The sequence below is a fragment of the Buteo buteo genome, chromosome 18 (assembly GCF_964188355.1).
Source record: "Buteo buteo chromosome 18, bButBut1.hap1.1, whole genome shotgun sequence".
Taxonomy (NCBI): domain Eukaryota; kingdom Metazoa; phylum Chordata; class Aves; order Accipitriformes; family Accipitridae; genus Buteo; species Buteo buteo.
In genome coordinates this window covers 16,614,760-16,758,938 of record NC_134188.1, presented here as the reverse complement: position 1 = coordinate 16,758,938, position 144,179 = coordinate 16,614,760, and positions in this window count along the sequence as shown.

Sequence of the window (144,179 nt, the reverse complement as noted above, 5' to 3'; positions counted from 1 at the left end):
ACTGTGATCTACTATATGCTTCCTGTCATATAACTAGCTAGCAAACTACCGCAGTGAATGAGTTGTGAAGAGAGATGTGAGGCTTTTAGAACAAATACATACTCCAGAGAAAGAATGCCTATATTAATGTGTTAATTTTTTTATGTTTGGAATTGCTACCGTGCTAATGCTTGAGGGTGAAACAGAAAATAACCTAGCGTATTGAGTTTATAGTGATGCACTAAAAGTTGTGTTATGAAGTTCAGAATGGTACTCGGCTTTGGGATAAACAATTATCTCCTGAATTAAAAAAGTACGGTGCCTGGACTGTTCTCCTTTGCTGACAGGCAGAGGAGATGGAATTACATAAAGATGCACTGATTTTTCCTCTCTGATGTGAAGACTGGATAAGACTGTGTGGAATGTCTATGAGCTGGCTAGAAGATGAACTGCGAGTTATTTCTGTAACACAGAGCATGAAACTGTGTTTTTAAGATTTTTATCTCGGAAGAAAAATCGGCATCCATTACTGTACCTGTACTTCTTCAGATGTTTAGTTTCATTCCTGTTGAGCACAGAAACTTAATAAAACAGAAGTTACACAAGATAGTGTAATGTGACTACTTAGGACTAAAGTTTTCTATGTGTTGGAATATTTCAGAAATTTAACATAAAGTTTTTGCAAAGTTTGTTCATTTTTTTAATTTATAAAGTAGTACTTTCCTTGAATGACACATTTTCAGTCATGTTTTTTAATGAAGGACCTGATGCCAAATTTTTCTAAGGAGCTGCAGCATTCCCCTAGTCTTCAGTGAGCTTTGGATGAGAAACTGAAGTTTGAAACTACAAATAAATTACATGCTCACTGTTAGCCAAAAGCTAAGGGAGATTCCTGATAATTAAAATTTGGATGACATTTTCCAATTAATAAAAGTGCAATTAATTCTTGCTGAGTATAGTAGAACTCCTTCAGAAGTACTTTATGGCAATCAATATTAATGCAAGATCAGTTCATCATGATTAATATTATTACAGTGGATATCAAAAGAATTAGCAATAATTGGGCCATTACTTTAAAGTGCTATCAAAATACCTACTAGAATTTGTAAAAATACATTTTCATAAATTGCCTTTAATTACTATAGCATTTATCTGCAAAGTTTGAAGTAAAAAAAAAAAAAAAAACAAACCCCAAAACCTAAACCCCTTTCAATATCTATCTTGTTGGGAGGGAAGACGCTTGTTTACTAGTGTGAGGTATGCTGAAAGAAAGACAGAAAACTGACATGTCAACTATAGTAACTGAGGGATATTTCAGGTAGAGTGGCCCTCTGTGGCAATATGCTTTTAACCATGTGAATGATTGAGATGTGGTTAAGAAGACAGTCTTGAAGACAACAAATATCTAGAGGATGGAGGATGAAGTGTTAAGCATTCTTGAAGGTGGTAACAGCTAAATAGTTTTAAAAGTGGACTATTCAGCATGCAGTTCTTCTGTTTCATATACTTACACAGCAAACGCCCATGCAAAAAGTCAGAACTAGCAGAGTGTGACATAAAAGTGTGAAGAGAGCTGCGGAAGGTCTGGTGACTAAGAGTGTAGACTTTAGTTTTGTTGGTCAATATGAAGCTGAAGGTCATATGTTGAATTTTAGGTTAAAATGTCAGGGGAAGGGATCTTAATTTCATTTTATACCGGGGGCAGATGTACTAAGAATGAAAACAGAAAATACAAAAAATCTGACTGGCTGAACTGTAGCAGAGAATGTGGAAGAAAACAGCTTTGACAACAGATCTTGAGGAAAAATATCCTAGCAGCTAAGATAAAAGGTATGATTAAAACCTCTGCTGTTAGGAAATAATAAAGTGCAAGTTTAAGAAATGCATAACTTAGAGGACTGTCAGCACAGATTCTATACAGAAAGGTCATGACTGGCAAATTTGCTTGAGTCCCCTGAATAAGTTGCTGACATGGTAAACTATTGGGGAATCAGTGATATGATTTATGGGGGTTTCAGAAAATGTCCAGTTCTGTGCTCCACAAAATATTGATTTGGAAAGTAAATTTTGGAAGGAGTGCTGGAATGAATTCAAACCTGACTTAGAGATAGGGACCAGAGGGTGTCAGTAAAGGTAAAGAGCTCTGGATGAAAGGAGGACGTTAAAAGTATGATGCTTTAAGTGACATTCTGAGATCCAGTTTTCTTTCTTGCTTGTTATAAAGCTGGCATGTTCAAAGGAAATAAATCTGATTTGCTAGCAGTACAGAAAAATCTGTTCCACTGAACAGATTCAGCACACTGAAAGTTTTCTGATTAGGTTGATGATAGGAATATTTATTTTAAGTAATTAATGCAAGTCTTTACTAAAGGCATCGGAAACTATGTGTTAAGAATATACACGCCAAGGGGCTGGCATTGAGCCATCTGAGGTGATTGCTTCAGTGGCATTGAAAAAGTGGTTCTTCTGAATGATTTTGTCTTTCTGCATGTAGCCTGTAACACAGATCTTAGTTCCTCTGAATTCCCTGCATAATTTGCCACTGTTGGTCTGCTTCCTCCATATGCTCCTGCTAACCGCTTCTGTGTTGCACTTTCCCTCAGTTTCAGAACCACCTCAATCATTTGGACAATTTCTTGTACTCTAAAATACTAAACTGAAATCCACCACAGTTTATACTGCATTCTTAGTTCCTGAGAATCAATGTCAAACAGACATTTTCTTGCTAATATTTTGTTGGTAGGTGTTTCACAGAATTTATTTTCTTCCTTCTGTGCATAGTTTCTCTGATGCTTTTTTTCAGGGTCTGTTACACCCTGTATTATCAACTTCTTAGCACTTTACAAGGGGAAAAATACTCTGTCTGGAAGTGATGGAGTCCTTACAGAGTTTTATCTTCTGAGCAATTCTGATAAATAATGCTATATTACAGGCCAGTGCCTTTTAAAAAATTACAAAACTGTTAATACTTGGTAAGATAAATATTCTGATTTTACTTAAATTTAAGATTTCAAAGCTTCAAAATGTGTGTATATGTACGTATATCTGTGTTTATACACACACATATACTATATGTGAGAGTAATGATTCTGTGTCTTTGCAAGCTGGAGTGGAAGTAACAATAACATTTTCTGGTTAGTGGAAGGAAATGTAATGTCTTTGTTTTTATAATTAATTTCTTGGCTGATTTATGAAAATATCCAAACATTTATGAATCATAAGAAAATGTGATCTTTGTTTATATGCTGCTTTCTAAAAGGGAGTTCAGGATGATTTCTCACTGTACTTCATAAAGGCCACAAATCAAGCTTTAGGTGTTGCAAGTGGATGTATAACAAGGCATTATGATGTCAGATCCTGTATGCTGTGAATATAATAAAACATAAGAATTACCATCCTTGCTACAGCAGATGTTCTTGATCACACATACCCATACTTATTCTGTGTAATCATCCACTCAGACTAGCTCCTAAGCTTACAGAGCCATGAGGTTATTTTGGAATGGTAAAGTCATTCATGCTGTCATGTAGTAGTTACCAACACCATAGTTCACTCCTTTACATCTCCTTCAGTACCAAACTTACATGTCAGTCTCGGGAAAAATTGATAACTCTTCTCCATTTCCATACCTAGAAATAGAAAATGCATCAAACTCTTTCTGTCTATCAGAAACCCTTCGGGGAGTTTCCTTTTTCAGTATGCTCTTAAAGGTTTTATTGTAAATGGTGTTAAAACATGAGGATATCTTTGGAGAACCTTCTGCTGCTGGAACTAAAAGCAGACAAACATTGAAGTTAGTTCATCACAGTTATCGAGAGGGGTAAAGGATGACAACTTTCCATTCAACATACAGGGAGTGTGGCTTCAGCCTCTTTGTGAGTGAGAAATGCTCAGGTTTTAGTAGCCAGAAGTTTAAGATTTACTATGTATCCAGTGGGACTCCTAGCCTGCAAAGCATTTTGATCAAAACTAAATGTACGGCTTTGTAATTAATGCAGGCGTAGTATCAGCTCAGTCTTCTGGGTGTCTTCCCTTACCAAGTAGCATCACCTTGCAAGAATTCATGAAGCCCATTTTATTTTTATTGGTTTTATAGTCTTCATTAAGTATGTGAGGGACATTGCCCTGTGGCTGTAACGTTCCTGCTATAGGTTGTAACCAACCTGCTACAGCAATGCATTCAACCAAGAGTAGTAGCTACACAGATGGACAGGTAAAAGAAGAAGACTTTGTGGTCATAGTATCAGAAGAAGCTAATCTAACAGCATAACCTCCTCATAATATTATTCTGAGAAGACATTCATGCACTGAACTTGAAAGGTTGTAATTCTTGCTTAGACATAAAAAGACATATCCAGAATGTGTTTGTTGCAATAATCTCCCCCAAAATGTGCTCTCAAAACTAAGTAGTAATTGGCAAGGAGCTTAACAGAGATTTACTTTTGGAAAAGGTGATTAATTATTACCTGTTTAAGTACACATGCGCTATTTTTTTCTGAAAGATGACCAGTTATCCCCATTAGCTTACTCCACAGACTTTCATATGCTATCTACTCTCAAGTTATTTGCAGGTCTCCACCTAGACCTGGAGTGTAATGAACAAAACCGCATGAAAATGAGTCAACAAAGTCACAGTATATATTTTACCTCTTCTTCTGAGATGGTTCTCACAGAGAACATTTTCCAAAAGTTAAGTATTATAGTCACTCAAATTATTCTGGACATGCTGGAAGACTTTTGTGACATTCAGCACTGTTGGTCTGGTAGAGTAATTCAGCTTTGTCATGTTCATATTACTGTGATGTAAACAGGATTATTCATTTATCTTTACATTTATTCTTGTGATGGCTTGGACGGGGGACAAGATGGACAGATTGTTAAATGGATGGAATAGAAAATACTGACAATTTCATGAGCTGTCTTGTTCCTGTATAGGAATTTCAGTATGCCTGCAGACAAAAACATGGCTGTATTCCAAACAAACACTTGAAGTTCTGGACATAGAGACAAATTAAAATTCCATTCAGTTTGTTTTTTCTTTAATTACTAATGTCTTTTCCACAAGCATTCACTGCCTGGAATATTGTACTTATACAGCCCACTTTCTGGACCAAATTAATAATATTGAACTTTGTATCTAAGGTTACACATACACATTTTCAAAAGTGAAAAAAAGAAGATATATAGTTCTGTACCTACTATTTAAGTTACTTTGATGTACAGTTCACCAACTGCATATATAAATTGTTGATTTTTCTATTGTGGCATAACTTGTAGGTACACCTATTTACATTTATTTACAAAAATGCAGATGCCACTTTAAAATGCAGTTGCCCCAACTGTCTAATTCACATTGCAAGTCCATACTAAATAGTATTTAGAATAGAACTCTGATTGCCATAAAAGATTTGTTGTTTTATTAGCAAGGTCCTCTGACTCCATTATAAACCTTATCATTAGTATCATCATCGTAGCAACTAGGTGAATCAAGATTACATCGTACTAGGAGCTGTAAACACAAAATGGTCCCTGAATCAAAGAACTTAACTCAAGAGCTCTTCCCTTTTTGCTTTATTTGTGACCTTTGAAAAGCTTACATCTAAGGGTAGACATCTGAGTTTCACAGCCATGCTACCAGGATCATGTACAGACTTAAAGATCACCTCCCACACCAGAAAAAAAACACACAACAAGATATGGTCTGCAACACTATGACATGTAATGATCACACATACATGCTATAAGATGTCTTGCAAATTTGTCTAAAGACTGTACCAGCAGTCCACAATTAGTTCTGAAATTTTTAGAAAGAGTTTTTAGACCTCTTTTCTAAATTAATTCATTTTTCAGCTTTCCAAAATCTCATGCAGATCAAATCTTATTAAAAACAAGTATATGGACTTTCACATGAGATTCCATTAGAAGATAAGTTCTAATTATTAAAACTTTCTATTTGTTTTTGTCAATCCAAAAATCATGAGTTAAAGAAACCAAATAATCTACTCATTCCTGTGCCGTGGCCTTAATTCTTTGTTTGGTTTTTGACTTCTGCACATCTGAGGTGATACAAGCTCTTGATTTCTCAGTCTCATGCTATGCAAGATTTTCAAAATGTTCTCACTCCACTGTAACATATGCAGTGTCATGTATTATTGCTTACATAAAACTCAGCTCAGGGAATCTGGGAATAAAGCCATGACTTCTCTGATGTCATAACATCGCTTTGATGTGTGTGTGCACAGCTTCCCAACTCAAACCCGGTTGTGTAGTATTTCCTCTATCTGGACTTCGGGGATGCAGGTTGGACGTTGAAATAGCTTAAGGCTGAGAAAGACTGACTGTTACATGGTTTTGAGAGGACGCATAATTGAAAACATAGAACAGATCAGTTAACAAGGGAGGATAATTTATTAAGAGGACCATCAGCACACAAAGAGATCATTTAGAAAACATGATATATAGCTGAAATGTCTGCAGTCATGTTTTCCCCCTTGCATATCGCAACTGACTGATTGCTAACATCTAAGTATTTATTTGCCTTATCAATCACTTTGTGCCTGAGTCATTCACTGATGGGCATAATCCTCTGTTTGTGACTTCACAAGGCATCTCTGGAGGAAATTTGAATGTCATCAGCAACGAATGGAGACATTACTGAAGGCATCAGGTAGGAGGAGGATGTTTGCACAAGGGGCATATTAATCAACAACAGAAGAAAATATGCAGCATCAAAGTAGCATAATTCAGTTGAATTTGGATTAAATTCTTGCAAATTTTCTGCAAAGTAGAAGCAAGACAGTTAGACTGATTGATCAAGCCCTGCAAAAAGCAAAGCCCTTTTCTAGAAAATAAATAAAGGTTGAGCAAGTTGAGAAACATTAAGCGTACAGGAGTACTAAAGATTATACCCTTAAAAGGTCATTTACCAGCAGAAGTTATTTGTTCAAAATTTCTGTTATCTCTGTAAGTTTTTATTAAATATTCATCAGTTACTATCAAGATTCCTTCTCTGTTAATCTTTGCAAAATAGTTATTTTGAAACAGCACAATTTTTGTTGTAAAAGAATGTAAAGGAATTTGCTAAGGATTTCTTTCAAAGCGTACAAAAATATGTTGAACTTATAAACAATGTGTGCATGATTATATAGGATTATAGGCTCTGTAAATGAGAATAAGGTATGAGAGAAAAAGGAACCTATCACAGTTTTGGCTTATTTTGCTTTAACAGAAAATGATTACATGTCTTCATATGTGACATTCTGCATCAAATAAAAGCTGGCATATAAGAAAGTATGGTCAGTTGAACTCTTAATATTTACTAAAAGTATTGTCTATTTCAACAACTGCATGCTAGTTACATGTGTTATCTATGATTTCAGAAAAGACAGCAGGCTGTTTTGTGGAGACTGGTTTAAAGTCAAAAGAACGTAGGTTATCAGAAACCTGTCCAAAACCCGTAAGGGACATGCTTTCTTTTTGCAACCTACAGGAGTGTAACTAAGGAGCTTAGGGGATCCTAAGTATTTCTCTAAAAACTACCTGTAGGTGGTATAATAAGATCTGGAATATTTTGTCAGTGGAAGAAACAGACTGTAAACAGCTATATGCAAGGCAGTGATTTTGTACTTCTTGTTATTGTTTCTGGTTTTATTATAGTGTTGTAATGAAGTAACAGAGCAAAGCAAATACAAAGGTTTACTTTTTATTGGGCCTAATCTTGTTCTTTGAAATGGCTGAGAAAAATTCCATCCATTAACTTGAAAATAAAGATTAAACTAAACAAAACTAACTTCTAAGATCAAGCACACTAGACATAGAATTATTTTACTTCTTTATAGCATACATCAGATTTTAAGACACCTCAGAGACACAGGAAGAAATCCCTTTTCCTTGTTTAAGAAAAGAGTCCAACAGATCAGTCAATAGAAACTTTGGCAGACTACAGACAGAAGGTCCTGTCACAGGAGATTTTTACTGCTTTCTACTAATTGTTATTTTGAATTTATTAGTTACTAGTGTATGAAAAATATGATTGGATTTTGTGACTTTAGTTATAATTTTTATTTTTCTAGTGCAGTCTATTTTATTGCCATTTTCCTTTGATTTCCTCATCACCTGAGATTTTCCCACATGTTGGCTGGCATGAAATTAGTTTTCTTAATTTGTATGCTTGATTTGCCTTTTCTGTAATTTGGATTTTATTGCCGATGTCAGACAAAGGAGAAGGAGATGAGGGAAGTATTGAGAACACAACCCTTCACCACTCCCATTCCCATGTATAAAGGCAGCAAATAAATGTATTTTATTAATGCAGTAAAGTCAGAGTCCTTGTGGCTTGAGATACATTAAAGAGACTCTCTAGCACTCCAAGGACTGCCAAATTAGACGATGCTGAGGGGAAAGAAAGAAAAAAGAAATAAGAAAAAAGCACTTTCTTCACACTGCATTTAACAAGCTTAAGAGAAAAACACTTATCCAAAGCTGAAAGCGCAGGACGCTACAGCTTAAGAGCCATGCTTTCCACTGAGGGGCTGTAAGCACAGGTTGGGGAGTAGAGAAACGGTGGGGGCCATGCAGTGATGAATCCCCCTTTCTCTGCTCACTACTAAGTGGGTGAAGAAGGGGAAAGCCCACATAAATTACTCCTCTTCTGTGTCACAGACCTCCACCTGCAAATGGACAGTCCCTCTGTTGGGGATATGGAGGGTCACACAACACACACGGAGAACACTGATCTGTGTTGTTGAGGTTTTTTGAAATACTGGGTAAAGGCTGTCACCTGAACACCATTGGGAATCAGAGGTATTGTGCCTACCAGCCTGTCAAGGTAAATTTCTCCTAAAAATACCTTAGTGATCCTTATGACATGTTCTGGGTATGGGGTAGCTCTTTTATAGCTGTATTTCTTCTCACCCAAAGCATGCATTTAAAGACTGTGTCCTTAAATATAATGAAAGCAGGCAGTTGAAGTCCATTGGCCACTAGCAACTGCTGACTGCTGTTTTCGTTAACAGTTTGTGCGTACCTCTTATGCTGCTTCTAGTTCTCTTTCCTCATTGCCGCAATATGGACATATCCTCACACTTTGCCTTGTTTTAATCGTGATCAGGCTTTTGTGGCTAATACTTGCTCAGAAGGACTCAAAACCATCCAGAGCCAAATTCCATGCTGGCATAAGCAAGTGTAGCAACACTAACTTCAGTGGAGTCCTGCCTGCTCGTTTTAGGATGGCTCCCCCACCTTGAATTTACCTGCAACCCTCAACCCCTACTACCCTCTGAAGCATATTTTGCCAGTGACAGTGACTGAGGAATTCCAGGCTGGATTTTAAATCTGCTACCAAATGTCTTCTGGCTATGCTAGCAACAAGCAGAGCTGCACAAAAATTACCCATTTTTGTTCTGTAAGTGTCCATCTGCAGCAATGATGATTTTCTGCCTAAATATTTTATTCTTCTGTGAATGTGCAAAAATGTGTATTATTTTTTTCCCCTGCCGGTTCTGCTGACAAGCAGAACTTTTTCATACAGCTCTATAATTAGGCTCCAGAGTCCTGTGGAGACACACAGTAGAGTGGTAGGCTTTATATTCTGCAACACTTAAAAGTTGCAGTTCACAGACATGTGTGCTTACATCTACCCCACCTCTTTGCATGCTATAACTAGTCTCTTCCATTCCCTTTGGATCTGTCCCCCTGTGTCTAAGAAAAATGAGAATTTTGAGTGTTTCTGGTCCTAAACTGCAAATCAGCACTCGACCACTGCGTGAAACTTTTGACAGGATGGAACAGAGTTTCAGGTCATCACTGAAAATCCCCACTCAGGAATCTTGCATTGTTTCAGGTTGTGCAATGAAACGATCAAACTTTATATGAAAACATATAACTCTTGGGCGTTTTCACACAGTTCTTTTTAGCATGAATGTGAATTTTTGTGGTTTCAATCACTGTACAGTGATCCTGATCACAAAGCCCAGTGATGAGTATTTATATTCTGTTCCTATAGCAAATATATATAGTTGTAAAGAAATAGATCACTGGCAGAAGTTGTATGTGGATTATTATATATTGCTGTTGTATGACTCATGGGGAAACCTTTCATTTTCCTTTAAGATAACCTTCAAACTAATCTGTTTTAAAGCATGCTATTATAGAGACCATGAGTCTTTGCTACTTGAGTCCACAGATAGCCTCAAACAACTGTAAATTAGTAACACTAGTTATACCTCCTAAAGATGGTTAACATCTGAGATTTCATGACTAGTAAGCTTCTATCCAAACCAGTTGGAAATATTGACTGATGTTTTGTTTAGCTTTGTATTGGCACAGTTTGGAGAAAAAAGATTTTAATGTTATAATATGGCTGATGAGAGTTATGGCTTATTCTTTAGCACTGTTACCAGCTGAGAAGCTGGTAGCTCATTTTTAGAGGTTTAATTAATAATGTAGACAGTTGAATCTGCCTGCTTGGACTAAAATAATTAGCAGAGAGTAAACAAACACTTTACATTTCACTTTATGAATGGTGTGGTGCCACTTTAAATATTTAATGTTTTGATCTGAGTGATGAGTCAATTCTTGCAGGGTGCCAGGTTACAGCTACAATCTGGGGAAGAAAGCTGTGTTGTGAGCAAAGGTACGTTCCCGTAACTGCTTCCAACCAGCAAGGGCTGCAGGAGGTGGAAGAAGACCTAAAGCAAATGTTATAAAGGAGGGTATGAAAATGTAGAAGCTCTCGGAAAAGAAATGGTAAAACAAACCAGACAGGAGGGGGAGCTGATAGAAAGCAGTTTAATGCAGCTCAGTGACTAACTGATCTCCATGTGAGGTCCTACAGGAGACAAGTGTCTTATACCCATTTAAATCTCAGGTGGTGGCTTATTCTCATTCCTTTGTATATTCAGGGCAAGAAAAGCTAAAAGATACCCCTCTAAATTTACTGGCTTTTTCTCATAAATATTGATGGTCTGGGGAAGAGAAAACCCAGACCCTGCCCACAGAGCAGACAAAGCTTATGTGTTGAGCATGCTGAAAACCAGCAGTGATTGCAATTTTGACTTCAGGAACCATATATGCATGTTCTGAACAACTTCATACACAACCTTAAACTGAATATACACTTAAACAATCTCAACTGCAATTTAGTTAATCTTAGGTGAAGTCCGAGACAAGTACCTTTAAGAAGGGAATGCTAATTACACCTAATCTTTACTTCATGGCATGGAATAGTACTTTTGGTATTATAACCATTTTGTATTTCTATCCAAAACATTCAAAAACCATACTCCTTAACCTTAAAAAATCTCTTCACTTTTGTGGTTTATGTCTTGTAAACCTGAATACTTCTTTTCTCTCAGGTTTTTTCTTCCTTATTTTCAAAATGGCAAAAATATTGAATATCTGATAAATACATTGTAAACTATTTTTAAACAAACTGTTTGGTTCAGTCAATTTTAGTTCACTTTCAAGAGCATGAAATATTCAGAAAATCATGTTCCCATTTATATATTTTTCTGGAGACTAGATGAAGATGCAACCAGTGCAGTGTGATGCTGGCGAATAATGTTATTTTCTGCCTGGTGCACCACTCAAAAAAATCTCCACGAAGTTCTCTCACTGTGCCCACTTCGATTAATTAGCTTTATTACTGAGGCCCACAATGAAGCTCTTGAGCTGTAACTCAGGGCAGTTTTCCACTCCAACTCCTTTATTAGTCATGATCATACTTAGGAGAGAACCTTGCCCGATTTTCTTATTTCATACCAAATTTGCAGGGTGGACAGAAAACCCACAAAAATATTTGCTAACCTGTTGTGTTTGGTACAAAAGCCACTACGCAATGATTAATATGGATCCCGACTGTGCCATTTGTGTGTGGTTGTTTTCCAGAGAAAGATCAAGCTTCGGTCAGGTTTTTCAGTAGACCCTGCTGCCTTCAACACTTCGAAGACCGTGCTGCAAGTCCCTTGCCATTTGAGTAGGAGAAGTTTCCTGGAAGTGTGTTCTTGAGTGACGGGAGGCTTTGTCTGGGCACAAATAGGGTCTCTGGTGCGTGCGAAACTGGCTCCATCTCATCCTCGTGCTGGGGTGGGAGGCTTTTCACCTGTCAGTGACACACACCAATACAACAGCACTGAAACATTAGATGTATGTGTCACTGTCACTATTTTGTTCTCTCCTTTGGAAACAATCAACAAAACACCACAATCATCTGAGAAAAATGGAGACTTACAGGAGCTTCCATATGAAGTGATTTGATTTTTTTTTTTTTTTTTTTACAACAAGCATTGTTGACAGCATTTCGATGCTTATTTGTTAATGAAAATCCAAAGATGGATGTGAAAAAATAAACATTTTACTTTGTTCAAATATTTTGTTTCTTTCCCATTGTTTTTCTCCTCCAGAATCAGAATACTCTCTTGATGCATTGAAAAAAAAATTCCATTCCAAACTGGGATTTTATTAGTGATTGTCACAAAACTGAAAAATCTATTTTTAATCCTGTTCATCTATTAACTACCACTGGTTCTGACCAATCAGGGACCTCATTTTCACAGTATGTCCATCTGTAGAAACTGATGCAAGCCTAAGGGAAGGGGTCAGTTACCTATTCATCCTCCCTTCATTGCTTTCTCTGAGACACAGAAACCTCTAAAACTTGCAGCAGAAAGCAGTTTGAACAGATCACTTTGTTGCCAAGGTAATAAAATCCACGAGCTTTCAGAATAAGCAGATTTCTTCTATGATATTTAATGTTCATGGCTAAGCAAAAAAGGTAACAGCTTTTTGTAATAGATAAGGTGCCCATCTTTTGGAACAGCGATTTGCAGCTTTTGGGCAATTTGCAGGGCCTCTACTACATGAGGTGTGGACCAAGCAGGGGAGAAATGATCTTTAAGTACCCAAGATGGCCAAGCCAAATGCATTTGTACCTCAAACAGTAATTTCAAATGTATGCATGTATGAGTGCACAGGGAAAGCTGATGTTTTTTTCAGAATTGTGAGTAAAATTCGAAAGACTTTGAACTGTGACTGTCTCCTGTGATTTCTGAGACATGTCTTACTGTACTCGGTAAGGGAGGCCGACCAGCCAGGGAGCAGTTGGTTTGCAAGGACTCAATCTCAATTGGGATTTTGTTTGTGTTATTTGTAACCTCTGCTATCAGTGTATAAATATCTGACTTGAACTTTTGATGAATATGTTTTTTACTGCACCATTAAGCTTGTCTAGTTTACTTGCAGCATGGTGAAATTCACAAATATAACATTTTTTTCCACTCTCCAAATACAAATAAAATAGTTTGTGCAGGCATCCTCAAGGTCTTGCGTCCTGAAATACATTTATGGATGTTAATGTTCAGGGGATATTTCTGGGAAAACTGAAGTAAGTCATGTCAGGGCTTATATTTCCAAGGTGCTGAATTTGGGGGGAAAGAACTGATTTTAGTGGACAGAAAATATCCCTCCAGCCACAGAAAAAAGATAGCCAAGAGCTTTGGGCTGAGTCCACATGCCTTGCCATTGAAACCTCTGTGGTTTGCAGCCTGTCCACTGTGGGGCTGTGAGTCAGTTTTCCCCTTTGAACAGAAGTTTTATGAGAGAAATTCACAGCACAGTAAACAGTGATCATCTTTGTTAACTCTCATCTACCTCATTTGTCAAGATGATGAATCTGTATATGGTCAAGGTTTTAAAAGATAATGTGGTTTGCTATTGGCTCTAATGGGGAATTTTTTTTTTTTTTAATAACATGGAATTTTGCTGTTCAGCATCATTTTATTTTATTATGCTCATTTTTTATGTAAACAGTGGTCTGTTGCCATTTGGTCACACACACGCTGTTTTGCTACAGAAGCTGTTCATCAAAGTGGTGACATTTCATTTTAGGACACATTTGGAAAACAGATATTGTTGTTGTTGTTGAGGCACTTTGACTTGGGAAATGCCATATAGTGTATGTGAAAGCTCTGCACAGTCACAGGAGTGGCAGAAGTTTGCCGGAGCTCAAATTCCCAGAGACTTTATAATCAAAATTAGCTGCCTTGCCTCAACCTTCTCTCACACCGAAACGAGGCCTGCATGATGCAGGCAAAGTTAAAACAAATTAAAGGGATCACTTCCTCACACAGTGTGAAGTCAGCCTGAGGAATACAGTCACATAGTTCATAGATTTGATTTTTTAAAGGGCTGGATAATTTTATGACCAATAATAACATTTTTAGTTATGCATGCTAAGTGAAGTATAATTGGATTTCCTGCTTCACAGCATCAGCTACAGGGCCACTACATCACTACAGGGGCCGGGAAGGGATTTATTTACACACATATGCGCATGTTCACACCCATGCACGCCCATCCTGCATGCAGCAATGAGTTTTGGTGCTGTGTGCTAGGGGATTTTTTTAATCATTGTGCATAAGCCACTGTCTCTGAATAGTTAAGGCCAACATCTGCATGTCAACAAGAGCCCTGCAGAATACCTGTAGTAATTACGGTGCATGTTGAGCATGTGAAAACTGTGGGCGCTTTGTCCATTTTGCAAAAGTCAGCAAGTCTGAACCAAGCTGCAGGAGGAAGAGAATGTGTCAAAACATCAGCTCTTAATATTCAAAAGGCTTCTGTGAATATGAAAAGCTATGCAAGCCTCAGTCAGTACCAGAGTGCCAGACGTTGGCCACTGACACAGTCACTAAAACGTGACTGCTAGTTTAGTTAAAGCATCCTTCACCCTCCCATCATGGTCATTTCAGAAATCAACAGGAATAAAAAAATTGGAGACCATAGCATGGTTGCTACTTTTTAAGTATTTGTTTTTAGTGAAAGTGTAGGTGAAAATTAAAAATTGATTTGAAAATTCAGAGGTTAATTACTGCAGAGAAATTCCAGCCTAGGAGTGTGATGAAGTAGCACACTGGGCCTCTTTTTATTTTATTATTTTTCCTAGCATGCTGTATGTTACCTACACTGGAACCTGTGGAAGAATAGACTAATTAATAAGTTTATTAAAGGTTTCATATATCACTATCAGCACTTTCAACTACCAGAACAGGATCTAGAAACCTTTTCTAGCACTTAGACTCACGGTGTAGAGTAGGAGGAGAGTTAGGCACCAGCAAGAAGCCAATTAAAATCTGTATGTTCAGCATGCCGATGCCTAGAGCATGCCAAAGGCGAACAGTGACAGAGACGAGCACTATATCCCAGCGGGGGCACCAGAATTTGACCCGGTCTTTCACAATGCATATCACTGAACCACTTCTTTAGAGTTATGTTTTTAAAATTAAAGTATAACACTTATTCTGTTAAAATCCAAGAGGATGATTTCATTATTGGACTATCTCTGTGGTTAGAGCCATTGCCCAAGTCTGAGTCATGGGTTCAGTTTTGTGAGGAGTCAAGGAGGATGCAGACGCACAGGTACGTTGGTGTAGCATGGATAGTGCTCCCTGGTTGTGCAGAGAGGAATGAGATGCTTGCTGCTGGGTGGAGACAGAGCACATGCTAGAGGAAACTTCATTGCTGCTAATAATTGAATCACTGAGAAGGAGTCCTCAGTTCTGCTGCCAGGAACGCATCTCCTAAATAGAAAATAATGAAACAACCAGCGGTGGATCCAAGCACTCCATCCTGAACCTTTAGTCTCTATGGTCTCACCCTGTTTGATTCAGTTTATTTGCAATTCCTGCTCCATTCACTTTAGAACTAATAAGGACAGATGTGAAAAAACGCAGTTCTGTCCTCTAACAAATTAGCCTCTTGCAGATGACCTCGTCCCTAGCCAACCTGCCCACACTCTGTTGTAAAGCATGATTGTAGGTAGCACAGTTATAACTGGAAAACTACAGCTAGAAGCATCCCCTTTTAGTGACAGTCTATCCCCCTTACACAGTGGGCAATTTATTCAGAATTATACGATAAACACTAACTACACTAAGAAGTTCAAACTGATAAAGTATACATTAGCTTGCTTAGCAATATTAAAGCAAATATAAATTATAAACTGGATAATGCAGATGATATTTAAATAGTCTGAAGAGTTGTAGACAAGAAGGCGGCAGAAGTATAATTATAGCAAAGCCAAAGAAAATTTTACATTGATGAAAAGCAACACTGATAGACTTGACATCAGGATTTATTTGACTATACATGATGAAACTATTAAAAGTGTGTTAAATGGGAAGAAGTAGGTCAGCCTATTAGATAGCAAGAGAATACCAAATGAATCCAGAAAGAAGAGGGAAAAAAAAAGATCTGTATAATTTTCTCTGGGTGAGTTTCTGTCTAGTCACATTGAGAGTATTGGGACATCAAGGGAAAAGCTCTCAGTTCTGTGAAAGGATAAGGCAAAACTGATCACTGTGTAGATATTTTTCCTCAAAGAGTACAAATCACCTCAAAGACCAAGGGGAGAAGTAAAATATAGCCAGAGCGCCATGCTGCCTGGATACTAGCTTTTTAATCTAGCTGGCCAACATGGTGAGGTAATATTTGCCCCCCCTTCACTGGGATGCAGTGGTTTATCCGTTCCCAAGGTGCCACCTCTGTGTAGCTATGAAAACGCTAACAGAAAATAAAATAATTAGTAGAGGTGAAAGGGAAATCTTCCTCCATTTCTCCACAAATCTGAAATATCAAAACTACATTCTTACCCTTGAGCTTTCTTACCCTTTTATATATAAAAGGCTGCACTTTGAATAGTCACTAGCAATCTAAAACTAAAAATTCATATGTTTCAAGTCAGTCAAGACAGACTGGTTTGGGTTTTAATTAAATTTTTTAAATATAATTTTTTTAAAAAAGAAAAATTTAAAAAATAAACTTTCAATTTTACTTTTTTTTAGGATATAAATCAATCAAATTACAACTTTTCCTGCAAAACTCCTTTTTTGTCTGAACCAACATTTGCTACCAACAAGTATTTTTGTTACTATTCCTTTTGATTTGTCATAGAAAATAGTGAAGAACTGGGTGATGGGAGATAGCTGAAGAGGAAGTGTGTTTAACAAAGAACCCCAGGGCTTTGTGTGCCCCTAAAAATTAAATCATATATACTGTATGAAAAAGAAGGATATCTGTACGATAATGCAGAGAAAATTACATGAGTAGTGAATCTTTTCCAGCATTTAAGGAAGATTTAATTTATACAGAGATGTTAAATTTGTTCCTTTTGTAGGATTCTGCAGCTGAAAGCATGTTGAGAAGAGCCATGACCACACTCAAAAACCCAAACAGATTGGAAAATGTTAGGAGAATCACTGTGAGAAGACAAAAAGCTTAGATGACTTTTTTTCACATCAGAAGTACAAGGGAAGTGTCTATGGTATTTCGGACTACATGGTTGTAGTTCTGTTGAATCCTGTTCTGTGTAATTAAGGACTGTATTCTTTGTAGAAAATTGGGCTTCCAAATTCAAGACTCCGTTTTCCCTAGTTATTACTGAGTGCCAAAGATAAAGCAAAGTATCTGGAATGGTACTATGCAGATTCAAACAAGCCCATGAGCTTTCATTTTGTTTTCATTTCTAGAAAGACATTATTTAAATAGGAAGGATGGGAGTGAAAAAAGCAACATGGAGAAGGCAACAGGGTAGTCTAATTACATTATGTTCCGTCTGTTATAGATATATACTGGTTCATTCCATCCAGTCTTCTCATTTATGAGCACTATCAACAGGGAAATCAGTTGTGTGTGTTTGTACTGGATGTCATTGTAGCAATAGTTTTCTGTGTACTGCTGGTCCAGAAGATGATGGCCAATGTGTTATGGGAAGGTTCTGCAGCCCCTCACAAGGGAAGGAGGAACTGTGCTGGTTTTGGAGACTTTCCTGAATGTTTGTTTTCCTCCCTTCCTTGCTTTGTTGTTGTAGCACTCTAAACCAAGCGTCATTCCAAGTAAAAAATACAAGTTTGTTCTTTGTGTATGGAAAGTATAATTAAATTACTGATGCTCTAAAAGATTGAGTTTAGATCCTGTTGAGCAGATTTTTATTTGTATTGATGAATTCATTTGACATCTGTTTACTACCTAAAATATTGCTGCTGTTGCCTAATGACCAGACATTCTGGCTCCATTCACGAGAAGTGTCATTCAATAGCTGCTCTTTAGCACTAAACATTGCATTACACAGAATGATGGAGTATTATGAATTTAATATATTTTAATTAATTTTCTAATGTCAAGATTGACCATTATGAAGCAGGTGTTCTAGCAAGAGTTAAACAGTGCATTATCTACAAAGCAATTGTACTAAAACAGTTAAAAATGTGGGTGTCTGAAAGCTTTACAATTCATGTAAGGATATTATCCTCTGCCCAGTCATTTCTAGCAAATACAAATGCATGCAAATCTTCATTTCCACACACACAAGAATGTTTCAAGAGAAGATGAGTGTTCCTTAGGTTTTTCCATTTAATTTGCAAACTCCCTACTTTAGCAGTCTCTCTGCCATTGCTGAATGCTAAAAAAAAAATCCTGTAAGTCAATGGAAACACTGCCAGAAGTTGGACTGGCATAAACCACCACATCCTGCTGGATGCTACACTATTTTTACGAGGTGCTGGGTACATTCACTGTGCACTGATTCCACAGTAACTGAATTGGACTGTAAATGAAAAACTTCCAGTTTGGGATTCAGAAGAAAGATGCTTAACAGGAGTAACAGCAATAAATGACTTTAAAGATGAGGTACGCTCACGGTGTTTTTCACTAAGTAATACTATTTGATTTGGGTGCCCTAGTCTGTCTTTGCAGCAGTGTGAGAACGCTCCCCTTGGACTTTTGCTCAGAAATTACTGACATTGTCTTTCATGGAAGAAGGAGGGAAAATTATAACAGCCCTACCCTTGAAACAAGGTTAAAGGCCTTCTTTAATCTGCATGTGCATAGTGAAATGTTGAGGCAGGGGGGGAAGGAGGAACTTAGACAGGAAAGGAAAGTAGGTGGTTATACTCTTTAATAAAGATGCTGTCAGAGAGCTGTGGGAAAAGGCAAAAAGCCTGAGGAGTGACAGAAGGCTTCTTTGCATATGCCCTTGTTTTAGGTAGGTGGATTCTGAGCTGTAGCTTCAGCATTGAGATCCATCCCCCAAGTCTCTAGGTAGTCCATGGGACATGGCACCATACTTTGCGCAATTATTGTCATGAGGAAAGGACACCAAACAAGGTCATAATATCCATTTGTTATAAATCATATGGTAACATTAAGGTAAATTGTATAAATTGTTGGAGGAATTGGGAGGCATGTATTTTTTAATTGATTTTACTTGGTATTCCTTTATCAGAGAAAATGAGAATTCTGGAAGATATCAGGGTATTTGGTAAGAACGTATAGCTAGGTTCCAAAAACCAAATGCAGATACCAAGCTACCAGCGGCTCCCTTTGTCTTCCTTCAGTGGCAGATGATGTCTTTCGGCTTTATGTTTTAAATAGGATTTGCGGATACAGCATAAACCAATAAATTTCTGAAAATCTTACTTAATTTTTTACATCTTTATTAAAGCATTTAACTTAACCTACAGCATGAGAGGGGATACTGTGTCCTAGCATGTGTTCATTGTCTAAATTTTATTTCTTCAAGTACAGACAGGAAGATATTAAAGGAAAGCTAACGGTCAGTTAAGCGGGCCAGGATCTGGGAAATATTTACTTAACAAAATGTAGGCAATTACTACGTCAGTTTTGATATTGCACCACAAGACCTATAATAATTTTCAGAGGAATGCGGTCCATTCTATGTCATGGCTGTTGCAAAGCCTGGTGAGACGCACACTAAGATGGACACCATGGGCTTGATCCACAACTCACAGAACTCAGTGGAAACACTCCCAATGAGTTCATTAGGCTTTAATTCAAGATATTAATGCTGAATGTTAGCATGTGCTATACTGTGAATGTTGGCACTAATGCTGCTTTCTATTCATAAATTCATGTCGAGTGTCCCTCTGTTGAGCCAGTGCAGTGTTTTGTGTACAGACCTATTTTCTCAAAAGCAGCAGAGAAGTGTTTGACAAAAGAAGAGAATGTTCTTGTTAAAGGTGGTAAACCTTTTTCAGTATGTTGTGCACTATATTTCTTTTGAAATTTTATTACATAGATTTCTGTGTTGACTCTAAAGGTTTGAATTCGCTATTTGAAAAATGACCTGTTCAAAAAAATAGGGCTTTTTTTTTTCTGTCCTATTGTATTTGATTTTGTATTTTACGTTTTCAAGTGAATACACCAACCCTGTAGATCTTCCTAACTGAAATCTCATGTGTTCTGAGATGCTTGCAGAGAAAGTACCCCTGTAAGCAAACAAAAGGCAAATGAAAGATTTTGCGTCTTATTAACTGAAGTGAAACCTTTTTTTTTTACTTTAAAAATATTATCTTTAGGTTTAATTAATAACTACCCAAGGATTCATTACTTAAATGTAAATAAAAATTTAAGGAAAAGAAAAGACCACCTTTAAGTCTTCAGATAACAGCTCTTGGTTCCCAATTTACTTCATACATGAAATAGAACTAAATCAGCATTACACTTAAAATTTTACATTTAGATTTTGAAAAGGTGTATTTAGGAAGAAGTTCTGCAGAGGTTTGAATAATAGTGTGTGTGTGTATATGTATATATGCACATAGTGTTATAATATACATATACATGTAAAAACATACTCTTTATTTTTGCTTACAATGCCAGGCTCATGAATGACACAGGAATGAGCTGCCATATCTATAATTCAGAAGCATAATAAAATCATGCATGGTAAGGTCACTTTCAGAATAACTCTCTTCAAGTCTTTCATTTTGCCCAAAGGATTTTACAGTCAATGCACAGCTACAGCCTGTACTTCCTAAGATGTCAGACTGTTTATAGTGGTTCATAGATTTAATTGAAGATGACCTAAACTACAAGAAGGACCAGATGCTGAAATGAGTTCCACATATATAATTTCTATTGAAGTCAAATGTATTTAGCTAGACAAGCTGAATTCCGGAATCATGACTATGGGTCTGATATTTGGCCAAAACCCTAATTCAATGTCTAAGACATCATCCTCAGTAAGTCTTCCACTAATGTGATTCCTTGATTCAGAATTTCATACTGATGTTTAATCTAGCATAGTGTTGGCCACCGGACAATATTTGTGCAACTTCAGAACATCTCTTATTTCCTCAAAGACCTTGATAAATCACAATTTCAGTTATATTTTCTCAGACTTTGAACTAAAAAATAAGGTTTTGTATCTTGAACATATTTTGCATCACAGTAAAGGATTTGAGCATTCTTTTATTATTTTGCTTTGTTGACTAAAGAAGTAAGCATAACATTTCTCAAACAGTAATACTAAAGCTTTGAAGTCTTTTATTAGATCAACTTATTTTATAAAAGAGAGTGCATGAAGTTGGTCATGCTCAGAGGCATCTTTTCCTTTGTTATATAATAATCAACTATTTTCAATACTTCCATAATGTACCAGTAGCTTTTTAGTTACTGAGAGTTTTAGGACTGCCTTTCAAAATGTTCCCATTATGTAGTACGTTCATTATTTGCCTTTAAGAAGAGGAAAAGAGGTGATCACATAACTTACACCAAAAATATAAAAATTATCATACTTAGAATATTTAACAAAACTTATCTTAATAGATAAATATTTCTGGGAGTTCAACAGGACAGAATCCTATAAGAGAGAACTATACATACACTTAGGAATGAATGAATTAATTTATTTTTCCTTATAAAACACTATGAACTCTGTAGTCTAACTTAAATTGAGAATAGTAATTAAGAGAAGCAATTAAGGAAATCCATATGAAAATACATATGCACACTGCCTAAGAATATTAAAACCACTTTTGTTCTTCCATTGCAAACTGTGCAGCAAAGCCCGACTCCGCTGACATCAGCTAATGACCTAAATACTGTAAAGCTGAACAATACCAACAGTTTTGAAAAAGACCGACAGTTTTGTAATTCACCTGTGGACAGTACTCTCCACTTGCAATGCTGAAAGAGCAACGCAGCCATACATACATGGATTAAATGAATACTACCAATTGTTCAATAGTAGTAGTTTCCCTTTAAAGGCTCTAATACCTCATCCTATACTCTAGCTGTAGCATTTAGGTATTTTTAATCACTGCAAATGATGATAAGAATAAAACAACGAAGCAGGTAACATTTGAGGGAAGTTTCTCTTCTTTGCGCATATTTTTTTGTCATTTAAAGTAGTATCTGTGTATCCACTAGGCAATTACAGCCATCTTCAACTGGGAATCTTTTTCTATTCCAAATACTTAGCTCACTGTTTCTAAACAGTTCCTGTTATCCCCCTCCGCTTTAGTCTGAGACAGCATTGCAAGCTGGAAAAACCACCAGGTAGGTGATAGTTCCCTTTCTAGATGGATTTTCTTCCTCTGATAGGTGACATGCATTGGCTGTTCTGGTTAAAACTAACCTGGTACGACTCCAAAGACCAAAGACCAGATCTTTTCTGAAGGATAAAGATACTCAAATTTTTCATATACTAAAAGTAAAAGTGATGAAATATGTTCAAGGTTATTTACTGAGTGCTATGTTGGAGAGCAGGCAACATCATTCAATCTCATCTTCACTTAAATGCTGAAGGCAGTGCAGAGCAAATGGTATAAATGGAACTACTAGTGAATGAAATCCACATTATATTAAAAATCAGACTGTTGGTGCTTAAAGCTCCTTCCCTCAGTTTCTCCCAAATTACTTTTTTTTCTAATCAGTTTCAGATGACAAATTTATTCTTTAAAAGTCTTTTAAATGACATGGTGATGTGTCTTTTCAAAGACTGGTTTAGTTACTCTAAGTGTTTCCTTATATCTTGACAGATATATATGCTTATTGTAATTGCTTACTTTGTGTCCTGTACATGGAAAGACTATGAATCTCAGAAATAAAGTACTATGTAATGAATTAGCTCCAGTGATAACTACCCTTTTTATTATACAGCAGAGTAAACAGTCATTAATTTAAAACATGGAAATTGGAAATCTGAGAACCATATCACTAGCTGTAGTGGGACATATTCCTACAGAGCGTGATTACTTCCATAATTCTTGAATATATAAGAATTGCTGTGAAGCAGAACAGTCAGACATTCCCAATAAGAGGCATCAACTGCTACCTCATTAAAGGAAAAAAGAGATTCTGTGGACATGGGAAGAATCTACAGGTCATCCCATTTCTAAATTAAAACCTAAAATAGTTTGAGGATAATGAGAATAAAGGTTTGAAAGCTTATTACTTCCTATGAACAAATAGCACACTCAGCATATGATTGAAATGGTTGAAATACTATGACAAACCCCTGTATAGCTTAAAAACAGTTGCAGTTGGCCTTGAAAAGTGGACATGCTTTTAATTGAAGGTGTTTTTTAAGAAAGGAAAAAAAAAAACCACAAAAAAATGAAACCTGATTCAGTGTGTAATAGAACAATACAGGCAGTGAAAGCAACTATGCCTTTAAAGAGATATCATTCCACTTTGCAGTTCTTTAGGTTTATTCCAGAGCTTCTGATTTGGCTATCTGTAGCTGTCAGTGGGTGTTTATGACATTAGATGCTAACTGGCTGAACACAGAGGACTTCCAGGGAGCATAACTCCAAAATGTCCTTTCTTAAACTGAGTCTTCAAAGCAGTTGACCACTGTCAGGGCTCTGAGCTGCCCTCTGGAGTCCTCCAGGGTGCTTCTCTCACTCAACTGCCTTACGTATGAATTTTAGGAGCCTGATTTAGGAAGTCAGGATTGCACAAAGGGGAAGAAACACCTCTCTTAGATACGAGGATATCTAACTTAGGCAGCCTGGGTATGATTACTATACTAGTAAGAAAAAACAAAGCAAATGCAGTTACAAAGCCTATGTACTGTGTAGAGAAAGTCACTTCTGTTACATTTTATTGCAGATTTTGAATATCCTGAAAAAAGATAATGCCATTTGATTAGACATATCTCACATTAGGCAAGCTCTTTGACCAATCAGTTTTGTTAATGTAAAGTGATAGCTTGGATTTGCACACTGAAGGCTGTAGCATCATTTTTGGACTAGCTGTGTTGCCTCTCCTGTTTTATCCCTTGCTTCATTCTAATTCCAGACCCTTTAGTATGCAGTGCAATGCATTCATTTAAATTCAGTATTTGGTAATGCCTAGAATATAACAGAGGTTCAGTGAGGCTCGTTATCAGAGGCTGTAGGATGCCCACAGTCCCCTGCTAACTCCTTACCTTTCCAGTCCCAGGTCCTGAGTGGGGGCTGTCCTGAAGATCTGTTCATCCCGGTTCATTGTTAAGGCCTGAGCAATTCCTGCCCTAAAGCTCTCTCCTTTCAAATTTACTGCCAGAGTCTGAATGTTTTTTGCCCTCGGGTTCTATTCTTTCACACTGATCATCAGGGTTTGAATGAATGTCGCCTTGGGTTGTCTCTTTTCAGTTTCGATTTCAGAGATGGAGCTCTTGCTGCCCTGAGATTTTCACCTTTCAGTTTCAGTATTAGGGTTTAAAGACCCACTGACTTTAAAAGACTTTCCATTTTAGTATTTTCTTGTGTCAAGACACAGTTGCATTGCTCTCATTGATGATGCCTCCCTTTTTACATTTCTCAATATTCACTTAGTTGGCTTGTTCAGGACTTTTTTATTGTTTCCAATGTTATGCTCATTCAGTGTTGCACCGTGGTAAGAATCCTCATGATTATTTATTTATTTAGGAGTTTCTTGAAATCACTTGCAAGGTACTCCTGTATTTGAACATGAAAACTGTAATGGATACAGAGTATGCTTTCCCTTTTGTGAAGAAGCGCAAGTGCTTTCTTTAAACATTTTAGAATGCCACATCAAACTTCATAGGATTTGTCCATCTCTTTATGCAATGATACTTCTAGAGCTTACTGGAGTCTTCAGTTCCAAAAGACAAGTCTTCATGATTGAACTTTCCATGACAGTATTACATTTAAATGTGCCTTTGAATTGCCAAACATTGATAGCATGTGTGCAAATGTTTGGGATGTTGCCTTTATAATTTACACACACTTCCACACAGAACTGCTCACTTCTCTTATATGTTACTTTCAGTGTGCTTGACTGGTTTAACCCTAGAGATTTTCCAGAAAAACAGTTCATTTCTTCTGCTGGCTCCTTGTCCTTCTAAATTTCACGCATGCTGTACTCTATCAAGGCCAAGCTATATGCTGATGCACTGGGGCAGGAAGAAGCTACGGTAAGATTATTTGTGACTACTTCACAGAACCATAGAATCGCAGAGCAGCTAAGTGGGGAAGGTGTCTCTGGAGATCGCCTGGTGGTCCAACACCCTGCTCAGAGCAGGGTCACCTACAGCAGGTTGCCCAAGCTGTGTCCAGTCGGATTTTGAATATCTCCAAGGATGAAGACTCCACAGCCCCTCTGGGGAACCTGTTTCAGTGTTTGACCACCATCACAGTAAAAAAAGGTGGTTTTTTACATTCAAATGGAATTTGTCGTATTTCAGTTTGTGCCCTTTGCCTCTCATCCTTTCACTGGGCTTTATAGCAGGTTTTTTTATGTTCAAAACACAGATACTTCAGTCCATTGCATCTGCTATGTTCACTTGCAATATGCAGAGAGAGTACAAAGGATATACTGTGATAAAGCCTTTCCTTGTTAGAGATGCACAAGCTCGATATTAAACCAGTTCAGAACACTATCTCTGAGATAAACTAGTGTAAAAGTGAATATGGAAATATACAACCTTTTCAGAAGGAGGATTTTTTGTTTGTTTTCCCCCAGAAGTAATTTACAAGTCTGAATGCTTGAAATTCAAAATGTAAAGATACTTGTCTTTGTTCCCCTCAACAAAGAGCTGCTGTTTAGACCCTTGAATGCAGGTATATATCATCAGAGGTTATTTAACTCTGGCCATATGTCATAACTATCAACTCCAGTTATGAGAAGCCCGATGAAACAGTTAAATGAGTTTCAGTGAACAAAGGTTTCTAAGGGCCAGATTTACCAAGTCAGTAAAGATGTTAATAGGATCCTAAACTGATTTGTAGAAATAATCACTTATCACTTGCATACTTTTCTTTCTTCAAGCTGAGGTTCAGTAGCTGTAAGGACTGTATGGGGCCAGAACAAGAGAATCAGGATGCAGAGCATGGTTCAGAGCATGAGCCTTGCTTATTATTCAAAATGGATACATCCATATTGTGTCTGCCAAACACATAAGGCCTTTTGGACTGTATCTCCTAGGGTTTTTAAACTCCAATTGTAGCTTTCTACAGGAGACTAACTCTAGAATGCATTTTGTTCTGTCCCCCTCTACACCTGTCTGACATAGCAACAACCCAAACTCTTTAAACCTAGTACTACATCTTCATCTTGTGGGAATTCAGCCAAATCAGTGCTCTGTCAATTGCTGATATATATTCTGTCATCGGTGTGCCTTATCTCACCATGCTCAATTCTGTTGTTTTGCTCCAAGAAACATGTATTTCATCAGTAAATTATTCGGCAAGCAGAGAGATGTACAGAAAGATTTATATAAGATTTTTTTATGCTCAGGGCCCAGTGTTACATATACAGAAAAGCTGATGTTTTTTTCTTCTGGTAGCATCTAAGCTTGACTCACCTTTTCTATAAGCTATGCAGCCCTGTCGCTCTTCCTGTGTATATGCTGAGAGACACAAGACATGGTCATAGCTTTGACTTCTTTGCAAATCATTGCTGATCTTTCTCTGTGTGGATTGTATCTGACCCAAGGGTGGAGGATGCATCTACAGCAGCATTTTAATTCAAATCAAGAGTGCACTTTTGAACTGAATCTCCTTATCGTCCCCACTAACTCTGCTTTGGTTCAAACCCCAGAGCAGGCTTGGAGAACATGAACTGGGTTCCTCTTGGATGAACTAAACTTGTGCTCCAGGAGAACAGCCAATGCAATGTAACAGCTGGTAGGCATTCATGAATATGGATTTTCTCCCATATGTAACCTAATTTGTAGGAGGCTTTTAAAATTTCTCTCAAACAGTGACTGGGGATTTGTGATTTGTAATGCAGAGGGCAGTGCAAAAGCGGTACCATGCCTAGTAAGTTACGCTGCTGCTACCTACTAGTTCACCTCCATTTTCTAAGCCAATGTATTTGTCTTCACTAAGAAGCAAAAAAGCTCCAAGAATTGCTTAAAATAAGCATCCACTTGGCCAGTTATTTCAAGCCACTGGTGATGGTGTTTTCCTTGGGTCCTTATCCTTCCTCATATGCTTATGCTTTTCTCCAGTATGCATGTAATCTCACTTATTAATATCTTAAGAGCATGTCACTTTGTTCAAGAGCAACACAATGTGTCACTTTGTCAAATCCTTTACAATTTTTTACATTTAAAAGAATCACAGAAGTCATGCTGTGAAGTCAGTCATATAATGAGTTTTCTGGAAGCTCTACCAAGATTAGTCGTGTTTGGAATTTTAATTTCATGGAAAAATGTGACATTTTTATATGAGATAAAGTTCTTCACCAAAATGAAAGGCATTTTTTTCCACAATGTCTTTAAAATATGGAACTTTTGATTTTTTTGTGTGTTTCAGTAAAGCCAAGGATTCTGATTTAGTATCAGAGCACATTCTGGTATTTATGTAATCTGTGTAATATTGTATACATACAATCACCAAAAAAGTAATACATTGCTATAGAGGTTGAAATGCAGCAAAACAATAAAAGTGAAATATAACTTAACATACCAAAGTTGTTCAGTATTGTAAGAACAAACCAGTAAAGCGTAAATGTTTCTTTTTAACTTCTCCCCAGATTAAAATTTTATTGAAATCAACATTACTCAGTTTGATTTTTAACAAAACTACATTTGGAGACAAAGCTGTTCCACCGAGAATTTTTCAACCATCTGTATTTGAGAGCAAAACTAACAACATTGAGAAAGTTTTTTTCTGATTTATGACATAGATTTGAATTAATTCATTTACCCCTAAACAATACTTACATTTATACCATAAATGTAGAAATCCTACAAGATCTGTTACCTTAACTGTTTCTTGGTGTTATAGAATACATCAGTAATAACTTCATGCATTATTATGAAATGGCAAGGTATATCCACTGAGTAAGTAGGTGAGCACATAAAAGACACAAAAGAGCAGAGTTTCCCTATCCCTGATAATATTTTTAAGGACAAATTTAGTTGTAATATTTTAACTACCACAGGTACCTTATAAATCAAAACAAAGATCTGTTCCACATGCACAGATGCAGTGCAACCAGCCGTGCATTTTAGAAGCTCAGGAAATGTTTTACCCTCTAATACAGTTCTTTACCCTCATAAACCTTTGTCTTTTGTGTATTTTGTAGTAGTATTTTCTCTGCATTATCAGGAGAAAGTTATCTCTTTTATTTATTTTCCTCTATTCCACAGATCCAATAACAATTTTTTTTTCTACAGATGCTGCAAGTAAGAATTGAGTGCTGCCTAGGCAGTTACAGAGCTCCTTGTAATTTACTTTTGTTTCACACTCAGGAGACCTGAGCATGAGTATCAGTAGTTTTTATCATGTGAAACCAAGAGCTAGGATTTTACTTAGCTTAAAGTATCTGTGGTGTGCCTAAAGGTGGTTTTTTTTAACATTTTATGGAGACCAAAATGGAGACTTTGCTCCAGCTTGCATTTTTAGAAATCACATATTTTAACTTAACAAAGGGTATGGAATTATAATAGGAAGTTGTATGACATGATTCACTGTGGACATGGTCCATATCCCACTGAAACTAGCATGAGACTTGTCATTGATTTCATTGGAAACTGGAGCTGGTCTTATCGGTAATCCGCAAGCAGGAGAATTGTACAACTGTTAAGATAGCAAGACTGATACGTTTGATGCCAAGGTGTTTTGCATGTTAATGAAAATATGCTGTTGGTGCCATGGCTGCAAATATTTTTTGTTAGTATCTATTTATTTATATAAAAGGCTATGATTCCGCAACCTCCAAACCTTCCATTTGTGTTGCCAGTCTGAAGAAATAAGGGTCAGTCATCCTGCATAAATTCCTGCATTCGTTGGAATTTACACAATAACCTTTTCTGAGGACCTTGACCCCTACAACAAGTCCATTTTCATTGCATAGACTACCTTCTCTGAGGATCTTGACTCCTATAAGTGCAGTTTCATTGCATAGACTACCTTCTCTTTTTTTTGGTTTAAAAGAGAGAATCCATTTCTGATACACCTTACCTCTGGTATCACATGGTATCAGTGTTAGTAGATTCATTAATAATACATCCAATAGGCCCTACATTAGACTAGTGGTATGTGTTCATGCAATCACAACACATCAGATTTTCCAGATTGCTGAATGTCCTGGTTTCAGCTGGGACAGAGTTAATTTTCTTCCTAATAGCTGGTACAGTGCTGTATTTTGGATTTAGTATGAGAATAATGTTGATAACACACTGATGTTTTAGTTGTTGTTGAGTAACACTTATCCTATGTCAAGGATTTTTCAGTTTCCCGTGCTCTGCAAGCAAGCACCTGTACAAGAAGCTGAGAGGGAGCATAGACAGGACAGTTGATCTGAACTAGCCAAAGGGATATTCCAAACCGTAGGACTTCATGCTCAGTATACAAACGGGGGGGAGTTGGCTGGAAGGGGCTGATTGTTGCTCAGGGACTGGCTGGGCATCAGTCAGTGGGTGGTGAGCAATTGTGTTGTATATCACTTGTTTTTCTTGGGTTTTAGTTCTCTCTCTTTTATGTTATTTTCCTTTTCATTATTATTATTACTACTATTACTATTATTACTATTATTATTATTTTATTTTATTTCAATTATTGAACTGTTGTTATCTCAACCCATGAGTTTTACTTTTTTTTCTGATTCTCTGCCCCCTCCCACCCTGGTGGGAGTGCTTAGTAGCCAGCTGGGGTTAAACCACAACACTGGAAAGTCAAAAGTAGATTGCTACTAAACAGAGTTGTCTGCCACACAAAGGAGGAAAAGTTGCAATGCTTACACCAAGAGCTGTCTGGAGTCTAACCCTGCCACTGAAGGTCAAGATAATGAACTTTTCCTGGAGCTGGAACTCAGATGAGCAGTCTTTGAGCTTTATGGAGACAAGGAGGTGGTACAAAGCTTCACTCCACCTGGATTTCATGGTATCTATCACTGCTGCATTAAGAATATTTGAAAAAGTTCAGAAAGAGAACATGATTTCGCTTTCCTTTCCATCACTTCCTCCTGGTGGCTGTGAAAGCACACCGACTATATTGTATGTGTATGCTGGAGGGAAAGAGGTGGAATAAGAGAAAAGTATATAGACAGAAAACAGCACTGAATTCTATCTTATGCCATTAACTATAAATATCCAATGACTGAATTACAAATGGAAAAAATATGTTGCTACCTACTTTTTTTTTTTTTTAATGCTTTCATAATATTAATGAAAGTTCTTGTATATTTTTGCTATTCCTATTGAATGGAAGAAAAAAAAGCTATCCTGTCAAGAAAATAAATCCCTCCACTGCCATAATGTTCTCCACCCCTTTAGTGTTTCCTACAAAGCGTAACACTTTAGAATTAACTGTTAAACAATAAACATAGTAGTGTAACTGAAGGCTATCCTAGTTCAATTAATGAAAACCACAGAGACTGCTATAATAAAGAGAATTTCTCAGGTTCTGTCTACTTGTTTACTGTGACATTTTGTGACAAAAGCACTGCACAGACCTGAGAACATTCACCTAAATAAATGTTGCTCTTCTCCTTGATAAATGAGACAAAAATGTCATCAAGAAAATGTGCTGGGATTTGAAGGAGTTGTATTATTATTCTGAGGTGGAAGACACAGTCCTGTAAGGTACTGGGCATTTCTGGAAAGAAAAAAAATAATAAAAAAAAGCATTCAGTGAAATCAGATGTTGGTGATGTGGCAAAATATATCTGTATGTTCTCAATTTTTTTTTTTTTTTTTAAGTAATTATAGGATCATAGGATAATTAAGGCTGGGAGGGACCTCAGGAGGTCATCTATTCCAACTTCCACATAGGTATATATGTATGATGCAGCACAAAGGAATTCCAGCCGGTAAGTCAGCTTCATCAGGGGCCCAACTTAAATGCCTCTATGCAAATGCACATATCATGGGGAATAAACAAGAGCATTAGAGACATGTGCACACTTGCAGGGCTATGATCTTGTTGGTATCTCAGAGATGTGGTGGGATGGATCCTATGACTGGGGTGTTGGAATGGAAGGATACAGGCTTTTTAGGAAGGACAGGCAGGGGTGACGAGGAGAGGGTGTCACCCTCTATGTCACTGACCAGCTGGAGTGCATGGAGCTCCGCCTGGGGGTGGATGAGGAGCCAACTGAGAGCCTGTGGGTCAGGATTAAATGGAGGGCAGGGACAGGTGACTTTATAGTGGGGGTCTGCCACAGGCCACCCGACCAGGAAGACTGAGCAGATGAGGCCCTCTATAGACTGATAGGAGCAGCCTCATGTTCACAAACTCTGGTCCTCATGGGGGACTTCAACCACCTCGGTACCTCTTGGAGGGACAACACAGCAGGACATAAGCAATCCAGGAGGTTCCTGGAATGTATTGATGACAACTTCCTTCTCCAAGTGATAGAGGAGCCGGTGAGGAGAGAAGCTATGCTGGACCTTGTTCCCACCAACAAGGAGGGGCTGGTGGGGAAGGTGAAGCTCAAGGGCAGCCTCGGCTGCAGTGACCATGAAATGCTGGAGTTCAAGGTCCTTCGGGCAGCGAGGAGGGCGCACAGCAAGCTCGCTACCCTGGACTTGAGAAGAGCAGACTTTGGCCTCTTCAGGGATCTGCTTGGTAGAGTGCCATGGCATACAGCCCTGGAGGGAAGAGGGGCCCGAGAGAGCTGGTTCATATTCAAGGATCACCTCCTCCAAGTTCAGGAGTGATGCATCCCAACAAAGAGGAAATCAGGCAAAAATGCCAGGAGACCAACATGGGTAAACAAGGAGCTCCTGGACAACTCAAACACAGAAAGGAAGCTACGGAGGGTGGAAGCAAGGACAGGAAACCTGGGAGGAATACAGAGAAATTGTCCAAGCAGCTAGGGATCAGGTTAGGAGAGCTAAAGCCCTGACAGAATTAAATCTGGCCAGGGACATCAAGGGCAATAAGAAAAGCTTCTGTAGGTACATTGGTGATAAAAGGAAGACTAGGGAAAATGCTGGCCCTCTCCTGAAGGAAACAGGAGACCTGGTTACCCGGGACATGGAGAAGGCTGAGGTACGCAATGACTTTTTTGCCTCAGTCTTCACCAGCAAGTGCTCCAGTCACACTGTTCAAGTTGCAGAAGGCAAAGGTGGGACTGTGAGAATTAAGAACCACCCACTGTAGAAGATCAGGTTCAAGACCATCTAAGGAACATGAAGGTGCACAAGTCCATGGGACCTGATGACATGCATCCTTGGGTCCTGAGGGAACTGGCGGATGAAGTGGCTAAGCCACTATCCATCATATCTGAGAATCTGTGGCAGTCTGGGGAAGTGCCCACTGACTGGAAAAGGGGAAACATAATCCTCATAAAAATGGGGAAAAAAAACTTTAAAAAAAAAGGGAAAAAAGGAAGGCCTGGGGAACTACAGGCCAGTCAGTCTCACCTCTGTGCCCGGCAAGATCATGGAGTGAATCCTCCTGGAAACTATGCTAGGGCACATGGAAAATAAGGAGGTGACTGGTGACAGCCAACATGGCTTCATTAAGGGCAAATTGTGCCTGACAAATTTGGTGGCCTTCCACAATGGGGTTACAGCATTGGTGGATAAAGGAAGAGCAACGGACGTCATCTACCTGGACTTGTGAGAAGCCTTTGAGACTGTCCCACACAACATCCTTGTCTCTAAATTGGAGAGACATGGATTTAACAGATGGACCACTCAATGGATAAGGAATTGGCTGGATGGTCTCACTCAAAGAGTTGTGGTCAACAGCTCAATGTCTGAGTGGAGAGCAGTGATGAGTTGCATTCCTCAGGGGCTGGTATTGAGACCGGTGCTGTTTAACATCTTTGTGGGTGACATGAACAGTGGGACTGAGTGCACTCTCAGCAAGTTTGCTAATGACATGGAGCTGTGTGGTGCGGTCGACACGCTGGCAGGTAGGGATGCCATCCAGGGGGACGTTGACAGGCTTGAGAGGTGGGGCCATGCAAACCTCATGATGTTCAACAAGGCCAAGTGCAAGGTCCTGCACATGGGTCAGGGCAATCCCAAGCACAAACACAGGCTGGGTGATGAGTGGATTGAGAGCAGCCCTGCGGAGAAGGACTTGGGAGGATTGGTAGATAAAAATCTGAATATGAGCCAGCAATATGCATTAGCAGCCCAGAAAGCCAATGGTATCCTGGGCTACATCAAAAGAAGTGTGACTAGCAGGTCAAGGTAGGTGATTCTCCCCTCAACTCCACTCTTGTGAGATGCCACCTGGAGTACTATGTTCAGCTCTGGAGCCCCCAGCATAAGAAAGACATGGACCTGTTGAACCAGGTCCAGAGGAGAGACATGAAGATGACCAGAGGTCTGGAGCACTTCCTTTATGAAGACACGGTGAGAAAGTTGAGGTTGTTTAGACTGGAGAAGAGAAGGCTCTGGGGAGATCTTACAGTGGCCTTCCAGTACTTAAAGACGGCCTACAGGAAAGATGGGGAGGGACTCTTTATCAGGGAGTGTAGTGACAGGATGAGGGGTAATGGTTTTAAACTGAAAGAGGGTAGATTCAGATTAGATGTAAGGAGGAAGTTCTTCACTGTGAGGGTGGTGAGGCACTGGCACAGGTTGCCCAGAGAGGCTGTGGCTGCCCCATCCCTGGCAGTGTCCAAGGCCAGGTTGGATGGGGCTTTGAGCAACCTGGTCTAGTGGAAGGTGTCCCTGCCCATGGCAGGGGGGTTGGAACTAGATGATCTTTAAGGTCCCTTCCAACACAAACCATCCTATAATTCAATGAATGTGAATTTCAGGATCATCATTTGTCTCCACCATCATCATCAGTTTCCATATAACTAATGTATAAAAAGTCCTACCCATTTGGTCCCTCTCATATACCCTAAGAAGACCATATATAGCCAGCATCACCTGAATATATTTTGGACTTGGAGTACAGTATCATTAGTGTTTTTTTTTTATACTGCACTCAGAAGGAAAGCATTTGTACATTTGGTTTGGATTTGGAATCAGGAAAAAATCAGAACCTGACTGTGAATTACAATAAGCTGGCCAGTTATGCTTCCACTTTGTCAAAATAAAACCAACCTCAAAAAATAAAAAGCGTTTAGGAAAAGCTAAACAGTTTGACACAACTTGAATTCTCTATTAGAAATCTCTACGAATAAGAGTTTCTTCTCATAGACCTGCAGTACAGGACTGTTAGGAAATGTAGAAGAAGAGGTAAAAATTCAAGATACATTCTAAAAAACCCAGTGTGCTTTATATGAGACCATTTACAGGTCGTCCAGTGATTATTATACTTCTCCTTGATCAGGGATATCTCTTACAAAGGAAGGGTGATGTTCTTAACCAAATGCAAGTACTTTTTGAATCCTTGCCCTTTAGCAAAAATGGTTCCAGTTAAAATTTGTCAGGTGTTACAGTTCTCTCCATTTTCTCTCATTCCCCAGTGAACACAATTGCCTTCACTATGTAAAATTATGTTGCTGTCATGGATTATGTCAACTTTAACCTTTATTACACATTTTCAGTTATAAGTTTTCATGAATGGAATTGAAAACAAAAGAGGGAGAAAAATCTCTGAGAAAGTGTGGTAAAAGCCTAGTTATTAAATTGCTTTTTCTCATTCTGGTGAAGGCTCACTTCATTATATTTTTCTCTTTCCTTATTACACTCTATATCTATATTCTTTAATGGCATTTTCCAGCAGACAAGGTTTTTCTTCTAAAATTTTAGCTTGCACTGAAGGAATTTTAAACATGATTTTTTTTTCTTTATTTTTTCTCATGAGTATGTCTTCATGGTCATGATTCAGAATATTAAAGCTGTGTGAACGTAGGCTCTAGCACTACTGGCATTTATTATGAATTTTCAACAAGGAAGTACAGATGAAACTATTGTACAATGGCACTTTTTATGTGGCAGTCCTTTTGACATATGTCTTACAACCACAGATAAGTGCCTGTAAAATGTAATTCAGACAGAACTACATGCATTTGGCACATTTATGACTATAAATCTTAGATCTGTCTACACTTCCTTGGATTAAAAATGCTTTTAGCAATTGCAATGAATTAAAATTCTCATTTTCTGTAAATTTTGTCACAGACAACTAATCTATCTTATGGGTGTTGAAACTATACTCAAGTCTGATTAACTGACAACTTCCTTGAAATGCAGTTGTTTATTAAATAGTTTTATTGGTAGGGAAATGCAGCTATTTCTGAAAGCAGACAAGAGTTTTATCTATACGAGCTTTAATGGTAAAAAGCATTCTTAAAGGAATTCAATCTGTATTACATTTTAGTTTCCTTTTTCAGATTACTTAAACTTTGAAATATTTGATCTTAAATTAGTTACCTCCCTGTTTTCCTGAAAATATAAAGTGGCTCTGTTTGTGATTATGTTAAAGAACTGGAATAAGATATCACAGTGAATCACAGAATTTTCTTTTAACTCCAGAAAATCTACCCTCAATTGCTGCCTTTTTTCCATATATGAAAATAATTCCAGGATTCACTCTTGTCTCCAGTATATCAGGGAAGGCCATTGTACTATATCAGTGAAATCATTCTGCAGTAGATGACAGCATCAATCTAATTTAGAAATATATTTTAAAGTAGGAATGACAATAAAAAGTGCACTGAGGAATTTAATTCCTTTTTCAAAAAATGTGGATATGCTAAATATCACACAATGGTGCTAGAAGAGAAGGACTTTCCACCTAGGGGGAAAACAAAAAAAGAAATTAAAAAAACCCCAAACCAGAACACCCTAACAGAACCTAATAGCTGGAAACTGAAACTTAACTGATATAAATAAGAAATAAAGCACACATTTTTTGTATAGTGTGTTTTCTTTTAAAGTCTGCCTCACATAAGTAGTGCAAGACTGTCTTCAGTAGCAAGCAGCATATTTCAATAGTAGCAGCTATTGCTCCTACTATAGAACTGATTGTGCAGATGACCCCGTGTCTACACTATAGCCATTCTGGGGAGTTTTCCTTTGGACTAGATGTAGTGCAGTCCTGTGAACTGAGCACCAGCTAGTGGCTGCAGTGCCTCAGGTGCAATCCTAGAGTTTGTCTCCTAATTTAGTTTAATTTAAAAAAAATCCAGTTTGTATACCTTGAGGCCACTATGCAATGCAAACCAAATCCAGATAAATGGGAACAATCAAGATATTTCCTTCAAAATTACATTCTGATCCAAACTAGGATGCTAAGGTAGGTGCAGTCCAAGTTTCAGGTAGTCTCCAAAGCATTTGATCTAATTTGCAAATTTTAGGAGTTAGAGAGAAAAAAGGGTTAGATTGAGTACAAGTAACCAAGTAGCTTTGGTACTTACTGTTCTAAGCCTCTCCACCCAAGGTTCTTTGGCCTGTGTAAAGCAAGAGGTCAGATGATGCTGTAATTGCTTTCTGGCTCTGAAACCTGAAAATATCACTCACATGAATAGTTCCTTCGAGTACAATCAGACTACTCAGATGGGGAAAGCTGCTGCCATGCTGAAGTGTTTGCAGGATCAAAACATAGATAATAATTATAAAGAATAATGTCTTCACTGTAGCCATACATGTTTAAAATATTGTTCATCATCACTGCCATTATAATATCCATACAGGGAATTGTCAGAACAACCTGGAAAGCTACATTTGAATTATCATTTGGTGAATTGGTTAATAAAAGCAAACTAATATGAAAATATTTTTTAAATCTGCAGAAATTGAGTTATTCTATAATCTCATCCACTTTTATTGAAATGTCCCTATGAGACTGATGTACACAAGTGTGGAATGTGTTTTCAATATTTCTACTACTTTTTAGGTGTTCTGTTTTCATATAAAAAGTAGGTATGCAATGAGCTTCAGGAATCTAAATATATTGACAGCATACTATTGACACATAAATTTAAAATGCAGAGGTGGAAGAGGAGGATACCAGAACAGATTGGAAAGATAGTTGTGACCAGCAGATAACTAACTGGTCAGAAATAAGAACAAATTTTCATTTTCACAGTCTGAAGGAGGTAGCTAGAAGGCATTAATTAGAATGGAATGGAATAGAATGGAATGGAATAGAATAGTTCAGTTGGAAGGAACCTACAGTGATCAACTAGTCCAACTATTTACAGGACCAAAAATAGGAGAACAATAAATGATAAGGACTATGGAGAGATAATTTTTTGAAAAAAAAAAATAATCTAAATCATAGAAAGATTACAATACTTGGATGCAAAGTATACATCTGTATAATGTGAAATACAAATAGTAAGTCATACAATGGCAGTTCCTTGGCTTAGCAGTAGAGATGCTAGTAATAATCTTACAAACATATGCAAAGCAGTACAGATTGATTCTGTATTAGCTTCCTGGTCTTCAGCTAAATGCAGTAGAGCAAAATAAATAAAGATTAAAAATGTCACTGGCAAAAATAATAACAGGGGTTCAGAACAGCTGTGACATATAACTACAAAAAAGGTGTTGCAGAGAATGTAATGTGAGACTGGTTGGAGCACAAATGTAAAAAATCTGAAGATTAGGAGATATTGTCAGAGTAGATATGAGATTTGCAGAAGGTGAGAAGATGAGATGGGCCTTTAGGGAGGGAAGACAGGAGCAGGATCCTGCTGTGCTGTTGTGCAAAGATAAATGGTCAGGGGAACACATCGAACAGGATCAAGGAGGAGGTCAGAAAGAGAAAGGAAGAGCAGATGGTCATATTAAAGCTGAAGAAAGACAAGCATATACTCAGCAATGTCAAAACAAGCACAGAGATGGAAAAATTAATTGTGTTGAACAATGAATTATCCATGTGCAGTCAAATGTTAGTCTGTATGCCATTCAGAGAATCTGAGTAAATGAGTTGAATGAGGTGTGTGTAAGCATTGCTTTTATTTATCTAAATCCTCCAGGCACTAAATACAGTCTTTTTTCCAAATCTTCCTCTTCTCTTGCCCAGAAAGATCTTTATATAATTTTGGCTTGTTCAAAACTGTTGCTTGTAGGAGCCACATCTATTCAGTGTTCCAGCTTTGCATCTGGAGCTGTGCAATATGGAAAGTGGGTGAGCTTCTTGCAGACTTCGCTAGGAGACTGAGAGCAAAAAAAACAAGCCAAAATTGCAGGGGCTGGAGCACTTGCCCTGTGAGACGAGGCTGGGGGCGCTGGGTTTGTTCAGCTTGGAGCAGACATCTCAGGAGAGACGTAACAGCACCTGTCCGCTTCTAAGCAGAGGTCGTTGATCATCGAGGAAATGAATTGGGCTTTTCTCAGCTGTGCAGGGCAGGAGGATGAGACATAATGGACATAAATAGACATTTGAGATGAATACTGAACCTATAAGGAGAACTTTTTCCCCCTGAGGGCAGTCGGGCAGTGGCAAAGGTTGCCCAGAGAGGTTGTGCAGTCTGTTCTTGCATGTTTTTCAAAATCCGACTGGACGAAGCCCAGAGCAACCTGGCCAGATCTCACGGGAGACCCTGCACTGAGCAGAAAGTTGGACTGGAGGTTCTTCTGAAGAGCCTTTGGACCTGAATTATCTTATATGATTAGTCTATGGTTTAGGAAAAACACACTCACACTATTCCCAGTAACCAAGTTGTTGCTTGGAAAAGTCCCTTCTCTGCCTCAGTGTGAGCTGAATCATGCTTATTACCTGCTTATTTTAATAGGCAATTTCAAGATAACTTGCAGTTCTACAATGAACTAAGTTATCCTTTTTTAGTCTGGGTTTTTTTTCTGGTTTTTGTTTGGGGTTTTTTTGTTGCATGAAATAGTATCGTTGTTGCCCACCCAACCCTTATGTGTATATTTGTGAGCACTATAAATGTGACTATTAGAACTAGTAAATATGGTGTCATTAAAAATGACCTAATGTCCTCTGAGAATAAGACATTAATGTAACTCTACTCTAAGACATATAAAAATTCAGCTTGTTTTTTAATCTACATAATTTGCTAAAAGAAACTGCATACATTTAAATTAACTTTCAGTAGTTTTTAGTGCAAATTCATTTGTTTCTCCAAATAATACCTGCTAGTTCAGTTGCATGTATCAGACTGTGAAACAAAGAATGTGATAAAAAGCATCTTGATATAAATTAAAGCTCATTGGTTCTGAAAAATAATTGGGTTTGGGTAAAAGCTATTGGAATTAGCAAAAATGTGCTGCTTTGAATAAAAATCTGTTCATTTTCATGCAAATATGTTGCTTATCATACAAATGGTCTGATTTCAGTGGCAGGCACATGTATTCAGTGAAGGTATATAAAGTGTCTATTTCAGGCAAAAATTATCCCCAAATTTTTCAATTTTCAGTAAAAAGAAAAATGTTTAAATCTTCAAAATTTTATTACTGTAGTTGATTGAAATTTTACAATTACATAGTATTCTATTGGAAAATACAGCTTATGAGAAATGAAAACATTTTGTGCAAATGTATCACTTGAACTGAAAATTCAAAAGGAAAAAATAATTTCACTCATTACAACATTCTTGTTCATTTGCATTTGTGGCTCATTTGTACAGACATTTCATGTTATGCTAGCATAAAAAAAAGTATTCAAAATATACTGAGTGTATCTTTTAGTAGTTACAAAATACATATTTAATAGCAATTAGATGAATGAAATAAATAGGAACAATGAAGTCAAAATAGAAGTTTCAGTTCCTTAAAATAGAGTTGATTGATTTGACATATATTCTGAATTCTTGTCATATTAAATGAGGATTAACTTCTCTAAAGACTGTGAATTGTTAGAGCATCAAACAAGATGGATTAATGCCATTCCCAGAACAGATGATTCATAAGCCAACTGGTGAACCCCAAATCCTATAGACCAGATGGCTTTGTTTTCCTTCTCATTTTCTGGTAATACAAAGAAATTCTCTGGGGATATCTGGTGTCTAATGTCAGATGGGAAAAGACCACAGATACTATACCTTGTAGGAGGGAATTCTCAGGGAATCTGGAATATGGGAATAAACAAAAAAAATTTTGGATTATGGGGACATTGTTACTGTTTAATGCAATACCCACATTGCTTTAAAATATTCTAAACATAGTCCATTGCAGAGGCAGATGTGAAATGAAAGGTAGAAATGTTTCCTCCTTATTAGATGTACTTCATGGATTCTGGATGAACATCAGGGATTGAGATTATAATATATACAGATAATTTCAATAATTTCACTACTTCTAGGGCACAGAATGAAAGAAGAATCAGAGCATTGTTTGCAAAGTACTACTGGTGGTATACAAATCACTTAAAAATGGAAATTAGAAGCAGCATTGTGATTGCTCTAAACTCACAGTATTGTAATAACCCAACCAGTCTATATTTCTCTATCAGAAGATGGGAGCAGGATGTAATACAATTGTTGGAGTAGTGAGGTGTATCCTGCAACATCAGAAAATGAGATTGGAGAATTCAGTGTTGAGGATGATGGCGTGTGATAAGTGGTAGAGGAAAAGTGGGCAATGCAGTATGGAAACATTAAGCCCAGTGCTTCCAGGGATGTTGACTGTTCCACAGTCAGTTGAATCCAGCTCATTGGATACACTAGCCTTCCTGCAAATGATCCTGGATATGATCTGTGACTGGAGTTCTGAAATTTCAAAGATAATGGTAAAATAGAATGTTGAGTAGGATCATACAAGAGTTTAGGTTAAAAGAGATTTTTTAGACATTATCTGGTCCAAAGCCAAATCAAAGTTCAGATGTCTCCCTACTATGCTGTGAGAAAACTTGTTCCTCCTCACCTTTTATCAGGGCATTAAATCTATTCTGTAAATGCAGAGCTGCAAAGAGGGGAAAGAGCTTTCCTCCTCTCACCAAACTCGCAAGATTCTGGCTTTACCCTTCCTGGCGTTCTTCATCCTCTACTTGTTCAGGTGCAGCTTCTACCTGCCCCTGCTTCCACACAATGTGGGGTTCAGGTTCTGCCAGAAGACCCATCGATGCCACGCCAACTCCTTCTTGATGGTGTGCAGTCTGCTCACCTCCTCCAACTGGTGACTTAGTGTTTCAATCAGTGCATATGTCCCACAGGTGAAGCTGCTTTTCCCCCAGACTCAGGGAGTTGCACCAGGCACTGGGGACTTGGACGATGTGCCAGGAGCCATCGTTGAAACTGGCCCTGCAAAGTTGCTCCTGGGGTGTCACTGCCAGGGTTGTACCAACTGTGTCACTGCCAGGGTTGCACCAACTGGGGCGGTCCCAGGCAGTCTCTGGGTGTTTCACCTTCTCTTCTGCTCCAGCAGCCGGTCCCACCTTGCCATCGTTTACTGCATTCTCTGGCTGCTGTTGCTCCAGATAATAGGGTGAAAGGTCAGAGGTGAAAATACTGAAATGCAGTCAGAAAATATTGTTGTCAGAAGAAGAGGATGTGTCCGTGCCCAAGGAACCACAGAGACGCGGTCCTACAAAACTAGGAGCTGCTGCTATTGACATTCCAGTTAGTGACAGAGCTACTTCAGCCACTAAGGATGCTGGCAGCTAAACAACTTTAAATTAAAAGGTTTGAAAAGCTGACAAATCACTAGAGACAATAATTAAGTCTGTAAGGAGATCTCCTAAGTAAATCCAAGCTAGTGCCAGAAATACCAAATTCTCATTTTCATTCATATATGTCCATGGATATAGGTATGTGTCTATATTTACATCTGTAGAATGCACCAGAGATCAAATGATTTGACTAACACACACTTGAAATAATTTAACTATCTAAATCTCATATTGGGTACCTTTCCCTGAAGTTCTTTGGTAATATGTGAGCATGGCTCCAAGCCCATAAGTATTTCCAAATATGGAAACATGCATTTGATCCAAAATTAGTACATGCAATAAATTATGAACTCAGGGTAAACCTTATAAACTACTTGTAAAAAAACAACCAAACAAACAAAGATGAAAGAGAGGGAGGACTTTCCTGTTTTGATGGCTCCTGCAAACTGTGAATGAGAGCATTTAAAAATATCTAAACAGGTGTGTTAAGATCAGCATTTTTCTCCTTTCTTTGATGCCAGTGTTCTTTTTTTCAGCTTCTGCTTAAAAAAAAAATAAAATCTAACATAAGGTATTGGTTTGTGTTTGATTTGTAACTCATTTTGAAGTTTTCAGTCCCTCCTTAGGGTAATGTTTCTGCTTACTAAATTTAATGCTTATTATTATTCTCAAGAGAAAAGGAACGTCTACTTTTTTTTTTAACTCTCGTCCTCAACACTAAACTCTGACATACAGAACTTGACTTTTGTTTTTCCATTTTTTTTCAGGATTTGTGTCATTGTTTGCACACAAACCAAATAATTATTTTGTTAATTAGATCTTCAGCAGTAACAATACATTCACCTACATTTTTCTTTTCTCAGATCTTACAGATGCATCTTTTTCTGTTGGACTTTTCCAGAAAGTAGTTGCAATGCTGTGTACTACGCTCTGTTCCTACCTGCTGATGTTGGTGTCCCATTTTTTCTAGATCTAAGTAAAGACAGAAAGAAAAAAATGGCAAGTTTTTTTTTCTTCTTTGCTAATTTCCATAAAGAAGGTTATCCACTAACCTCAAAGGTAAAAATTATCTTCTAATGACATACTAACAACATTGTTAAGTGGAGCATAGAATAATCTTTAGGAAATTTTCATGTGAATTTGACAGTGGATTTTATTATCTGCTCCTCAAAGGCAATCCTTGCTGTTGTCTCTCTTATCTCCATTTTAAGGAAGACCCAACAATTTTGCCTAAAGGAACAGAAAAGTGCTGGGACTAGTATCCTCAGACACAGCTATTACCTCTTCTAAATGACTAAGTCTGAAGAAGTGGTTTGCAGTACAAGACAGAAGTAGAAATCCTAGGAGGAAGGCTCTTCTCTTAAAGTGCAAGAGAGAAGACGTGCATTTTTTAAAAGAACTTTTGAACCCCTGCAGTAATGGGAAAAAATGTAAAAGAGGAAATGACAGCTTTGATTTAAATTAAAAGAATGCCATAGATCAGTTCAAATGTTTTTGAAAACAGGTTTAAAACAGAGTATTAACTGCAAATATCTGAACAGAATTTCAGTAAAATATGGGTAGAACAGGGCGTTTTTAGTACCAGAGCAGGTAAAATGAAACTTCAAACAATACATCTAAAATTCATCATGTTCCTTTAAAGATCTTCAATTTTACTGCTCTTTCCTCAGTCTCAGTATCACAACATTCTATTAATCAAGTAACAGTAGGATCTTGCTTTTCCACAGTTTCTTTCTTTCTTTTTTTTTCCTTTTTTTAATTTTTATTTTGGTTTTAACTTTCCTGACACCAGAAGCCCCTACCATGCTAAAAAGCATTGACAATATAAGTACTGAATGTTTTCCTGATGAGGGTTTTGCCTCAGAAGATTTCAGAGCTCTGATGCATGATTCCAAACAGGGACTGCACCACCTCATTCTGAGTCTAGGTATATTTTGATTTCAAAAACCTGTTAGCAATACTGCGATGTTGTCCAGATGGGAGTGAGCTCCCTTTCCTTCAAACTTCAGGTTTCAGGGTCAGATTCCCTTGTTCAGATGATGAGCTATAGTAGCATCCCTATTCCCCACATACTATTCCCACTCAGCCTGTTGTGTAGCTGCTGTTAGAAGATTTTGTACATTGCCATGTGGCCAAATGGTCAGATGGCAAACAATTTTGCCAAATGCAAAGGAAAGCTTTTCTTAATGTCACTACATCAATTGTTTTTCCTTCTGCTCAGTTTTTTCTTTTTTTTTTTCTTTTCTTCTTTTCTTCTTTTCTTCTGCTTCCCAAGATGAAAAGAAAAAACTACATGTCTGAAAGTTCTTTATGAGGAAGGAGATTGTCTTCTGTTTTCACAAGGCCAAACATGCTCTGCAGCAATGTGTAAGCTGCAGCAGAAGCTCTGAAATTTGTATTTACTCTCCCAGACTCCATCATTTTAGCTCCTATCTGGTTTGTCTCCAGTGCCATTTCCTCTCAGATGAAGGCAAGTTGCTTCTTTTTTACTGAGCTGAAGGTGAGCTGTTGGCTTTGCTTTAAGTCTTTTAGGAAGATCACATAACATGGAAGAACTGTTTTGAAACCCTGGCTTATGAACATGGAAAGACAGCAATCTATTAAATAGTCATTAGAAATAAAGCTTATTGAACTTTCAGCTTGACACAGATCTTGGCAGAGAGCAGAAGAGCATCACTTCAGTGAACTCCATGGTGCTATGTTGATACGTGCCAGCTGAAGATGCTTACTGTGGCTCTCTGTACTCATTACTCAGTGAGTGATCATTGTGAAGAGCCCAAACACTAAATCAGTCATGTTTTTAATGTCAGCTCAAATACATTTTTCTCTCTGAAAGAAAATTACCTTGCTAATACACAAAATTTGCTACTTTTTTTTTCTGTAAAGAGCCCTTCCCATGTAATTTACCTACAATTAAGTAACAACCAGAATAAACTTGATGATAATTGTTAAATTAGGACTTTATAATCTTGTAAATCCTAAAACAGATGTTGATAGTCTCAAATAAAATTTGAGCAAAGCTAATCCAAACTCATAGAACCAGTCTTTCCCTGGATTCATATAAACTGCTAATACCTTGCATCTTGTCCCCCGATACCACTGAGTAAATAATTTCAAATGCTTCTTGATAAAATGTTGTTAAAACAACAACAAAAAAATATCCTTTTGATTTAACACTGTGTCAGTGCTGCAGTCACTTTTTTAAAAGTCTGGCTTTTCTTGGGAAGAACCTGGTGTTGTCTCATTTCTATCTGATCCTTTATCATAGTACTGAACACTCTTTCTAAAAGATTGTGAAGAGGGAGGCAGGGGAATGTTACCCCTTCTGATTCAGTTCCTTTCCATGGCTCTAACAGAGAGCCAGTGGTGGCCAAGTTTGCTTTTTAAGGCTTTCTCTGTAAAGTATTCCCACAGTGGACAGAAGTAGCACTTTCGTCTTATATTTTAGGGGAAAAAATGACCCTATTTGTGCTGCTGCATATCAGCTTCTTCTCATGTCATCCTGCATTAAGAAAAAAATGATGCAATTCCCAAACTGTAGCATAATCATAATAGCAGTCATACTTTTATGCTGAATTAAAAATCTTTAACTCACATTACTGCAATCCCAATTCAGTCAAACCACATACTGGGCATGATGCAGGTTCCCCAATCCCTTGCCTGTGCTTGGCTGCTAATTTGAAATTTCTAATTGCATTCTTATGATCTTGCTTCCTGTCAGACTAACAGCTACGTAACATGTAGGAGGAAAGCTAGATGGGAAGGCTAATTATGAACTAAGGCAGTCAGGAGAGAGAGAGAGAGAGGAGGATTATTTTATTTTTTAATCAATATTATATTTTCTCTTGCACCACCCCTGGTAGATTGTGTCTTTATGAGATTCAGTCCTAATCAATGCACATCTAGCCAAATTAAAGGTCAGATCCTGCCTGTCTAGGGCATGTAAATCATGGGAAAGTCTTTGAGATGCCTTCTCTTCCTTTCTTCCTTTTCCACAGAACAGCAAAGGCCAGAAAGGAATTAGTTCCTTTACTGGAAGAGTGGAGGGTTTTCTTTATTCCTAATTTCCTGCAATGTGTATCATTCAAAGGGGTAGGAAGAAGGCCAGCTGTGTTCCCTGTTCTGATTTTACTATGGTTTGCTGACTATCACTTTATTCTTTTCTAAGGAACTATTCATATGTTTCTGCTCTTAGCCATGCTCCATGCATTGATCTTCCAACACGATTCAACACTACTCACACTGCCCTCATGTTTTCATATATTTTTGCATAACCTCCTATCCTGCCCCAGGACATGAAACATATATTTAGCATCATGCTATAGAAGCAATGTTTTTGTGGCTCACAACTCAGCCTTTGCTGTTTCTCAGACACTTCGAAAACATACATATATAAAAAACCAGTTACATCAACAGGCCCCAGGAATACCATATGTCAGAGCAGAGTTTACCCAGGTCAAGTTCTATGCCATGTAGATAGACCATCTGTTCTAGTGATGCAATCCTTAACAGAATAATACACGTATTTTCAATGCAAACTCAATTAATCTAAGAGAGAATCTAATGATACTTTAAGTTCTACATTAACCACAATATAGTAATATTTCACGAGTTTCTTTCCATTTTAAAATTTGAGGAATTTTGAGTTTAAAAGCACCAAAAAATATCAATTACTAGTATATAGTATATTTCTGGATTTGAAATCTCTTGCTTTGTCTGGTTTTTTTCACCTGATTTATCACTGTACACCATAACCTGGTTGTATCAGGTTTATTATACTAGAAACCTGCACAATTGGTCCTGGTGGTTATAACGAGGCTAGAATCAGAGGTGAAGACATGGATTCACAAGTCAGGAGACAGAGAAGTTTAAGAGTTCTGCCAGGCTAAGAATCTGTGTAGATAATGTGATCAGAAGCAAGAGAGGTTTATACCAGAAAACAAATGATAACAGGGACAAGAAGGCAGAAGCAGGTGCCAGAAATCATAGCTAAGCAGGCAAGAGGCAGAACAAAGGAAAAAGCCACAGTGGCACACCAAGTAGGCGAGAATAACCTGTGCAAGGGGCTCCTATATGCTGCTAAGGGACACTGATCAGTCCCTGATCAACATTACACCATTTGTGCTGGCTCTATTAGCGTCTTAGTATCTCAGGTCAGCACGAGTTTGAATAAGAACAGGTGGTCCACTGCAGAGCCCCGTTACTGAATCTGTACATAAAAAGGACAATCTTTTCATTACTGACATCTGTTATATAAATTCAATAATCTTTCCCAGTTCCTTTTTAAAACTGTAATAATTGATATCAGTAAGGGTAAGTTGGGATCCCAAGACAACAAGTTAACCTTAAACAATATAAATCAGTTTGCTAATTGTGGTCATTCAGAAAGTGGCTCCTTAAACATTTTATATCAGAAAAGAATTAATCTAAATGAACTGCATTTTTTCCCTTCAGAATATTAAATTATAAGTAGATAATGGGAAATAATTCTATTACTATCAGTAAAAAATAAGGACAATGTAGATGTGGGTTTTCTTGAACTTTTACTAATGACACAGCTATTGACTGCTAAAAAGTGTGTTGGACTTGTTTACTAAATTTTTGCCCAAATTTAAGATCAAGTTCAGGTCTTGCTCAGGAAACCCTGGAAATGTCACAGCATATTAGCTGTGTATAGTGCACGTAGTTCCAAGCATGGGCTTCTATTTTTGTCTCCTGCATTTAACACATCCATTTGTTCACACTTCACTTGCTTCATTGCCACCTTTTCATCTCCTGAGAACATTCAGCATCACAGTTTTGGTGGGACTACAGGGATCAAGCGAGCCACAGAAATAAAAGGATGCTGCTCCCCAGCCCGGTTTGCTTGATTCTCAGTTGTTTCTGGTTTTGCCAGCCGGATAGCCATCTGCCCAGACAGGATTGAATTTATTGGGATCTAAAAGTAGAAAGTAACCATCATTATTTCAGAATTCTATTTAGAAACTGTGACTACAATGATAAGGGAGCATTACTCCAAACCGGGCAGTGTTACAGATCTCTTCTGAGCAGATGGGCTGCAAAACAGCAAACTTTGCATGGACCAGCTGCAGGCTTTCATAACAAATACAAGCTGCTGATAGCAGTCTAGACAGGCACAACAGCTAGAAAACACATTTCCATAATATAATAGCCTGTTGTAGAAATGAAGCTTGCTCCTTGGCATTCCTACTAAAATTTATGTTCTTATTAATAGAGCTAGATTGTTATATACTTGCATATACTCCTCTGCCAGCCTGTGCTAGTTAACACAAAATAGATGTAAAATGCTACCAAGGTAACTAGCTAGGAATCAAATATCACAAACAGATTTTTTTTTTTTTCCTTGTTTATTTACCCAAAGGAAGCTGCAGTATTCTCAAAATCAAATTGTTAATGAGGAAGAAAGTCTGAGAAAAATCCATATGTCCATATGCTGATCAGTTAAACCCAAGAACATTTCATGTTTTTTAACTGGTGCAAAGTATTCAATTTTGGAACATCAAAAAAATTAATACTGAATTTTCTTATCAGTGCTCTGCCTAATGAAAATTGTGAGTCACTTGCAGTTTTGGGGTGTTTTCAGAATTTTTTTTCATTGTTTCCTTTTATCCCACAAGGCCAGCAGAAATTCTGTATCCCTCAAGAGCATGCTGTAGATCTCCCTCTGATAGAAACACAACTTCAATACTATTTCATGAGAAATACAATTCTGGATGTATTAGAGAAGATGAAAAGTAGTGATAATAGAAACATCAGTAGAGACTTTCTCTTAGAAGTGTGATACTCAAAACGTAGCTTAATATTAAAGCTGATTTTAAATGAAACCTAGCAGGACAGTTTGTTTATTTTGATTCAGAGAACTATGAGAGGATTAAAGGTATCTTAATGAAATGCTTTACTTCTTTTGAAGCAAATTTATTCAGAATTATAATTTCTGGAAAAAAATAATTAAAATTTTAGAATTTTACAGAGAGTTGGGGTGAAAAATAACCCTGAAGTTTTGAAGCCTCTGAATTTCACTGTATTCTTGCTACATCAGTCTGATTTAGCAGATATTTTACACCCTCTGCAAATCTCTCATCATGTATAACTTATAACTAAAGGGAGAACTTACAAGGAGTTTGTAGCTCTCTTACAAGTGATTTTTTATTCAGAGGAAAAGTCAACAAAGAAAACTCTTGTCCTGAATATTCTCCAGATCTTCCAGTGCAGAAAAGATATATCATGGTTGAAAGAAATCATGCCATGGGTTAATTGCTGTGTAGAAAAATGGTTCCTTTTTTCTCCACTTCTAGATATATTCAGGCAGTATCTTAACTCCTGGTTTGTATTTATTTGGTAACATTTCAGTTAATTGAGTTACTTATTTAAGTAATGCAGAATAACTGAAGCATAAATTCCACATACTCCGTGTTTCTTGCATGTAGAAACTTCTCTCACAGCTGGTTGTACCTTTGAATTTGTGCAGCGTGCTAGCTGTGTCTTTCGGCTCCGAGTCATGCAGAGATTTTGTTGTGCATGGCATGAGGTCAGGCATTTTGGCTAGCACTCCACACCACCTCACTGTGTGTGCTCTGTGCCCTCTCATCTCTGAGAGAGTTACCAGAGTGATCTTGACCAAAATACACATGTATTGTTGTCCTGGTTTCAGCTGGGATAGAGTTAACTGTCTTCCTAATAGCTGGTACAGTGCTATGTTTTGGGTTCAGTATTGGAAGAATGTTGATAACACTGATGTTTTCAGTTGTTGCTAAGTAGTGTTTAGACTAAAGTCGAGGATTTTTCAGCTTCTCATGCCCAGCCAGCAAGAAAGCTGGAGGGGCACAAGAAGTTGGGAGGGGACACAGCCAGGGCAGCTGACCCAAACTGGCCAAAGGGGTATTCCATACCATGGGATGTCACATCTAGTATAGGAACTGGGGGCAGTGGGGGTGGGGAATCACCGCTTGGGGACTAATGGGTTGTCGATTGGCGGGTGGTGAGAAATTGCCCTGTGCATCACTTGTATATTCCAATCCTTTTATTATTACTATTGTCATTTTACTAGTGTTATCATTATCATTATTAGTTTCCTCTTTTCTGTTCTATTAAACTGTTCTTATCTCAACCCACGAGTTTTACTTCTTTTCCCGATTTTCTCCCCCATCCCACTGGGTGCGAGGGAGTGAATGAGCGGCTGCATGGTGCTTAGTTGCTGGCTGGGGTTAAACCACGACAATTGTCTAGCTTTGCTTTAAGCTGACATGGTATCTGTGGGTATTAGACATAGCACTCATTAATATAGCTGATCTCAAGTCCAAAGACCATGAAATAAATGAAAAATCCAAGGCTTTGAATCAAACCCTTAGCTCCTGTTTTTTAATTTCAGAGAATTAGCCATTAATTTTAAGATATAAGAGTTGAAAAGGCCTGTATATATATATATTTATTGATAATATAGCTGCAATAATGAAACAGTTAATTTAGCTTTTTGACACAGTTTTCAGTCAGGTTTCAGCCAGTTGTCTTAGGATATTTAGTATTAAAGAACACATCGTAGATTTTTGTCCAAAGGGAAATGATAAGGAAAAAAACATTCCTTAAGTAGTAACATCACTAGAGTCTAGGTTTCCTCCAGGTCCTATAATACTGAGACTTAGGATATTTATAAAGTGGATTATACAAAAATATTCAAACTTTCTACAGATATCTTTTCAAACTAAAAGAGTAAAAAGACTGCTGAGAAAAATATAGTGTGAAACACTTTTTTAATAATGTCAGATGAGAAGATTATTGTTGGGCAATCAAAAAGACTTTGCAATTTTGTAAAAAGAAGATAAAGAAATGTGACCAAAACCTCCTCAAACTGCATTAAAAACAAACACCCCTCCCCATCATAAAGCAATACCTCATAAATAATTCAGTCCTTTGTTCTCCTTTGTTCAGTAAGTGATAGCTCTAAAAAATTTTGCTTTTACATTTTTCTTCTTGAGTGTCTTCTTTTTATTTTTGTGCATATAATATTGAACAGATTTGTGAGTAACTCCATGGCTAACCCAGGGAAAAGAAAAAAAAGAAAGTATCCTGATTAATAGAAATAAGAAGAGAAAAGTTCTTGTCTCTTTGGAAGGAAATTAACTACTACAGAGATCATACAAACAGCTCTACATATATATATAACGTGTTAGTGTCCTATTAACATAATTTAAGATTACTTGAGCTTTCTTCACTTTTTTTTTTTTTTTTTTTCCTTGCTTGCAGATGTTCTTCTACTCAGGCTAGTCTAAAAATGATTCACTGTATGAACTCCGCATTATTCTTATTGAGCTTTCCTGTAACAAAGCAAGCGTAGTCATCTGTTACTTCCTAGTTACATAACAAGGGATGAAGAGTTAATTAGGATATAAGCACTTACCATTATTCAGATTTGTATAAGCAAATCTAATAACTCAATATCATAAAATACGCTTCTGCAATGTTCTTGAGCATCAATCACAGAGAAAGAAAGGAGGGGAGTAATACTCATTTTAATTTTCAAGGATGAATATAAATAATGCAATGAGATGATTCCAGATGGAAACCATCACACATTCCCTGCTCTTCCCTCTCTCTTCTATATTGTTTTTGCGTACCCAAAGGGAGGAAACTGTCACGAAGAGAAGTTTCTTACTTGTGTGGAAGCTTGTTGAAGTCAATGGAGACACTCCACTGTGCCTCACTAAATCAGCTACTTACATGCCATGAGACTGATGTCTGACTTGCAGGACTTTGCATCAAGGTACCTGTGAGGAAGGAAAAAAAGGCTGTAAAAGAAAGGAGAATGAAAACCTGAACAGTTAATTTCCTACCCCCAACGTGGGACTTTCAAAGCATAACTCGAACTTTACCATTCTCTCAGCTGGATATACTATGATACTGTAGTCCTTTTCCCATTTTAGATGAAACAACTTTTAGTGAAAGAATAGAGGCAGCAGGATTCTGGGGAAATAAGACTTCTTCCTATTCTGATCTGAGCTTCTATGCTAAAAAAAATGGGAATAACCACAGTTGGCTCTCCAGGAAGGGCTTAAATGCCTTTGTTTCAGGGCATTCTGTATTTAAGTATCCCATAGATGCCTTGCTATTATTAAAGCATGGAAAACTACCTGGGAGTTACGTGACAAGCACAGTTAACCTGCCTGAAGTTTATTATTCCTAAAACTCAGTGTAATAATAAATGCTTTTCCAGTTACTTTGTTTTCTAACAGATGTTGTTGTTTGAATTGTGTGTTTGACTCTACTTACTTTAATTAGGCGTAACTCTCCATCTGAGTCCCCCAGGTCAGTGCTTTATATCTAACATTTTTTCTGTCATATTGTTGGTTTTCAGCCACTGATGTACCACAGTCAGTTTATTCTCATGCAATGCTTATTTGCCATAAGCCAGCAATTCAGTTTCATTAACAGACCTTACCCCTGACAAACTAACAGCTGTGGCACTCCTAGTCCTCAAAGCACCTGTGACTGGATTTCTACATTCCTGGAAATGATTGTACATGTTTTTCCTTTTTAGCACTATAAATACAGATCTGGCTGCCTGTGAGAGAAGTAGCACTGACACATGCATGAATTCACTCGTTTGTAGGACAAATGCACTGTTCTAGGAATGTTTTTCTTGGAAATATGGTTAAGCCACTCTGAAAGATTGTCTGAAAACTTAAAACTGAATATTTATTTATCAGGTTTGGTACCTTGCAAACAAAAAAATACTTTGATATGCACTGTTTCCTGGTTGATTACATGTGAGATCATCACAGAAGTGTTTGCGACAGAGTGATAGTAGAGTAAATCAGAGGATATGAGTCAAGCTGTTATGAGAATAGAAAGAGGTGTCTCAGCGTCCTGGTCTTCTGGGGGTAGGCTAAAGACTAGGTGCCTAGTCGAAAAGCCAGTAGAATATTGTGGAAAAGGGACGGACATATCTGTGATTCAGGGAGTGAAGAGTATTAGGACTAGAAAGACTCTTGTCTCAGAAAATATGAAAGAAAAAAGAAATAAGAGGAAAGTTTCTGGAAGTTACCTGAGAAAGAAGAGATTTGGTATTTTTTTGCCTGATTTGCATTTAACTGATAAATAAAGGGTTTAGATGAGACAATATAGGTGACTTAAAATATGTCTTTTGAGGTAGCAAATGACATTAGTGAGTTTACTGTAATAACAAAAACTAATCTTGCACCCAGAAAGGATGTGGAGACCTCAGTAACTACTAAACTGAAGCTATTCTGGGGTCAGTGGATACTAGTTTGTGATACATATTAGTTAATAACTTTGTAGTTCTGATGCTTGTCTGATGTTTAGTACAGGAAAGAAAAGTCAATATCCTTCACCTGCAATGATGTGAGTCATACTCTTCACTGGAGGAGTCAGTGCTGTGGGGGAGTGGGACCTAAATGAATGTTTATATGTGGAAAAACAATTTTGTTCTTCAAACCTGAAATACGTGCTCTTTCAGAAGCCAGTTAGAGATGGCATTTTAAAGTATTTTTGTTTTCTATACAAAGCCTCTATGAGACGACATTTATGTGTCAGAGATCATCAAATGGTACCATTTCATTGCAAACTCTTTTTTTTTCTTAACCATAAAAGCAAAGGCATTTTAGATCAAAGCTTTTAAGAGACAGTGTGACAGATAACAGAGAACAATCTTTCTCCCTAATGTTCTATATTTAAAGACACTCACTGTACAACTTCCTAGAAAGCTGAGATTTTTTGAGAAAACTGATTAACTTTATCTTGATTAGATAAGCTTAGATCGGCTTCTAATGTTATAAAGTTGATGTAAAATACGTAAACAAAATAAAGTATGCTGACAAAATGGTCACCCTCCTCACTACTTATTTGTCCTCCACAAATATCCAAATTCTATATATCAAGCTATCTGCCACACCTAGGCACAGCTAGAATAACTACTTTTGGAAGCAATAAATTAAGGATCACAACACATTATGGAAAATTTTACCTTTGTTTTACTATTCACACAGTGGGGTTTTGTACAGTAGATTTACAATGTAAAAGAAAACTTCATCTATGTAGTGGAAGGGTTGTAATTACTATAGTTTGCAACTTCTCAGGTTACTTTTGGTTAAGAAGCAAGAGAGATGTTTGTTTTATAGCTTGAATGAAAAGCTAGTTCTTGAAGCAGATATACTTCTTGTATACAAAGTATGGATGCCTCAAATGAGACTCTTGAAGAAAGGGATTGTGTACAGATCTGTTCTAGAGCTGGTCCATATATGAAATGAATTATAGATGAAGTTTAGGAAGACTCTGCATAAAAGATTTCCTCTCCATTGGGAAGCTAACATTCAGCATATGATGAAAAAATGAGAGAATAGGGTTTTGTTCAGCTTAGAGAAGGCTAAGAGGAGGTGATGAGGTTACTGTGTTCGACCTTCTAACGGTGGCTATAGACATGACAGAAGTTCTCCTCAGAGATGACAGCAAAAGGGTGAGACACGATGGGCACATGGTACAACAAGAAAAATTCTGATTAGATGTAAAGGAAAATATTGTTCATAGTGTGGGTGGTTGGGCGTTGGAATAGGTTCCTTAGAAAAGTTGCAGAATCTCTATCATTGGAGATACTCGACACTCAAGTAGTTGTAACACTGAGAAACCTGCTCAAACTTTGAGACTGGCCCTTCTTTGAGTGGAAGGTAATGAGGTGATCTCCAGAGGTCCCTCTCAACCAAAATTATTATATGAATCTAAATTATTAGCTCTGGGCTATCAGAGATAACTTTCGCCAGACAGATTGCCAGTCCTCTCACTGCTAGAGAGGATTTACCGTTATTATCTGATTCAGCCAACAAGCCACACCTGATTCCTCATTCTTGCAACCCAGTGTGCAGGACTCCAGACTCTTAGGACCCAGGCCAGCTTTTTCCATCCAAGGAACCTGACTGTGAACCAGGAACTGAGGAAACTGCTATCACAGTCAAATCAGCACTTCCAGCCATGCTTATGGCATCTTTGACCATGGCTCCTGACATCAGTCCTGGAAGTGTTCTGCTGGCCATGTCACATCTACACCACTGTTCACTGCACTGGTACCATGCTATGACTCCACCTCCAGCGAAGAGCACTGCCTGTGTAAACAGTGATTGTCCTGTTTCCAGAAGTCCCTGAAGAACACTTCTCCCTCTTTTTGCACAGACAATCCCTCTTCTTCACTCCTTCACTGAATTCATACTCAGGCAGCCCTTCTCCTTCTCTGCTAAGTGTTTATAGTAATTTAAACAAAAAAAAAAAAAAAAATCTTTTCTGCTTCCGTTATTAAATTGAAGTATACTAACAGCATAATATCATTAACTTTTCTTACATATTGCATCTGCAATGAAGGATTCTTTAGCAAACACCAAAACAAAATACTTTGTTTCTTTTACATTTCAGCATGGGTTTCTGTCAGGAGGTCTGATTGCTTAGGACTAACAAGACATGAGAAATTCATATGGTGAAATGACAATTTCCTGAGATATCACTAACTTTTTTGAGTGTTGAATTCTCTAAGAAAAAAAAAAAAACAACAAAACCAAAACCCCAAATCTTCTTGAAATAAGAAAATCATTATATATATAATATATGTGATTTTTAAGCAGAAACTACTCTCTGACTACGAGAGAGAGGGCATCTAAAAAGTGTGAAGGCATCCTGTATCCTGGAAGGCTTCGCAACAAGTTGAAATTTGCCTTTAGACACTGGAATTTGGTTTGCGGTATAGCTATAACTGTATCTATTCAGCCCTGTTTGTCATTCTGCTACTGCACTAGGTAAGTAATAGACACACACACAAGAACTCTATCTTCACATTTTAGAGTTCACCACAGAGTTAGTCTTAATTGTTCATGAGATTTATTCTGTCCTTGCAAACCTAATTTTCCCTAGCACTTTCTGGAGTTAGCACAGAGAAAAGTGCCTATTCTGACATCCTGTGGAGGAGCTTCTCTCTCCACTGATTACAGTGAGAGCTTGAGGAGATTAACCAGCCTTGGCAAAACTTAGCCTTTAAAAACACTCAGATCCATTTATATTCACAAATTAAATTATTCACAGACATCCCTTTAAAAAAAAAATGCCAACACATTTTATAACCTCTTGTGTCACTGAATTACACAGACTCCGCTAAGCATAAGGAGTTGGTCCATACGTGGTTAGCACAGAATTTGCTTATGCATGAACTTGAGGTTCTTCACAAATAGTGGACATGGTCTGGACTGGATTAAAGAAATGTTTAGTTAGATGTCCAGCAAGTGGCATCAGGTCCTTGACTGGCACTGTGAAGGTCAAGTTCAATTCTCTGTTCCATGCTTCTTGTGAAAGAATGGTGAGATCCAGAATATAAAGGTAGTTATATATCATTCAAGCCTTGTAGTATTGAACTACTTGAGCACCTAAGACTTGTTTTCTTTCATGGCTCAGATGCTTAGAAGCTTATGTGTCATTAAATAATTTTTTTTAATATAGTTTAGAGTGCTCTATAAAATTTTGGGACTAAAGAGATCGCATCTTAAATATCAAAACAGTAAAATTATCTGATAAAATCCTGAGAAGATTACGCTAGTCCACTTAGTTATAGTGTGAGGAATTTCCTATTTCTGCTGATTAATGATGACTTACACTGCTAAGGATGGCAGCCTGAATTAGGACAAACATACTAAGAAAAAAGAAAACTCTCAGAGTTTATCAGCAAGAAATATTTGTCTGTTCAGTTCTGTATACAACCATTCACAGCCTTGGAAACTGCTTGTGGTTCCTATGGGGATCGCTGTTTGCAGAGTTAGCTTTGTCGCTGGCCTATTGAGATGGAACTGACCTTAGTTGTGAAGTTAATTTAGTGTGATTAATAAAACAAGAGAGAAAACAAATACAAGGAAAGGTAGGGAAGATCAGAGGCAATAAACAAGAAAAAACAGTGATAAAGTAAAAAGCAATAGAAGAGCTGGGGAGGAAGAAATGCCCAGTTTTGGAAGTGGGATATCCTTCTTCATTTCTTAGGCCTTCACATTTTCCTATAAAAACATTCAATCAACAGTGAACACCTAAATTTTTCATGAATTTGTAACTATTTTACGCTGAGGGCATGCTGGGAGAAATTCAAACACTGCATAATGGCAAATCAGATAAAAACAACCACCTTCCAGTGAAGTTCCTCCTTACTGTTAGAACTGCTGTACACATGTAACTGCTGGCAATAAAATGTCAAGAATGAGAGAGAAACTTGAAAGGTCCTTGATTCAATAGGGAAAAAAGTTGGTTTTTAAAAAAAGACAATGTTCCGCACTGTTATAGATCCTAATTATGAACAAACCAGACCTTGACTGAAAGCTGAGACTTTCATCTCCTGTTTGCAGAAGGCATGAGACTACATTTGTTTTGAGAGATAATGAGTTTGACACAGAAAGCTCAGCCTGGCTACCTTTGAGCTTGGCAGCATATGGTCTAAAACTCCACTAATGATGTGAAAGTTTGAACTTCCCATTTTATGAAAGTCTATGTTCCATCCTTGGAAAAGGCTTGCTTATCCAGCCACCCATGAACACTGCTCAATACTGTTGCCTGTTTCATGTCAGTAACAGAGAGTGGTAGAATCCGTAAATTGAATTTTGAATAAAAGACAACTACTAGTATATTGCCTGTGTAAGAGAGAGGTAAGCATTCAAGTATACATAGGTTTTTTTGGCCTCACAAATCACTCTTCATTTGCTAGTTTTCCTCACATATCAACTTAAATCCTTTCTTACATGCTTACTTAAATATCAAAGACAAATGAATGATGAATAATGGACTCCCCCCCCAAAATCCATAAGTTCTGAATCTTAATCATTCCAATGGAAGAAGTACTGTTACAGTCAAGTATAAAGGTTGGGGTTATAAAATCACATTTTTGTTGTTGTTGTTGTTATTTCAAGCTAGCGCTTTGATAATTATTTTTAACATCACAACAGCACTTCATGAGGAAAGCCATGGGCTTATTCTATGCCATGGTTAAGGTATCAAATCATTTTCTAGAGTAACACTACTGATTCAAAGGGAAGCATACCAAAAAAGAATTAAAAATTGGCATAGTGTATTTTATAGTCTCTTTCAGTCCTTTGGAACCTGCACAGGGACTTTCTGTGAGCTACACTGTAATCTCCACAGGAGTCTCCTGGGTTTCCAACATATGGTAGCAATGTGACTCTGTCAAGTCAGTTTAGCCAAATCAAAAAATTTAAGATTGCCTCATTATCTAGCTAGAAAGGATTTAATAGTGATTGATTTCTGTCATAGTGGAATAATTAACCTTACCACTTACCATATGTAGTTATTCATTAAGAGTATCTCACACCAATTGCCAGAAATTATTAAGCTAAACCTCATGATACTTGTAAAGAAAGAATAATTATCCTCACTTTGCAGGTGGAGAAGCTGATTACATACATACACAAACACCTACACGTGCTCACAAATACATTATATACATGACAGTGCAGATACATAAAGAGAGAGGCCTACAATAGATACATAAAGAGAAAGGCCTACAGTGTCCTAATTGATTATCTAAAGTTTGGTATTATACCCCTGCTTAAGTGTATAGCTTAATTCTCTGAGGTGCCGAAAATCTTTTATGTCACAATCCAATGAATATGGAGATGAAGCTTAAATACAAATCAGGAGCAAATTACGTCTGAGCAACTTTAGAAATTCAAGTTTGTTTTTGAAAGCATGAGAAGATGTGTAAAAAAAAGCACAAGAAAATTTAACAGAACTCTGAATCAAACATTAGACCTCTATTTCAATATTGTAGTTGTGAGTATTAGTTTCTATATGTTAGAGATGTAGATTAAGGGACTTTCTGATTATACATAGATTGCAATGAGAGTTTGACACTGCCTATCTGAATTCTGTCACCTTTATCTTGATTTTTATTTATTTTAGTTCATTAAAATATGACATATTTTATTTCATTAAAGGAAACTCTCTGGCAGCTAATTTAACATCTGTTAATTTGTAGAGGTACACAGTGATGTATTACATTACCAGTAGAAGGCAGAGAAGAGGGGGAGTTCATAGCTGTGCTGCCCACTAGCACTCGGTGTTCTCCAGGACCTGCTAGGGAGAGGGAGAAAAACCACATACCAGCCCAGGAAATCCATGCCCAGCTTAATAATAATGAAGAGTCCTCATCCAGCTTGCTAAACCTTTATAAAGCCTTTGTGCCTGAAAAACATAATCACTCATAGTTAAGCTTAACGTGGCAGAGTTGCTACTCACTGAGTGCTACTCTCCTAGTTTATAGAGATATAACCAGGAGAAAGGCAGTGAATCAAATTTAACCTCATCTTCATTGGCTGTACATTTTAATTAGCTTTTAAAATGGCTACAGTTTTTTTGGTTCTCAGCATTTGGAGGCATACTTTGGTAAACTGAAGCAACAGATAAACAAAGAATAACCAGGGAAGCATGGCTCAGGACAACCATGCAGATGAGACATCTTTCTAGCAGTAAAGAAGAGGTTTCCATTATCTTTTCAATATTTTTCTTCTCCTGTTAAATTTATTTATTCTCTCATACAATTATTTGGATTAGAGAGGTACAGTATACAAATATGCCCCATTTTGGCAAGGTACCTGTTGCATCTCTTTATTTACTTTAAAAATGCTTCAATCACTAGGAGGCCTCAAAAGCTGAAGACAAGGAACTTGTGAAGAAAATATGTCTTGGGAATATACCCATTAGGGGACAATCTTAATGACATAGTGTATCAAATAGGATAGAAACCTTACTGAATCTCATGGCTTAAGCATTTGTTCAGGTTCTGTTTGAAATAGTGAGGTATAGTGTGAAAGCAAAATGCTGTGAAGGATATAGACCATAAAAATGGTGATGTAAAGAAATGAAAATGGTCAAATATAGCCATTCTTGCTTTTGCTGAGTAAATAGGAGCTTACCTGTCTGCTAGGATTTTTTTCAGAATGCAGTTTCTCAGTAAATAGGTGTGAGAATCAGCTGTATTGTGAGTGAAAAAATGTCCTGAATGCATCTCTGGAAACTGAATTGTACTTGTCCTGTCCAATGCTTTCTTATAGGCTACAAAAGAAACGTTGAAAAGGACCCCTTATTTTATTTGTGGGCATTTTGGCACAAGCCATTGTAATATCTGATGAATAACAGGTACATTATAATACTGATTTCCTTCTCCATAAGGTAATTAACAGTACCACCAAGAAGCAAGCTGCCTGCTATATCTTCAAGGTACAGAAAGTCAGAGCAGTGCCACGCGGTCTCCTCCCAGCTAATTGATATCACACTCCCTTGTAAGACCGGGCTTCTTTTAGTGAACCACTCCTACCTTAGCAAAGGGATGGCTAGGAGCAGGTGAGGACATTAATCTCTTCCACTGCCACAGCTGGCTCTGGGTCTGCAGTGATGCAGCGAGTGCTGCAATCCGGGCTACCCTCCGCCTCCAGCAGTAAGAATTGGGCTAGCGGTGTTAGGTTCAGGAGCAGCACTTGAGCTTACCTGAACCTGGAAAGCAGAATGATTTGGTGTTTGGATTTAGGCTTGACTCAGTACTTATTTTATCACTACCTGTTTGGTCCCATCCTGAAACATGAGCTCTTTCTCTGCTCTGGCGATAAAGTCAGTGTTACCCTGGCGATTTCAAAGAGAAAGAGCAAAGACATCAGAGGAGAGAAATGGTTTCATTAATTGAGTCTGCTACCTTCTAGTCCTTGTGTCAATATGAATTCAGTGTTTTGCCAAAATTTTCTAAGGAGATTAATGATTTTGGCTACCTAATTTAAGAAACCTTTAAAGCCTCTTGAACTTTACGAAGTGAAAATTATGTTCCATTAAAGTGTTTCAGGCTGGCTATGTAAAAGCCAAAGTTCTGAGATGCATCCACCCAAATATGCACATATATACTTATACATGCTCTTTTCATTGCTATAGTTGTGTATTTGGCAGAGCATGAGCTTGCGGCTTCCTTTCTTCACTTTGCTAAAACTGACAGTCAGAATTACAGGAAAAATGTATGTTCACTCACAGCTGTAGCTTTTTTGATTGAAATTAACTATCTTCATTTTTATCCTGTAATAGAAAGATTCAAGAAGCACTGCCCATGGTAAAACTTATGAATCAATAATCCACCTGCAGGATTTGATTTGGGAAACAAAAAAAAAAGCTGCAGTTCTTATCAGCTCACATAATTTCACAGCTCTGGAAATTTGTTCCTTTTTCAGAATTTTCCTTCCATGACAGTTTTCCACGTTGAGAAAAAAGGTACAGTTCCAGAATTCAGCTTTGACTTTTTTACTTGCTCTGAAAGCTTTATCCTGACTATAAAAGTTTATGATAATTTTCGCTGAGGTTTTATTTGCCCCAAAGATTTATGAAGAAATGAAGGTGTTTTAATTAAAAGCTTATATAAGAAAATTTGTATTCATAATTGCTTTCCAAAGCACTAAATACATTTTGTCCTAGATCTTTGTATGTGTAAGTTTTCATGATGTATTCTGATAACACTGAAAATTAAGTTCTGTACAATAATTTATCCTTATATAATTAGAATTTTTATTAGTATTGTGCTAGCTGCAAACAGAGTAGTAAGTCTTCAAAATAATTCAAAATTACAATTTAAGTTCTCTATTGAGTTGTTTGTAGACAAAAATATTTACCATTATTTTGGTTTAAGTATTTTTAATGAAAAAAATCTTAATTTAGAATTTCTGCTATTTTTTTCTCATAAATGTCATAAGAAAATTATTCTATTTTGATTCTGTGAACACTTTATGTTTAGTTCTAGGTTTGTATTAAGTCCAATTTATTGTGACAGAACTATTTATGTGTTGTTATCTAAGCACATAAATAAGTGCTTGCAGTCAAAGGTCTCTGTAAGTCAGTTAGATAAATATATTAATTAGTTAGAAGACAGTCCATAAGAGAGCAAAATCAATAGCATATGGAAGCTAACAAAGTATCAGCTTTCAGCCATATGACTGACTATGCAAGTTCAAATTTTTCTCATCCAGTACTTGAGCTTTGGAGATGAGGACTGAGTTTCTGTTAACATCTGTCCATATGACAATTAAATGCTCGAGCAGCTATAGAACACAAAGTCTAAAGGTTATGAATCCTGTAAAATCAAAATGCATTTTAAATATACTCTTATGTTTTTCCACATACTCTCTCAGTTCTAAATATCACTGTCTGAATTTGGAGTTGCCATTGTGATAGCATCCCAGTCACTGGATTCAAGAGACTGACATAAAACGGAAACACAACTATATCTGTAAGTCAGTATTTAAGCATAGTTCTGTGAACAATGTAAAGTTTAGGGCAGCTAAAACCACGTCTTTGCTAATAAAATAAAGATTAAATACTATCATTCCTGTAGCTGATATTCCAGTGTTTGTCTATGCATTATTTGGTACTTCGGTGGACAATTTTTGAGATGTCAGCAAGACTTTTGATTTTTTAAACTCTTTATTGATGATTTATTTTTAATCCTTTTTGTTTCTCCTTCTCAAACTAATTTATTACTTAATTGGCAATTGCCTTAATTTCATGGTTTACAGTAATGTCACAATGCCTTATTTCAAACATTGATTATACAATTGGTTTAACATTTCAACTAGCACGTGCTTTTGAGGTTGGAGTGGAACTCAGAGTCAATAGATCATCTATCAAGTTGCATAGTTATTGCCCTGTAATATAGAATAACCTCAAAAGAATGAGATAAAATTCAGAATAATCTGTGGAACATGCTGATGGGAGATTAATAGATAGGACTTCAGAGATACAGGCTCTGTCAGCAGAGAGGCTAAGAGGACAGTTGTTTGAATGTGCTAGTTTGGCCAGAAAAAAGATTTTTCTTTTGTAAAGGCAAGTTTATTCAGAAAATGCCCAACCTTCCTGCTCACCCCACCTGTGTCTGAGGCAAAAATAAAACCAATCCCCACTCTTTTCTGAAAACAATTTTTTTGTCCCCTTAAAGTAATCATGAATAAAAGTTGTGAGAGTATGTGCTCTGCATCACTTTTTGCACTTGTGTCTCCACCCTCACCCTCCCAAACCTCTTTTTTTTTTTAATTTCTGTGACAAAATGGCTAAAGGCAATGCAAAACTGGGTCTTGCTTTGTTGTAAACCTTGTATCTAGGAAACTGTCCTAGATCCTTCTTTTTATATATAGCTTGATTAACTTCTGTGGGGCTAAATTACCATGCTTTCTGCTTTGGTGTCTCCACTGAGAGAGGGAATGATTGTCCTCTGCCTCTCCTAAAGTGAGGATCTAGCTTTTGTCTTTCAGTGGCTTAGACACACCTCGTCTTCTGGTACTAACACTTTGCTATGGAGACTGAGAAATAGTGGGGTGGCCCCTATGGATGGATGTTTGGGCAGAGTCTGCTTATGCTATATAGTTTTAATTTGCTAAAATGGAATTTTATATATATATTTATGTGTCTAGATATACTTATGTATGTGTATTATGGACTGACAGACTTGATTTCTGCTAAAAAGTGATTGATTGCAGGTATAATATACAGACATCTGTTTGCAGAGATATGTCTAAATTGTAAAATTATATTAGATTGTCATGGTGAATGAATGATTTTTACTAAATACTTTCTTCAGTGATACCACAGTGATTTAAAGGGACCTTGCTCTAAGTGTCTCAGAGACCAAGAAAATGGTTGTGTAAGAATTATCCACTAATTTGTAATTGCTTTTCATGCTTTCAGACAGTGCTTTGTAGTAAAATTCTCATATGGGTCATTTCAGCATATGCTTAATTTCAGCATGAGCTCAAATCCAGTTATCAGTGGACTGTTCTGCTGAAGACAGCTAGATCTAAAAATTATGCATGTGCCTTAGTACTTCATGGATGAATTCTGTAATCTTAGGAGACGCAAACCTCCCAAGAATTCAATTAAATGTCAATTAAACTTTGCTGAAAACTCAAACCTGTGTAAGCAGCTGGGAATCTGGACATAAGAAGAAGCGTTGAACAAGACCTACCCAATCTGTTTTCCTCAGACAGTGTTCAGCATAGATTTGCTGTCAAAAGTGAATATGTCTTGCTATTTAGATCTTTTTTCAGTGAGATTTTTTTCTTATACCCTGTACACCAAATCTAAAAGTTGCTTTTTTGTTAACCTTAAACTATTATTAAACAGGCACAACACTATAAGTGCCCTCTGTACCAAAGCTGAAAGTAAGATTCAGGATGTCTATTAACTAGATGGGAATATATAACGATATCAAAATGCACCAATTTTCCTCAAAGGCAGAAGAAAATTACCTGCATCTTTAACTGGGTCCTGAAGCCACATGTAACTGGAACAAAGGGAAAAAGGAACAATTCTGGTTTCGGGCATGTGGGCTGAAGCAATATTTGGCATCCTCGACACGGTGCTACTGCCTGTGTCTAATCCGCATCTGCTGTGTCCTCCTCGATTCACACCAGTCACAATTATTATGGCTTCACAGGCAATCACGAAGCGGTCTAATCATTCCACATGAATCACTGTTGAATATTTTATGTTACTATCATACACAAAGTGTCTTTGTTCAAGATATTTCTGTTGCCAGTTGAGCTCTTCTGCTCAACACCTCTGGCAGGGCTGTGTGAGTGGATGAAAAGCTCCATGAGGTACTTGTCAAAAGTAGAGTTTGCTGGGAACCTTTTGTAAAATTGTTTTCTTAGGATGAAAGTTTTTGTAAGAATGAGTAGGCTTCAATGCAGCTTTTGAGAAGTTTTCTTAAGTACAAGATGGATGTCCACAAGAGACATGAAAGGAAGTATCAGACCATGGGACCACAGTGTCTTCAACTTGTTCTTCCACACCACAGATGAATACTTAATTGCTACTTAACACATTTAACTATTTCTTATTTGGAGGCTTAGAAGATAGAAGGGGTTAAACTTGGCCCCTCTGTATCTAAAGTGGGGTTAGTCACGAAGCTTTGATTATTTTTATTTTTTTTTTCTCTCTCTCTCTCTCAAAATCTCTTCCCCAGCCATCCCCCAGATTAACTTTGAGAAAGTGCCAAAAAAATTTCAGTGAGGCAATGAAAACATAAAATAGGAAAAATATTTCCTGTTCCTTCTTTGCAATTCTGGCCTCGACACTGTTTCCTCTTGTGACTCCTGCCAAGCTTCCTTGTCTCTGGCTCCCCAAGCACAAAGTAATGATCAAAAAAGTGGTCGGTGGTTGTTTTTTTTTTTCATAGGGAGATGTAATGATAGAGAAGATAACTTGCCAGCCTTTTAAGACAGTCAGAGATTGCATGGCTGTAGTATAAGACTTAGGAAGCAAATATTTATTCAGAGCTCAGTGCATGGTTTGGATGACGTATGGTATGTACGGTAAAGGTCATAAAGTGGGTGATAAGCATAAGAGGATATAAAGAAAAAGTGAACATCTCGTCATTCCCTACGTTCTAGCCACCCCATCTGTTGAATTAAGCAAGGTCTTACGGAAAAAGGGGGAAAAAAACCCAAATGCACCAGCACATTTTTGAACAAAGCAAAGAGATTGCACATTTCTTATAGCTACAAAGGTTGTTTCTTAGCTTTCTCTGCAATTACTGTAGCTTTAACCTCGATTCCCACAGCAATTAACACGTTAGCTCATTTTGACCATTTTTAGTTGGTTGTTTCTTTAGTCTTTGAAGTAGTCTCAGCAGACAAAACCCTGATTGACAGGTGGTTACACCTCTATGAGAATGCTATAATTTGGCCTTCTGTCTCTGCAGGCTTAGCTCCTTTGTCATTCTTAGCTCTGTGCACATCTGGCTTTTTTGCTTTTCCAGCTTTCATGCTTTGCTGAGTTGGTGGCTCTGTCTAGATCATCCTTTTGATCATATGCCTCACAGAGCCAATAGACATACATTTCCACTGGTGATTCACTCTGTGCATGTCTGATTTCATGCATTTTATAGTTATTTTATTCAGAAGACTGCAGTGATGATTGCCATGTTAATGGTCTCATCCAGATAGTAATACAGCAGGTGACTACTGGTAATTAATCATCAAAACCTTTATTCTTTTTATAACAGAGGAGCTTTTTAACATGGTGCAAGAGTCATAACCTGCAAAACCCACAAGTGTTGGGAGAATCTGACAGAAATAGTTAAGCTTTTACAGAAAATGGTGTCAAATGTTGAAACACTGGTCTTAATTTATAGGATGTGGGTGTGCATGCATGTATGCACACACTAATTGCAGTAAAGACATTTCTTCCTATCACAAGTTTTATAGATGTAATTCCCATTAAAAAAATATAGACAATGTCATGTTGTATTCCCCCAATGCAACAGTGGTGTGTTACTTTTGATAACTCTTACTCTCCCTTGCAGATAAATTACAGTCTTTCAGCTGTATAAATACATGTTTTCTATTGGAAAAACTGTGCGCAAGCAGCCATTTTTTTCATCTACATCTTTAAAGACCATTAATGCCCATTCAACCAACCTTTCACAGCACTTAATAAGAATATTAATGATACACAGCTGACAGTAATGTCAAACAGACAGTGTTTGGACATTAGCTAGTATTTTCCATTACACACTGTGTGGTTAATTTACTATGACTGCAGTTAGAAGCATGAGCAGAACAATGTCACATTTACAAATTTATTTTGAATTTTAAGTAGTACAAAACATATTTAAAATGGCATTGTACTATGAGTGAAATGATTATGACTGTGTATTATAGTCAATAGAGACATCTAGAATAGCCCTTTACTGTGTCTTCCAATCATCATATTGGTCGATTAACATTGTTAAAGGAGTCTGAAAGTCTACAGCATCTAAAGAGCTTCCAGAGAATCCAGTGTTAGAAAACATGCAAGGTAGTTACTTGACACATCTATTTGCTTGTTTGCTAGATGTACTAAAAAAAAAATGTCTTTCTGGAATACTGCAGAAGTATTTTCCTGGTTTTAGTGGTGTTGGATATTTTCCTGGTAAGACAACAAGAGGTTTCAGTCTTTAAAAGCAAAACAAACCAACCAACCAAACAAAAAAGTATTGTAATTGCTAGAAGAACCTGTTTGTGTCTGATTATATAGCGCTGGTATGCTGTTATTCAAATAGGTATTGGTATGTGCTTGCAAGCTACTTTTTTTATCATCTGAAACACATTGTTTGGAATAGACGAACTATTTTTCAACTAAAGTAGATGAGCTTTCTGTTTATTTGCATTTCTGTGCTATATTAGAAAAGATAAGTATGTTATGCAATACATAATGCTGCCTTTGTCCCACTTCTCTGAGATTTTGTAGGACTGCTTTTGGTTACTCTTAGGATTGGCAAATTGTTGGCACAAAAAACGTTCATAGGAAAACTTCTTGCTGAGGGAGCACATTCCTCAGTTTGCCTTGGAAAGGATTGCAATCAGAAAGAAATCTACAGTGTTTAGATTTTTGGACAACCATTTGATCCTCACAGGTGCTGAGCATCTTGTGGTACGGATAGGATAGGATTGGAAGCCCAGGTCTTAAGACTTTTACTTTGTCTTTGTGTGTGTCTACGTGTGATGGTGTGGTTTGTTTTATTTTGTTTTGGGTTTAAGCATAATCAGCTTCATTTGACTTTTCTGTGAGAATATTTCCATGGGGAATTTCCATGAGGAAACTTGGTAGGAGTATTAAAGTACCAAAGATTGTGGACAGGCAGCTAGTGACGTTTTCAAAAGTGCCAAAGCATCTAAATATATTGGAAAATCACACTATGATCCCTGTCTACATTGTAAACCACTTATATGCTTTAAAAGCTAATCTTTAGCCTCCATGTGTGAGATTAATCTCACCTAACTTGAAACATCCTTCCTTAATATGGATGTATTTGTCTGAGCTAGGCAGCATGGTGACTTTTTATAGTCAGGGAAGAGAAACAGCCACTTGAGGGACGTGATTCATCTCATCATGACTTAGAAATCTAAAGTAGTTCAGATGACTTGAACCCTAAAAATGACTATTTGTCTCCACTCTCTATAGAAGGATTCTAGACTGACAGTCTGAGATATCCCTGGCAGTATCACTGACCTATAAAGTCAGATAGCTAAATGTCTGAACTACCTTGTTTTGGATCAATTCCTTACAGCCAAATAGCTTAAGCACGTTATGTCCAAACCTACTGTCAAGGCAAAAATCAGGTGTGAATCTTTCCCCTCTGTGCCTGGTTTCTCTGGCCGGAAAATGACTTGATTCATTCCAGATTTCAATGAGAGCATGAGGCAGAACATAGGATATAGACACATACAGGCTCATGGGTTACAATGTGAATTCAGAGTAATATGCATCACTTCTATACTTCAGTCCTAACTGGTGAACTAGGTATAACTTGTTGCCTGTTGTCAGGGGTAGTGTGGAAATGTGCTAGGGATTGTGGTTCATGTGCTACAGAAAGAAGGGCTTATCCTTAAGGAGTCAGAATAAGGCCCTGGGAGTCTGCTGGCATTATGCAGAATTGTGCCCTGAAGATATCAGTGGTTTTTAATGATGTTTTCACCATATAGCTTGGAAAAGTAAGAATTCAGATTTCCAGTGGTCCTTTTTTCTGACTTCAGTGTCTAATAACCCTTCTCTGAAATAGGGAAAAGGTGGCTTTTAATGCATGGGATGCTGAATTCCTTCTCCCTGCCCTGCTTTGTAAGGAATTATATTTTACTTGCCAGTTACCTTAGGCATTGTACTGGGATTATGATGAGTCTTCTCACATTCTTATTTTCTCAAAGACACTTTTGTAAATAAGATTAGACAGCATCAGTAGCTAATTGATAGAAAAAGGATGATCTTCAAGGTTTTGTGTAACATAGAACAGAGGATTTGTTTGAAAGAACAAAATGTGTTTGATTTTTTTTTTCTTTTCTAGATAGGGTAGTTATTTTAGTATATTTTTATTGAGTGTTGTGAAATCATCTGCTGACCTCTTTGCCAAGAAGACTAGTGATGAATTTGTCAGTCCCATTAGACAGCCTGATCTTGGGCCATTTAGCACTAATGCAGTTGTCAGGAAGAATCTGTTAGAAGCTCTGATGTTGTTCCAAAGTGCTCCTCTGGCTAAAGAAGCAAAAATAGAGATGGTTACCAAAGGAAGGGGGTGGGGGTGGGGGTGGGGAGTAGAAGAGGACAATGTATATCCAACAGCACAGAAAAATAAGTGAGGTCTCAGAGACGCAGAAATCTACTCTGTACCAACGCCTTAAGACATCACCTTAAGACAAATTCCAAGCACAAGCATTTGGCTCTGCTTATTATCTTCCCTGAACATAGGCTGTGTGCTCTGTATTTGAATGCATTGAAGGCAAGGTACAAATTTGTGGAAAAGTGTCCTTGCAGTTTAAGGGTGATTAATGGCATAAAAAGAAAAGCCTTGTTATTTTTCAGTCCCTCAGCCCTTCTGAACTGCTGACATCTTTTTATATATCTTTCCAAAAGCATTTACTTTCAGCTCACTCCTTACATACTGTCTACAGACCATGCCATTTCTTGCACCCACAGCTCAAAGAACTGCTGCTTGTGTTACTGTCCTTGATGATTCCAACTCAGACCTCTTTCATAATTAGCTCTGTCTAAAACAGAGAATTTGGTGAGCCATCTATCTTCCAGTAGTGCTGCGTGATCAGCAGCATGGTGACAAGAGGTGTCGTCAGCAACACCAGTTTCTACTCTTTGCTAGGATATCTTCTAGTATGAAGCAATTAGTTTATGGTATTAAAACAGTTGGAAGACCCCAGTCTATAATAATGCATGAACAAGCTGTATTATTGTCTTGCTCCTACATTTTTTCAAGTATACCTTCTCAGCTTCTTCCTCTATTTGGAGGAATCTTGCTCAAATCTACAGCGATTTGTAGATTCTGGCCAAATTTCTAATCCTATATCTTATCTTTACTCTTCCCAGTCTTTCTGGGCCCATCAATGCTTTTACCTCAACACCCTGCTTTTTCCTGACTTTCATGACATTGCCCTCCCTCGTTTTCCTTTTTTTCCTTCCAGAGAAGAAATTTTTATGTCTACCAGGTTATCGATCTTTCCTCTAAAACCTACTCCACTATCTCTGTTTTCCACATACAGTATTTCCATTCCCTTATTGCGAGGGTCTCAATTTTAGTTTTTTTCCTTTGTTTCTTTCTCATCTCCTGTTATCCAAACTGTGATAATGTTCTGCTATTTCTTTTTCTTTTTCTCTTGATATCTTTCTATTCACAACTATTTTACTTAGCCCAAATCAGGTCAAGATTTGATTTCTTCAATCTGAGTCTTGCAAACTCTCACAATTTCATGACAAGTCTTATGCTATTTAACGTTTTACTTAAAGCTTCAGTTCCTGAAGGCAACTGAAAACAAGAAACCCTAGCTTTTATCAAAATTACTAAAAGCTTAGCCTTCAGGATTACACAAAAAGCCTGAACACACAAAGGAGCATATTAAGAACCAGATACAAAAAGGCAAATAAAAACCCAGGCTATCCCTCTTTTAACATTTTACCCCTATCTCCATTACCAAGCAAACTAGCCTCATATTTGAGAAAATAGGAGAATTCCTTTCTCAGCAATATTTCCACATCAAAGTTAGAGATATACTTACCTGTGAAAAAACCAGAAAATAATAAAAATTCACAGTAATATGAGGAACTCTTTGCAACCACTATCACTATAAAAATAAACCACAACAATAAAATGCAGTTCTTTTCATATAGATTAGAGAGCATAGCAAGTATGAAACAGTTTACTGTAAAATCAGATTAAGATTATTCTCCTTAATTGAGGATGAGCATCTTGATCACACAGGGTAATTTTACTGATGTGAAGCTGCTCAGCAAGCCACATTTAGCTCCGTGTAGCAACTTGGGAAAATTATGTGGACATTGCCAGGCAGCCAAGAAGATAGCAGTATTTCTGCAGACTTTTAAGAGCTGTACAAGCTGGAATCCATTTGTGTCTTTAACTTTATTGATCCTACAAACTTGTGAACACTACTACATATTTTCTTCTGCCAGCAGATGGTGATATTTATATTAACTATTTAAGTAAACTGGAAAATATACACAATTATTTATTTTGGTATACATTTCTTATATCCCAGAAATATTTTAACAACATGAGCTGATTTTAAGGACTTTGGGTGTTTATGTTAAGTGTAATGTATTTTATAAACATATAATTACATAGCTGGCTTTGACATCATTGTGCCCACTTTATTACTCACATTGTCATGTTTTGAGCCAGCATCATTTAACTAGTTTATATATTTGGATTGGCTAAAAATTGTGCAGGGTTGTGTGTGAACCTGAAAGGAGAAAACAGGATTTTTAGAGGCTCCATTTTCTGTACCACAGACAGTTGAAAATGTAAGCTAACTCCTCATGTATTCAGTAGAATTAGTCAATTTTTCTTTCCTGCAACTATGCCTGCCTGTTCACTGTTAATGAAACTCTAAAAGCATTCTTAAAAGTATTGCAGTTACAGTTCAAGGATAATTTAGAGTATATTAGTGTATGTTTTAAATTAATTTGCCCTTGGTCAACCATAGTGCTTTCCAAAGACGAACCATATATAATTTGCTTCAATACTTGCAAGCCTATCACAGCATATTTCAAAATTTATGAGTGCAGATTTGTTTCCTCCATTAGTTACATCAGGAAGATTGTATTGTGAGGTGGTATGTTTGGTAAAGTGTTAAAACCCTTACATGTATAAACCCTCATTTAACAAGATATTTTAGTACAAATCTAAATTTCAGCATATATGTCTCACTGACCTAGGGGGAATTGTCCACATGATAACAGTTTAACACATGCTTATGTTCTTTTCTTGACTATGATTGGGGATTAAGATTGAATTCAGTAGGTCTGTAATTTTAAGTTTTTTTCATCACTAGCTAGGTGACAGTGGTAGATAAAAAATACTTCCAAGACTACAGTAATTTGAGTTTCCCAAGATATATCACCATTGCAAGAATGGAACCCTCCAGGTTTTTTATTAAAATTTAAACCTGGAACTTTTTTGGAAGTAAGAATAACAAAATTCAGAGCATGAGAAATAATTATCTTGGGTATTAGTTCCCTAAAAAATGTGATAGGAGAGAAAACAACAACAAAACCCTACTTTCATTTCTATCTCACTAGTCTGTTTTTTTGCTTAAATGTAAAATAGGAATTAAGTAACCAGTTTCCACAAACTTCTCTTTATCACATGGTGTTCATTGTGCTGAAATACACAGTATTCATGGAAAAATGCAATGAATAATGCTTAATTTAGTTACCTAGTTACATATAGTATACATAAAAACATACCCTTGCTGTATGAAAACTTCTATGAAAATGCTGTATGAAAATTCTATGAAAACATTGTTGTTGCAAATAAGCAAAAAGCACAAACTATGGATTTAATTTAACATGAAATTTGGGTTTTTAAAAGTATTTATATTAGCATTAAATAAGTCTTCAAAGCCTTTGCTTTAGAATTTTTCTGGAATTCCCTTTCTTTAAGATGCATCTGCACACTGGATTCAAGCGAGCCCATGAAGCTGGGACTCCATTGGTAAGAAAAGAAATCTGTCATTGTAGGAAAAAAGTAACCAATCTTTTATGCAGATATGTTTTATCATGCAACAAAGAATAGAAAGCCCCAATAATGAATTTAAATAATATAAAGTCTGAAGGATTAAAAGGTTTTTGCGTACCCTAATTTCCTCCCAACTAACAAGCACCTCTGGTTTTCCCTCGTGTAATCGAGTTAGAAATACTAAAACAGCAGATCAGTACTAAAAAAGATGATAAAATACACTAGATGGAAATAGAGAATTGCTTCCACATATATTTATCTTTCCAGATGGGCTTAATTGGAAACATTAGTGCTCTAAAATGTATGCATATAATGTACAGCAGTCAACTGATTGTGGGAGAGAGAGGGGCTTCTGTTCTTTGATATTTAATTTAGGATACGAGCTCCTTATCCCCCCATTGATTACAAGTGCTGAAGTCACTCATATTATCTTGGGATACGCTAAGGACAGCATCTGGAAGAGCATCCTTACTGACCAACAGACAGTATCTGCACAGCGATTCGCTGATCAACTACAATTTTGTACATGCAAAAAGGATTATTATAGTGTAGAGCACAGTCCATTGATGCCAAAACCATTTTTCTTAGATCGGTTTCAGTTTGATACCATAAGTTACCGATAATATATAACTCCTACCAGCTTCATATTGATTTGAGTTAGTACTTAACACAGTTAGCTCAGTAACTCAGGAGACTAAAACTATCTCAGGACCTCAATAGCTGGAGCCATAAGAAAAACAATAGGATAAACCATCAAATAACACACCCTTGAAAGCAAATGTGTTGCTTGGTCGAGCTTATTGTTAGAGGAACCAGGAAACTGTGGAAAGGATGAAGAAAAAAATACTGATGTGTCCAGTTAGCCATGAAAGGAGCCTCGATTCTGATATGGAAGAGGTAAGATGGTCATGGGAAAAGTGTTGGAAGAAAAGCAGGGCCTTTTTCTTACATTTGGGCAGGGAAATTTGCTCAGTATACCTCACAGAGTGTCTTAATCTCTCTTTTAAAGAGCAGTAAGAAGAACTTGTAAGATCTGTGAATAACCAGGAATTTTGGGTGATGTGCATAAGGTCAAAACTATCTTAGATTTTTCCTCCAGGCAGAGAAAGAAACCTCAGTTTGGAGAAGGATGTAAACAAGTACTTACCAAGTGGATCTAAGAGAAGTGAACTTCAGGATAATCCAGACTTGAATAGCAAAGCTACAGAGACAAGGGGAACTCAAGACCCTGAGAAATCCAGGCAGCTCTTTCAGTTGTTCTGAATCACAATTTTAAGTGTAGAAAGAAAAGTTCTGAGCAACAGTGAGTGAGTTGACAGTCAACTGAAGAGGGTTTATTAGATTCAGTAAATCACCCCAAGAATTTAAACCCTAAAGACATACACTCATTCTAGCCTGGTCTGGGAGGAAGCTGGACAAATAAAATAATCCTAACTCAGCAAGTGAGGGAGTTCATGAAATAAGGAGGCTGAAGATACAGCTGAAATACAATAAGCAAAGATTCTACATCCTAAGGCCCGTAGTATGTTGTTTATTTTTAAAAGTTTAATTTTTAGTTATTCAATAATTCTAAATTTGAGAAAAACAGTAAAGATACTTTATAATATTTATTAAAATCAAAGAGTTCTAATAACATGAAAGTACACAATTGTACCTGAATCTTGACTGAGACCTATGAGACAGCTCAGATTCTCTTACAGTGGTAGCTGGCTTTTATTGATTAGTGAGGGTTTGCTACACATACAATAATGGGCACAGTAATACTGATTAAGAATTAAATATGTGGCATATCACCTGCACTTAACAGTTCTGATTATTCATATTCAGAGATGAGATAACGATTTTACATTAAATGATAAATGAAGAGAGCAAGTGAAGTAAAACATTGAATCTTGGTAATTGAGGTGGTAATCTATTTGGAGACCAGTGACAACTGAGAAGGAAAGCTTCAAATAACCGACTGAATCTTGATTTCTTATGTAGGCCCAGCAAAGGACTGCAGTTTAGATTGACCGCTTTATTGACTGGGACAAGGATGAAGTTCTTAAAGTTAGAAAGCTTAAAAGGCAGAATAAGACAGGGAACTTCATAAAGAGAAGGATGTATTTCTTTGTATCTTGTAGGAAGCTTTCTGTAAGTTTTGCATCATAAGTACTCCTGTTCTTTGGGGTATCAGTAATAGCGAGTGAAAGGTCATAAAGAACCACTTTCTCTGTGACGATAACTGGAGAAGCCTGGGGTTGACTTAAAGAAGTGTAGCCATCAGAAAACTCTTTGAGACTTTTTTTTTTTAGATTTCATAGTAGATGCACAGTATTCAAATGACATATCTCTTTTTTTGTCTACAATGTTATGTATACTCACATAGCACTGAGAAGTACTAATGGAGGTCTGGATCCTGTTCTATCCGAATATTCACAGTGAATTAATATTACTCCCTGCCCTGGAGAACTTAAATTCCAATTAGGTAAGATAAATACTAATGAGAATGCAAAGAAATAAGACATCTCTTTAAAGTCCCTGAGTAATTTTACCCATGACTCGCTGACATTTCTTTGGAGAGCATCTAGGTTTCTCACCTCCCACTTAGATTTGTTGCTTACTGTATGGTCATGTAACTATATTTTTCACAAGATCTGTTTTTATTTACAATTATGTTATAATATCATAATGCAGAACCTTTCCCCAAGGTGTTAAAAGCAGTACCTGGCTGTCATTGTTTAAAAATGAACCTGAGCAAAGTGGAAGACCTATTGGTTCCATGTTTGAATGCCTTCCTCTGGCTTGAAAGTCTCTGCTTTATTTCTTCTTCCATTAAAGATCCCTGTATGAAAAGATGTAAAGATATCTTCCTGGTCCGCCCTTTCCCCATTCTCAATGAGGATTTCCGACCACTGGCATTAGTAATATTTATTTTTCATTCAAAATGCAATCTTTATGAGACCTTGCATTATAGACACAGGAAAAGTGTATCTTACACACTAAGGCTGTGTTAATTTTAGCTGTGTAATTTATACAAATTAAATGCATAAAATAATTTTACAGGTATAGCTTCCCACCTATTATGTCAATGTTATCAAAACTCTCAGCTTAATATTGTTAAATATAATCTATATAAATTCTCCTTCTCAGTGTGAAAATGGCCAAATAATGCTTTATATCATTACCTGTATCTCTTGAAAATCACCCTTACATTTTAGAAAATACAGGCTAAAATAAACAGTCAACAAAATGATGTTTGAGTTACTTTCAAATTTGTGTTTCTATGTTTTACTTTTATATAATATGGGACACTGAGCAGGCCTGACTATTTACCTATCTTGCAGTAATTTCTGAGATACCAGTCAATGTTAGTATTACCTTGGGTGGGATGCTGTGACGATACATGTCAAATGGTAGTTTTGCATAGATAAATTGTCCGGGACAAAGAAAAGCGGGAGGGGAATATAACCATACCATTTCACAGAAAAACAAAACAAAACAAAAGAAAATCTTAAAATAGAATTAATCTCTTACCTCTTTATACCTATAATGTAGGTATACACATTGAGGTTACTACTATTGATATTTTCATTCTTAATAGAAATAAACTTACTGTAGATATGTGAAAGGCATGGTTCAGACACGCATATTTAAAATTCTACATTAGAATGAGATTAATTGCTTACTAAAAGTGTCTATTCACCTCTACTAAATGTAGTCGCAGGCTAAGAGAAGGGTTTCTACGTCTGGTCAGATGAAATTCACCATTACCTCAGGTCATATCTTATCTGAGGTCATGAAAGAAAACTGGCAGATGGGAAAACTCCCATGTCTTTTAATTTCTAGTCCAATATTCCCACTCTAGGGCCCTCCTTTTCCAAAAAGGAGATTGCTAAGGACTGCTCCTCATTAATCAGAAAACTTACTCATTATAGATGTATGGTACAACCTTAGGCAAACCATTAACCATACAGCTCTACGGTTTTGAGCTCACAGATAGATTCTGTTGACTTGAGCTGCCCTTTTTATCTCCTCGTCCTGCAGAGGGTAACAGGTCCTGGAGCAGACTGGTTGCATCTTGTGGTAAGGGATGTCTGGAAGAGAGGAACAATAATGTGAATGATTTATATACAAAGTGTGCCAATTGCTAGGTCTAAGTACCCAGGTAAAGGGCTCTTATAAATGGTTTTCTCAAAACACTGATAACAGTCTATTTTTCCTTACTTTATATATAGGTTTCTCTGCTGTGATAATCCCCATGTTGATTTTGAGCACTACTATATATTAATTTGTAGCTTTATCATCATAAACTTTTTATGATCCATATCTAAGTCACATAGATTATAAAAAATAAAGCATATAAAAATATTTTTAAAACATTTGACAAATATCCAGACTTAACTAATCTTAGCATAATTGAATTTTCCATCCCACAATGTAAATACATTCTTGCTTTCCTACTGTTTCTGTGACTCAGTATTTCTCTTCCTGAAAGTGAATATGTGTGTGTACATATATTTATATGTATATATCATCTTACATGTATAGTGAATAAAGTACAGTACTAAGAAGGATATATGAAAATAGATAAGAGAAGAACCACTTAAAAGATAACAGAGATGACTAACAGGATCAAGACATTGGTATAATTTAAATCTATGGTTTGAAATTCAAAATTTTTCTGGTAATAGTAAAAATGTTTTGAATGCTACTTAATTTCTTATTTCTTGATGATTTTCTGTCTGAAAAGTCAAATAAAGTAAAAGGTGCTCTTCTGTCAGTATTTCCTGACAAATAGGAAGCAGCAAGTATTAGAATTGTTTGATAAAACCTCACCTACTTTCATTTTTATGTTGATTTTTTAAAACAAATCTGTACATGTGAAATATGAATAAATACTTTGAATTATTGACCATAGCAATCCTTCTGAATGTTCAGGGTTTACACTAATATATTTATCAGATAATCACAGGAATAATTATCTTAGATTAGTTGAGAAAAGCATTATTGTTACCTGTAGTGCACTTCCAAGTAGTGATATTATACAGTGATAGCTTTATTTACTTAGCATGCCTTAAAAAGACACTGCTTTATTCTTCACCATCTATATTGCAGGACTTCTTAGAAGTGACATAGTACAATGCATGTACTAGTACCTTTTTTTCCCCCTTTGATATGATTATATTCTAAAATTGCTTATCAAATTATTAAAATATTTCAGTGATTATACAAAACCAGATATCCCTGAATCTACATGTCCATCAAATATGACTTAGGTTCTAGGGCTAAAACTAATACATTAGTTAGAGTAATATCCTGTGCAATTTTTCATCACATGCCCATTAAAAGTGAAGCGGTTTCATTATATAATGATGGAAAATGTCAGGAAATACGAATAGGGTTCTGACAGATGTGGCAAATGTGAGAAGCATGGAAACATGATAAAGTGAGTAGCACAAGATAAATATCTTTTTTGGAATAAGACTGAACTAAAAAAGTGTTTTCAACATAGTAATTGAAAGGACAGAATGAGCATCAGTACAGACACTAGTGCTCTGTATTCAACCACACTCCCTCCTGTGCTGCAAGAAGTTCTTTACTTAGTATGTTAAACTCTACAACTGTATAGTTTAGCTACAGGTTTGAATACTGATGCTGTAGCCTGCAGAGCATGTGCTGCTTTTCAGAGGCACCATGATTCTTCCCTCTCCACACACCTGCAAGCAAAGGTCTCGGAGTTTCCACCCTGTTGTTTTAGGCATGGGAGAAGAGAATCTAGGAGATAACAAGGTGCAGCATAAAACAATCTAACGGCAATACCTGTAGCATGCCTTTCCAACCACTTTGGTATCTGCAATACATGAAAATATCACAAGCATAACAACAGCGTTACCAAGAAAAAAAGGGCAGTCCTTGAAGGTGATGTCAAGGTGAAGGTCCTTGAAGGTGTATGTCATACATACTTACACAGGGACACATACCCTTCGGGTACAGTCCCTGGAGGACACTGTTAATAGTCACTAGAGGCCAGTATGCACACACAGGGTTTTCCAGGTCCAGCATTTTCTCCAGGAGATGACTGTGGTACCCTCGCAAGCCACAGGCTTGGATGCACTACTCCTTCAGCACAGAGTTCCTGTAAAAACCCGCCACTGTGAATGAGCTGGGGGCTTCAAAATAGTTCTTTTAGGTCCTATGAGGAAACTGGAATCCACCAGAACTTTGGGGTTTTTTTCTGCTCTTTGTGCTGCTTCATTATGTACTTCCTTCATCCTCAGCATTTTATTCAGATTCCTTTCCTGATGCAGTTCTTTCCTTCAGCAATTTTTCTGTCTTTTCTCTGTCTTAGAGCAAGCAGAGAGGTCTCCTGATTACATTTCATCTCCTTCTCTCCTTTTTTTTACATCTAGCTTGACAGCAGTTTCTTATTCTTAATTTAAATTCACATAAATATTTGTTTTTATTTATTTATCAGTTCATTTCAAGTTCTGGGCTAAGATTTATACTTGTTTTACAAGGTCCTTCATTTGTTCATTGCTATATACTTAAGATGAATCAAGTCTAGGAGCAGAAAAAATATCTTGAGATTTGTAGGAGTTTGGGGGGGGGTGTTGGTGGGTTTGTTTTGGGGGGAGGTTTGAGATTTTTTTCTCAGTAGGAAGCTGTCTTCCAGCAGAAAATGGCGTACAGGGATGGCAACTATGATCTATAGATTCCAATTGCAGGTTTGCAATCGACCAACTCTAATACCTCAGGCAGGCTTTTAACCTTTCTGATCTTCACTCTTTCCACCTTTAAGATGTGAATATTAATCCCTACCTTGGAGAAGTGCTACTGAGAGCTCCAGAGAAAAATATCTAAAACAGTGTAGTAGTTTGAAAAGATTCACTTAACTAAGCTATGTTCAACTAACCTTGCACACAGATTTTCATTTTTAGTTGAAAGTAAAGATCAGGAAAGATTATTAAACATCATAGTTTGTGCACACACACATCTATTTATATGTAAATTGTATAAGAATGTTGTCATATTTTTAGTATATCAAGTCTTTCAGCAAGGGGATTATTTAAATATACTCAATAGTTCCAGTGGTACTGACTTCCAGATGTCATACATTTTTTCTGTCCCAATGTTGTTATTCATGATAGTTGTAGTATTTAAATTGTTTATACTGATTTGTGTGTGTGTGTGTGTGAATATGCTTAATGAAAAAGTAAGGAATAAGCAGAGCTGACAAGAACTCATATTATATTACTAATTTCCTAAGAGTTAAAGTTTCATAGCAAATATTCATTCAAATATTCAAAGTATTTTCTGGTATATTTCACAAGTGAAAGTCAGAGGAAAAATCTATGAAATATATAGAGGAAAACATGAAAAGCCCTATAACACAGCAGTAAAAAAAATGGCAGATGTCAACATTGTGTTTCAATTATTCTGACTGCAGGTAATAAGGCAGAAATGATAAAGCAATTTGAACATGGGCTATAAAGCCATTTAGGCAACCTCTTTCCTTGATACTGGAGCATGTTTCCAAGTAGCTCAACAAGGTAGTGTATGTTTTGAAAATTAAAAGGAACTCACTGGAAAAAATGAACACTAAGAAGACAGAATGTCAGGATTAGAGTAAGACAGACTAGTCTTGTAGAAGTCAGTTTGCAGGTGACTAAAAGGCTATCCTGGAAAGAAACCACAGAAAGTGGCTGCACAACTGAAAAATGTAAGGATGCCAGTAGCAACACTGATATAAATCCTCAGCATCAATCACATGCAAGAGTAAGGAAGTAAGAAATGTCATGTTCATTTATTTAAAAGCTGAAGCAAACATGTTCTTGGTATCATAGAACTAGGAAAAGAGGTGTTTAAAAATAAGTAAAAATACCTCAAATGTTGTTATTATCTACTGTTTCATAATTATAAAGGAATCAACATAACATTTATTCACTAAATGTATTTTAACCATTCAGGGAAAATAAAGAGGTATAAGGATTGTCATCTTGAAAATAATAGAAGCAGGGCTGAAAAGGCTTGTTGGGTCTAAATTAGGACAGCATTAAGTTAGTTTTTCTGATTAAGCCACAAATACAGAATCTCGTAGTATGCAGGTAGCATTGTCTACACTGAGCATGTGACATGATTTGGCTTAACTTCATAGTCAAAATCATGGAGATTAGTACTGTTTGTTTTTTTCTGCTATTATAGACAAGCCAGATAGAATATGTTTCCATTTCTGAAATAGAAGAGCATTACTGATGGAAGAAATGTGCAAATCCAACTTCTGATATTGTTTCGTGTGGTGAAATTCTCTAAGGAATATTTACTTGTCTAGTAGTTTTATTATTTAATAGCCTTGTCATATTTAGTCTCCCCAAGTGGCAATTTTTTGTATGGAAATATAAACTAGAATTGTAATACTCTTCTTTTTTAATAGACCTCTCAGCAAAAGTCGATATTTCCATTTCCTCTTTTCATTCCTGACAACCAAGAGGGTATTAAAATTCCTACAGTAAACTTTTTATTGTAGTCTGGATTACTCTGCATTTAGCTTTCGGCTCATTTTGGTAGCTGAAGCCTTCTTCAGTGGATTAATGTCTGTAGATTACATAAAGCCATTTTCAATACTGGTAATATTTAATATACTTCATACCTCAATTTCACACAAATAGGAGGTGCTCATTTATGACTAGAAAGGTATATGCCCTTGGACGGGAAAAAGATTATAGGAAATTTGTAATAAAAGAAAAAATATCAGACAGAGGCTAAACAAGGTGCTACCAATCTGATCTTTAGAGAGGTCTTTCCACAGTAGACTTTCATTACTTTTTTTCCCTAAAAGTTGGGGGCGGGGGAGGGTGGTGGTGGTGTTGGCTATTTGTTTGTTTTGGTGTGGGTTTTTAGGTGCTCATTGTTTCTTTGTATTTTGCTCATAAACACAATTTTGTGCTGCTTCGTTAATTTGAGGTTGGGTACTTGATCAAATCTAAATTTTCATGTTGCAGGTGTCAGAATTCTGTATCAGGATCTATTTAGATAGAGATATTTTAGATAATGTTATCTGAACAGTTCCTGTAGCTCCACAATACTGGCTTTCTGTAACAGCTATGCAGGACTAGAATTTTGTTAGAAAAATCAACAGGTGTAATTTGCAAAGAAATGTTAACTTTGGACTTTAGAATATCTATATAGCAGAAACTAAGGTCTTCTGCTCACACAGTGATAAACTTTTCTTTTTTATTTTTTAATATAAACTCTTCATGAAGATGAACATAACTTGGCCTCAAGGTATTCAGGGAGTTATCTAGGAATGCAGAGCTGTATTTTAGATTTGGAATATCTGACATCTTAGTTGAATCATTATTTTCAATAAATCTGCTTTTCTTATTTTCATGTAGTATTATAACTAGTTGTATCCATTATTTATGCCACAGTGTTGTTGCTTTAACCCTCAGTTCAGCAAAGGATTGCAGTATATACATAAATATGATTGACTTCATCGAAATCAATCCTGATTTCATAATTTACTCTGGGACTAGAGCTATTTCTTTAATTTGATCCTTCATTTCACTGTGCCTGTATGAAACATTTTCTCTGAACTGTGCTGTTACAAGTGTTAATGAGAAATGGATGGCCCATGACATTACTTACAGTATGAAATAGTTTAGATAACTCAGTTTTCAGAATAGCTTTTTTTTCTCTTTGAGCTGGCTGATGAGGATCAATAATTTTTTACTAATCTTCACTGTCATCTAAGTATCTATTTTTACCTTGTGCAGGCAGTTTATCAAGCAAACACTTAATACTGAGCATGATCTAAATCTATCGCTCCCCAAAAAGCATCTAAACTTGGTTTATTTTTTTAAACCGAGTAGTTGCTTTACATCATGCTAATAAAAAATTTTGGAACAATTGTTGAATGGCACAAGGTTTTTCTAAACAGCTAGGTTCTATTCATACTGGGATTTCTGAAAACTTTCATTAAAGTCTGTACTTGACATGTGGTAGTAGTTTAAATTAAGCTTGGATCTGAGTTAGTGTGGTAATTCTTAAGTCTCTGATTGAACCCCCAAAACCATCCAGGGAATTGGCTAGCAAACTGAAAACTGGGAGATCTGCACAAGGTTGCTCAAGGCTAAACTAATAAAAACACAATTTTGAGCCAACGTTTTGCATTCAAAAAGCTCTGCTGTTGTCTAATTCCTGAGTTTTCCAGGACTAGCACTTCTTTCTGTGTGTTACCTCTATCAGTGAGGTCCCCAGGTTCCTCTACTGTGGCTGATGCCCACAGCCACAAAATTCACATCTCCATAAAGCTGGTAGCACCTGTGTGTTAAATATTAGTCCTTCCTTATTCCTGATGCGACCTCACTTTGTAGATGTGAGTTTCTGAAGGAAAGGAGAATAGGTATATCTATCTTCCTCATTCCTTTAACCATATGATTATATTCTCACTGGAGTTCGATGAAATTCAAATTCCTACCCTTGTCTGAACTCAAAGCTCCCTGATTTAAATCCAGTTTCCCCTGATAGTCCCTCAGTCACTGTCAAGTATTCTGACAGTGCTTCAAGGCTGCTGAATTTGGTCCATTTTATGTACAATGTCAAGGCAATGGTGGCATTGTCTTCTCAGAAATTGGGTTTCAGATATAATCAGTGAATGTCATTCTCTCCTCAACCGCTCATGCTTACTCGCTTGATGGTTTTTGTGAATCTCTCTCTTGGCTCCCAATTCTTATAAAATCCTCTACAAGGATGTTTGGCATGTAAGGCTGGAATATGACTTCTTCCAAATGGGCAAGACATGCATTTAGTCTCACTTCAGTCTCACTGTGTCTTAATTCTACAATGGAATTAATGCTATTCCCTCAGAGATATATTCGAGATTTTGAGGTGCTCAGATGCTACAGTGGTGAAGCCATATAAGTTTCTTAATTAGATAGCAAGTCCTTTGTCAATTTGAAATATATACAATTCAAGCAACTGCTTAAAATGAAGGCTGGTTGTACCCACAGCTGTTAAACATCACACTGGTTACACCATTTAGTTCTTGCTTTGGCAGGATATTTAGCATGCACCTAAATTTAAGTCTTAATGAGTTAGATTAAATCTCTTTGGTGCTTAGGCACATTCTTGACTTCTTTACTGAATAGAGACTTAAAAATGAACAACAAACAAGCTAAGTACACCCAGCAGAATCATTGGACTGTTGTTCCATAAGACTGGAAAGCTGACTTTGGCATGAAGACCTGTTTGCTTAATTAAATCTCTTAATAAGTAGACCTCCTTTATGACTTTTACATAACTAACAAGCTTAAGTACGACAGATGATTTTTCTTCAGTATTATTGAGTAATTAACATTTAATTCTAATCAAATACCATAGTTTCCTCTTATGGTTTGCACAGAGACCTGGTTCCGGAATGCTCAGAGCAAGCCGTCTTGCTTTGCTAAACAGGTACTGCAGAGAAGTAATGCTGCCCAAGACGACTTCTCTGTGTATTCAGTTAAAACACAAAGTTGCTGCCAAATTTACACAAGTAGATGTGTTCCATATTGAATAAATGAGTTTGGGTTGTATTAGTACCTATTTCAACACTTGTATTAAAATACAGAAGGAATAAATGGAGCTGGGGATGTAATTCCTCTCTCCCCCTTCCCTGACAGTTTAAAGTGGAGCCAAAATGTAGTATGTATACATAGCATTAACTACATCTGGCATAAAATATTACACACACAAAAATAAGCAGAAGGCCTGTTTCTTTTTTATCTGGGGTCTTTCATGTTAAAAATGCAGGTGTGTTTTTTTTTTTTTAAACCTAAATTTCTACACCTATAGCTGTATAAAATATAGCATAAACAGATATTTCTATTTTCACTAAAAACAACATCTTCAATTCTGTTTAATTGATAAAGTGATTAACTGGGCCCTAAGTAATCTGCAACTAATAGCTGTTTAAAATAGTATTTATGCTGACTCAGCAGGAATTGGACAAGATATTATTTTTCTTATATTTTTCAGCTTTTATGCAGAACTGGTGCTACCTTGGTATTTCTGATATCCTGACAAGTATTTTGTAAGCTTGAATAAATGTAAATTAGCCAGGTGTTCAATAAGAAGTTGATAGGATTCCTTGAAAAGGTCTGGAGCCAGAAAGTTTGGATGCTCTGGGCCTGCAGAACTGGGAGAAGTCCTCCCACCAGTGTGAGACCAAAATAGTGAAAGCCTCAACCTAGTCCTTCTTATGAGTACCTGAAGTATGAAAATGTGTCTGCAGTGGGAATATCCCAGGGCTCCAGAGCAGCCAGCTCTAGAGCATATTGCATTTCTTGCCATGTAGAGGTAAACTTTGAAGCCACTGGAAACAGAGGTTCGAAATAGATCCAAGTTCTTATTTCCACAGCAGGAAATCCAGGTGCTCCAAGGAAACCACGAATCTTGGAGCTTCCAGATTCATAGGGCAATTTCTGGCAGGAACTATAGGGATAAGTGTCTGGGGACAGTCATCAGGCAGGGCTGTTGGAAAGCCTTGCCCCAGCGTTTCAAAGCTGCAATTAATGTTAAGGAATTGACAGCTGTGGCAATGGCACAGCACAGCTGTGCTGTCTGGAGGCCATATTTAATTTCAGAAATATTCTCCTCTGTTGTTTCATGTTAGTGAGGCTGGGCACAGGGGAAAGGTGTGAGATACACAGAGGTGCCCATCCACCCCTTAGCCACATGTGCTGCTTGTCGCAGCACCCCTACAGTGCAGCAGAGCTCCCAGTTTAGATACGGCTGCTTCTGCCTCAGCAATGTCTTTATACAACAGTGGTGATGATACTCTACAAGAACTCCTTAGCAAATACTTAATTAGAGTTCTCTTCTTTGCCTAACCATCCTGTGTTTCTCTCTTTTTCCTTCCTTGACATTACCTCATCTGTTTTCTGAACAGTTGTTCTTGATATCTTTTTTTATTTCCATTGCAAATTCTTTGAGACAGGCGTTAGTCATTCAGCATGTTTTGTAAAGTGATGTGTACACTTACACTTCTATCTAAGCAAAACCCAATAAAAGCAACATCTTGAAAGATTTTCTGAATAAGGCAATAACATAAGAACAATTTCTTCAGATGATAAAATAGTTAACAGCAAAATTCTCATTTAATCTTACTAGAGCATGGGATAATTCCCATAACTGTGAGATTACTGGCACCACTGTGTATATTGTTGTTTTAATTGTTTGCTAATTAGCAGTTCATGGAGCAGACCAAACTGCTGCTTGGCATGCTGCACTGTGGCACGGCTTTGTCTCCCCCTACCTCCTACCCCCATCTGTTCTTCCCCCTCTCTTCCATTAGCTGTGAGCAGGGGACTGTGCTTGCTCACGGACTCATATGGGAAAGCAGATTTTCCCCAGAAGAAATCTGACTTGGCCATTCTGGAAATTTAAAGCATAATTGAAGAAGGCAGGTTTTTTTGGCCTTCCCTAAAATAACATTGCACTAAAATAATAATAACAAAACTCCTCTGCTCCCCACCTTCAAAACTTCAGACCAGAGAAATAAGCAGAGAAGTAACATCGAGGGGAAAAAAAAGAAAAAAAAAAAAAGAGGACAACATCTGAATAATAGGTTTCAAAGTAACAGACTAGTTTTCTTTCCTGTTTCTATAGCCACGAAGTGGTACGCACATGAGAAAAAGTAAAAATGACAAAATGCAAGCAGCAGCAACTTCTCCGAATAAACATGAAAGATCACTGACATGAAGCAGGTCCCCGCTCCCATTCCATGTCATTTAAGTCATTGTTTGAAATGTAAGCATTTCATTTTGAGCTCACAGGTCCAATTATTATTCTCCAAAATCATACAAAAATCTGGCATAAATGGTGTGCATTGTGTCTTACACCTGACCTGAAGTATACTTTTATTTTAAAGCTGTAAATAACATGGCCTGTCAGAGCTGGAGGCGTAAGTTGTGGTTTTCAAAATTGTTTTAAAAATTCTCCCCATTACTTGCTCTGAAATTAATGTAAATATTGTGTCCTGTTCTTCACCGTGGTTTGTAAGTTCTAAACAGGAATGAATTCAACAAAGGGAATGACGTATCAATATGCCAGAAAATAGTTTATATACATACATGATAGCTAAAGAAGGATGCAATGCCAGCATCACTATTTCTTATATAATCATTGACATCTTGGTTGTGTTGGCATAAAAAATAGAACTCAGTGTCTTCTAGCTAATGGATGTTTTCTTATTTTTTATGGTCTCCAAGTATCTAAATTAATAATAATAAATAATAATAACAATAATAATAAAGGTTAATGCCAGAGTTAGCTGATTGCAGTCAAAAGCAAAAAGAACAGGAGATCAGAAACACTGGGATCTGATTGCTTTGTAGATATGGCAGTGATTTATGGTGTTCATCCCTTTGTAACTGTGCTGCTTTCTGCTCATTGTAAGCCTTGAGGTGTCACATCAGAAACTGAGCACCTCTCCACTTAATAGGTTAAACAGAAACTGGGCATGAGGAATGATTTCTCCAGCACCCTCAATTCTGCAGGCCTAACTAGCTAGCCATGACAAGTTGTGTTCCTCAACTGAATTGACTTTCAGTGTTATTTCAAGGAAACGGAACATAGCAACATTAGCACTTCTCTTTTTACAACTATTATAATTCAGTACTGTGAATTGCAAACTTATTTCTGTCCTGTCACCTATTTGATGCAGAACTTCAGGCTTATGATCATAGCTGCATATGTACAGATGTTAATCACTTTTAAAATGATATCTTGTGCAGCTGCCATTTTAAGATCATACTTTGTATTGCTGTAATTTTTATAGTCCTCGGTATGAGATGAAATTATCAGACAAATATATGAGTCCTGATGTCCAACTACAGCTTCTAAAAATACTTCCTAGTTAGTTTTTTCATACTTTTCAGTTTGACTCTTAGGTCTTTCAGGAACAGCAATGATCAGGTTCTGGCCATATGCTTGCACCCGTCTTGGCTACTGGCAGCACTGTAGCTGTTATTTCTCCTTGATATTGTAAAGCTGTTACCTTTTCATTTCTGGTGGTGAAACTGTATAATGAAATATGTAGAAAGTCTCTAATTCAAGCCAATGGCCTTTTCATTAGCCTGATATGAATCTTCTGGTTTGTGAAGAGTTGTAGGGAAAGAACTGTACAGAGGCACACGGTCACCTCTTGCCTTTGTACAGTGAGCTGCTCAATCAGAGACATTGCTCTTATGAGCATAAGGTGAGGCCCAGGTGAGGCTCAGCTCTGCAAAGCGAGGCAGCATAATGTCTCAGGAAAGTAATGAAGGTAATTCTGGGTGTCTCTCTGGTCTCCTGCAGATGAAAGAAAACAAGGTGAATTGTTCAAAAAGTCCATTAGATATAGAATATAATGATTGCATTGTTATGCTGTAATATTACCAGAAAAGTTGTAAAGTTGCTTAATAGTTGTTCCACTTTCCTCCATTTTCTCATTATTACTCCATCAAGTTACATCATGCGATCAAAACAAACACTTGGTTACAGTATGAAACAGTGTAGCTGACACATATTAAAAGGGGGAGTGTAACATTTCATTGTGTCATTGACTTTGGGGGATTCATGTTTTGCATAAAATATACTTTAAGGTCCTCCAGAGACAGTCAAGTGTCTGTGACACCATCACTAATAAATTCAGGCTGCTGAATGACAAATGCATAACTTGGGAAGATTTGGGGTTTTTGTTAGGGGGCAGAGGGCTGTTTTGGTTTGGATTATAATTTTTTTGAGAATGCCTGCATTTTGTCAGAAAACTGAAAATAGATTAGCTGATAGATGTTTTAGTATGCTCTGAGTGCCAGCACAGTCATTCTGCACTCACTGGAGCTGATGCTTAGGTATTCTTCTTTCATCTCTGGTTGTGCCTAACTAGGTGTGTTGACAATAGTTGCTACCTATCTCCTGCAGCATTTGCCTTACGCCACTTTCCCACATTCAAAATCAGGTTTTATATTTAACTTTTGCTACAGAGATAGAGCCATTCTTCCTGAGAGATTATCTCTTCCTAGCCAAAGACAGAGCAAAGGCATCCACACTGTTCCTCGTATATCTGTTCATTGTTTGTAATAATGTCTTCCACAGGATACTGCAATATTATCTCATATACTCGGTAGGAATTGAAAGAATGGATCACCCATGATTATACTCCTTTCTCGTAGATAAATCTCAGGTGTGACAATACTGTCAGTAATGAGAAGCCTTTTTTTCCCTGCAGGTTCAAAAGGATAAATCTTTTCCTCTTCCCTGTTCAACATATGTGCTAAACCAGTCAGCGATATAAAATGCTACAGGCTTAAATGTCTGCCATATGCTGATGGTGCACAGCTGTACATATTGTTTCATCAGGAAACAGAAATCACTGTCATCCAGATCCTCATTGCCTGTAAAAATAAAGCACCAGCCAAGTATCGGTGACTTACGGAGGAGGTAGATAAGGATGAAATTAATAGGAAGTTTCTGCAAAGTTTTCATAAGTCTAATGGCCCTCAAAGTTATGCATACTTTACTTCAGGTAACAACTAGACATGCATTAGCAGTTGGAGGAAAGGTGACATTTGATCACTTCTGCCACATAGGAAACACGAAGTACAGACATGATGTATCAAGAAATACTTAACACTGCTTCTCCACATTTTTGATCACTTAACTCTTGCTGAGGTGGGGAGGAAGGGGGAAGTAAGACAGATGCAAAATGTTGCTCTGATCAGAGATTTTCTAATCTCCTTTCTACTTTAACCCCTAACAGGGACAAATGCAAGTCAAACACCTCCCTTCTGGTATTTTACTCCCACCAGAGTGCTGACACTTGACCACTGAAAGTGAGGCCAAAATTAGTATCAGTAGAGATTTAGGTTGCTCCGAGTAACAATGAGCCACAAAGCTTTAAAAAATGAACAAAAATTTTAATCTCCTACTGATTTTATATCAAAGTTATCCAGATCCTCTACAGATAGAAACAGCAAAAGTCCTAAACTGTACTTAGGATAGGTTGGCAGAACTGTACAAGCATTTTGCACTAAAAGCCCATTTACAGTGCTAAGAACTGGGTATGGATTTATTCAAACAGAAATCCAACAAAGGTTCTGCACCATTTCCCTCAGAGTATACAGAACTCTTTTTCACATTGACCTTTTTATGTGAGAAGACAAACACGCTTCATGAAACTCAAATAAGACCTTTACATTTATCAGAGAATTTAATTCTAACCATTTACTACAGATTAAGAATCGGATTAAGAATGTATTACTGACAATATCCAGCTGGAAGGATGTAATTGCAAAACTGGGTCATATCAACAGCTTTGGCCAACGATTATGTAGACACATGCAATAATCTAAACAGAATATCAGTGTGTAGATATTTCCCTAAAAGCTGTATTTGCAATGATTTTAATATTGTTGCCTATTTAATCAACTATTGTAGCCGCCCTACTAACCATCTGTCCTAAACACATGCTGGATATCTGGTGCTTGGGTTACAGAATCTTTGCAGGTGCCAGATTTTGCTAGTCTGGAAATAAAATGCCTAGATGAAGGCTTTATTAGCAGCTAAAAGCTAGAATCTTGCTGAGTTTTCCTTGCTTTCTAAAGTTTGTGGTATTCAGGTGTTCTGAGCAATGTATGTACCTCAGAATGAAATTATAATTCTGGTTAGACTTGACTATATTGTTGCCCATAGGACAAAATAATCTTGACAAAGGCAACTGTCTTTGCCCCATATAACCTACTGTATAACCAAAGTGCTTTGAATTAATTTGGAATTGGTCATATTCCTCAAAGATATTTTTCCTTGTTAAAGCAAGTTTCTGGCTGGAGACCAGATTCTTCTGAATACTAAGAGAATAGAATAGAAGTCAATCCTGTCTCAAAACAAAGTTGGTGGCTGAGTGGAAGACTTCTGTCCAGAATACAGAAATATGGACTAGTTTTTTCTACCAGAGGTCTGAGTACCAAGTAGTCAGGAAATGCAAAAATAAGTTCAAGTGTGATAAATAAGATGCACTGTCAAATGAAAATGCCCAAGCAATAAGTCAAATCTGTTTAATCCATTGATAATGTCCCTTTTATCTGGAATGATTTTAAAATTGTAATAGTAATAATGATCTTCGTAGAATCAGCAGAACATAGTAGAAGAAGAAAAAAATTGCTGATACCATAGGAAATGAAATATTGTTTAATACTGAATAGGTTTCTTCTCACAATTCAGTTTTTAAGACCAGTCCTTAGAAATTTACTGTGCATGCTAATAATGCAGTCATTCAGAGCATCATTTAAAATGGTCTTTTCCATGTTTGTGTTCCAGAATTCATTGTTAAGAGTGTATGTACACCTTAAACAGAATCTAAAGTGTTTACTGACTGCACAATGGAAGATAATGAATCAAAATCAATTATTGGATTCAAATTACAGTCAATTGTGAAGATTATTTAGAAAATAAAAAGTAAAAAGAAATGTCATTATGAGTTATTCAAGGATTTTAAATACTCCATCAAGAGCTCTAGTTTTATTACCATAAATCAGATGATAAATTCCATTCCAAATGAAGAAGGAATCACTCATTTTCTGAAAGAGGAAAAGTAGATGGTGGCAGAATAAAGAATTTTTTCAGTGATGATTATATAGTCATTGAATCCAGTTTGCTCATTTTGCTCACCTCTGCAGCCTTTTCTTTAAACTGTCCTCAGCCTCTCTCAGTTCTAGGCAGGAAGGCTTCCTCACCTCTTTACAAAGTGTTTAAATGTTTGTATTTTAGACTCCTTGACTTTTTTCTTCATAAAAAGTCCTAACTGCCTGGCTACATTTTCAGTGCCACATGGAGCAACCCCCGATGCGTTTGCAGCCCTCACCTTTGCTGCCTGGATGTGGGAACATACAAGAACTGGGATGGCCCTGCTACAATTAGCAGAGGGAAAAATTCAGTTGCAGGTGCAATATAGAATGCTCCCAAGGATCAAATGTATTTCCTTTTTTGCAGTTTTGATGTTGTAGAGCTGAGAAAAGCAAGGTCCTACCTTGAAGGCATCTGAAGTTACTCATTGGAGTGTTAGGATACTGTGAGGCATAAGATCAGGTGGGTTTAGTAGCAAGATTTCAGGCTGAGTTCAGGCTGACTAGAAGACCAAACATGGTCAGCTTGTCCACAACGTGGCCAACTTTAGACTCAGGGCATCCCTAAATAGTGCCCTTTTCCACGCATGATATGAAGAGTGTGGACATAACTTGGACATTTGGCTTGGATGTATAAGTGGAATTAAAATCAAATCAACTTTAGTTCTACCAAAATGAAAATAAGCAAGCCAGCAAGATTGTACAGTAGCTCTGTAATTACCGGTCTATGAGGCTCTTGATAATTTCCTTTCCTTGGCAAAGAGCAACAGAATCTTAATCACTTTGATATTATTGTCTTGTCTTCCTTTTCCCTCTTTAAGGGGAGCTAAATTCATCTGAAATCCATCCAGTCCATACAATTACTAGTATTTTGTATCTCTGAGAATCTGGAAAGAGTAAGATTGTCTTATTCTCTGACCAGACATAAACATATACTTCAGATCTATTCAGTGAAGGTTTAACATCTATATCCTATCTAATAGTTGTTTGTTCTCCTGATGTTCCCTTATAAGAAATAAGCATTTGTAGATCACAATTCATCTCAGTCTAGAATAAGACAAATTATATCCAAAAGTGATTATTGCCCTCTCTTGACTATAAGGGAAGCCCAGCTGAGTCGCTCTGGTGTAGACATCTAACCTGGGCATGCCTAGGGTAAGCTGATATAAATTTGTCCCATAGCAATTGAAACAGGCAATACCTCGGTATCTAGTGCTTGTAGGAACTTTAACACCTTTCACAATTACATCATGCTGATTAAAAAAGTGAATAGAAACCCTGTGGGGAGGGAGCAATAACTGAACAGGGAGAAAAATGTGGGGATTTAGAAATATCTGGGGGTCAGAAATGACGACTATGAATAAATCAGGAGAGAAAGTGATAGAGGAAATTAGTCAGAGGTTATGCCAGAGAAGTGGTAACATTGTACCCCAGACAATTGAGTAGTCATTTACAGCACTCATTCATCATTTCTATTTAATCACAGCACCTGAAGCATAAAAGTAAATGTCAAAGCAAACTTTAAAACTGAGTTAAATGCAGGTGGCTGCATGACCTGTCCCACCACGCAGCCTGTGAGGCCAATTAGCCTAGACATAAGTTTAATAGATCAATTGATTTAAATGTCTCTATTTAACATAATTCATTGAAGATAACAAGGAAACACTAAAATTCCATATTTTTCATTTTACCTAACAAAATCCTTGCTATCACAGATTTCTATGCAGCATAACATGAGATACATTCAAGTTAATAGGAGAAATACATTCTATAAAAGATAGGAAAGAAGCTTTTCTGTAAGCCACTATTTATTTTTGATGGATGGGGCATTCAAGACAGTAGCTTTCATTTCACTTATTTTCCATCCAGGTGTTGACATTCATCCTGGGTACTTAAACAGTTCTTTTGTTCATCACTATCACATTTATTATATTAAAAGTAACTGCAAATGCAAAGATAGAAATGGAAAGCAGAAGGGACAATTAATTTCTAAATGTGGAAGCAGCTGTAAAAGGGATTGGCATGTGGCAAATGGAAAAGTCATCTATATGGCACAGGGCAGTCTGCCAGGTTCTCTCTTAATCAACCCCAGACATTTGAAGTTCATGAATTCTTTTTCAAAACTAAATAGGGTTTGGCAACAATATTTTGTTCGTTGAAATGTTATGTCATGCTGGAATCAGCTCATGAAATAACTTGTTAACCAGCATCCTGGAGCCACAAATATGGAATTAAAAAATTTTCAATAGTCTACATCAATCATAGGCTAATGTTTCTGAAAAAGCTGACCTGTAAATGAATTTTAATAACTGTAGTCTAGAATACAGCTAGAAAGTGCAAACATGAGAAAAAAGTAACCTTCCAGAGACAGAACATGAAGCAGTCAGACAACAAAACTTGGAGCTATACTCATATCTCCTCATACTAAGTGAAATTTAGTGGCTTAAGTATTCAGGTCTGTTAAATCTATTAAAAGGAGAAAAACACACACAAAAAAACCCTCCCAAAGGACAGAATTATAAAATTAGATTATATGTATTGGAACAGGAAAGTAAGATACTCAAAGCCAGTCAAATCAGAAATGGAGGATGTGGTTACCCACTGCATTATCCTTGGTGGGAAAGCTTTGGCATTCCTGTACACTCACCACGCATATGCTCCCTCACCTTCTCACAAACAATCATTTCAATGCAGTTATGTTGCAAGCTAGACATGTTCTATATACACTAACCCTGAATTAATCCAGGGTTAATAAGCACCCCCCCTCCCCCCGAAATGGTGGAGAAGAGAGAATCAGGATCAGGAATTTCTTTAGATGTTTCTAGTGCCCCAAAACTTACAGTATAACCGCACATTCTGAGTTTACTGAGAGTCAGTCCAAATGAGGTCTTTCGACAAAATATTTGTATGCGATTTCTGCTGGAAACGGATTCCTCACCCAAAATCTCACCTTTTTAATAGCAACATGAGTAAACTAGTATGCTGTTATCACATATGTGCTTAAACTGAGGTCAGAGATAGTAGTCTCCTAGCTACTGGCCATGATCTTGTCTTTGCTGGAAAAGTTCACACCTGAGGCGAGTGTAGTCTATCACATGATGAAAACTGTAGTAGCTATTGTGGTTATAAATCACCATTTATTTAGATTTGCATTCCAAAACCACTTATGATCATAATATTCATTTTGTCTTCCTTGATTGCCCCGAGTGCGTGCATCCCTTTTAATACCACTTCAACTAAAATATGCTATAACTGACCCAACATGGTCATTTGTTTTCAGAATAGGACATATATAGTGTATTCACATATATTTCAAATAAATCTCCATTTAAATCTTTTGATGTCATGAGTTCACTATCAAGTCTAAAAATATAGTATCAGTCCAAATTTCTCATACGGGTGACATAAAGACTTTGACTATTAATCTTGTTCATTAATAAATTACAGAGAGCCTTGATGACATTTAACCTGTCCTTAACGTAGTTGTCACATTCATAATTCATGGCAGAAATTCATGTTTAGGTACCTTTATTACTTCTGTAATCTATCACTAAGAAATTTTTTAAATTAGGGAAAAGCAAGACCACAAGCTGAATTAATTAATTTACTCCAAATATCAGCAGCCCATAGCATAGGTGAACAGATACCTAAATCCTGCGTATTAGTACTTTTCGTTTTATAACTGAATTATACATTTTTGAAGGAAATATGATTCCTTTTAATTCAAAGATAACAATGCTGGATGGCATTTTTATCAAAAGGGCAACCCAACTCATGACAGATCTTCTGCCACCTGGGAGATAGCCTCTAAGGAGCTTTTATGTCTATAAGGAGATTCTTTTTTAATACAATAGTGTCTTTTAGCTTATCTCACAGTGGATACTGAAAAAGAGAAAGAAAAAGAGGCTTTCTCATACATAATATTAAAAAAAAAAGAAAGACAGTAAGTTTTTTTGCTCTGCTTCATTCGCAAGTATTTATAAAAGTTTTATCACCATCATTTCCAATATTGGTACACATGCTTAACTTTCTCTGAGTTGTGGACAAGGTTTCCCCAAGTGAGATAGGGTAACCACGACAACATAAAAGCAGCCCTCAGTAGAGTTGCTAGTTTTTCTTATTGTTGAGAAAATGTTCTTAGCTAACATCTTTCTTTTTTCAGAGTGCTTTGCATTTAAATAATTATTTATATATGTCAAAAAGTGATAGCTGGTTCTTCTCCTCATAAATAAAAAGCAGTCTAAAGCAAACTAAACTATATTGCTTTCCTTTCAGCTAGTTGCTTTCATCTACCCCAGAATAACTATGACGTTTAGAATATGTGGAGACTCTAAAGAATCATTTTGGATATTTATTTATTCATTTGAGAAGAAAAGTTATAATGAATTTCACATTGTGTTTTTTTCACTATGCTGGTTTGAATGCTCATAGCTTTGCCTTCTGGCCTTGAAATATAAGATCTTCTGAGTTCCCTCTTCATCCTCTGTCTCCAGGGGCTAGGGAGCGAACAGATTGCTTATAATGATATTACTGTGCTCTTTCAACTTTATTTTAATACAACCAAACACATCCTTCAGAGCTTCAGGAAAGAGTTTTCTGAATGTTTGTTTACTTATTTTTTTAACAGATGCAAAATTCACTGTGTCTTCTATTTCTTATGTCCTCTTTCTTCCAAAATAATAGAAAACATTCTTCCAAAGAGTTTAAGGATATAGGAAAGGATGAATGAGTATTCGGTAGTCATACAGAAAAGCATGCCTCTTGGATGCTTGTTTACTGTACTTTGTTAAACATGCCCAGTGTACAGAAGTTTATCTTTCTCTACACTGTTTAGGTTAAAAATTGCCTGCTAAGGTCATCTAGGTTTATATCATCTAATCATCTCACTATTTAAGACTTCTAAGGTGTTTTAATTTCTTTAGACTCATACAGATGTATCAGTGTGAAATGTAATGGCCTTATAAACACTGGATCAACTTAAATGATTCTCTATGTTCTTAAATCTTGGACATCCTTATCTGTTGTTCCTTTTGGAGGAGAAGGAGCAAAATTAAATGCACAGAATCAAACTTTAAATACTTGAAAGCAGTTCTAGAAAATGTTATTAAAGCAAATCTGAGTTATTGATACCTGAAAATAAAACATCTAACTGTTAAAGCTTTTGTGGAAGACTCAGTTTTGCAAAACAGAGAAAGTCCAGGAGTACTTGTTTCTTTCTTTTTTTTTTTTTTTAAATTTATGTGTGTACTGCATTCACTATATCTTATTTTGTATTCAGATCCATCAGTTTACTTAGACACTGTGATGTTTATGGGTATTAGATCATCTCCTTCTCCAGACATGCATGGATTAGAGAAGGCAGTACATGAACTTTATGGCTTCAAACTGTAGGATAGGTGCAGATCCAGAGGCCAGACCAGGCCTCTGAAAATCTCATCCCATGTCTCTGGCTCTAAAAGAGTATATGGTATATATACTTCCAGATCAAACTATGGTCAGCCATGCATCCGTTCAGCAGGAGCATTTGTGCTTCACAGCACATATTCTCTTTTTGGCCTAAGAAAAGCTGGTTGTATTATCCTTGCTGTGAATATGATGGCATTAGTAGTCATACTGGTCAGCAGCACACTGTGTGTGTGTGTGTGTGTGTGTGTGTGTGTGTGTGTGTGTGTGTGTTCAGGACTTAGTGTATTGGGATCTTGGTCTGCAGCTTCTAGGAAATAAAAATAATTCTTAAGTATTTGTTGGTGTAATAGATAACAAATACTTTAGCTGTTAGCTACATGTAACAAAAATATTCGCAAATAGCGTAAAAAACCCAATAATTCTCTTTTGTCTTTCAAATAATTAAAACAACTCTTGTTGCTTCACAATTGAGATATCCTGAGCTGCCAAAAATGATAGCAGTGGATTCAGCATTAATGAGGATTAGAAAAAAAATGCATTTTTAATATAAGCCAATAAAAGTAATCTATTAAAAAAGTTCTGATTTTTTTAATAGCATCTGGTGCTTTTTTACTAGAATGAGTTGGTGCCAGAACTTGAAAGTGCTATTGGTGACTAATAAACTTAAATAAGAATATTGTCCCTGGTTATCATATAGTTTTGAAAGATGCGTCATGTTTACATACAACCAATGCTTGCATGACTGTGCTGGAATATTAGTATAAAAGCAATTTTGGTCATATCACAATAACCTGAGAAAACATACAGTCTAAATATTTCCTTGCTTTGTTTCTTTTCCCCACTTCAACCTGTCCAGTTGTAGGTTGAGGAAGAAAGAAAGAAATCCCTGGGTATGTAAGACTGATTCTTCTTTTAAGTAGTTAGATATTGTGGTTGGGTTTTTTTAAATTTTGTTCACTGAACTGAAAGTCAATTAAAATGAGATTATTAAAATGCAGTTATGTATGTGTGCAGTAAACATTCAGCTTTGTAGGATACAATTTTACATTGAAAAAATTATTGAAGAAAACATCTGTTCCTAACACTTGTTGTATTAGGACATATGTTATTAATACATTGTATCAAGTAAGTTACTTGTAAAATCAATGTCAGTCACAGCATTACACTTTACACTACATATTCAAAAAATTCACACTCTGGAAAGAAAATACATACACTATAAAATTTAGTTAATAAAGGCAATATTATAGTGCATCTGTTTCAAGCAGATGTATGTTTTTTATCATCAGCACAAAAAAGCAAACACCAACACAAATGACCATATCCATATGCTACTGACACTTATTTTTGTCACTTGTGTAACATAAATTACATTTAGCTAACTTAGCGTATTTTAAAAACAAATGCATTTCTGTTCATATAAGTTTTTCTTAGTGTTCTTTGTCTCACCTCCCACTAATAGGAGTTCATTGTTTTCAAGTGGCAACAGAATTGGAAAAATATAGTAAGCTTTCAATAATTGTGCATTCCCGCAGAAAGTTACATTTCTGTGTTTCCTTTAGAAGCCTTGGTTTGCAGGATACCAGATACTGGCCAATCTTATATTCACAGCCTGGACAGTGTGCCCACTCGCTGTGAGTCCTGTCTGTAGTAATGAGTTTGATCAGACTGTAAATTAGGTTCTACAGTTTTGTGCTGATTAAATTATTCCCTTGTGTGGGACTCATGATTTAGTAAAACAAGGATTGAGGAAAATATGCCAATAATTTCTGCTATCAGTAACATTTCCAAAGTACCAACTACATCAAAAAATAACATCAGAAGTTGCTGATAGAAATATTTCCCCCATTCTCTGCCTCTATTTTTCTTAATTTGGCCTTGGATATTGTCGTAGAGTCTGTTTCTGTAGGGTTTTGTACATATGCCGGTTTAAGACTATGAACACAAGCATGGCTTGCCTAAGGAGCTTGCAAGATCCCCATTGCTGGAGGTTTTTAAGAACAGTTTAGATAAACTAATGATAGAAAGTGTACAACTATAGATTATTGTACTGTGAAATAAACAATTTTTTCAGCTACCTGCCAGCCCTATTTTTCTCTAGTCCTGTGGTTTTATGATCTGTAGATTATTAATGGCAACAAAGTTGTGGGCATACAGAAAATCCATGCAGTTCTCATAAACTTCAGCATCCAGGGCCTGACTTTTCCTTCCTTTACTCAAGTGGAAAGGAGATTCAATGGCTTCCTTAGGTCACTGCTTTCAGCATTTAACTATCTGTATAATTATACATATTTTCCTAATATCAAACCTAATCTTCTCTATTAAGCTCATTCATTCTTGTTCTGTCCCTAGTGAACATGGAAAATAGTTTCTCACCATTGAAATCCTCTTTATATTAGCATAAGAAAAAATAATAAAATATAATGACTAACAAAGTCCACCTGATGCCCTCAGAGACCCTGCCAGTAATTCCTTGCTTGCAGCAAAAGTCAGGTAAGGTAGCAGTCTGAAGATTTCATCTATCTGGAGAAATACTGCTGGTGCTAACCAGGGGCTGATACTATTGTAGTGATTGCTTTGAATGGAATTAGTCATCTCTGAGGGTCGGGTTTTTTGCAATTTGCTTTTGCTCCCACAGAACTCATGCTAATGAGATACAGGTATAAGTCTTACGTATAGATATATCAAAAATATATGCAATAATTTCCAGCTTGTTAAAACTTACCTGTTTATTATTATCATGTCTTTATGTGTATTGGCAGTTTTAGTCAAATAGGGAAGGAGCGCATATTTTCAAAATATATTCACCTCTTAAAAATCTCTACGAGATTTTGTAAGATGTATGTAAAAATCCTGTTCAGGCACTCAAGTCAATGTAGAATTTTCACGCATACACCAATTGTTAATCTTTGCTGAAAATGTAAGCAACAATTTCTTACAGTATTTGCTCACCCCAGGTAAAATGGAGAATTCTTTTTCATTGTCCTTTTCTTGACAGTATTTTATAAGTTGGAAAACTGTCTTTTTGTCTTCTTGAACCTTTTCTTTAAAAAAAAAATCAGTTTCTTCAAGCTTTTCTGCTAGACACATTTTCTAAGCTTTTTTTTAACCTGCTTGTTTTTCTCTGCCCTTCTTTCCATTTTTTTACACCTTTATTAAAGTGTGGTGTCCCCACAATCTAAAATAGTCCTAAATCTGGGGCCTCACAAGAGTCAAGTAGAAATTGCATTATTATCTCTTTGCCTTATTATATAATAAGTAATATAAGTAATTTCTGTTAAGACAAACCGGACTGAGTTGCTTTTTTTCTGTAACTGTGGGGCATTACTGACTTATATTCAATTTATGATCCATCACAACTCCCACATCCTTTTGTATCGTATCACAGCTAACCAGTTACTCTTCACTTTGTATCTGTGCATTTTTTTCTCCTTTCTAGCAGCGGTACTTTGCATTTTTCTTTACCGAATTTTGTCTTCTTGTTTTTAAACCACTTCTGCAATTTATCAAAATCATGTTGAAATCCTATCCTGTCCTACAGAGTGCTTATAAACTCTTACACCTCATATAATCTACAAATAGTTTTAGTGTACTTTAATCATTGTAGTCAATATTTTTTTAAAAGATGCCTATAACAGACAGCTAATATAGTTTCTCAATAAAACATGGATAATAATTCTTTGAAAACAGCAGCCTTTGAAGGCAAGTAATTTTTACAGGTCTCAAAAAGGGACTGACACTGAATAAAACAATATCTGGTGTTATCAAAACTCTCTATATAAAAGTTTCAGGAGGAATTTATAATATCATACTTCCAGATTTCATCTGATTTCTAGTTATATCAGCTCAGCATGAGAGCTATAATGTCACATCATCCCCCTGTCAAAGTCAGGGTTTTTTTCACTTTCTAGAGCATTTAATACTCCGTGCTGTTGAAGGAAGGATATTAAGCTTGATGACTCTTCTATCTGATCCAGTACTCCAAAATCTATATTCCTAGCTGCAGTGAGAAAACAGAGCACCTCTGAGTGAGAGCACAGCCTGAAAAAGCTGGCAATATAGTGCTGTAAGATTATAGAGACCTAGCCATGTACAAATCCTGCTTGATATCAAATAAATTTTTAGGGAATGTTGGGTTTTTTCGGGGAGAGAGGTTATTTTGCTTGTAAATGGAGCAGAGCTGATGGGTGTATCATCAAGGGATAAAGATGGAATACTGAGATGCTTTTTGCTGGAGTTACTTTTCAGAGAAGAACTGGTCTTCAAAGCTTTTAGAGTTTTTGCTATTGCAGAATCTAGATGGGTTTGGAAGGCAAAAAAGTAAAGCATACCAGCAGTACATTAATGCATGTGCGCGTTGCAATAGTGTCAAGGAAGTCATGTTGCAGAGGGAGAGAAAGTCTCAAAAACACAGGCAACACAACCACTCAAATTAATTCCTGCAGGGCATTGATGTAACTGGGAATTCAAGAAGGAGCTCTTTCCTTTCTCTTCTCGAGCAAATTTTCAGTTTTTCAACTGCTAGTTTGCTCCTTTTGACCTCATTTAAGCTGTTGAAGGTAAAAACTGTCCCCACCTCCCTGGCCTCGTGGAAGGCACATCAAACAGTTGAAGAGGAATTTGTTTTCAAGCTGCAGAAATATACTGCTAAATAATGAACAAATCACCTCTACCACTGTGTTTCCTTTGCTAGTTTTTTTTTTTGTGGAAGAAAGATGAGGGAAAGGTGGAAATTAATTCCTTCTCAGCCCTTTGCCCCTTGAAAAGGAGCCCTGTTGGCAAAACTGGAACTGGTATCCTCAATTCAGATATACTATAGATGGCAGAAAGACTTGGACTAGGAAGCACAGATTTCACTAAGGAAGCTAAAACATGACCCCACTGCAAAGAAAAAGAAACAGTGCAGAAGAGATCTTTTTTTCTTTGTTGAGTTACTTCTGTTTTAATTGAGATCGCCCAGTTTACCCATCAAGCTGCTGCAGTATTTTCCTTAGACTTAAGAACCAGGAATTACTAATAATACAGTCAGTTAAGGAGAAATGTGAATGTAATTTACCAATGTTTCAAACTAACAAAATGCTATGTGATGGTGCTAGTTAGGTCACCAGACCTGAGTCATTAATTCCTGAGGAGAGTCTGGGTATATTATCTGGGACTTAGTGTTTCACAACATAGTCATGCAGTTTCTGTATTGGAGCTGCCTCATGGTGAGCACAAGGTACAAACAGAGCAATGGTACCTTAGTATAGACTTACTGTAACTCATTCCAGGTTGGGCACTGAAATAACCTTCTTCCGTTAAACTCTTCTCATCACTATAACCATCAGCAGTTGCAAATCACCCTACTGAAGTTTTCTGCACTATTTTTTTCTATAAGATGAGGAATAGTGACCTGGCATTAATGGAGATGAATGACACTCTATTGGCAAAAGTAACCTGTAAAAATTATCTGTAAATAGATAGACATAAGCAGTCCGTATAAAGTGATCTTGGGAAAAGTGACAAAATCAGTGTAACAGAAACTATCTGTACAAACACTTCACAGTCATCCACAGCAGTACAGCAGTAACTGCATGCATTGTACATGCTGTCGAGCAAATTTTTCCAGAATGGACATACATTGATGATTAAAATATGTATTGAAGACTGAGCAGGAGAAAAGTTGTTTGTACACTTTTCCTTTGCTTACCAATTAAGTAACACATATTTTAAAATACTTGTCATGAGCAATTTTTTTTTAAATGACAGTAGGGATCAAGAACCAAAAAAAGTGCATTTCTTTTTTTCCCCAAAGTTCCAATATTTCCGTCACATGCTGTGCATGCATATCTGTGATTCTGTTGCCCTCAGGCTTGAAATCTGTAGTTAAATGATTACTAGTTTTTAATTTAAAAGGAATTGCCTAAAACATTTTGGATCTTCAGAAGTGTTTGAGATTTTGCATATAGGTAAATTATGCTGAAATTCTTATAAATGTTTTTCATATTCTTTCCACTCTCCTTATTGCCCATTCTTCAATCCTTGCTACTTTTTAATCCACTCACTGTAGTAAGCTCATGCACATTTGGGCAGCCTGTGCCTGGCATTCTGATGGGAAGCATGCTTAGACCTCCACTGAACCAGTTAAAGAACAGGCCACCCTGGTGTGAGTAATAATTTGTTCCAGGACATGCATGTAGTTCAAATTGTCCTGAAAATCCTTTTTAAACCAGGCATAGTTGTTTAGTTCTGGCTAGGTAATTTTTTTGTCAGTATCAAGACATTCTACTGCAGTACTTTTCTCTTGTTGCCGTATTAAAAGAGTCAAGTGATTGCAGTGACCATGACAAGACACAATAGCAGTTGACTCATTTATTACGAAACGGTTGTCCTATATGAATCAATCTACGTTTGTTAGTGCATTGTAGTAAAGATAATGTATTCCCATTCTCAGAGGATGAGCCTTATATTAATTTCTTCCATGGATTTAAAACAAAGAAATGTTTAAAACTTGTAGAGTGTGATAAACATGACTACTTTGTTCACATTGGAAAGATGTATATTCTCTCCAAATGTGAAAGTGTATTTATTATTACTGGAGTCAGGGCAATAAATGGTTATAATAATGATGTTGCCAAGAGAAGTTACATTCAGTTTCTTTTTCTTTTTTTTTTTTCCCTTCCTTACAGTTCTACGCATACAATCATAAGTCATTTGGATGATGTATTGTTGAATCTCATTCAAATAAGTGGCTACCATTGTAGAATGTTTCAAAATCAAAAATATATGAGAACAAACTGTTATAAGGGGGAAGGCATGGAGCAAGACAGCATGCTCTAAACAAAAACTACCTTTTAGGAATTTAATAAATTCTACTTTATTCAGTCCCTTCTCTTATTCTGTGTTGGACATGAGCACATGAGATCCCTCAAAAGAGGATGGCTCATTTTCTTTATGTCTGCAAGCAAAGCTTTTCTTGAATTTGGAGAACTGAATTTAAGGTAACAAGAAGTCTACTCTTGGTAAAGCTGTAGTCAAAAAATCATCAAAGTCATTATATGAATAAGGAGTGGGGTAGAGACTAATGGAGGAATGGAGATGAAAATGAGGAAGAGAGTACTATCTTTCACAAAAAGAGTCGGCCTTAGAAGACAAGAGTGGACATGATGGTAGTGTATTATGGACTGAAAGAAAGATGAGAGGTTTTGTTTTCCTATCTCATTACATATGAACATGACAATATTTTCAATTAAATTACAGCCCTCAGAGTCGCTGAAGGTTGCTCGGTAAATTGGTGGGGGTTTTAATCATTTGTGAAACATGTAAGACTATGAAAGACACTGTTATTCAGTATCACTGAGACCACAAGTTGAAGACAATTCAAAAAAGAAGTGAGTAATTGTACAGATATAAAAATATCTAACAGAATTATCATAATTATCACAACTTTGGAAGGTGTATTAAGTTTTGTATTTCAAAGTTTAAGGCAATCTCTTACAGAGATCAAGAAGATACCCACTGAGGAACAGACTATCATAGTCTGATTATTTTTCTTATGCTCCTTCCTGCAACTAATGTCACATATTAGTTAATGGAATTTGCCAAATTGCAAATCTGGAGATTTGTTTTCCTGTGAAACTAATAATAATATTTGCACTTGTCTGTTTTCTCATCTGAGAACCTCACAAAGCTTTGGAATGTACAGCATTCCTGAGTGTTACTGAGTGCACCTAAGCTACAGATCACTTCCACACCTATCTATAATAAGAATTATATTAATACCTGTTGAGGCTTCAATTTGTGCATGCAAAAAGAGAAAATTAGAACCTAAGTATTGAGTGGGTTGAAGCAAAGTTTCTAAACTACAGTAATGAATGAATTGTTTTTCTGGTTATATCCCTCTCTTCAGTCCCCTTAGGTAAAGCAAATGGCCTGTGGTGTGTTCTGTAGACACGTAATTGTTGGCATACACAAACCTTGTGCATCTGGCACAATGGTGTTTGACTTTGGCCTTATTTTGCTTCAGAATACAAAGCCTGCTCCAATTTGCAATGTATCACATCAGGATATTTGAGGAATGTTCAGCTTATTTTGTCTAAAGAGTCCATTCACTTATTTTAAACTGAGGGTTCGAAAATTACTGATCCAACTGTTAATTGTGTTTGCACCTAGGTAGATGACTGACATGCAGTAGCTTATTTAAGTGTATTTAGTGTATTTTAAGATGGATTTACTTGAATGGAATAATCACATACTTTTCATTATCACTTAGCTTTTAAATTGTGCATCAAATTTTGCTTAAATTCACCATGCCCTAAGCATTATAAATTCTGATTCCAATCATAGCTTGAAGGCATTGAGAACTTTCTTTTTTCTTTTGAAGGACTTGAAGGGCAAATGCAGCAAAGTAATGTCACTCAGGCATGAAAATGTTTTTCCTGATTACTAAAGCTCCACCTCAGTGTAAGAGAGAGCTCATGGCTGACCAGGCAGACCTATATTGTTTCTGTCACGTAAAAGATCAGAATTTGGATTTGGCATTCATTTTCTTCAGTGAATATTGAGAGGAAATTAATTATTTTTGATTCCTTAAGGCCAAAGTTGCTTTTTAGCAGCTTCTTAGACCAGTGCTTGAAATGCCAGTAATATGAAATTCAGGGAGGAATACCAAGGCTTTGGAATCTTTCCAGAGGTACAGGCGACATATTGAAATGATACTCAAATTAAAGAGCCCAGAGGTGAAAGGAAAGCAGAAACCAGGGATTTATGTCCCCTCATCTTAGACATGTGCAGTGTAGACATCAATGTCTGAGCCAAGCAGACATTGCTAATCAGATTCCCTTTATAGTCAAGGGAGAGAAAAAGCTGCTTTTATAGCTGAATGCATTTGATGGAATTTGATGTCTTCTTTAGGATGATATAATTCCCACCTAAGAAGTGTCTTTTTCTCTTCCATGACTACAAAAGGATACAAAAATGACTAACTTAGATGCAGACATGTAGATAGCTATGTTTCATTAAGTAAATGCCACTTTGAAACACTGCAAACAATGGCAAGAACAAATTACTTTGCAAGTATACTTATGACTTTTTATAATAACAGTCCAATGCTGTTGGAAATGCACAATGACAATGTTAAGGAACATCTGTAAATTGTAATTAAAAACAAAAATTGAGGGAGGTTATTTCTCTAAACCACTGCTTTGCTTTTAAAGAAGAAAAATTCAAAAAAGAAATTACTAGTTAACTGCTATGCCGTTTCTTACTGACTGCTTTAAAAAATGCCCAGAGATCAAAGGCCCTGCTTGCATTCATCAACATAACAATGTTCTGATGTGTAAAAGGAAGGAACAGCTCAGATGAGCCACAAAGAACAAATGAGCAGTATTATCAAAAGCTTGTCAGCAGTAGGTAAACCTGAAGGAGCCAGTTTGCAGCCTGAAAAGAAAGGAGCACAAATCTTTCAAAGCGGTCAGACAAGAAGCTGTGAAATTCCATCCAGGCTTATATATGTATAATCATAAAGTGACTTTCATGAACTCCATTCAGTGGTAACAGCAGTAATAAGCACGTCTGTGTAATTCAGCCAATGTAATAATAATTATATTTATAGACTTTTTTTTAAAATTACAACATAAATACTCTATATTTTCACAGTTCTTGTCATGTTGGTCCTTCTTCTTGTGCAAGAGCTCCATGCCTTCAGTCAGCCTCATTGCTCTTCTCTGTATACCTCTCTTCTGTAAGAAGAAGGTTTTATGGCTACTTCAGGTAACCAAATGAGTCTGCAGCATCGATTCATATGGAGGCATTAACATATGCTCCAGATTGCTCATTATCTTATTTATTTCCAAACATCTTATTTAAGTGTCTTTTATTATTACTCTTTATAATTTGCAGAGAGATCTTAACTGCCTTTTCTGAAATGATGCTGAGATCAATTTCTTCAGTTAAACATTTAGTCTGAAACATTTAGTTTGCCTATTTGCCAGTTTTGTGGAGATGTAAAATCTTTACCAGTCCTCCCAAAATCTAAGTAGTGCTGTCTCATTGTAAATTTTTGCTTCTTAGCTCTCTTTTAAGATAATATAAACAAGATAAATTAATATACTCTTCCTGAGACTTTAAGATGTGTACTGTTGACCTTTATCATAGGGAAAAACTGTTGTTCGATTGCAAACTTTGACGTTTTGCTCCAAGACAGCCTTTAATCCATGACAATACTGCCCTATCTCCCAAGCTTAATTAGCTCAGTTAGGACTCTCTCAGAAAAGATCTTGACAAAGACCTCTTGAAAGTGTTTCATTGTTCTTCACTTTCCACTTACACACAAAGAAACGTAGCACTGAAATATGACACTGTAACAGAGAAGGAAATAGAATAAATGTGTCAAATTCAAGGTTAACTACATAGTCAGTAGGTATCATCCTTGCCTTGGAGTTTCCAGCTCTGGAGACTGAATTTATGTTGATTGTTTTTACTCCCAATTGATAGTATTTTTTAATTTTAAAGTTGCAAATAAATCCAAGTAGATATCAATTGTTATGAAAAACTTTGACAGTAGGATATAGAACTGTGGTGGAATCCGTACACTTTATTTACCAAAGTGGGATTTTTAATTTTTTTTTTTACTTTTTTTTTTCCCAATTTTAGTTTCAAACAATAATATTGGATTATTCAGACTTGTTGAGATAACCTGGTTCAATATTTTTTAATAAAATGTTTTAAATTTTCTTTTTCTTCATGATACATGTTGATAAACCTGTACCTATATCAGTATATATAAAACCAGAATTCTGTTTGATCAGAATAATATTTTAGTACTTTCTTTCAGAAAGACTTTTTGAAATAAGGAAGATTCTTCTTAACTGAAATATACCAAGACTTTGAAATCATTAAATACTTCTGTATTTTTCTGCTGTATTTTGCAGTGCTTGAAAGCAGCTTAAAGTTCTTTTTGGTTAGCTGACTGACTTGAAAATATCCTAAAATCTGTTTACTGGGAAAGATGCACAGAAAAACCTTACTGGTGGTGCCATATGGAATAATTACAGCGACAACCCTCAAAGGGGTAAAGCACTAGGATCTGTTTTGTACAGTCAGAGCAGTAAATTAATACCCCAAGGATTAACTCGCCAAAGTCTGAAGTAATCAGTAGCACAATAATTGTATCATAGACACTGAATTTTACCCAGCTAAGCTGTCACTGTCCTTCTGCTGTACTGGATTGGTAATGGGAACGCTATCTGCTAAGGAGGAGCTGGGACAGGTCTAGCATTTGACCGTATTCCAAGGGACCATGTTAGCACAGGTAACTGATCATGATATCAGCATAGCATCTCGTATATTTATTTATTGTTTTGTACCAGTCTTGATATGGTCATGTTGATGAAAAGCCTCACAAGCCTGTGAATGCTTAATAATAGGTAATGACAAAATGAGCCTGTCTGTCACATAATAGTTTTCTATATAAACACTGGCATTTTTTAGCTATTCATTCAGTGTTTCGTGGTAATTTCAGGCAATGTTTCCGGTGAGTCTGAGGAAGGTAACATGACTTTGATTACCCTGTATATGTTAACACTTTGTAGTAAAGCATTGTAGCATATGGCTATGTAAATTCTCACTTTTGCAGTGAGCAACATGTGTTGAAACATTTAAAGAAGGACAAAGTTCTGCATTACTAAATTCGCAACTAAAAAGAAGTTTGTTTTAGTGAGTGTGGCTAGTTCTTTTATATTTTCAATATTAATAATAGGAGTGATCTTTTTAGAGTTGTAGAATGATCGTAATTACAGCTGAGAATGTTTTTAGTTAAGTAGATAGCTTTTTGAAATTGCATATGCTGTATAAAGAGATATGCTTTAACAGGATATTTGACTGCAATTTTTGAAAGACTGGGTATCAGAGGCTATTTTAGTATGAAACTGAACTTTCTGTATGCCAACAGAAATTTGCAGAATATATGGCATGTATAAATAAACAGCCGAGCTGGAGAGCCTGTACTCTTCAAATGATTCAGATGATTCACTTTTTTTAAGTACTAAATGCACATTCTTGTGCTGTGTACTGAAGCAGTTGCAATAAACACTGTATTTACTTTTGCATCAGCTAAGCTTCACTGTTTCGAAATAAAGCTATTTTTTGCCTATAGAGATCTTAATTTTGGTAATATGTTAAGTGCAGTGAGATGAATACAGACACTCTGTCTGCTTTGTGATAAAGCTAAATTAATACCCAAAGGATTAACCTTCAGCACAGAGTGTACTGATTATTATTTTAGAAATTGCTATTAAATGTTCTTTAAAACATGGTTCCACCAAACATGTTGCTGGGGGTGGGGGACAGTGGGGCAGGGACAAAAACATCCAGTCCAACGTGAATAAAATACTGATTTAGACTCAGCATCTTTTTACCTCTGCCATATCTGCTTTAACAATTTCAATGAAGTGCTGGGGTTCTTTTGTTTTGTTTGTTTTTTTTTTCCTCATTTCCTGAAAGGACTTAGTTACTATCCCATAACTTTTATATTCTTCTTCATCACTGCTATGTTAACAAAAGCAGAACTCAAATTCTGGTGCCAAATGTACACCAACAAAGTGCCATTCTGAAAAGCATCTCTTCTACCGTAAGGAATTACAGTGTTTCAAAATGATCCTCAGTTCACCTAAGTCATTTCTGCTTTGTGAATTGCTATAGGAGGTGTTGGCTTCTTCTGTGGCTATGAGCCCGCTGAAGTCAATGAGATGACATTGGATCAACTCCCTTGGTATATTTAAGCAAGAAAGGACTAATGGATCTGAGTAGTTTTCCTTGTAAACATATGGCATGCTACCTGAAGATGGTTAATAAATCACTAAGACCTCATTATTTGTAAAAAATCTTGAGCAAATGACACAAAACCCTCATGAACTGTGCTGCAGACCATTCTAGAAAGGCTTTTCTGATCCAACATTGACAAACAGTGGCTTAAAATGTATAAAAACCATGGTTTTAGTGACAGATGAGTAACTGAACTTAAAAAAAAAAAGAAAAAAAAGTCCAACCACCTTTAGACTTATAGAGAAAATATCACAATCATATGCCTTCAAATGTACTGCTTATCATGTATAGAAAAATAACTAAATGTTGCATTCTCATTATCTAACAGAGGGACTATTGCTAGATTTTTCATTCATTAGTGAAAAAGGTAAAGATTACTTTATTTCCATCCAGGACTATTTTTACTGAGGGCCTGTATGCAGATTTGAAACACCTATTTGAAGTTCTGTTATATACTAACTGACTCATATCAAGTATTTCACTTCCAGGTGAATATATGATAAATTCAGGAAGTAATTAAAGTGTATTTCCACATAGAAGTTATTCAAAATACTTTGTCTATTATACTGAATCATAGAAGTCTAAGAAATGCAATCTGTTTGCTATAAGACTTTGTCATACTAATGTGTATTTGTCTTAGGCTTGTGGTCACAAATAAGTCTGATGTAATTTCACCCTCCTACTTTGGCTTAATGCATTTCCCATTGTAAAAAAATCTCACTGTACTTTAAACTGATTGTGTACTTTGATAATCATGGTCTAAATTTAAGGTAGCCTATCTTTTGGGTTGGTCTGTACATTTTATTTAAGTGTTTGTCTGGAATAATTTGTCTCATCTCATATACTCAAATCCAGGACTGTTTTTGAGCTATAATTCCTGTTCTTTGAAAATGTTTGAAATTCAGAAGAAGCATATATCCAGTTCTTGATTATATTTCTCTACAAGGAAAATGTACTTTCAAAATTTGAATAGGTTGTCTACATGTATTTCAGTACTTTACATGATATAACGAGCATTTTTCTTTCTCTTTTCAGAATATCTTAGTTGTACTAAGACGTATTGTGGAATCATTGCGGTCAGAGATATTTGGTTCTAATGCTGTAAAACATATAAATTCTGATTATTCACATGGCAAACAAACATGATTTTCACTTAATTTATTAAAATCACGCTGACTTCGATACTTCTGGCAGAGAACCCAGTGCCCAGCCCCTGTGGGGACTGCCAGCCTGTGCCAGCCGTGGTGCTGCTGGTGGCACTGCTCTTTGCTCTCTGGTTGCTCGCCCAAAGTGACTACGCATGCACTGACTAGATAAGTTTGCACTGACTTTCCGTGGAAGTAATTTAAAAATGCATCTCAAAGGCAGTACATGCAGAAGACTGCACAGTTCAAAGAAAAGCATGTCATTGTTTTCTTTACTGGCTCAATTCCAGAGTGCCTTATGAAATACAGGCATATTAGAAGAATTAAAAATAGAAAGGAAATTACTTAATGAGGCTTGCAATGCTCTACACATATGTAGTGTTTTGTGGGTTTTTTTCCCAAAGTGCAGAATTAAAGTAGGGATTATCTTTCTTTTTTTTCCCTTTTTTCCTAAGAACAATTTAAAAAAAGGGAAAAAATCCACATACTGTACAAGAAGATCTCCAGAATTATATTTTGTATCTCAGCGGTAGGATAAATACCATGTAACAGTACCTAAACATTTGAGAAAAACCTTGTGTTACTTTTATTGTGCAGTAGATTTTCTATACAACACATGTAAATTGATAGCAACCATGAACACAGTACCTTGGGGCTAAATTAATGTATATAATATGCACCCTCCTTTCTCATGTACACTTTTTGTGAGTATTGCTGAGTATATACAAAGCATGAACATGTAGTAGCTTTGTAGTTACTCCATTTTTCAAAATGTACCCTGCTATGTAGGTGAAAATTGTCCAAACGCAAATAGAGACACTTTAATGACAATAAATTATGAAACCGCATATTTCTCCCTCACCCTTCAGTTAACTGGAAATGGCTTTAGCTCAGTGTGTTCCTTACTGTTTACACAGAGATTCTCTAAAGTGGTCCAGATTTCTTGGTAATCACTCTCATAAGTAAATATATAGACCTCCCCACAGAAAAACAGAATGCACAAGCATGGATTTGCCAGAGTGGTGATGGAGACACAGAGAGAGAGAACTGATCTGCCTTCACTACTGTGAATGTAATTTGCTTTTTTGTTTGTTTTCAAAGTTACCTCACCCGATACATATCCATATTTACATGACAATTTTTGTTTAACTGACACCCATCTCAGTTTGAGTTTATGAAAAACCAAAAACCTTCATTGAAAAGAAAAAGAGAATGATAAGAAATGTTATCACAGAGGATGGACACTTTTAAAAGAGGAAGAAAAGAAAGATAGGGATGAAAATATAGTGGATGGTTAAAACCAATAAGATGTCTATCTCATATAGCCTTGCTTAGCTTTATAGTTGCACTGGTACACACAAAATCACTAAAAATCAATAACATTCCGAAAGAAACTAGGTGAGAAAATGGCACATAATATTGCTTCAATCTACTGTATCATACAAGTTTCTTTCTGTGTATTACCTCGAAACTACACGAAAGTTGAAAACTGCAATGCTCAAACATTAGGAATTTGAGCACAAAGGATCTTATAGGAAAAAAATAGCACTTTATAATATAATTAATGGCTACCATAATGCTTAGGGATCCTATAAATCCCTTGGATAAGAATAGTATTCAAGAAGTATTCTTCATACATTTCCTTTCTCTGTAATTAGAAACTTAAACCTCTCTCTATATACATACCCCTACTGCTAGCTGGCTGTTACAGTGCACCCCAAACCCCAGAACCTTACAGTTTAAAAGAACAGAGGAGTTTGTAACATAGAAAAATTGAAGACAGGTAAAACACTAAAGCTAGATTTGCTCCTTAGATGTGGAACAGGTGGAGTATGCAGAAAGCTCTCTGGAGAAGCTGGTTAATGATCAAGACTTGAACAAGAAAAGTTTCAGGTTGTAATTATGCCAATGAAAAATAATCCCAGAATTTCCTACTTGAACGACTGTAAATTGCATTTCTTATGAAGTTTAAGTGAGACCACCCCATACTGAAATGATTTGTGGCACCTGTTTTACAGGTGGCACATAGTTTTACAAAGTGTAAATGAATTATAACTTACACATTTGGCTTTCAGCTGTAAGTTGTTGAGAGCTTTTAAAGCTATTCTAGAAGTTTTCTTGAAGAATCATGTCATTTGAAGTAATTAAGGCACCTAGAAACTATGGATGAGGTAATTTTTTTTTGCCCTGCCAGTTATGAGCGAAGCATAAAAACTTGGTGCAGTGGATAAAAATAAAAGTACTTCAGCACTGCAGTCACAGAAATGCCTAGAGTATACTGTAGATACACTTGAGCTTGTTCTGAAGTGACTATTTCAGGTACGATAGCCACCCCCAAGGCTGCAAGGACTGCAGCCTAAGCTATAAAACCCCCTTTGGGTAAAATTACCCATCGTCGGCTCTGTCACTTCAGGACTGCCGTACCCCAATGCAATGCAAAAGGAGAGGCTGATGCTGAATGGGAATGCTCTCACGAGTCTCATAACCATCAATGTGCTCCTCTTAGTGCTCATTCCTCTCCTGGACCTCACAACCCTGTAGTGCTGAGAGTTGCTGAGCTGAATTCCGCAGGACACACACAATTTCCCAGAAGCTAGAACAACAGAATTTTGAATGTTTTGTAGATGTTTCCATGCAGGTATTTCCAAATTATCAAGCAGGTATGTCTGTACTCATTTGGTTTTCAGAAACTCAGCTAGATGGCTTCTGTTTAAGAGACTTAATATTTCCAAGAGACAAAACATCTGATCATGATCTCTACAGTAATTTTGTTTTCATGTATTAAAATTGGTGATGTTTTTTGATTTTTAATTTTTCCATAAAACCACAGTGGGTTGGGGTTTTTTTTATGTTATATAGAAAATAAAATATTTTACAGATACCTTTCTTACTAAAATTTCTAGTTTTTCTAAGAGAAAATGCAAAACTTCTTAAATGGGAAAAGTATATGGAAGATCTAAAAAGACTGGAAAACACTCTTTCTCATCAAAATAAGTCTTAAATCTGTGCTGTAGCATAATGACTACCTTCAGAGAAAATGGTCCAGGTGTAACTAATCACTGCTTTTGCTATTTTTCTGTGTGAGTTTGGACAACAGGGAAATATTCCAGAACTGCCTTCTAGTCTTGTGATTATCTTTGTATTGCACACACCGTATCAGTATCTCGGTAGTCAATCTATTATAGTTCCTGCAGCAAAAGAAAAAATTTAAATTTCTATGCCCAGTAAGCAAGAACAAATAGGATGAGCTCACCAAAACCTCTTTTGAGGTTTTAGATTAAAAAAATCCCCACTCTAGCAGGATGCTTAACAATCAAAGTTTTTCAGGTTATCCGTATTTTGAAGCTACGGTAACAGTATACTCTACAGCTCTTGTGGAATATCTGAAATACCCTGGATAATGTTCCCAGCCTTTACAGCAGACCATACATGCCTTTAAAAGCTAATGTCAGGGGCTATGCTTTAGAATGTCTATTATTATCTCACTTTGTCAATATAAGCTGTTAATAACAAATGCTTTCTTGGAAAATAAACAGTACCCCATACTTCCCTCCATAGCGCAACTCCACTTATTACCACAATCTTTCCTGATTTACACAAATATAACATAGGAAAGAATTACATCCTGTAGTAAATAAAGAGAAGGTGAAGGACAGCTCTGATTCCTGGAGCAGCATATTGAGGTTTGAAAATGCAAAGGTGGTAAAGAACTGCTGGAAGAACAGCAGCATTTTTACCTCACAAATGAATGTATAATCTCCATGAAATATGAAGCTGAAACTAATTTCGAGATGGCAGACTGGTGCATAAAGCCTGAAAGCTGCAAACAAAATTTACTACCTGGCTAGCGCTAGTAATGGTACAGGCTCTACTAAAACTTTATGATATTCTTTTAAAGCTGAATAAAGTCATTTTACATTCTGCTTATTTATTAGCTATTTGCATCAGTACAATGGTGAGTAGTTCAGTAGTTTGAAGGAGAATAGTGTAGGTGAATCAATAATTCATGGCTCTGAATGATAGAGCTAATATAGCAACCTCCTGAAATGTCAGCATGCAGTGTGAAGCCTATTAGTAAAAGGTCCTCTTTTTCACAGAGAAGTTAAATAATTATTACTCAGAACAACAGAGTACAAATCTAAACATTTAGAGACAGTCAAGAATTCTTGAAAGGCTTTTCTGTTGGTACATCTTAGACAAATGTTTCCAATGCAGCAAATGTTTATCTTTACTCCAGACAATGAGGGGGTGAGCTGTGAATCATGTCGCTTGTTTGTGTTGGCATATGGAAACCAAGGATAGTTGCTGATTATGGATTCCCCATTTCCACTTGCATTGTTAACTAGGACTCAGCAGACTTAGTTATGATCTCATACGTTCTGCTTACCTGTGCCTAGGCATGACAAAGCAAAGTCAGTGCTCATGCCCATATACTAGGTGCAGTTTGAAAGAGCACATTTAATTCTGAAAGGATCATAAACCAGAGTATTTGTATATATACAGCTAGAGAAATTAAATATCAGGATTTAGATTTTTTGCAGGTGAAAGATGAAAGTAAGCTAGCAGTTGACTATAACTCTATCAAAAAATAATAATGGCAACATGTAGTGCTGGTATAAATAGACTTGCAAAATGGATAACAGCAATCATGTAGCAGTGGAAGAAACGCCAATCTAATCAAGGTCTCTCCCTTCATAGTCTCTCTGGAGTGTTCACATTACCAGTCATGAGATAGGGACAAATTTCTTCATGAGAAAAATTTATCATCTACTTGATGCTGTACCCTTAAAAATGTTGAAGTGTAAGTGCACTGTTTTGTTTCTCATGTTGGGTTTGCATTTATATTGAGCAAACAAGGCATCAGGTGCTGTTCCTGCTATACATTTGTTGCAGTAGATCAAAATAAAGCCAATACCACTTCAAGTGAAGAAAAATGCAAATCACACTAAATGCTTAAATTTCTCACAAATAAGTTTAAATAGCAAATAGACTGTAATGTGCAACAGCTTCATATTCAAAAAGGTCAGATTCCCTGGTATGTTCAGGCTGATGAATCCGTTTGTGAGGTTTATGGCTGCTTTGAGTCACCAAAGCAGTGCTTTGCAGCTAAACCACCTCAGTATCCCTGCCCTGCTGCATGGGAAGTGCTGCTTGTTGCACTCTTTTACTATTTGCATCTAATCATAAGCATTTTTTGCCACGTAGCTTAAGCATCCATTTAGATCACAGCTGCTTTTAGCATGTTGAATACCTTCAGATACACGATTATTCCAGACTGAGTTTGGCTGAATGTGGTTCCTAAGTTTCTTGAGCAAATTTAATTAATATTTTTATCCTGATTTCATAGCTTTTCAGTTTAGAATCTGTTGTCTTGGTCTTGATTTTTATTTTTATTTTCTAAACAAATGCAGCTACACTACCTTTGTGTAATGGCCTTATCTTGTCTCCTAAATGCTATGGTAACCACTATAAAACATCTGGATCAGAAGCAATGGGGTGGAATTCTGCAGATACACAGCATAAGACAGTGTCAGGAGCACTTCCTAATAGCTGTTTAAGCTGTAGGAATGCAAAAATTATGTAGGCAGAATAAGATACTTGATGTTACTTGAAGCATAGCAATAGTTCTTTAAATTGCTATCCATTAACTCCCTGCAAAGTCTAAATCATAATTTAATTGATTTCTCATAAAGTACAAAAAATATTACTGTGTGAACCAAATGTCAGTTTTGTGAATTGGAGAAATCCAAGTAAATGGAAAATAAACAAGCATCAACTGAAAAAAAGATCTTACATAATTTAAAATACAGGTTTTAGTTAACTTTTCAGAATAATTTTATTTTTGCTCATGCAATACTCTGCAAATCCATCTAGATATGTTTGGAGAATATGGATATTTGGGTGCTCCTGTCGAAAATATATTGCAGCATCATGTATAATACATTTACATGTGAAGTCTTCTCCATTGTTAATGTTTTCTGAGTATTTGTCAGTTACTGGATTATTCTACCTCAAATCATAATATCCATCTCTTCTCGGTTCTTTTAGCTGAATTTAACAATTCCATGTTTAGTGCTAATTAAAGTTAAAGTTTTAGTTCTTCTACCAAAGAGTTCTGGGTTATTCCTAGCCTAATAAGTATAATGGCCAAGGCACATACTGCCACTAACACCTCTGACTTAACTCTCTTTCCTCCAGTATGGGGTAGACTATCTAGAATGGGCCTTGGGACTAGGTGTTATCGTGTAGAGTACTAATTCTCATGGGCCAAAATTATTTCAGGAGGATGCTCCGAAACAATAAGAATGCATGGGAATCAGTATATAAGTACGTAGCCTCACACTAATGTTTCACTAATATACATATATATTCCTTGGGACTGCTTCCATGCCATTCTGAGGAGAGAAATTGTCACTATAAATACAGCCACTAGCTGGAAAATGGCTAGATAAGCCAGCAGTGCCAGCTCTAATAATGTTTTTGCTAGGGGTGGGAGTTATGACTTTGGTATCAGTCCCTTCTGCCTCACTCAGCTTAATGCTGTGGAGTTGACCAAAGACCTCAAAGACCACTCTTGAAAAATGAAGTAGAGTAAACAGGAAAGGAATACACAGAATGTGTAACATCTGGAGATTTCCAGGATTTTTTGCTGGTCTCAGCCCTGAAGATCATTGAAAGTGTACTGGAGAGTAAATTCATCCTCTCAATGGCTTCCAAAGGCTGATGGGCTTTCTGAACTCTCTGTGAAGAGACAGACTCATGTTCAGGAAGCCATAAAAAGCATTCTAGTGAGTTTTCATCTTGCTATTGGCAGTGATGGTATTGTCTGACACAATTAAAGACAGAAATTACATTAACATTTTGAGGACTTGAACACATTTTTAAATAGTATTATGTAAGATATAATATTCTGTCCTCTAGACATGTCTAAACTGGCAAGATCTTCTCAGGTGCTTGAGATGCATCAGTTATCTCACCTAATTTTAGACATCGAGAGTGTAGAAGTCTGACTTCATCTAGACTCTTTTTTTGGAGAGCTGAAGAAAGTGAGTGAGAGTAGCACTTCCAGGAGGCAAGTCATCTGAATTATTTTAGACTTTGAAATAATGATGTCATGTATCACTAGAGGTATATAACCTAAAGAAATATAAATCCCAGAAAAGATATCAAGCATTTTGATTCATCATTGTACTTTACCTATACTGTGCTGATTATAAATATTCTCTCTCTGAAAGAAAGGAAAGGAAAGGAATAGACCTATTATGGAGGGGACTTTAGATATTTTTTTTTTTATATTGGACCACTTCTCTGTTTAGTCAAGAAGTTTTACTACTGACTTGACCAGTAATAATTCTGAAATTAATATTGGTTTTCACTGAAAATCTCCAGAAGGTAGAAAATTTTATATTTTTCCTAATTTTCCTTAATGTGTTTAGAATTTTATCTGGTACAATAAAAATTATTCTCATTTATGATCAAAAATTTCAATATTGTATTTGTTTTACTTTGAAATAAAATGAGGCAAAATGTATAGCTAAGTCAAAGACTTAAACTTCTCTGTATCATACGGTTCATGGAACTGAGGTTTTTAATACATGACAGAAGTTAATAATTCTTAGTAATTTAATACTTATGATGGTGATTTTTTTTTTTTTTTTTTTTGCTTCCCATGTTTTGAGTCTTGTCATGTTTGGCTTCCCTATGATCTTAGAATTTGGCTGTTTTACACATATTTTTACTCTGTGTTATTAAGGATTTGCAGTCATGGCTTTGGCAAAACTTGATTAAACGGTTTGTATGTGAAAAAGAATGAGCCAAACCCCAATCTGACACTTCACAGTTAAACAGTTGATGAGTGTTCCTCTGGTGCAGTGAATTATGAATTCTTCTGATTTCTAAACAGAATTTCTTCTAATTCATAAACAGAAACTGTAACAGTAGTATTTCCTTGGGGAAAAAAAACTCAGGAATACACTAATCATCTCGGTTTTGCTCAACACTGGCCTAATATACATATGACTTTTGCTCTAGAGGAACCTAACTTCCAAAATGAAAATATCACCAGAAGGCAACTTCCAGCTTAATTTTTTGGTTGCAGGAGATTTTCCCAAAAATGATTCTGATGCACAATGTTTTGTGGCAAAGAGAATTAAGGAATGAATGGTTTTAGACATAGAAGTCTCTTAAACAGTTATTCTGTGATTCACGAATAAAGATAGTCAATATGGTTCTAATGCATTAGTGTAGTTGGTATTATTCAGTCTACAGTATGGGCCCAACAGATATTTTGCTTATGAAGCAAACGAAGCTTCTGATTTTAAGTAAGAGAGCAATATCTATTATGTAGTATTATCCACCAGTGTCACAAATCATTAAAAAAAATGTAGTACCAACAGGAAACCTGAGGAATTTAAGACAGTTGCAGCTGTAAATGCTTCTGGGTTTTGTTTTGTTTTGTTTTCTTTAATGTTATTTATTTACTTAAAGTGTATATTACAGGAAAGCAACAGAAGAACAAAGTTTGTTTTTCTGTTTGTCCTGGAGTATAAGAATTCAACTCACAATTGCATACACTATCACATTTACATTACCTTAACAACATAGGCAGTGCCCAATTATAAGAGCAATTCCTATGTCAAACAAAACCAATGAAAATGTGAGCCAGGATTAATTTGTCAGTAATTTTTTAAGACCTTGGCAAGTTTCTGACAATACGAGACCATTTAAAACAGTAATATAGACTGTGCCTTCTGAAACTGTAACTACACAGTTATTCCCATGAACTGCAATAATATAGAAAAGAACTTTTTATTCTTTGACAAAACCAACATTAATTAAAATATTGATTTTAAGAATGTTATCATTAATGGCATCTATGTATATATATTCATATATATGCACACAAATATATACTTAGATTTATACAGTATATTTATACAGCATATCTACATTTAGTAGAAGCCTGCATTAAACACAATAAAGCTGCATATAGGGTCTTATATTTTATTGTTCTTTTCAGCTATTTCACAGAGCAACGGTAGAGAACAGTTTTCATAGTATGAAAACAGTCTTAGCTGACTAAGACTGCAAAGAGAATTTTAGACTGACAGCATTTAATTATCTAAATTGAATTTTAGTCTAAAGGCATCATACAAGCTTTTATGACCTAGGAACTTTAAACAATGGTGTGTTTTTCTTACCTGGATGTTTTAATAAGTCTTAATGTGTATATTGTTAAAGCAACTTCCATCCACTGAGGAGTTACATAAAAGGAACTAGTGTCACGGCTCTGTATTTTTTTACAAAAGTAAAATCTACTTGTTTCACAGTATTACAGAAATAATCATCATAATATGAAAATTACCTTCTTTTCGCTTTTTAGTGTGTTTTTCTCCATAAAGTCTTTATTAAAGTGAGCCTTTAAATTCCAAATTTGGCTCTATGAGGTACAAGATTTGAGTTCCTATCTATGTTGACTTGATATGGTCTAACAGCTTCTGCAAAATTTGTACTGCAAAAAAGCCACCCTGTGGCTCCCTACAGTGAAATCTGCCAGTTTTAATGACCAAGGTTAAGTATAAAAGATGTGTTGCAGTCTAGATAACAGAACTGTACTTTAAGCCTACTTCAGAAAGTTAATTATTTGTGACAAAAAAGTTGTGTGTAAATGCCTCTGATGCAGGATGGCTATGTGTTCTATTAATCCACACCAGCCACTGCTGGGAACTGGTCCTGAGTGGGATCACACAGAACAGCTCTTGCTTTTGTTATTTTATAGCTATAGTTAGATGTGTAGTATAAACCCTGATTTAACCAGAATGAGGCAACACTGACCTAAGCTAGTAGCAGGCTTTAGAAGTAATGAAATTCATTTAACTGCATTAAAACCTCTCTGATTCAAAATCATATCCCTGTCTGCAATTTAATGATGTGACTTCTTTTCAGAGGTAGCAGCAGCAATCTGACAGGTGCAAACAAAAACTAGAGAAATTACAGAGTGCGATAGAGTACGGGAAGTGTAGGCGAACTCGTGTGCTCAGGCATTGCGTATTTGGCACTTAGGTGTACACTGTGAACAGCACTCAGTTTTGGCACTAGCAAGTTCAGCTGTTCCTGTTCTATGCATATACATAATAGCATTCCCCACTGATTCAAATATTAGCGAAGAAAGAACAAGAAAATTCTAAATAATAGATATGTTTTAATATAATAATTGGTGACTTGGCCGATAAACCTGTGAATTATAATCCTGTCTATTCTCAGAAATACAGCATATATGCTTGTTATCCAGCTAATAAATCTCATGTTAGTAACTATAGTTATTCCAAAATTATGTCATCTATTTTTAAGCCAATGCTTTCTCCAGCTCTCATTTTAGCCATTCCAAAAATGGGGTAGGAGGGGTCTGTGTAAAGCTGAACTGCACAACTGACAAATATGGTACATAACGTGTCACAGCCAGGTTTGTGACTTAAATGTAGTGCTGAGTGAGTACCCAGTGAGTAAAGTTATCTTTGAACTCACCCTGAGCCAGTTTTGTAGAGTAGTTTTCATATTCAGTATTAGAGCAAACAGAGACCTGTTCTAAACTGCATCCATCACCAGTGTCCCCAGGCTACAGCAAAGGCTTGAAAAGAATCGAGCTTTAGTAGGAAATCCTCATGACATTATCCACCCACTTTCTTTCAGAATTGCCACCACCATTAACAGCAAGGAGTGTGTGTGATGTCACCAGAGCTTATGACATGCTTTATGACATCAGAGAGATACACAAAGCGATCCTGCTTGTGTTTATAAAGGCACTATCCACTAGTAGGGCATGGCAAAATAACTGTATTGTGTCGAGCACTAGACCATGTATTTTGCAATTCATTGCATCAGAAGAGCACTGTCTATTTCCTTAACAACTATGTATTTCAGTGCCTTGTACAGTATCTCAGTTAGAAATAGCAGGTAACTGAAAGGTTCTCCTTTCATTTAAAGAAGTGGATGCTTTGTTTCTATCAGTCACTGAGTCATGCAAATGTGAAGAAATAAAGCCAGGACTTCCTTTCAAATGTTATTTTTGCCTGTAACAGGAAATACATAGTCTCTACTTACCCTGAAGTGTTATGGAACAGAGAAGAAATGTTTACCAGAGTGGAAATAGATCCATGACAGAGGTTTGTCTAAACTCAACCTTTATCGTCATTTCAAAATCACAGAGTAGTTAGTAACCTGTCCAGTAGGTTCTTTTATTACTAACATAGTGCAAGATTCATCTTAACAAATGGAGACATCTACATTGTTGATGTCCAACAAAGAAATGAAATCTGTTCATGTACTTGAGTGAGTCTGATCATATTATTTTAGGTCTCATTCAAGGAGACAATAGAACAGTTTTCTTCCTTGTGTCTAGTTTGAATCTACTGTCTTTTAGTTTAAAACCATTACCTTATGTCTTTTACATTTTTAAGAGATACTTTATACTTAATTTGGGGTGCCTCGCATTGTCTTCTTACTTCTGAAGGATCAATAGGCAGAAAATAGCTTATTAAATGAAAACAAATAAATACATTTTCCAGAAAAAGGAAATATTTTTCTCTAAAGAAAATGATGTCATTTTGTGCTTCCAGTGTAACATGTCTATTATGCAAGGAAACTAATGTAATAGCACTTTTGTAAAAAATTGAAAAAGGAGGTTTTCTATTTAGAAAAGAATATTTCTACAAGAAGACATTTCTGCTGACTGGACTGAAATTCTCCCTACAAAGTAATAATGAATGATCCCCCATTTTCTATCTCAGTGTCTATAATCAGTTTTACTCTCTGTCTGCAAAGCAATGTTTAAGGCAGACATTTCTACTTTTCTAATGAATATCTCACTGCTTAAAAATATGTTGGTAACTTTTCATAACATTTTTCTAAGAGAAAGTTTGTAAGGTTTTTGCTTGTTTGTTTGTTTTTAATTTTCTGAACACAATAAAATGCTCCATTAACCACACTTTGAGGAAAGGTTCCAGCCTTGGCAGTACATAAATGTAGTCAGTCAGATGAGTCTCCCTCTAACCTTGTTTCAAATTCAGAATTTTAGGAAGCTACAAGGACACTTTATTCTTCAAACACAGGCTCAATCTTTCCTCACTCTTTTTTATTATTTTTAATTGATTTTTCCTGGAGTACCGGGAAAACTCCAGTCTCTAGTAATTAAAAAGCTATTATAAACAAAAAACCAGAAGCCTTGCTTGGCATTTTTTCCAGACTCATAATTTTACTATGTAATAACTACCAATGTTGCAAAATTAATAGAATGAAGACAATTTGTTAGAGATGGGTTCAACAACAATCCTTTCAGCACAAAATTTGTTTGTCCTGTATCCTGGTTGTTCTGGACTTTAGAAGAGAAGAATGAAAATCTTGGGGGATAGAGAAGTAACAGAAATAAGTATTTTTTTTAAATAATACAACTTATGGTTTTTTTCAGTTTTAATTCACAAATATACATGGCTTCCTAATCTCCATGAATGTACTGACTGCATCTAGAATCCTGTGATTTTTTTAAAGCAATCTTTGCTTTACCTACTATCAAAGAAACTGTGGCTATTTCCAGAAATATAAATGGCTGACAGAGACTATTTGCTAATGTTGCACAGGATTTTTCTTACTCAGAATACAGTAACTGAGGAATAACTATCCCTGGGACTAGTTGAGCTTCATAAAGTTAAGAATGTGAGAAAGACAGAGAGAATCCAGCCATACTTAGGCAAATAGACAAAAATTTTGTTGAATGTTAAATTATTAAATCTTTCATTGTGCTTGTTCAGTGATTCACAAAAATAATAAATTGTAGATGATGTTTGCTTTGACTGCATCTGTAAACTCCTTCTTTTCTGTTTCCTAGAGGAACCTAAAGATATCTATATGTTGTAAATGAAAACTGAACATGTCTAACACTAAGCAAAATCATGGTGTTTTTTCAATTATTGATTTTTTTGCAATTTGAGAAACGATTTATAACTAACATCAGTGATAATGAAAATAATAAACAATGTAATTTAAGGGGAAAAAAATCTCTTTTCATTTGAGTAAAATAATACATTGTTTATAGACTTTTACCCCTGTATAAACTGGGGGATTCCTGATATATTCAAAGCAGGATAGGCAGATACCACTGTGCAGTATTTATTACTTTAGGACTCAATATTGAATTTTTTGGCTAATAGAGCCAAAAATATTTTCTCATATGTAAAAGTATTGATAATATAAAACTAAGAAAAGCAGTATTACTTGGAAATATTGGCATATACACCTGCTGATAAATAAATTAATGATCACTTTACCTAACACAATTCTAATAAAACAGTTGTTTCTTGCTTCTCAGAAGAAAACCAGGCAATCATAAGGAAAGTTAAAAAGCATACCAAACATAAACTTGTCCATTACTCTTAACTCGATCTTGTACACATTGAAGGTGAAAAAGCAAAAGAAATCAAATTAAAGTTGATGTACCACTTTGTGGTGGCTTGATCCCGGCTGGATGCCAGGTGCCCACCAAAGATGCTCTATCACTCCCCTCCTCAGCTGGACAGGGGAGAAAAAATAGAACTAAAGGCCTGTGGGTTGAGGTAAGGACAGGGAGAGATCATTTACTAATTGCCATTATGGGCAAAACAGACTTGACTTGGGGAAAATGAATTTAATTTATTGCCAACCAAATCAGAGCAGGAAATAAGTAAACCCAAATCTTAAAAACATCTTCCCCCAACCCATCCCTTCTTCCAGGACTTAACTTCACTCCTGATTGTCTCTACCTCCTTTCCCTGAGTGGTGCAGGGGGACAGGGAATGGGGGTTGGGGTCAGTTCATCACACCTTGTCTATGCCGCTCCTTCCTCCTCAGGGGGAGGACTCCTCACACTCTTCCCCTGTTCCGGCGTGGGGTCCTTCCCATGGGAGACAGTCCTTCATGAACTTCTCCAATGTGAGTGCTTCCCATAGGCTGCAGTTCTTCATGAACTGCTCCACTGTGGGTCCCTTCCCTGGGCTGCAGTCCTTCAGGCACAGACTGCTCCAGCGTGGGTCCCCCGCAGGGTCACAAGTCCTGCCAGCAAACCTGCTCCAGCATGGGGTCCTCTCTCCATGGGGCCACAGGTTCTGCCAGGAGCCTGCTCCAGCGTGGGCTTCCCACAGGGTTACAGCCTCCTTTGGGCATCCCCCTGCTCCGGTTTGGGGTCCTCCCTGGGCTGCAGATGGAGATCTGCTCCCCCGTGGACCTCCCTGGGCTGCAGGGGGACAGCCTGCCTCACCATGGTCTTCATCACCACGGGCTGCAGGGGAATCTCTGCTCCGGCGCCTGGAGCATCTCCTCCCCTCCTTCTGCACTGACCTGGGGGGCTGCAGGGCTGGTGCTCTCACATCTTCTCACTCCTCTCTCCTGCCTGCAGTTTCTGTTGCACAACTTTTTCCCCTTCTTAAATCTGTTACCACAGCGGTGCTACCACTGTTGCTGATGGGCTTGGCCTTGGCCAGCATCGGGTCCATCTTGGAGCCGGCTGGCGTTGGCTCTGTTGGACATAGGGGAAGCTTCTAGCAGCTTCTCACAGAAGCCACCCCTGTAGCCCTACTGATACCAAAACCTTGCCACGCAAACCGAATACACACTTCAGCAGTGCTTTGCTGTAACCATGGTGGTCTCAGCACATACATAGAACAATGTAGAAGGAGGTAATATTTTTACTACATAGAATCATAGAATGGTTTAGGTTGGAAGGGACCTTAAAGATCATCCAGTTCCAACCCCCCTGCCATGGGCAGGGACACCTTCCACTAGACCAGGTTGCTCAAAGCCCCATCCAACCTGGCCTTGAACACTGCCAGGGATGGGGCATCATAATTTCTCTGGGCAACCTGTGCCAGTGCCTCACCACCCTCACAGTGAAGAACTTTGTCCTTGCATCTAATCTAAATCTACCCTCTTTCAGTGTAAAACCATTACCCCTTGTCCTATCACTACATGGCCTTGTAAAAAGTCCCTCCCATCTTTCCTGTAGGCCCCCTTTGGGTACTGGAAGGCTGCTATAAGGTCTCCCCAGAGCCTTCTCTTCTCCAGGCTGAACAACCCCAACTCTCTCATCCTGTTTTTATAGGAGAGGTGCCGCAGCCCCGTGACCTTCTTTGTGGCCCTCCTCTGGACTCACTCCAACAGGTCCATGTCCTTCTTATGTTGGGGGCCCCAGAGCTGAATGCAGTACTGCAGGTGGGGTCTGACAAAAGTAGAGGGGGAGAATCACCTCCCTCGACCTCCTGGTCACACTTCTTTTGATGCAGCCCAATATATGGTTGGCTTTCTGGGCTGCAAGCATACATTGCTGGGTCATGTTGAACATCTCGTCAACCAACACTCCCAAGTCCTTATCCTCAGGGCTGCTCTCAATCCATTAATCGCCCAGCCTGTGTTTGTGCTTAGGATTGCCTCAACCCATGTGCAGGACCTTGCACTTGGCCTTGTTGAACTTCATGAGGTTCACATGGGCCCACCTCTCAAGCCTGCCAAGACTCCTCTGGATGGCATCCCCTCCCTGCAGCGTATTGACCGCACCACACAGCTTGGTGCCGTTGGCAAACTTGCTGAGGGTGCACTCAATCCTACTGTCTGTGTTACCGACAAAGATGTTAAACCGACCAGTACCGACTCCTGAGGAACACCACTCATCACAGGTCTCCATTCAGACATAGAGCTGTTGACCACAACTCTTTGAGTGAGACCATCTAGCCAATTCCTTGTCCACCAAGTGGTCCACCCATCACATCCCTGCCTCTCCAATTTAGAGACAAGGATGTCGTGTGGGAGGGTGTCAAATGCTTTGCACAATCCAGGTAGATGACATCAGTTGCTCTTCCCTTATCCACCAATGCTGTAACCCCATTGTGGAAGGCCACCAAATTTGTCAGGCACAATTTGCCGTTAGTGAAGCCATGTTGGCTGTCACCAATCACCTCCTTATTTTCCATGTGCCCTAGCATGGTTTCCAGGAGGATCCACTCCATGATCTTGCTGGGCACAGAGGTGAGACTGACTGGCCTGCAGTTCCCCAGGTCTTCCTTTTTTCCCTTTTTAAAAATGGGGGTTATGTTTCCCCTTTTCCAGTCAGTGGCCACTTCCTCGGACTGCCACAGCTTCTCAGATATGATGGATAGTGGCTTAGCCACTTCATCCGCCAGTTTCCTCAGGACTCACAGATACATCTTATCAGGTCCCATGGACTTGTGCACCTTCGGGTTCCTTAGATGGTCTTGAGCCTGATCTTCTCCTACAGTGGATGGTTCTTCATTCTCCCAGTCCCTGCTTTTGCCTTCTGTGACTTGGGTGGTGTGGCTGGAGCACTTGCCAGTGAAGACTGAGGCAATAAAGTTGTTGACTACCTCAGCCTTCTCCATGTCCCAGGTAACCAGGTCTCCTTTTTCCTTCCGGAGATGGCCCACATTTTCCCTAGTCTTCCTTTTATTACTGATGTACCAATAGAAGCCTTTCTAGTTGCCCTTGTCATCCCTGGCCCCATTAAATTCTATCAGGGCTTTAGCTTTCCTAACCTGATCCAAAAAAAAGCACTTGGAGCTGCACTTGAGACCTCTATCAAAATCTATTTATGAAATTAAGAGTGAAGGGACATTACAGACTGAGGTTATAGCTTTGTAGGATAAATAGCACTATGAACGTTATGTAGGAGGTCATCTTGCCACAGATGGCAATTGGACTGTGAAATGATGGAACTTTTAAAAAAACATTGAGTTGTCCTGAGTGGTATTAATGGAAGTTTAACTATCCAAGCAAAGAGTGGAAAATATAAATGAGAGGAAATAAGACTGAGGGTATATTTGCGGATGTGGCACGCAATTGATTTTTAACTGAATATGTGCATCAACTGAACGGGAAGGAAATAATAATGGCTCTGGCATTAAGTAATACAGTGAAAGACATACACTTAAATAACCTTGTACTGCAAATGGATAAAGGCAGAGAAATTCAGAGGAGAATATTTGTTCCTAAATTTTGTAATTTTAAAGGTAAGAAAATCATCACAGTTTTATAAAAAAAAGGAGAAAATTTATTATTTGGATGTGTAAATATCAAGGTCTGGCAGAGAGATTCTAGAGATAAAGGGGAGGGAGGAACATTAGTGACACTTAGCCCAAAATGCCTTTTTGCAAAAAATCTGCAGAGTAGAAAACTTTCTTAAAAACAACAGTCCTCTAGTGTGCTGGGAAATTTATGGATTTGTGGGGACAAAGATCCCCTTTTTGAAAGACTAGAGATTAGAGTTCAGCCTTCAAAGCTCTCCAAGTTTGTCACTGTCTTTCTAAGGCAGCAAGAAGGAGTTCCCTTACTGCCAGCAGCTTATTTGCAGATGGCATATTCTTGCTCTTTGAGTGGGGGAACAAAGACTGACCAGTGAAGACTGGTCACTGTAGTAGTTTACAGTGAGTGATTTATTTGGTTGTTCACTGTCTAGTAGGTGCTAGTGTATGCCCTGTTTTCCTCTATTACGAGAGGCTGGTCTGTGGAGAGGAAGGCAACCTGCTACCAGGGTCAAATGAAACCCAGCTGAAGCAGGCAGGGATTGCTCCTTCCATGATAGCATTTAGAAATTCATAAGTGGCTTGGGGCACTTCTCAAGTGCAAGGTGAGATGTGCAGGAAGAAGAAAAAAGCAGAGTGAAAATGCAGAGTGAGCACAGAGAGACTGCATAGGCAGCCACAGGGTAGCCCTGGAGAAGACCAAGGGACAGATGTGCTCTAAGGTCTTAGCAAGGAAGGAATAAAAAAGACTGCACTTAGGGATCTAGATGAGTACAGTAGGGAGATTTGCTTATCTACCTTTATTATTGGGCCACCCTGGAGATCTCATTTTTTCTATTCAGGAACTTTGTACTCCAATTGTGTCACCATTGTTCAACAGTAATGTGTAGGCACATTCACTTTAACACTTTTTCCAGCTGAAGTTCCCATAGCATAGCTCCTCATATTTTAGGATAAGATTCTAACAAGTCTGAAGTGGCATATGAACTGAACTACTGATGTTGCCTTCATTTATATCCCACATGTCTGACAAGGGATTTTACTTGTGTCCATACATTCAAATGCTCCAAAATATTACTTGTCTAAAATATATGAACCAAAATTCTATAAGGGGAATCTGGCCATCAATCACTCAGAAGCTGACAGTCCCTTGTTTTTCTGCCTGTAATTCCTGATTCTACAGAGGTAACATCAAAGTTCTGTTTCTGTTCCAAAACTCTGGTCTAGCTGAGCATAGCAGAAGATTAACTCCCATCTGTAATGGACTACCCCAAAGTTGACCAAAACTGTTTTCTGAGCTTTGACCATACAAATAGGCTGGACTTGTACCTCTCCATTAATGGCTCTGAGGAGATTGCAGAACCGTCTTGGTAATGGATCCAGAAAAGATTTTTTTTTACCTCCACAGAAAGATCTTATCCATTCTTCTCTCTGATCCTCTTGGAACAATTGCACCAAGTAGTTTATGTATTAAGTCCTGGATAATCAAATCAGATGTAATTAAGTACAAATTGATTCTTAAAATCTTGAGCACCAATGTGCAGCTTAGATGGCCTGTGACATCTACATAGATACAAATTTTCCTATAATGCCAGAACACCTGACCATGAATACTGGGTGAAAGCAGGCCAAACACAGTAATGTAGCTATAAATTTAGTTCAGGTATATACCTACCCAGCCAAAGCTAATTGAAAAGCTTGCAAGGACTAAGTTTTCAATACAGACATAGAGTTTAAGGCTGGGACGTACAGAAAAATATTAACTTTAATGTGATATTTATTTAAGATTTTGTCAATTAAGTCCAGGACATAAAGTCCACAGAAGGTTTGTGTAACTATCTGAGACTCTGTAACTTATCCATTTCTGCTATACCATTTGCTTAGTTACTTAAAGTTCTGCTACTGTAGATATCCAAGAATCTGTCAGGTTAACTATTCTTCACATATTTCCTTCAAAGCTCATTCACAAATATCTTAGATTTTAAGTCCTTTGATGGATGCAGGATTTGTTACAAGGCCTTTATGTAAAGGTCTTTAACAGGTTTTACATGCCTATCTCATACTGGCATAATTAAGTTCACTATCTGATACAGTATCACCATCATTTTTATTTAAAAGTACCAGAAAAGGAGGAGGCATTGATACTACTGTTTATTTTTTGCTTGAAGTCCAAAGATAAAATCTCTAAACTACAAAGTAGGAGGCTTGAGACTTCAGGCTTTTCCTAGCCTGACAGGTAAAATAACTTCTGGAAGCTTACTACTCCTAGGCTTAGGCACCTGCTTCATCTTTTCTTCAATCTGAACCTCTGTATGAGAGGCAACAGAAGAGCCTGGAGGACAAAAAGAGGACAAACAGCTGGAAACTTGACTCTTTAGCTAAGTGGTTAAGGCAGCCAGCTAGCAGACAGCAGACCGAAACATTGGTCTCACCATCAGCTCTTTTTTTACCTAGTAATCTAATATAAAATGCACAAACAGTCCATGGAAATTATGCCAGACCTCAGGTTGACTCCTATCAGATGAAAACTCTAATAGAGTCAGGAATCATAAGCAGACAGACAGCTCATACAGTTTTTGGTGTTTCATTTTCATGAGTTTCTCTGTCTTTTTAAAGAGACACACAAACAATAGAGAAAAGCCACAGACAGAAAGCAGCACTGACAATAACTATGTACAAAAAGGAGTGCAGCAAAACTGAATAGGGAATTTTCCCCTTTCCAATCTCATGCAGTACTAGCGATATAAGAAGTTGCATGTAACAATAAGAGACTTGAAAAAATCACACAGAAGAGAGACTTCTAAATTGATAGCATTCCTTTAAGTTAACTGAGTACAAACTAGCATCACTATATGATACTTATCTGTGACAGTACTTCACTGCCTTCATCAAAATTTCACAGAAAATGTGGAACTAATAACTTGCTTTGAATAAGATGAAGCTTGAACTGTCTGCTTATTTGTGTTTACTGCCTAAGTAGTTAATATGTCTCACTTAGAGATAAGACTTGTATGGCTGCAGCCTAAGGTCCCAGCTCACTCATATTGGTTTAAAAAGGATTACTGTCAAGAGTAAGACAAGACAATTTTGGCCTTTGTACTATAGCCATGTTAATTGCATGCAAGTAACACAGGGAGATGTTTATTGTTGGGGTCTTGAGAGGGGACCTGCCTAAACTGACAAACTGTTTATTTTTAATACTTCTTGCTTCAATTTGGAAAAGCCCCATTTACAAGTAATGCAAGTTGTAGAATTAGTGGAAGATGACAATAAAGATTTTAAAAGGCTATGTTATGTTGTGGTTATAAATGAGAGTTAAATTCCTCTTATTTAAGCAACTTGTATTTAAAACTTGAAGAGAGTTCACTATACTGTGAAACACAGCTATTAGTGTTGACTAATTTTAGGATTTTTGAGAGATTTTTTTTTTTCCAAGCTGGATACTTAGGAGTAAGAAAAATACACTGGGGTATACTAGATAAGCTGTGTTCCATTATTTGGGAAAAGGAACTCTAAGATAGTGCTATGAAAGGAAAAAATGTTCATAACAGAGTATGAGAAGATATTCAAGCATGTGAATATATCACAGCTATCAAACATCAGCAAAACAAAAAAACACAAATTGGTTCTATGCAAACCTATGCTATCTAGATTAACATTTGGCCTTGGAAATAGGCATGACTGTGTTTATCTGGCATCACACATTATTCACGTCAGCTAATAAACCCAGCAAGTATTGATGTTGGCTGTCCTCTTCAACTGTGGTATAGCTAAACTGTAATCCAGACAAAGTCATGGTGGATTGCCTGGAGTTACTGAATGTTATTGAGTGGAGGATGAGCTATACAGCTCCATTAAATCCTTCTCCCTGTTCATTCTACCAGTGTTCTTATCCCTTCATCCTAACCCTCCACTTCTGCACTCTCATGCCTCTTATGTTCACATTATATTTCCTTTATTTCTTTATGTCCCTGGCCCCTCATTCCAGGCCCCATCTTCTGTTAAGTTCCCCAGACATCTCTATACAAAAAGTAAGCCCATTAATATATGCTCTCCACAATCTTATCCCAACCAGACCAATTCCCACCCTTTGGCCCTCTACCTAATGGTAAAATCCTTAATGTGCACTTACTTATATTTGACAGAAGAGTGTTTATTATAGAAACTTCCCATAGGTATATTTCTGTTAGCCTCCTTATACCAGTATGTATCTACACAATTGTGATTGGGGTGATTGTGCTGCTTTAAAGCAGCACAACTTTCCATTTAGAGGTAAACATAACAGTGATGAAGTCTCATGCTTTGTGATGCTGTGAACCTGTCAACTGTATTGACCACAGTTACTTCAGTCCACCTCTCTGTCTTCAGGCTTTGTATGCCTTTATGCAATCCTTATTGCCATGTGTGCAAGAAGCAAATGGCTTTCAGGACTTTGCACTGGTCCTTGATTAAGTAGATTGTCTATCTCAGCACTTTCTTTCTTCTCCCCCCTGCTACAATTTGTCCTCCTATTTTTAATCACATAGGGACAATGTCACTATAATTCGCCAGTGGCCTGTGGAGATCCCTGTACTGCCACATGCCCTGTGACACTCCTACCACATCCTATCTCTTCTCTTGCTTTCTTTTTCTTCTTCCTTGGGAGCAATTTCGACAACGTAGGAATTCTGACAGATCTTTTCTTCCACTTCTAACCTGCAAATTTTGCTGTTCTGTTTCAGGGACGTAGGTTAACTCATCCCCTGGGCTGTATCTAGGCTGCTACTTGGCCAGCTCCACTATCTAGTCAGGTTGCATGAGTAGAACTTGGCTGAATGAGCAGAACAAAATGATTAGGTTCGGCACCCCAGGAATTGTAATTTCAGCTTCTTCCTTTCACTGCAGCACTAAAGATTCAGCCCACTTCCCTTGATAGTCAAGCTAACATAAATTGCAGCTATTATGGAATTCAAGCTAGCATTTTGGGGTGTGTTCGGGAATCAGATTAAGGGCACTCTCGAGCAAAACTTTTAGCTGGAACTGCAGAGAAGACAGAATTTTAAAAAGAACAAATAGATGGTACACAGAAAAGTTACAAGCAAACAAGGAGAAATGTTCACAGTTAACCACACCTTAATCATACAAAGATCCTGGGATATTTATTGAACTGTAAATAAACATTATACCTTCAAAGTGAATTCACTGTGTCATCATTAAATTAAATTTTCCATTTCATATAGATATTTCAAATATTTTAGCTGAGATTTCTAAATCTGGTGTCCATAAGAGATATTGAAAAAAATTAAGACTGTTTAAATTTAAGCAGCTTTGAGATGTTTATTCTTGTCTTTTATACTATGGCTTGTAAGAATGTTGAGAGTTACTTACTCACATAAAAAACAGAGCAGTGCCTGACAGGTTTTGGAGCATTAAACGCAGTCTGCATGCTGTTCAAGGTCATTAGCTGTAATGGGGTCATCAACCCAATACCCTCTGCAGAACTTGTTTTCTGTTTAGCAACTGTGTTTTACATTGAGTCTGTGCTGATCACTAATGTATAAGTAATAACCAATTTATTTCTTTCACTAAATGTGTTTTTCATAATGGCAATAATAGAGTCCAGGGAAGCCCTTTTCAAGGGATTAATTTTCTCTCTAATTCAGGTGGCTAAAATCTTTCTGCCATTTTCTTGATGCTTCACCCTGCATGGCCCAGATACAAGGTTGATCTTTGAAAATGTGCTACTTAATGTCTTGTTATGCTATTCAGAGGGCTAAATAACCATGGCAGAACTTGGAATAAGCAGGATTACTATCATTGGCTTAAGATAAAGAGGTTGTTTGTTTGGGTTTTTTTTCCCATTGTGGATAGAAAGCCTTTATTTTTCTCTTTCAGGTCTGGGGAGAGGAAACAATATGGAACTAGTAGAGCAGAAGTAACAGATGCCATTAATTGCACAGAAAGGTTTCTGTTCCTCAGGAAATAGCTATCTCAGGTTTTTCCCAGAGTTCTTACTCCACTGGTATCTATTATTTTAAACCTATCCTGTGAAATAGTCTCCAACATTAAACTGCCTAATGTGAATATTTGTGGCTCTTTTCTGTCCTTGATTGTTTTTACACAATGCAAAGCACATTCTCAGCAGGAATCCCACTGGGGCATGGTGTATTGTACATATAATTGCTGAATATTGCAGTTGCCCTCCAGCCATTGGTACCTTATCTAAATATTCGCTACTATTCAGTCAAGCGCATTTGCCTCATAGACAGTTTTGTCTATGGGGAAAGAATTATAATCAAATGAAATAAAGAAGAGCATAGGTGAAATGTCTATGTAAGCAGTAATGTATTGGCACAAAATAATTATTCATTCAAATCAAACAAAACTTAATATTATTTATCCAGTATTTTTTACCCTCAGAGGGACTGAGTTAGTGGAGTTTTTCTTCCAGCCAAAAGGCTATGGATTAATTTTTGGCTGATATTACTGAAAATTTCTGCCCATGTCAAAGAATACGTTTACAGAACATTCATGTCACAATTTGAAATGTGGACACAATAACTCTTTTTTCATTGTGGCATGTGATTAAGCCTGTTTATAGATCTATACCTATTGCATTTCCTATAGACTTTATTGTAGAAATTCCTTTATTAAAGTACCAGAGGGGAAAAAAAAAAAAAGCCCAGCAGGAGACTTGTTTTGGGGTATCCTATGTCTTGAGAGCTGACAGGTAAAAAGACACATTCAATACAAGTTGTACAGGCACAGTCTGGATGTGGAGACCTCTGTAGTTTAGAAGCAAATCCCAAATAAATCCAGAAAATTGTTATCTATTACAAGCTCTGAACCCATCATCCTAAATCACTATTTTCTAATTGCATTAACCCAATTTGAACTATCCCCCACAGCTTGGTTATAATTTCAATTAAATTTTCATTTGAAAAACTTTAGTGTAGTGTGAAACCTTTGGCCCAAGGGAGCCAAGCCAACATCTGCAACCCTGCAACTCAGCACAGAAACCTGATGGCAGATCTTTCAGATTTCTCTATGAAAGATAATCAGTCGTTACTCTATTCAAAATTAACAATGGCATTTCATAAATATTTAAGCTGGATTTTTAAAAGTTAGGGACCTCGCACAACAGTTAAGCACGTACATGAAAAAAAAAATTTGTTTTCCCATGGCTCAAGGCATCCCTCATTACCACAAATGCAAATATCCAGAAGTTTTGAATCTAGGCTGCTTTCACAAAGGCATTACACTTTGAACACTGAGACTAGAAAATGTTTCAGCCAGAAGTAAAATAAATAAATAAAATCAGATCAGTTTGCTAAATCATCAGATGTTAGCATAGTAACTTGCCTGGGGCTTATACGTAATCATGCAATTAAAAGAACATCATGATGCAATCTAGTGAGCTATCAAACTCAATGCTAATGATGAGGAAAACCATATGTCATATGGTATCTGAGAAAAAGGGGAAACTTAAGATTTGGTCTATGTGAAAGTAGTGCTTGAACGGGAAGTGATGGGGTGAGCAGATTATGTTCTAGCTGATGCTGAAGGGAAAAAGAAGAGGGGGTTTTTGGTGTTAGGTTGTTATTTTAATTTGAATATGGTATGCTGCAATGGTCTTTTCCTAATTGAAGATCTGTAACTAACCTTGCTAATCCCAGCAATGATACCCTATAAACTGGTTAAAAAAGGCTGTATCTATGGAAATGCAGATACAGATTCTTTCCCGGTATCAGTTACTTATGATAGAAAATTCTACTGCCTCTCAGGAAACACTGACAAATACACAAAGTGTTTAATACAGAAAACCAATAAAACACGGTCTTCAAATCCTCAAACAAATAGCCTCAAAAAGGGTATAAGTGGTTCGCTAGCTAAATTTCGTGTAGCACTTAAATCCTGATTTTTTTTCCATGTCTAAAAGATTCAAACCATCAACTATGCTGAAGCAGCACTCTGTGGTCTTAGTTAACCTTGAATCTGAAAGTACATAGGTTGATTCTACAGCCTACCTTCTCAGAAAAGAAGCTGATGTTTTCTTCAGCCCTATTAAATACGTTTATTGTTCTAGAAGCTTTATAGACATCTATCAAAATCATTAAATCATGACAAAATGATTGAAAAACTGGGGAAAAGAACTCAGAAGATACAAATGAGAGGTGACCTGCTCTAGACACTGCCACCATCAAGTGGGAATAGGCTTTCTTAATACGAAAGCTTCTTCACTGCTAGGTCTATACTTGAAAAATGTGTCTGCATGTGGCAACGCTGTGCACCAATCTCTAGTGGGCTGAGTTAGAAAAGCACATATGCAGTGGTTAATTTCTGCAAAGGCCTGTGTTCCCATGCATCACTGCCTGATAGTCTCAGGTTGCATGACAGGTAATCCAAACTTCACAGCTCCCTGGTTCTTTGAGATCTCCTTTGTGCATGAGGAGAGCAGTGCCTTGGCCCATATAACCCTTGTAAATTCTGTGATATCATCCATGCCATAATATGACAACGTGTTTACCATCTCCCTGGCTAGCTCTGTCTAATATGGCTGACAACATATTTAAATGTGAGTTATTGAAACGGAACTAGCAGTCAAATAAAAGCATGAAATCTTGATCCTCTAATTACTAAAATAAATTATGACTACTCCAGAATAAGTGTAACGCAATGTTAATTAAATGCAATGTCACAGAGCATTTATTAGGGCTTTTTCCTTGCAAAGTTCTTTGTTGAACTGTAGTTATTAAACAGATGCAAGAAAAAAAAAAAAAAAGTGCTCACCTGTACAGATCCTGTCCTGATAGTGGCCCTGACCCTTTTTAAAAATAGCTGCAACTGGTAAAGCTGACTTTGTTGGATCCTTATTTCCTCCTTTTCAAAGGAAGTGTCTGGAAGAAAACCTACTCTGAAAACCAGAACCCAGAACTGTCCATACAACTGTGTTATGGCCATGGTAGGAAAAAACTGCCCTTTAAGACATGAGCCTAAAGACTGTAAACTGGATATTGCAGGTTGTTTCTGGAGAGGGAGGTAGCAAAAGATGAGGATTCTCTTACAAACTGTATATCAGGAAACCAAAGGAATTTCCTTTTGCATGATACTAACACCTTACTGACATCATTGACAGAAAAAGAGAATGTTTTTTCAGCTGGTACACAATATCATAATATTTTCAAAATATTTTATTATTCAACATAAGTACAAACTGCTATAGGAAGGAAGCAATTTTCTACAATGTTAAAGGGATAGAGAAATGTTGGAACACAGGTTGTTAATTATGTGAAAATAGCTACAGTTCTGAAATGTTTTGTTCTGAGATAACAAACACAATTTTTACCTTTCCTATAAAGCAAAATTATGAAAAGCATATTTGGCAAGATGATCAAAACAGTGAAGGGTTTTTTATGTAATTAAAAGATTTACTTCTTCATTTGGTTTTTAATTCTTAAAGAGATAACTATGTTCAAAACAATTTCCTTCACAAAGAAATAAAAGTCCAAAATGTGGAAAGCAGCTTCTTCAGTATTTTTTAAGCACTTTGTTGCAGTTTTGTTAGAATAGAGTTGGGTTTATACATTTAAGATTAAATAATTCAGCATTTTACTTAAAATAGATTATCTACTCTAGCATGAGCTATATGCTACATGTTCACCAATACTTCCTTTTGGTCCATTATCTAGAAAATAGGCTAGAAAATGGAGAGACACAGGAGAACACTCAGGCTGCTATTAGAACAGACATTCTGTTGTGCTTGTGCACTCCTGGAAAAATTAATAAAGGTATTAAAAGCAGTTCAATTCTGCATAAATCCTAAAATGCCACATTTTCCAAACCAGCTTATGATCTGTGCACAGCAAATTATTCAGAAAATCTTTCAAAAGGTGCCAAAGAAGTTGCTACCTTGCTGTTGGCACAGAGGTGCCACAGACAGAAAGAACTGCCTCATCATGGCTATTATCCACTGCTTGGAGAAGTAACTGGAAAGTTATCAGTTCAAAACTAGATACTCAGAGTTTGACCAGAATTTGACTAAATCTGCTGAGGGGATGACAGATCATTTCTTCTGAAAATATATTACAAACTACTTTATATAATGACTTCTTTGTTTAAAACCCATGCCATGGTCATTATGATTAGTAACAAAGTATTTAACTCTGTGAGAAAGTCAATAGTTTGGTGAGGTCTATGCAGGAGTTCATGAACATTTTGTGGAGTATGGCCCCTTATATCACTGTGATTTAGTAGCAGTTTGAACTTCACCAATTAGAAGTAGGTAACATGAGCTTTACTCTTACATCACATGCAGACAGTTACGGGAAGACATTGAGAAACTTAGTATTTGCAAATTTCATAAAGGCTTGTATCAAAACTGCTGAGGCACAAAAGAAACTTTTACTTTCATAGCCATAGCAAAAAAAACCAGGAGTGTACATAAATTTAAAAATAATTTTGAAAGGGAATTTCATTAGTTTAGCATTACCATACCACACGAATACAGTACCCAGTCTCATTGGTGTTACATTGTTATAACTTTGTGAACAGAGCTGAAATAAGCATGAAGTCCATTTTTGCAGGGTTTGGGTTTGGGTTTTTTTTCTGTCTTTATATTGTTTCAGAAGATTATTCGTTGTTTTGAAAGTATAGAAGGATTATACCTTGGCCATAAATACCAGCATAATTTGAACAACTACCCATAGCTGTTGCAATCAAAGTTGTTCAGTACATGTCATTTATCTGTGGGCAATTTTACAAAATCAGAATTTGTAGATATTATAAAGCATAATAAAAAGTGAAATTTTCAACTCAACTATGAAACAGAAATTAAAGATCATGTTCATAACATTTTTGGTTCAGTTTAAATCATTTGCATATATGAAAACACTACATTATATATAGTGATATCATATAAAATGTTAAATAAAATATACACTTATAAGTATGGGGGGTTTTATCCAGTCAATTAATTTATGTCTTGATTTTGAAAAAAAAATCCATTTAGAAGCAGAAAAAACTCTTATGATGGAAAACACTGAACTAGTTCTTAAGGATTGTAATTTCCATCACACTTTGAGGAAAAAAGAAAATACACTTTAAGTCAAAAAGGATCTTATTTTTTCCTAATGTCCCCAGCACATTAAGAATAATCAGCTAATCCTTGAAAACTATTAATGTCAAAAGAAAACTTGTCACCATGCCACAAGTTGGAGACACTTAATGACATAAGAAATGCTATAGGTGAAACACATGTGGACTGAACCACTGAGCAATTAAGAGGAAAATTTAACCAGAGGAACCTGCTAATCACTTAGTATGCTATTTAATTTGCACAAAAAGGGCATATTTTAGAACAAGGATACTGAAGATGATTTTTACTAAATCATTTATTTTAATAGCTGTTTAGCAGGAAGGTATATAGATTTACCAATGTTAGCATTGTTTTAGCCACTGGCAACAAGATGATAATATTGAAAGTTAATTTGGGACTCTGGCTCTATTATTTGCAACTCTAATTACTTGCCTTAGTGAGCAAAGAAGCCTGAGGAAAATAAACTGGAATAGAACCACATCAGGAGACTGAAATGATAGAAGCTCCAGGCTAGGTGATCTGAGGTGTTGCCATTTGCAGAAAGACTTTGTATTCTAGGTCCTTTGCTTAAAATGTATTTTCTCTTCTGAAGACTTTTTATACCAAAGCGGTGTTTGATTTCATGACATCATTTTCAATAATTTCCTAGGAATTAAGCTTTTTTTTCATCCCTTTGGCCTCCCTTTTCACCCAGTGATTCAGATTTGAAGAGGTAATAAGAAAAAAGGAAAATTCCCTTTGAAAATATCACTTGAAATGCTTTAATAACTCCTTTGCCTCAGAGTGAATATTGAGTTGTGCTGCTGATAGGCAGGGGGAAGGGTTGCACCAATTAAATGGAACCCATTGTTATTCTGCAGTGTCTCATTTTTGTGCAGTGATCTTCTAAAGAAATAGGCAAAAAGAGTCTGTTTAGTACTAATGATGGTTTCTGAGGAAATAGGAGAAGGATGCCCTTTTACATACTGTATCACTGTAATATAACAGATCATGCAGAGCATTCCATTTTGTGCTAATTCAAAATAGAAATACATATTGTAATAGGTGGGACCAGTATATATCTGTGGTTTTATTTTGATGTATAATATGATACAAAGTAAAATGTTAATGTATCTGCAGTTTAATTTATGATTTGCCCCTAAAACCATGCTACCAATATACACACCAAATAAAAAGTAGCCTTTACATGCTCCTTCTCTTCCTATGCCTAGCTTAAACTACAGAATGGAATTTAATTAAAGCTCCTACTTACTTCAGTAAGAGAAGCCTTGTCAGTTTAATTGATTCTTGGTCAAAGTAATATTGATTGGATAAAAGCAAATCCATTTCTTTTCCAACAATTAAAACATTTAAATAGGCTCTCTCTCCCTTTTGATGAAAGGACATGAAACTGCTGGCAGCTGTCCCTATGGCTGATGTTGATCATTAGCAAATGAATTAATGTACATTTATATTAGTACCCATCTTGTTTTATTATAATATTCTACTACATTAAGCTCTCTAATGTCCATCTATTAAAACCTAGAAAATAATATAAAAAGTCCTTACTATATTCTGATGTAAAAACTGTTTAAAATATTTTAAAATACAATTTAAAATTTCTGGATCTGAGCCTGTACTGAGAGCTTTTAGCTCTCATAGTGAATATCAAAGTCTGTTAAGGGAGTTGAGCACTTCAGAGTTACCGCTTACTTAACCAGTTTAAAAATTATTTAAATGTCATCTCTCAGAAATCAGATCTGATTTACCTGCAGATAACTGTTTTAGCAGTTCTTAAGGTGAAAAATCTTTTCCCCAAACCTTCCACACAGTGCATCCCAAAGAAACTTGCATGGAAATTTCTACCTTTAGCTTATCATTTCCGTTTGAGGTCTAGTATGTCTTTCTAAGACTTCTGAAAACACTAAGACTTCTGAGAACTCACTTTCCCTAGCAGAATAAGATCAAAAGTGAACACTGTGTTACACCTAAGGTCCATGTAAGTCTACATGCTGTCTCCAGCAGTAGCCAATAAATGTTCAGAAGTTCGATGTAAGAAACAGCACGTGTAGAATGATACTCCCCACTGTGGTATTTTCTCAGTGGTTTCTGATGTTGTTCTCCATGGGCTGCAGGGGTACGTTTCCCCATGGTCTTCACTGGCTGCAGGGGAGTCTCTGCTCTCATGCCTGGAGCACCTTCTCCCCCTCCTTCTTCACCAACCTTAGTGGCTTCAGAGCTGTTTCTCTCACATTTTCTCCATCCTTTCTCTCACAGCTGCTGCACAGAATTTTTTACCGTTTTTAAAATATGTTATCACAGAGCCACAACCAGTGTCGCTGATGGGCTCGGCCTTGGCCAGTGGTGGGTCCACTGGAGCCAGCTGGAACCAGCTGTGTCTGACATGGGGGCAGCTCCTGGTGTCTTCTCACAGAGGCCATCCCTGCAGCCTCCTCACTAGCAAAACATTGCCACGTAAACCCAAGACAGTCAAACACCACCTGTAATTTTCTAAAATCTACCAGTATTTGTAAAAACCTTTCAAGGTAGTGGCACAGGGAAAGGGATGCCACTGAAGTACATCTATCTAGTCCTGACTCTGACTGCTTCTGGATGTGGAAACAAATAGGACTCATACCTGAGAGAAAGGGTAACAGAAGCTCTGTAAAATTTGAGCCTTGTTGGCAGTAGCTTCAGACCTGAGACTGGAAGCTCTGCCAGACCAGTTATATATCCTTTAATTTGCTTCTACATCTGTCTGTAATGAAGTTAGGTTTTAAAATTATTACATGCAGATAGTGGAAAGAGAAAATACGGTAATAAGAAATAAAAAGTATTTATTATGTCTTTGTGATTTCAATAAATTCTTTTTTGTAGTTGAGAACTTGTGACATATTGTTTACCTGATGTAATGCACTGCAGTCAGTGTATTAGGGGTTGTTGGAGAAAATACGTCTTTTCATGCAGATTCTATTACAGAAAAAAACAGAACTGAACAATTCTGTTTTCATGGTATTGCTTTCTTATGTCTGTTTATCCTCTTTCAGGTATGTGCTATCACAAGAATGTGACTGGGGATGGCCACAGCTGTGTGTAATGAAACTTTTAGACACGAGCATCATGTTGGCAATGCTGTAGAAACTCATTCTACAATTTATTTATTTATTTGCAAATTTTTTAAATTTCATTTCATTTCATATTATCTTAGGATGCTGAGAAGCAACTAAAGTAGCTAATCTTATTTATAGTCATCTATCTGATTGTTAGTAGGTAACGGTATAATCATAGGTTTTGTGTAAAATAATTCTGCATGCTGTGGGAGAAAGCATGGGCTGATACTTTAAGTTTACTGTGTATGGTCTAGTTACAACTGGCAGGGATATAAAATATGTATTATGCTTTGATAAAAGGAATCAGCCACATTTTTCAGCGTTAACATTGGTGTGTTAAACTTCTAGGCTTTTAAAAATGGAAACCTTCTTAGCTACTGTAGTAAATTAATTGCTCTCTTTAAGCAGCTACATCATCCCACTTGTCTGGTTGGCATTGACCTCATACCCCCATTTGGAAGTCTAGAAAAATGAAAGCTCAGGTGTGATGCTTTTACTTGCTTTTTTCTGATTTTCACAATACAGAAGATGACTATAGAAATTAAAATTTCTTAGCTCTAATTTTGTTCATGCTTAAAAGTTCTTCTTTTTAGTCCGTGTGTTGGTAAGAACTACAGCATTTCAAATATTCCACAAATCCTGTACTGCAGTGGGTCAGCTGGGATCTTTCTCAGCAGAGGAGATGAAATTGCCAAAAGCTTGGGTAAGATGGACTTTTGTTTTCCACTGTCCTACTGAGTAAGTACAGACAAGTCACAAGAAGGTAGTTGCGTGGAACTATTTTTTCTTAGAATAATTTTATGAATCCCTCCTACATATTCATGAGTTTTCTATATTTTAGCTAGCATTTATGTAAATGAATGAAACTTAAACAGAAAAAAAAAAATACTACATAGTAAGGTTTCCTAAATATTCCTGAAGTCTCCTAATTGAATCTTTGCTTTGTTTTTATTTCTCTCAGTATTATCAGCCTGTAGTTTGTTTTTTTTTTTTTAAATGCAGATATGCCCAGGTCCAGTAGAGAGCAATAAAAAGCCACTGTTCTCTGACAAGCAAGAAGTAGAGAACATGCTAATAAGCATGGTGGGAGACAGCTTCATGTTTTTTCCCTACAAATGTATCTGCTAATATTTCCCCATGTGCCTATCAGTATCTCTGTCTGCTTTTTTTTCTTCCAGTTGAGGGTTGGCAGAGCAGGAGTCCAGTCAGCAGGTTGCATTACTGTATATAGTCTTATAATTACCATTTAACTAAGGGTTTAATAAGGTTAGAATTTGTCTAAAATAATCATTGAAATTTGTGGAACTATTTTTTTTAAAGCACTCAACAGGGGAAAAAAACACGATAAAAAGCAGTAATTATCTGTGAGTTAGATCTCCCCTTGCTGCTTTGCCTGCAAATCATGCCTGCCTTCAAATCCCATGAAACCATTCTACTCCATCCCAGGACTCTTGCCGTAATCAGCAGTATGGCTTGACTTCAAGAGAGCTCCTTCAAACACAGCAAACCGTTCCCAGCCTTTAACCATTTGAAGAGCCTTTTATTTTTTTCTCTTTAGTATCTGATGGCTTCATCCTGCCAGAACTTCTAGTCCTGATATGCCAAATGGCCTACAGAAACAATCATTTTGCCAATGAAAAGTAGCTTCTTTCTCCTGCACACCAAGTCTTCTGTCCCCACTCCCAGCCCAACAGTGACATCTCCACAGGAGAAATGTGCTTATCTCCTATGTCAGCACATAGATGGGGTAATTTTCATGAGGAGATACAGGAGGGATCATGCTGGCAATATTCTCACTAGAGTAGCAGAACTCTGCAGTTGTCCTAAGTAGGATTTTTTGGGCCCAATGAAGACTTCAGTCCAAATAGCTGGACCATTAACAGCGCTGATGATATCAATGGATATTTAAGTCATGGGAGAGTGACCTTTTTTCCTTTCTTTCCATGTCACTACTCTCCTGAGAGTTAATTTCTTGTTTCCTGTGCAGTGTGAGGGGACTGGTGTGTATGTCTGTCTCCTGGGAGCATCTGTCCACCCATCTGCATGTGTCTGCAACTGATACCACTTTCTGGGAACTGCAGGCACACAGCAGCCTGTGGTGATGTGAGAGGAGGTGGCAGGCTGCATTTCCTCAGTTTTTGTTAGTGTCAGATTAAAGACAAGGATAAAAGGTTACAGCATGTTCTTTCTTTTCTTACCTTTTAAAACTGTATCAACCTTCTTATAGAGGAAATAAAAGCTTAGCTGTACCATTACAGTCTGACCTGCCCTTTTAAAATTAGACCTGCTACACCTCCTGAAAAATATCTAAAACTGCTCTATTTACTCATTTTGGGGTATATAGTATGAATTTGATTATAGACACCTTCCTCAAAGGAAGGACTATTTGAAGATTTAATCTATCCCTGCTCTTTATTCTTTATTTTCTTTTCCTGTTGACATCAATTGAACTTCAGGGTTACTTGGCTTCTGATGTGCCTAGATCCAGGACTGGCATTTGGTTAATGATCAAGATACCTAAACTGCCACCTCCAGCTGTGCATTACGTATTTACCCTGTGTTATAAATAATGTAAATCTAGAGCATGACTGCCCATACAGATGTGTCTACTGTCATTTGACACACTCAGGCTACTCAGATACACACAGCTGACATCTGTGTGGCTGGCAGATCTGATGCAGGGAGTTGCACCCAAATGCCTGCTGGGAGAGCTGTCTGGAGGC